General features: G+C 43.0%; 3 protein-coding genes, 1 long non-coding RNA gene and 1 pseudogene across 6 annotated transcripts in view; 3 read left to right on the top strand and 2 right to left on the bottom strand.

The window, feature by feature from the left end:
- Positions 1-268: 268 nt before the first annotated feature.
- NKX2-3 (NK2 homeobox 3) lies at positions 269-3,526 on the top strand. Its single transcript, XM_045438531.1, has 2 exons — positions 269-824; positions 2,338-3,526. The coding sequence occupies exons 1-2, from the start codon at positions 464-466 to the stop codon at positions 3,081-3,083; spliced, it is 1,107 nt and encodes a 368-aa protein (XP_045294487.1). The 5' UTR covers positions 269-463; the 3' UTR covers positions 3,084-3,526.
- Positions 3,527-8,263: 4,737 nt separating this feature from the next.
- LOC123576935 lies at positions 8,264-65,019 on the top strand. The gene is made up of 3 exons (XR_006701645.1): positions 8,264-8,573; positions 55,828-55,911; positions 64,336-65,019. It is a non-coding gene; the product is annotated as an uncharacterized LOC123576935 (long non-coding RNA).
- Positions 65,020-68,365: 3,346 nt separating this feature from the next.
- On the bottom strand, positions 68,366-80,985 carry SLC25A28 (solute carrier family 25 member 28). 3 transcript variants are annotated; one of them, XM_045438537.1, is made up of 5 exons: positions 77,708-77,821; positions 72,981-73,058; positions 71,531-71,759; positions 70,401-70,457; positions 68,366-69,225 (listed from the first exon to the last, which is right to left on the bottom strand). In XM_045438537.1, the coding sequence occupies exons 3-5, from the start codon at positions 71,751-71,753 to the stop codon at positions 68,708-68,710; spliced, it is 798 nt and encodes a 265-aa protein (XP_045294493.1). In that variant the 5' UTR covers positions 71,754-71,759; positions 72,981-73,058; positions 77,708-77,821; the 3' UTR covers positions 68,366-68,707. The 3 variants fall into 3 exon arrangements, with proteins under 3 accessions (XP_045294493.1, XP_045294491.1, XP_045294492.1); XM_045438535.1 differs by lacking the exon at positions 72,981-73,058 and having other exon boundaries at positions 77,708-80,985; XM_045438536.1 differs by lacking the exon at positions 72,981-73,058 and having other exon boundaries at positions 77,400-77,932.
- Positions 80,986-96,531: 15,546 nt separating this feature from the next.
- Positions 96,532-144,179, top strand: part of ENTPD7 (ectonucleoside triphosphate diphosphohydrolase 7) — a 51,362-nt gene continuing 3,714 nt past the window's right edge. The window contains exons 1-13 of the mRNA XM_045438532.1: positions 96,532-96,648; positions 96,906-97,008; positions 98,154-98,336; positions 116,443-116,648; positions 117,128-117,278; positions 121,981-122,084; positions 124,952-125,008; positions 128,903-129,036; positions 132,279-132,445; positions 134,723-135,047; positions 137,121-137,206; positions 138,027-138,188; positions 139,831-144,179. The exon at positions 139,831-144,179 is cut by the window's right edge and continues 3,714 nt beyond it. Coding sequence (XP_045294488.1) covers positions 97,001-97,008; positions 98,154-98,336; positions 116,443-116,648; positions 117,128-117,278; positions 121,981-122,084; positions 124,952-125,008; positions 128,903-129,036; positions 132,279-132,445; positions 134,723-135,047; positions 137,121-137,206; positions 138,027-138,188; positions 139,831-140,062 — 1,815 coding nt within the window. The 5' untranslated portion in view covers positions 96,532-96,648; positions 96,906-97,000 and the 3' untranslated portion in view covers positions 140,063-144,179. The remainder of the gene's footprint in view (positions 96,649-96,905; positions 97,009-98,153; positions 98,337-116,442; positions 116,649-117,127; positions 117,279-121,980; positions 122,085-124,951; positions 125,009-128,902; positions 129,037-132,278; positions 132,446-134,722; positions 135,048-137,120; positions 137,207-138,026; positions 138,189-139,830) is intronic.
- LOC123576940 lies at positions 133,451-134,436 on the bottom strand (annotated as a pseudogene).

A 144,179-nucleotide genomic window follows, 5' to 3' on the forward strand; every position in this document is an offset into this window, starting at 1 on the left:
CCCGGCCGGGAAGGTACAGCCAGGCGGGGCGGGAATCGGTAGTTCGGGCACCCGGGGCATTGCAGCCTTACCCACAACGACTTGGACTTCACGACTCTATACTAGTCCTTTATTTCTGGTAGCGCCACAGCACCTCACACAGTGGATGCGGGGGGCGTGGTCCACATGAGCCGGAGCCAATGCGGAGGGAGGCCGAGGCGAGAGCCCCGCCCCCGACGTGACGCACGACCCCCGGACACAGGCTTCGCAGCCCCGGCTCCAGTCCCTGCAGTGGCTGTAACAAAACCCAGACCCCCAGGTCCGGGCCAATGGAGGCGATTTAGACTGGAGCGGGACCGCGTCTGTCAAAAACCCGACTCGGCAGCAGCGGCAGAGTCCAGAAGGAGAGCTGGAGCCGCTGCACTACTTCCCCGCCCCCGCCGGGATTTATTGAGTATTTGGACTGGACAATTAAGTGGCCCTGATGATGTTACCAAGCCCGGTCACCTCCACCCCTTTCTCAGTCAAAGACATTTTGAATCTGGAGCAGCAGCAGCAACAGCACTTCCACGGCGCGCACTTGCAGGCGGACTTGGAGCACCACTTCCACTCCGCACCGTGCATGCTGGCCGCCACCGAGGGGACTCAATTTTCTGACGGAGGGGAAGAAGACGAGGAAGAAGAGGGCGACAAACTGTCCTATTTGAACTCACTAGCCACAGCCGATGGCCACGGGGGCTCGGGGCTCTGTCCCCAGAGCTACGTCCACACAGTCCTGCGAGACTCGTGTAGCGGGCCTAAGGAACATGAAGAGGAGCCCGAGGTCGTGAGGGACCGGAGCCAAAGTGAGTAGAGGGGGAAAGAAAAGCCCCCGCACATCTGGAGCAATGGCGGAGCGCCCGCAAACAGCCCACAAACCTTGTCAGCAGTGCTTCCCGCCCTTTAACCTTTGGCTGGGGTCATGCCTCGCCCTGGTCAACGACAGCTCCGCAAAGCGCAGGTGCCTGCGAGCGAGCCGAGCGAGCCGGGTCAGAGGGAGAAGGACGAGGTGACCCCGACAACTACGCCTCCCGCCTCCCGGAGAGGAGAGGCGATGCAAGCCCCCAAGGGAAGGAAGGGAAAGTAATTGCTGCCCTGAGGCCGATAAGCAACACGGGTTCAGTAGTCAGGATCCAGCAGCTAGAGAGACAGCTTGAGCCTCTTCCTCTTTTCCCCCTAGCATGAGACGAGCTCTTTGAGGCCGGGACAGAGGTCCCCTCTTCTCCAAAAAAGATGATCCAAGCAGGTTGTGTTGGCAGGGCGCAGGAACTTTGGTAGAGACCAGCCAAGTGATTTCCTCACTTCTCTGCTTGGAGTTCAGTGTCCTGGACCCCAAGGCACCGGGCAGAGAGGGAAGGGACAGTCCGGGCGAGTGCGTGGGAACCCAGTCCATTCCCGTGTGCAGTATGTTCACACGGGAGAGTTTTTTGAAAATTCATAATGTTATGCTTTGTGTCCCAGGCTGTGGGGCTGCAGGCTGAGTGAAAAACGCGCCGAACGTAGTCCTAGATCCCTGCTGCTCACATCGGATGGGAGGTGAATTGGGTAGGGAAGACAGGATAACTGAATATAGCTTCCAAGGAAGTGTTTGCTTCTGAGGGGAGAGAATCAAAGAACGTCTTTCCCAAGAGGAGGTCTGATGTGGCAGCAGCCAAGGCCTATACTCCTGACAGTTCCCCTGGGCCTAAAATCCACATAATACGGTCTAAATCAGTTAATCAAATTTCTTTTTTTCTCTCAAAGGTAACACACTCATCGTCACGCATTTAGCCGGGGGCATGTTGTCTTTTAAAAGCAAAAAAAAAAAAAAAAAAAAAAAAAAAAAAAGTTCCTAGGCAATACAGGAGCGTTACACTCAAGCATTTTCTAACAGAAAGATTGTTCACGCAACTCACACCAGCCCCCAAATACCAACATGCTTCACACCTTTGACTATCCTTAACATAGTGGAAGGCTAACAAGCTTGCAAATACTCTATAGTTATGATATAGTTGCAAGCTTTCATCCTGAAAACAGTCATTAGCACGACGAGCCGCACGTTTAATACAGAGTAATCTCTTTCTCGCTGATGCTCAAGTTCTAAATAAAGGCGAACTACCCCTCCCCATGGAACGTGCCTCCACCCTCTAAGGGCGTTCTGAGGGTGGTTGGGATGTCGCGGGGTCCCATGGCGCCAGCAGCCACAAACTTTCCAGAAAGTCCAGGCATTTACTACCGCATGCTCCGCGCTGCCGCCCAAAGGGCCACAGTGCGCTGGGATAGGAACCGCGGTTAGGCTGGGAACTGCTAAGGGACGCTGTTGTTTTGCTTCTTCCGCAGAAAGCTGCCAGCTGAAGAAGCCTCTGGAGGCGGCCGGGGATTGTAAGGCGGCGGAGGAGAGCGAGAGACCCAAGCCACGCAGCCGCCGGAAGCCCCGGGTCCTCTTCTCGCAAGCCCAGGTCTTCGAGCTGGAACGCAGGTTCAAGCAGCAGAGGTACTTGTCGGCGCCCGAGCGCGAGCACCTCGCCAGCAGCTTGAAGCTCACGTCCACGCAGGTGAAGATCTGGTTCCAGAACCGCAGGTACAAGTGCAAGAGACAGCGGCAGGACAAGTCTCTGGAGCTGGGCGCGCACGCACCCCCGCCGCCACCGCGCCGCGTGGCAGTGCCTGTGCTGGTGCGGGACGGCAAGCCGTGCGTCACGCCGGGCGCGCAAGCCTACGGCGCGCCCTACAGCGTGGGTGCGGGCGCCTACTCCTACAACAGCTTCCCCGCCTATGGCTATGGGAACTCGGCCGCTGCCGCCGCCGCCGCCGCTGCCGCCGCCGCCGCCGCGGCGGCCTACAGCGGCAGCTACGGCTGTGCGTACCCGGCAGGCGGCAGCGGCGGCGGCGGCGGCGGCGGCGGGGCCTCCGCGGCGGCCGCGGCCATGCAGCCCGCCTGCAGCGCTGCCGGAGGCGGCCCCTTTGTGAACGTGAGCAACCTAGGCGGCTTTGGCGGTGGCGGCGGCGCGCAGCCGTTGCACCAGGGTGCGGCGACCGGGGCTGCTTGCGCGCAGGGCACCTTGCAGGGCATCCGGGCCTGGTAGGCACGCGGCTGGTCACGCGGCAGTCGCCCCACTGCAGCCTGGCACCGCGGGACTGAAGCGCGAGAAAGGTTGGACCTTAGGGCCAGGTCCCCTCGTTAAAAAAAAAAAAAAAAGCCACACAAAACAACAACAAAAGACACGTCTCGATCCGTGAGCACAGCTCAAGCGGAGCCTGGGGAAGGGGGATGAGGGGCGAGGAGGATGCCCGAGACCGGTCGCGGAGACTGTCTGTGAGGCAGAAACTCCGGCTGGGTGCCGGGAGGACAATGGCCCCGATTCTGGCCCCGAAGTGAGTGCGAGAGGCTGGGACTCTGGCTGCCGTTTGGTTCTCCCAAACCAAGAAGGCCTTCTTTCCCCTTGGCCTTCCCGCGGCTTCCGCGAAATGACGGCAGAAAACCCAAGGACAAAAAAAAAAAAAAAAAAAAAAAAAAGGCATGAAGGAGCGAAAAATGGGTGTCGTGGCTTGAGAAATCCCCAAGCCTTACCCACCCCTCTGCCCCTTTTGCGGCTCGGAGCGCCACACCACAGTCAGTTTTCCTTTTCCCAACCGCCTGCCCTCCGCAGCAGATACCTCGGCCTGGATCTCCGGATTGTCAGGGGGTAGAACTCTGCGAGATAAACAAGCGAGGCATGATCAAACATTAGGGGGTCTGAACAAATCCGGGAGCTGGTGGCCCACCGGAGGTGTTACCAGGTTTCCTTTCTGTTTCATATTCTGTATTCAGCACATATAATATATCTATAACTATATCCACACGCCGTGTACACACCCGCTGCCATACACTACAGGAGTCAATAAACAAGGTGCAATATTTCCAAACCGTTGGTTGCAGACTTTGTTTCGCTCCCCAAAGTGGAGAGGGATCCTTTAAACGGGGGGAGAAGGATAGGCAATGAAAAGGTGCATAAGGGAAAGCAATCTTTCCTGGGCGATCTCAGGCCTGGCCTCTCCTGGGCCAGCCCCTGGGCTGCAAGTCTGTGTCCTCTTGGTTTTGTTCATTAATTTCTCTTTTCTCTTGTGGGAGGACAGGTCGGAGACTCAGGGCCTTTTGAGGTCCCGGCTTTGTAATCCCCACAAGTTTTACCCAGATGCTTGGGCTAGTGTTTGGGCCTGCGTTAGACCAAGACTTAGACTCTGCCCCACCTCGAAGGTCGCCAGGGAAAAGGAAACCTCGCCCCCTGGCCCAGCTGTAGGCGGCGGGAAGGCGGTTCCTTCAGCGGCCGCCGCCGGGGCCTCTAGCGCGCCCAGGGGCGCTGCGCCCCGCCGCGGCCGAGTTCTCCCCCTCGGCCGCCCTCCCTTCTCCCCCGGCGGCCGCGGCTTTATGCGGCTCCTTGTCACTTGCGGAGAATGCCTGTGCGAGGTCTGTGCTGCCACACGGCCGATTGTGAGCGTGCCAAGGCGGGTGAATGGGGAGGCCTCAGAGCGCCGCGCCATTGTGGGGCCGGGCCTCGCTGAAAGACGGCTCCGGGCCGGGAAGGTGCGGAAAGAATGGCTTTTTATTGGAGTCCCGAACAAAAGGTGTGGTAGGAAGGCGAAGTCCCCTGCGCGAACAAAAACCCCAGCGCGTCGGGATTGACGTCCCCCCCGAGCTCCCCATTGCTTCTCAGAGCGGGGGCTTTGTGTAGCAGTCTGCTCAACAGAGGGACGGAGAAATGCGCGGGGGTTTTGTTCCCCACTTTTTGTGCGCTGGGGGAGGGAGCGGCAAGGGGGGACGGGGGCTGGGCGGGCAGCAGGGAGGGGCTCACTGATTAGGCCGGCCGGCCGCGGCGCGGAGACGTTCAGCGGGAGTCGGCGGCCTGAATGCAGGGTCATTATTGCTACAAGTTTAGCAATTTCGCCCTTACAGGAGGGGGCGGGGGCTGCTTGGCTGCTGCGGGGCCGCCGGGTTGGGGAATCTGCAGAGACCTGGTGGATGAAGAAAAAGGAGGGGAGGAAAGGAGGGAAAGGAGGGAGGCAGGCAAGGGAATCCTCCAAAACCCGCTGACCGCCCAGGATGAGGCTTGGACAAGTCCAAAGAGGCCTAGCGGGAGGCTGGAAAGGCGGCGCCTAGGGGCGAAGACCCTCCCTCCCTTCACCTCTTCCGAGGCAGAAAAACCCTGGAGTTGAGCGTGAGTTATAGTGCACCAGTTTGGCGGTCCCTCACCTCCTTGCCGCCAGTTCCCTTCTCTCCTACGCCTCCCTGGAGCTAGGGCAACTCCTCCCACCACCCCTGTAGCCGCCGGGACGCCCCCAACCCCCTTCCTAGGGAGCCCTCTTTTTGAAGCTGTTACATTCCCATGAGTTGCTTAGGGTAAAGGCTGGGGAGGGAATTCTCACTTCCTAACACGTTTCTCGCTACCTGTAGCCTGGAACCACTGACCCATCCATCCATCCATCCAACAGTATTTACTGAGCACCTGTTAATATATGTTCACTTGCACTGTTCTGAATGCTGGGGATGGTGAAAAAAAATACAATGTCTACAGGCCTGTGGAGTTTTTAATTTAATTTAATTTAATTTTATATTTGTGGAGTTTATTTTAAAGAGTGTGCATGGGGGGGGACGGAGTTAGACAACAAACAAGTAAATGGAAAAATAGTAGATAAATTCTTAAAAAGGGAATAAAACCAAATGCTGAAGGGAGTGGGTTTTTTTTGGAGTAGATGATCAGAGCAAGCCAAGTTGAGATTACATTTAAGTTAATACCTGAATGACAAAAGGGAAGCCAGTCTTAATAGTGCTTTGCCATTGTAACCTCCACCTCTCTGCACTCGCCCTCCTGGTGGTAAGGAATGGAATGACCTTCCACCCTGTCTTTCTGGTGAACTCTTGCTCCTCCTTCAAGGCCAAGCTTCTTTCCTGAACCACCCAAGTGGGGGCAATCACTCCCTCATATATGCCACCAGAGTCTTAGGTACTTTCCAATATCACAACATAGTGTCCTGCAAAGAGTTATTTGTTTCTCTCCTTCCTCATGAGGTCCTAGTGAGGTCATGGGGGACCAGGTTGACATCTTTTTCCTCCGGGACAGATAACACAGTAAGTAGGGGATCAGGGGGCCAGTGTCCTTAAGCACCACTTTCCCTAGCACATGCAGTGGCCCCAGTGATGTGGAGCTGCGGCCTTGAGTCCTGGCTGCAAGGGAAATGCTGAGCTGGACTCTTGACCCACCTGGGCAGGGCCAATACACCTGAAATTGCCTGCAGAGGACACACAACCCATGCAGATCCCAGAGATATGTCCTGCCTTTGTACCCTGCAATGCTGCCTGGGGACCCAGCTTCCTGCAAGAGATTCTCATCCCTCACCCTACAGTTTAAACCCTAGGAAAGGAAGCTGAGAACTTGGTGATGACCTGACACACCAGGGCACAAAGTTTAGGGCATGGGAGGGACAGGGAGATAGGGAAGAGAGCGAGGACTCAGGCAGAGAGGGGTGGAAAGCCGAGATGTGTGTGATGAATCTGGGACCTACATCTGGGACCCAATCCGCTTCTCTAATATTTGCTAGGCGAAGGGTATGGTAGGTGATCAAGATGCTGCCCTGCACTCTAGGAGTGTTCACTTCTGAGGCTGGATCTCATCGCCTGCACTCTAGGAACCCAAGGCTCCAGGAGCAGTTGCCCTCACTCCGCGGGGGGTTTCCTAGGTAAGCAGCTCCTTTTTCTCCCACCTAGTCTGTATCCTGCAGGCCATGGCCTCTAGATGCTCCCAGTGCCAGATCCACACCTTCCTTGCCCGGTTTCCTCCTGGCCCGAGTTAATCTTCCTCCACTCTGCATCCTCCCTGTTTGGAAAAGAGGCGTGTGACTGTGGTAGAGGAAACAGAGTTGGTTCTATGGATTGGCTTCCACAAAGATTGCGTGTCTCGAGATACTTAAGTCAGACTGAACCACCTCCCTCTCTACTCCCTACTCTTCTCCAGAGCCTGAAGTCCCCGCGTATAAATAGCTCCCATCTCTTCGCCGAAGGATTTCCTTACTGCTAGTTGCTAGGGTTCTAGGGCCCTGGCCATCAAAGGGTGACAACCCTTGACCAACACAGCTACCTCCCTCTGAGCTCCCTCTCCCTCTGCAGGGAAAAGACATATCCTCTCCCAGCCCAAATTGCTGCTTCTTTCAATTGTTTTGTGAGACTCTGAGCAGGTGAAGTGAGTCATCCCTTGGGGTTCTGGTTTCTGAGCTCTAAAGCAGAGAAGGATAGATCATATGATTTTAGAAGTCACTTCTGGCTCAAACTCTCCTTACTTCCCTGAATGTATGGATAATCCCTCCCTGCCCATGACTGGTACCACACTGGGCTCAAGAAGCGGGTAGGTACTACTGGTGAGAGAGGTGGAATAGGTTAAGGCCAGCAACTTTTTTCTGCAAAGCCTCATCTTGAAGGGGTGTAAGAGCTAGGCTCCGGAGCCAGGTTTTCTCCATTCTAATCTCAGTACCACCACAACCAGTCGTAGAGACTTGAATAAGTTAAGAGCACTCTGAACCTTAGATTCCCCCCCCCCCACCATAAAGTGGGTATACTTGTAACACTTCTCTCCTAGGTTTTTCTTTTACCGAAGCACAACACACAAATAAGTGTGCAATCAAATGAATGTTTATATATGTAAACACTTATGTGCCAATCACCTTGGCTTTGGAAATTAAATGAAGTGATCCTTGTAAAAGCAACTTAGCACAGTGTCTGGTATGCATCAACGGCGTAGGCCAGGCCAGAGCTAGCTGTTGTGCATGCTTAGAAGCCCAGGACTCTGTTCTGCCTTTGCGGCATTCGCAGGTCCTCAGGGGGAGCGCGGCAGGCGGGAGGATTTGCCACCCCAACACCGCAGGCGCGCGTCACCACGGGCAGGCGGGGCCCGGCGGGGCCTGCAGGGCTCGGAGAGCTTCGAAGAGGCTTGGACCTTGGCTGGGTTTGGGGAATTCGACTGAAGGGGAAGGTGAAAGGAGGTTGCGGCCGAGCGGCGACCCCCCTCTAGCTCCTCAGTGCGTGGCAGGAAGAGTCGGGAGGGGAAACCCGGCTCCTCTCGGCAGGGCAGGGCTTCCCCGGTGTCCCGCGCCCCGCTGTTCCCGGGCGCCGCCAGCAGGACGCGGGGCCGCGCCACCCCGCAAGGGTGGGGCAGTGTGGGCGGGCGCTTCCCGGGAGAAAGGCGCGTGCGGGGCCCGGGTTGGTTCGGGGCCTCTCTCGCAGCCTCCGCCTCCGGCGTTTAGGGCTCAGGGCCCCGCAGCGGACTTCCCGGGCGCCTTCTCCCGACTCGAGGGCCCGAGCGCTGGGAGGCCGGCGGATTCTCCCAACACCGGAGTTCAGCGCTCGTCCGCGGCAGGTCCGGGCGCGAAGGGGGAGGATCCTCCGACCGGCGGCGGGCAGCGCAGGTGCCGCGGGGCCGGGCGCCGCCTCCCGGACCGGCCAAGTGCGGGAGCGCACCCGCGAGCCCCGGGAGAGCCTGGCCGCCCCTCGCGGTGACCGCCCAAACCTGCGCAGCCGGCCGTCCCGACCATGCTCCCTGGTAGCCCAGGTAGGATACCCCGGGGAGGGTGCGGCGGATCCAGAAGGCCTCGGGAGGGAGTCCGGAGAGTTCTGTGCGGGAGGGGGCACTGAGCCCAAAGCCACATTTGCTTTGCGAACAGGACGCGCTTTTTTTTTTTTTTTTTTTAACCCAGCCTGTCGGTAACATTAATAACAGCAAAGTTTTCTGACAAGGCGTTTAGAAAAATGTATGGAAGTATGAAACGCATGCAGAAAAGACGTGTTACCGCTCCCTGACTCTTCACGCGGCGAACATTCCCAAGAGACCATTCCCGGGATGAAGCAACAGAACGTTACGGGTCCCCACCCCCTCCTCCTTCCGCCTGGGTCCCCACAGACTCCCTTCTTGGCACTATCCCCACCGCCAAGGGCAGCCACTGTTGTGGCTTCTAACAGTAAAGATTAGTTGTGCCTGATATGGAACATTCTATAAACGAAATCCTGTAGTATGTAGTCTTACGTGCCTGGCTTCTTTCGTTCGTGAGATGTATCTATCTTGCTGAGTGCACTTGTAGATCTTGGAGTATCCCATTGTATGAATACACCAGAAATAATTTATACTTTCTGCTGCTGATAAGCCTTTGGGTGGTTTCTGGTGTTTGTTGTGAATAGCGCTATTACAGACATTCTCGAACAGGATCCAATAGAACTTTCTGCAGAACTGTCTGCACAGACATTCTCCAACAGCATCTAATAGAACTTTGTGAACATGGAAATGTTCTCAATCTGTGTTGTCCAGTAGGATAGCCACAAGTCACATTTGGCTCTTGAGCACTTGAAATGTGGTTGGCTGAGGAATTAGATTTTTAGTTTCATTAAAATTGTAATTAATTTAAATATAAAGAGCCATATGTATTGGACAGCGCGGTTCTAGTATGTCTTTTGATGACTGTGGTAAATGTTTCTATTCAGTATATACCTAGGAGTGCAAACGTTTTGTCATAGGGAAAGAATACCAGCTTTCAGATTGTACCAAGCAGTTTTCTAAGGTTGGCAGCATCTATTTTCTCTCCCACGGGCAGTAGCGCCACATGCTCCTCAATTCTTAATTTTTTCATTTTAGCCATTGTGCTGAGCATGTAGTTAAAAGGGGGCTTTTGTTCACTTTCAAGTAAGATTATGAAAATTGCCACTTCCCCATGGTAAAGGTGATGATGATGATTGGAGGGGTTCTTGTGGACTGAGAGTTGTTATAAGGGTCTTAAATTTACCCTTTATACCACCCCACCCTTGCCAGCAGACTTCCCACACAATCAGCCTTCTCCCCTAGAAACTGGACCAGGGTTAGCAGGGCGTTACGAAGGGGCCATGTGTTTGGAGGTGATCCATTTCCCATAATTCTTTGTTACGTTATGCCTTCTTAAAATCAGTGCCCCTCTTCCTTTACTATTATTTATTGGAATATCCCACCAGAAGAGATGATGAGATTGTTAGGCAGGCTACAGCCATGGCAGACAAGCCAGGTTTTATGCTGGCTCAGTTTTAGTTTGCAACTTGGCTCTGCCTTGTATAAAATGGCACTAACAACCTTTGGGTGTGCTACCTCACCGGTTTGCTGAGAAGCAAAGTAAGTCCTGAGGAGCCAGCAGAGAAACTGCCTACTATGTGTCAGTGTGTGTGTGTGTGTATGACTTTCTAATCCTCAGAATAACCATGTGAGTTAGGTATTCCTTGTTTACACATGCAGAAACTGAGGCTGAGAGACATTGAACCACTCTTCTCTAGGCCACTCGGCTAGTAAGCAGCAGTAACCCCAATAGGACTTTCTGCCTGTGCCACTGAGACCATTTCTGATGTTTTTTATCTCCCTTCCCTGGGTAAACAGAGCCCTGGCTGGTGCAGATCTTGAAATTCTGAATCAAATTAGATGTCCTCTGTGAAGACTCCCTTTGGACAGAACCAAATTGATCATTAACCACTTGTCTGTTGCTAGTTAAGCAGAGGAAGTGTTTGTTATGTTGTAATAACAGTGGAATCCACTTTGTGTAACACACAAATTCTTGGAAAGTTGTGTACAAAGAGCCTTTTGCTTGTGGGGAGGGAGAAAAATTGAATACATTTTTAAGTTTATTCCTGGAATTTGTTGCCTAAAAGTATCCCAAAATGAATTATTTTGTAAAGTGAAGGATCCTTTTGAAATATGAATAATAACACAGGGTTTTCACATAATAAACAAGAGCGACTCAAAATTATGTATAAGATTCATCAACATTTTGCATGTACTTCTTATTAAGAAGGCCTCTCATGAAAGTTTCACCTGGACCATCTAGACATCTCGAGTTCTCTGAGAGGTCCACAGATTAGTTCTCTATCCAGATGAGAGAAGTAACTAGAAACCCAGTACCCCCAGTGGCTACTGGTGGATTCAGGCTTAGTTTGGGTGGGTTTTACAGTCCCTGATCATTCAGTGAGCCTCTAAAAAAGGGGCTCAAGAGTCAAATTGGTTATTGGATTAGATGACTTTTAAGCTTTGAGATTCTTTCAGCCATGAGATTCTTTAAATTTGTTACATACCTATAGATCCAGCACAGATTTCTGCTGTCCTGGTAGGAAGGGCCTTAGAAATTGCCAAAGTCCATCTCTTTTCTGATGCTGAATCCTGATGTGATCCTGGGCACGTAACTGTCCGTGTCTCCTGGACAGCACCCATGGGGGAACCACTCGCCTCTCTACTCCCTATGTGTGAGGGAGTTCTGCCTTCTGTTCACATGAAATCCTCCTCCTGCAGCTTCCCTCAGCTGTTCCTCCAATTCCCACAGATGTCCACTCCTTCTGCGTGTCAGTTCTTCAAATATTTGAAGCCAGCCATTGACTTTGCTTCTTCTCCGGGTGAAATAGCCTCAGTTTCTTTGACTATTCTCTGCCTCCTGGCCATTCTTCAGTGGCTGTTCTCTAGCTCTCCCATTTCTTCTGTGCTGGTCTATTCTGGTGTATTCCTCAACGTGGTCCCCTCCTCCTAAGCCTTTGAATATTTAAATCTTCATCTTCCCCTACTCTTCTGAGAAGGCTGAGGCCCACTGGGAGGCTGTCCCGCATGGGTGCGGCTCTCCTCAATTTATGTTTTTATTCATCTTCAGAGGAATAAGCATCCGTTCTTTCTTTTTTTTAATTTTATTTTTTAACTTTACATCCAAATTAGCGTATAGTGCAACAATGATTTCAGGAGTCGATTCCTTAATGCCCCTTACCCATTTAGCCCATCCCCCCTCCCACAACCCCTCCAGTAACCCTCAGTTTGTTCTCCATATTTATGAGTCTCTTATGCTTTGTGCCCCTCCCTGTTTTTGTATTATTTTTGTTTCCCTTCCCTTATGTTCATCTGTTTGTCTCTTAAAGTCCTCATATGAGTGAAGTCATATGATATTTGTCTTTCTCTGACTGACTAATTTCTCTTAGCAAAATACTATCCAGTTCCATCCATGTAGTTGCAAATGGCAAGATTTCATTCTTTTTGATTGCTGACTAATACTCCATTGTATATGTATACCACATCTTCTTTATCCATTCACCCATTGATGGACATTTGGGCTCTTTCCATACTTTGGCTATTGTTGATAGTGCTGCTTAAACATGGGGGTGCATGTGCCCCTTTGAAACAGCACACCTGTATCCCTTGGATAAATGCCTAGTAGTGTAATTGCTGGGTCATAGGGTAGTTCTATTTTTAATTTTTTAAGGAACCTCCATACTGTTTTCCAGAGTGGCTGCACCAGTTTGCCTTCCCACCAGCAGGGCAAAAGAGATCCTCTTTTTCTGCATCCTTGCCAACACCCGTTGTTGCCTGAGTTGTTAATGTTAGCCATTCTGACAGGTGTAAGGGGGTATCTCATGGTGGTTTTGATTTGTATTTCCCTGATGAGCATCCATTCTTTCTAAAGTAACACTACCCCTTAAAGCTTTGATATATTTTCTTTCCTACTTCTAGAAACAATGCTTCTTCTTCTGAGTTCTCAGGGCTCCCCTCCCCCACCTTATAATTCGGTATTCTCCGTCTTCTTTCCTTTCACCCTGAAACATGTTGCAATCTTGCCATATTGTCTTCTCTTGACACTGGTACCCCTTCCTCAAATATCTTTCCTCCCCATTTTGGGTCAGATTTGTGAATACATGTCTTCACCATCTCCTTCCCTTTCCTTCAGCCTGCATGATGCTTACCTCCCATGTGGGGGGTACTGATGCTCAGTTGGAAGTTACGTTTGTGGTCAACTGGTTCAACTCTTTCCCTGATACCTGATTACCTTTTCTAGCACTCTCGAGGAGTTAAGTCCTGTAATTTCCTCCTTAACTATCTAAGACTCATTCTTTGAGATCAAATGACTTCTCCTCAGGTTTGTGCTTTATTACCTATCTTTAGTGTTTTGCATAGTGACTTTTTTTCTGGAAAGTCTTATTGTGGTTTTGACACCCTGTACTGTCCTGATCACTTTTTTTTCTCTTTGAGTAGTCATTCTTCTTCCTTCTCTAGCTCCACTTAATGGAACCTTCCAAGCTCTTCTACACTCTTGCTGTCCTAAAGCTTGTCAGCACATCCAGCGTCAATGATCACTTTTATACTTAGGAGCCCCGAATTTACAGCTTTAGCTTGGTCTCCCTCTGATGTTCTATTTTCACATGCTTTGGGAATAATTCTACTTGTACCTGTGCCATTGTCATCTCCAGTTTATTACCATGTCCCCAGACTACTCACATCTCAACTTCTGCCAATGGCATCACCTTTACTTTTTCTTGTCTCTTTGGTTGGAATCAGTCAACGAGTGATTTCCCTAAATATCTTCACGTAGAGCAGAAGGAGCGGGAGAACCTAATACATTTCAGGCACTGGGCTTTGCATATCCTGACCCATTTAATGTGGTAACCAGCATGCAAAGTAAGTACCATGGTCTCCATTTTATGGGTTAAGAAATCAAAAGTTGAGAGTATAAATGCCTTGCTCAAGGACTTTCCCAGTTCTTAAAAAAAAAACAAAAAACAAAAACACAGTTTATTTATTTTTGAGAGGGGTGGGAGGAGCAGAGAGAGAGGGACAGAAGATCCAAAGTGGGCCGTGTGCTGACAGCAGACAGCCTAATATGGGGCTTCAACTCACGAATCATAATATCATGACCTGAGCCAGTCAGACACTTAACAACTGAGCTACCCAGGTGCCCCAAGGACTTGCCCAGTTCTTAAGTGACAGACTCCAGGGTTCAAATCAAAGTCTGATTCTAAAGCCTAAATACTACAACAGCTTCCTAATTTGTCAACATGGCGTGGGCGGATTGCTGATAAAACTCATCCTCACACTAGCATCAGATTCTTTTTCTTCACATGCCTCTTAATTAAAGGTCCCTTTGTTTTCTCAATCATGCTGTGTCTCCTCATTGCGTGTAGGATCAAATGTACTCTCAAGACCACTGGTGAACCCTCATTACCATGCCTAATCAACCAAATGTCTCATTATTTTTAGATGATGTATACAGTCTTCTTACTGTCCCTCTTCCCAACCCATTTATCTGCCATGCTCATTCTTGGGGAACCTCTGAGCTCTCACGCTTCTTAATCCCAAGTCCACTGTCTCCTGACTATGAAGTCTTTTCCAGTTCCCACGTCTCATAGCAATTACGTATCACATTCTCTTAACATAGATTAAATGGTCTCTGCTGCAAAACTTAGTTTGGATGATCCAAGTGGTTTTATTTATTGTCTCATTATCTCCATCCTCAGTGATAAAGTAAGCTCTCTGAGGACACTTGGGTAGCTCAGTTGGTTAAGTGTCAGATGCTTGGTTTCAGCTCAGGTCATGATCTCACGTTTGTGGGATGGAGCCCTCCATGGGGCTCTGTGCTGACAGCAGGGAGCCTGCTTGGGATTCTCTCTCTCCCTTTTTCTCTACCCTTCCACCCCACTCTCAAAATAAATAAACTTAAAAAAAAATAAACTAAGGTCCCTGAGGATAAGGATCATATCTTACGCTTTTTTTTTGTATTGCCTACAGAAGTACATATAAATGAAATAAATAAATATAAATGAAATTTAGGAGAAAATGCTTAGAAAGTTTTAAAGGGTAATATAAGTTAAGTATATACTTCTTTAAAATACTAGCATCACAGACATTGGCAAAATTTATTACCTGATTGATATTGGGTGCATGTTCAGCAAACCGCATAAACTTGAGGGACTCAATAAATAAAAGCCAGACCCAGAGTACCTTCTCTTCCTCCTCCTACTTAATCTTTAACAACTCTTTCCTGCCCTCTCATCATGAACGTATAAGAGGAGAGGCACCTATACAATGGCGTATTACTCAGCCATCAAAAAGAATGAAATTTGCCATTTGCAACAACACGGATGGACTAGAGTGTGTCATGCTAAGTGAAACAAGTCAGTCAGAGAAAGACAAATATCCTATGATTTCATTCATTCGTGGAATTTAAGAAACAAAACAGATGAACATAGGGGAAGGGAAGCGAAAATAAGATAAAAACAGAGAGGGAGGCAAAGCGTAAGAGACACTTAAATACAGAGAGCAAACTGAGGGTTGCTGGAGGGGAGGTTGGTGGGGGGAGGAGCCAAAAGGGTGATGGGCATTAAGGAGGGCACTTGTTGGGATGAGCACTGGGTATTACATATAAGTGATGAATCACTAAATTCTGCTCCTGAAACCAAAACTACACTGTATGTTAACTAACTGGGTTTAAATTAAAAAAAAAAAAAAAAAAGAGGGAGAGACCCCTATGTTCACTAGATCATTGGCTTCAAGGACAAGGAGCACTTGTCTTGTCTGTTCAGTTTTTTTTTTTTCAGCACCTTAGTACAGCGCCCAGAACATGCTGGATGTTTGGTACACATTTGACAAAACAATGAACTGGAGATATGACTAGGAGCAGATGCTGGCATTGTCCCACGTTTCCACTTCCCTTGGGATTCTCTTCCTGCTTCCCATGTGAAATGAGAAAATGTCAGAGCTCGAAGGATATCAGCCCAACCTCCCCATTTTAAGGATGAGAAAATGATCCCAGAGGGGAGAACGTCTTACAGTGTCCCAGGTCACCCCTCCTCTTTGTGGCCTTCTGACAGTGTCCAATCCAGCGTTCCCCCCACTGTATTTCACGGACTCCCTTTTTTCAATGTTCTGTCCCCACAGCCATTCCCAGCCCTTTTTCCTCTCTGGCTGGTTTCCTTCCCCACATCCCCTCTCCCAGCTCTGCACTCTGCATACCCCCAATTTGTGTTTAATGCTGTACAACAGTGTCTCTTGGGAATGTAAACAAAAAATACCTCCGAGGTTGTGAGCACACACACTTTAATAACGTGTGACTGCTTGGGAGGAACACAACCTCCTGCAGGAAGTTACAGTTCAGAATCTCTTCAGGGGCTCTCTCTAGGGCTCAAAAATCTTTTCAGAATTCCTGGGAGTCTAGAAACATAGTGGGATTTTTATTATAATGATCCATAGTCCAGCTGCCCAAGTGCCAGTGTTTAGACTAGACAGTCTAGAAGGCTCATGGCAACTCTGCAACCCCAAGTCATAGTAGGTCCATTTTACAGATGAGTAAACTGAGGTTCAGTTTAACTTGCTTAAGGTTACTCAGCTAGTATCAGAGCAGAGGATTGAATGGATTTATTTGCCTTCTGCAGAAACACCGGCTTTGAGACACACCGGGTAAGTGTTGGCTGCTTCATTTGGATACCCACTTGCTCCTCCACAACTGCTCTTGGTGAAGTCTCTCCTCTAAGAACTGCCTCCCTACCCTGGCTCTCGCTCTGATTCCCGTCTGTTTAGCAGCTTGATCCCATGATGCAGTGCACTGCCTGCGCCCTCTAGTGGTCACAGGGAAATGCACAGCCCTTTCAGGCACTCCAAGGACCTGTCTGCAGGATCTGGTGTTGGCTAGCGACCCAAGGCCATGTGGAATCAGGCTTCAGAGGTGCATAAGTCTCCCAGGCTTCCCTGGACTGAGAAAAGAGCTGGATTTTCTGGGTCCTCCACCCCTTCTAGTCCTTTAAGAAAGACCCACCCATGCTTGACAGTGACCAAAATTAGAGTAGGAGAGGGACTTGGCATCAGCCCCAAATTCCTCTTCAGACAGTCAGCAAGAGCATCTGACTCAGAGTCTATAAAACTGATGTCTATTCTTAGCATCCACAGTTCTTTGTTCATTGATGCTCCTATGCCTGGTATTGCGCTAAGTTCCCAGATGTACTTATCTTGTGTGCTGTTGAGTAGGTCTCAGTCTCTCTTAGCAACAGTGGCCATGTGACAGTGGGAAACATCTGCCTCGTCTCCCCCACAGGAATGTGATGAGGATCAAGCCATAGAGCAAACATAAAATGGGGGTGAAGGTTGAGGCAGCCCACCCTCCTCTCCCACTGCCATCTTGGTGGTATTGGAGCCCAAGTGCATATCCAGCCTCCAGAGCGGCTCACAGTCTCTCAGAATTTTTTCAGATAAATAACAGATTTGCTCTGAATGGATTCAGGGTCACACGGGGCCATTGAAGCCTTTGGGCAAATTGGAAAAAGCCATTGCTTCCTCCAAGTGTACATGGCTTTGCCAGGTGCTTGGCCTGATTGGTAGATATGGGTGTCTCTTGGACTGAGCACCCTTGTTCAGTGAACAACCCACACAACCAAACCTGTAGGTACCACAGACATCTACAAATTCCTGTACTCCCCGAATAACACGGCACTGAATGGACATGCTGGCCACCTTTACAGGACATCCAGACAATCACTGTTTCAGGAAAAATTAAGCAATAACTAAGTGACTTAGCCTCTGTCAAGCTCTCTCCAGCTCTCTTACTGGGTTTGTTGACACCCTCAGGCACGGGTACAGAGGTTGTTCTTGTCACTGCCCCAATAGCCTGGAGAATTCGTCCCTTAACTGACTGAAATTCCCACAGAGGATTTAATTCTTAAGTCACTAGAAGCTAGGCTTAACTAGCTAGCTTAACTAACTAGACTTAACTAGCTAGCTTCATCACTAGATGAAAACTTGGCTTGTGGACAGTGATGAGTTAGAGACTTACCCTTGTGGGCAAGCAAGAACAAGTAACCCCATGGTGACATGGCAGCCCTGGTGAGCAGCAGGCCTATCATGGGAATTTTAGAATGTATTCTTCTCTCTCTCCTTCCACCTTCCTCTTCCCTCCTCTCCCCATCTCTCCTCTTCCTCTGCCCATCTGCCTCTCTCCCTCTCTGCCCCTTCCTCTCTAAACCTCTGCAGGTTGTTCAGCCTTCCCCTCTCTCCCTTTCCCTTCCTCTTTCTTCCCTCACTTCCCCTTTTATCCACTAACTGACTTATAATATGGAACTAAAGAGTACTCCATAGCCTTATGTATTCTATTATTTGTATTTAAAAATGAGACAACTTGAACCAGTCATAATTCTCTCATAGAAATAGCAACTGTGTTAAATTGTATATAAACCATAGTACTTTTTCTGTGCATCAGTGATCTCTGATAAAGAAAAGCTCCTTCCTGGGGCGCCTGGGTGGCTCAGTTGGTTGAGCGTCTGACTTCAGCTCAGGTCATGATCTCACAGTCCGTGAGTTCAAGCCCCGCGTCAGGCTCTGTGCTGACAGCTCAGAGCCTGGAGCCTGCTTCGGATCCTGTGTCTCCCTCTCTCTCTGCCCCTCCCCTGCTCATGCTCTGTCTCTCTCTGTCTCAAAAATAAATAAAAACATTAAAAAAAATAAAAAAAAGAAAAGCTTCCCCCTAACACACACACACACACACACACACACACACACACAGTTCTTACAGTACCAGGGAGGGAGAGTGGGAAGGAAGCCAGCAAGGAGGCACTCATCTGATTAGCATCAAGGGGAAATCCTCAGACCAGCAGCAGGGAAGGTTTTGGATTGTAGAGTGTTGAAGGTGGATCCTCTACTCCACACTCCTTGCTTTGTTTCCAGGCTCTCCCTCCCCCACCTCGAGTTTTCTGGAGAAGGCGAATAGATCATATCAATGCCCCCCAGACAGAAAATGGAGGGCCAAAGAAGTTACACGATTTCTCCAAAGTCACACTAGCCAGTTCATGGGAAAACCTTGAGTAGAACATATTTGTTGAACACAAGTATATAACACAGGGTATATAATGTGAGGATGCTATAGGAGCTCCAAGGATTCTAAGAGCTTAATAAGACACAGTTACCACTTAAATGGAATTATGAGCTCCAGGGAGAAGAGAGATCATTAAACCAACACTCACTTACCAGGTGGACAAAATCAGATTCAACCCCAAAGTCTATAGATTACATGTCAAATTCACATTCACACACAATATGTCACTCTAATGGAGGGATCAGAGATATGGGCTGTGGACACAGAAGATGATCCGTTTTCCTTTCAGCACTCAGCACACACCCAGCGCTTCCCTTGCTGACATGTTAGACAACAGCTCCTGTTACTGTCCGCCCTTCTGCCTCCTCTAAGTACCTTCTGCAATAAGCCATTTGCCTCCTCTTCCCCCGGTAGGCTATGACATGCAATTAGCAGGCCATACTGCTGACTGGCTTTGAGTTTATTAAGTCCTGAATTTCCAGAGCACTTAGTTCTCTTTCTTTTTCCAACGGCACCACTTTCTGTACAGTCAAAACACATTTTATGGAGTATTTACTGTAGCCAAGCGCTGTGCTGGGCGCTAGGAATACAGGTATAATAAGGCAGGTGCCTTCTCTCCAGTTGGTTATGGTGTCATGGCGGGTGGGGGGAGTGCATTCATACAGGACATTTCCCTCCCTCTAGGTGGGAAGTGATAACCTGTGTGCTGCACAGGATGCTGTTAGCCCAAGCAGGAGGGGTCAGGACTAGGAGGAGATGAGCCAAGTTTTGAGGCATGAATAGGAGTTAGTCAGTGTAAGTGAAGTAAAACTATTTCTGTGGAAGGAGAAGTGGGAAGTTGGTAGGAGAGGGGGTTAAGAGAGAGCTGGAGACAAGTGATGCTCACTTGTATCACTATGAAGTTTTCCCTCTCTCTGTGTTCCGGAGACATAAGTAGACATGCATAGGTTTTGTTTTGACTCTAGGAACAGTTTCCTTTAGCTTTAAAACTTACGTTGGAATAGTAAGGGAAACTGTGCAGAGGAGACGGGTACAGGGAAACTCTGTATAGTCTGTTCAGTTTTTCTGCAAATCTAAAGATGTTCTAAAAACTAAAGTCTATTAAATTTTTTTGAGGGGGGGCACAGGGGAGGGACAGAGAGAGTGAGAGAGAAATCCTAAGCAGTCTCCACGCCCCACCTGGAGCCCGACATAGGGTTCGATCCCACAACTGTGAGGTCATGACCTGAGCTGAAATCACTCGTTGGACGCTTAACCAACTGAGCCACCCAGGTGCCCCTAAAGTCTATTAATGTTTTACAAACCCCATGTTAGGTTACTTACTTTGTTTGGGAGGGCCAGGACAGCTGGACAGTGTTACCTTCATCGTCACCAAAAGCATGGAACTCCATGTTCCATGGAGGTCTGACAAGGAGCCTTGCTTCTTTCCTACCCCTGTTTCTCCCTAGTCCTTTCCCACCTCTGCCAAGGGCACCGCCCTCCCCTGCTCAGGCCACCTGATCTGATCATCCTTTGTCCCTCCGTCTCCCTCACCCCACATCTAGGCCATCACTAAGGTCTGTAGATTGTGCTGTAAGCTCTCTCTGCAATCATCCCGCTTCCTCACGTCCTTCTTCTCTGGAACGAGCCACCATCCTCTTTCTCCCAGTCTGGCTTCTTCAGTGGCCTCTTAAGGACACATCCCACCTGTATCAGTCTGCTCAAGCTGCCCTAACGAAAGTACCACAGATCTGTGGCTTAAACAATAGAAATGTATTTTCTCACAATTCCAGAGGCTGGAAGTCTAAGATCATAGCATTGGCAGGAGTGGCTTCTTCTGAGGCCTCCCTCCCTGTGTAGAAGACCGTCTTCTCCCCGTGTCTTCACATGGTCTTCCCTCCCATGCATGTGTATCTGTGACCTAATTGCCTCTTCTGATAAGGATACCAGTCATAGTGGCATAGAGCCCACCCTGAGGAACTGACTTTAACTTAATAAAGCTCTTTCAGAACTCTCTCTCCAAATAAAGTCACATTCTGAGGTATTGGGGATTAGCACTTCAACATATGAATTTGAGGGGGGGATGCAAATCAGCATATAACACTACTTCTATCCCTGTGTCCCTCTGGCCATTCTTCAAGCAGCCACCAGAGTCATCTTCCGAAAATGTAAGTCAGACCGAGTTACGTACTGCTTAAAAGCCTTCAGTGGCTTTCCAGTGTACTTGGAGTGAAATCCAAACCCTTCCCCATGGCCTACAAGGCACGATCTGCCCCTGCAACCTCCCCAAATTCTCTGTGCGTCTGCCCCTAGCTCATCACTGTACAGCCACACGACCTTCCTTCAGTTTCTAAAACCCAGTATGCTCTTTTACACTCTGCCCACTCTTGACTGCCTCCTACTCAGCCTTCAGTTTTCAGAGATGCCTTCCCTGCATGCCTGGTCTCCAGTAGGCGCCCACTGTGATTCTGTCTTCTAGCCCTCAGTTCCTTCACTGGGTAGCTCTTTATCACAATTTGATGTTATTGTGTTCTTGTGTGTTTCTTTTGTTTGTCCCTGCTACTCGTTTGCAAGCTTCCTGAGGACGAAGACCATTTCTGTTTTATTCATGCCTATATACTCGTTCCTAGCATAGTGCCACAGAGAGTGCCCATCAAGCGTCCACTGAAAGAGTGACAGAATGCATGGGGAGCTTAGACTTTATTCCGCAGGCATGGGAAGCTGCCAAAGGATTTCTAGCAGGGAAACAACATGGTCAGATGCACATTTTATAGAGATCACTCTGGCTACAGTGAGGAGGGGGTGGGTTGTGGGGCTGACCCTGGAGTCAGAGAAACTAGTGGAGGCGGGGAGGGGACTACTGCAGTGGTCCAAGTGAGGAATGATGAGCTAGGATCATGGAAATGGGACAGAAAAGGAGATTGCACGTGTACAATGTGACAGTTTATCGGATGTAAGAGGTGAAGGAAGGCGGGGAGTCTCCAGGGTGACTCCCGGTTCTTGGACTAGGGGAGAAGGTGAATGGGAGTATGTTTCATGAAGACTGGAGAGGCTGATTGAGACTGTGGGGGGGGGGGGGGCGGTAAATTAGGAGGACACTTAATCTCCCTATTGTAGGGCTCCCTTAAAGACCGAAAGTGTGTCGACGTTCCTATTTAAAAATGCCTTGCACATAGTAGGCTCTCAGTAATCCCAGTTGGGCACAATACATACAGGCCCTTAGTCACATGCACAGTGTCAGTTGTGGAGACACTCACACCTGCCCACAAGCCCTTACACCCTGGGGATGTTGGATCTCTGAATTCCCATGTCACTCAGATCCTCCAGCCCTGCTCTGCCTGTTCCATTCCTGATGGCCACTCACCCTTTGCTTGTTTTCAGCCCTGATAGAAACAAAGCAAGCCCAAAATACACCAGCCAACTGGCAAGTGATGAGTGATTAGCTGCCTGGCTCTAAAAGGCTGGAATGAGGCAGCCTTTCAGTGCTAAGTGCAGTAACCCTAGCCGTTGGCTTGCTGTAATTCTAGATGGAGGTGGTCTGGGATTGGGTGTGGACAGGGCAGCAAGAGCAGACCATCGAGGTCCCAAGTCAGGCAGCAGGAAGAGAGTGCATCTTCTGCAGTCAATTGAAAGTATGAAATTAACACTCAAATGGAGATAAAGGAAATGTGCTAGATTATGTGACAGGTTGGGTGGTTCTTTTTACTATGGGAAGGCTCTCTGCCAGGCTTGGTGGACATACTTAATCTCTTTCTTGCTCCTCATCTAAGGTAAGGACCATGTTTATAGCAGAAAGATTCCTATTTCTTATTTCTTCACTTTATTTCTGCCAAATATACTATAGCCCCCTGACTTGAACCTCAGTTTCCTCTTTGATGAAATGGGAGTCCTGGCCAACATCTCAAAGGGTTGTTTTGAGAATCTAAATGAGCTAAAGGATTTAAAGGGATGACTAGCGTATAGGAGGCATTCCATAACCTAGGTGGTTAGTTCCTACTAAAACAAGTCTCTATTTTAGAGGTACTGGGGCACTGGAGAAATGCAGTCAGCTCCCGGATGTCTGTGGTCTATAATGTGATTAGTATATATGTGCTCATTTAAACTGTGCTCCAGGGAAGGTCGGTGCCTTAATCAAGAATATACAGGACAGGAGTGCTTAGCTAGTTTTTGATCAAATGTTCACTGCTACTGTAAGGACATCAGCCATTAATATCTCCCATTAGTTAGTACCAGAGCATTGTAATTAGGTCAATAAGTGTATTAGATAGGTATCCACAGGGAGGAAAATGTGACTTGTTAATAAACCCAGTTAGAAATGAGTTTTCATCATTAAAATCAGTGGTATGGAACATATGCACATTGACAAAGATAGTTTACAGTCACTCCCCACCTTGCACGGTAGGAAAAAAGAATTTTCTGAGCCCTGTACATTTCACCTTTCTGGATGGTACCTGAGGCTACATTCTAACATGGTCCTGTGTCCAGCTATGATGTCAAAGAATTTAATTTGCCTGAAGCCTTAGCGTTAACTTAATTCTGCTTCTAGATCAGGGGGTTTCCTAGAACAAACCATGAGAGGTCTGGTTAGAGCTCCTGGAAGGAAAGAGTTATGATTATCTCTCAGGACAGATTTTGTGTCTACTTGCTGATAAAAGTGTGTCTAATAAATGTCCAAGATGTGGTGGAATTTGATCTAAAACTTGTGTGAAGTTGTGGGGTGAGCAGCTAGCTGTCAAGATCCCATAATGTCTACCAAAAACAACCTAATAATTTGTTCATAATTAAATGTGTTTAGGTCAGTTTGCAGCAGTTACTGTTAATATATATCTGGGCTTAGGATTTTATTTACCTTATTTAAGCCTCAGAGCAAAGTTGTGAGGTAAAAAGTAAAAAAAGCCAGTCCAGGGATCTTAATGTATTGCCCAAGGTCACGTAACTAATGAGTAATGGATTAGGATTTGAATCTAGGACCTGCTGAACCCTGACACCTGGCACTTAATCACTACACGGGACTTGAACCACTTGCGGGTTTGAGCTTGAACCACTTTTCTCCTCAAACAGGGTCAGTTTGTAGTCTAGCTCTGCTAACCGCTATGCTTTCCTCATCTCAGTGCCCACCTGCTAAGAAACAGCCACCTTCAACTAAGAGGGAGCTGCCTCACAGTGATGTCTCTGTCATAAATTCTGGCAACAGCCCCCTCCTGACCCTCTCTTTCACAGCTTCTTTTTTTCCGGTTTTCCTCCCTCATCCTTCATATACACTCCTACAACGTCAGCATTGGATCGTCGAGTCCCCTGCTGGGAGAATGCATGAGTACACCAGGTCCCCGCGCTCATTCAGCCTTGCTTGAATGCAGCCGACATTGGGCAGTCGAGCCACGTTCAGAAGGCCCCAGTCCCTCGAGAGTCTTTCTTCTTGTTGACCAGACTGTGCCTTCTTGTCACTCCATCCACTGGTCCTGACTGCCCACTGGAGTCACTGAGAAGCCCAGTCCCTGTGTCACATGAGAACCCTTAAGCTACATTAGGATACGTTCATGTGTCACTAAGTGTGTTCTCTTGGAAGGACCTAGGGATGTCAGATACCTTGAGATATAATGTGGGATCTTTCCAGATACTGCAGGTCACCCCACTAGAAGCTTTGGAACCTGAGAGACTTTGGCTTTATTGGAATTTGTTCTGTCCTCTGGGCAAAGAGGTACTCCCTGACCAACTTTCCAGAGTCAAAAGGGGAAGCTGCTAAAACCCTCTCCCCTTTACTATTATTTTTTTTAAGTTTATTTATTTATTTTAAGAGTTGGGGAGGGGCATAGACAGAGGGAGAGAGAGAGTCCCAAGCAGGCTCTGTGCAGGGCTCAAACTCACAAACCGTGAGAGCATGACCTGAGCCAAAGTTGGATGCTTAACCAACTGAGCCACCCAGACACCCCACTGTTATTTTCAATTAAGCTATAACCTATACAGATATTTACAGAACTCTTTTTTGCTTTTTAAAAAATTTTTGTTGAGGTTTTATTTACCATAAAATTCACTATTTTAAATGTACAATTCAGTATGTACAATTTTTAGTATATTCCCAGAGGTATGCAACCGTTGCTACTGTCTAATTCCAGAACATTTTCATCACACCCCCCCAAAAGAAACCCCATACCCATTTGCAGTGACTACCATTCCCTGTCCCCCCAGCTCCTGCAAACACTAATCTACTTTCTGTTTCTATGGATTTGCCTATTACAGAATCATGCAATATGCCGTCTTATGTGACTGACTTCCTTTACTTTGTATATTGTTTTCAAAGTTCATTAATATTGTAGCATGAATCAGAATTTACTTCCTTTTTTATGGCCAAATGATATTCCATTCTATGGAAATGCCACATTTTGTTTATCCATTCATCAGTTGGTAGACATTTGGGCTGTTTCCACTTTGGGGCCGTTATGAATAATGTTGCTGTGAACATTTGTGAACAAACTTTTGTGTGAACATGTTTTCAGGTCTCTCATGTCTGTATCTGGGAGTGGGATGGCCCTTGCACAGCTAGCTCTTTTTTAAAATTAATTTATTTAAATTCAAGTTGGTTTGGGGCGCCTGAGTGGCTCAGTCCGTTAAGTGTCCAACTTTGGCTCAGGTGGTGATCTCACAGTTCAGGAGTTCGAGCCCCGCATCAGGCTCTGTGCTGACAGCTCGGAGCCTGGAGCCTGCTTTGGATTCTGTGTCTTCCCTCTCTCTCTGCTTGTCCCTCGCTCATACTCTCTCTCTCTCTCAAAAGTAAATAAACACTAAAAAAATAAAAAAAAAATAAATTCAAGGTGGTTAGCATACAGTGTAGTGTTGGTTTCAGGAGTAGAACCTAGTGATTCATCACTTATATATAATATCCAGTGGTCATCCCAACAAGTGCCCTCCTTAATTCCCATCACCCATTTGGCCCATCCCCCCCACCCCTCTCCAGCAACCCTCAGTTTGTTGTCTGTATTTAAGAATTTCTTATTGGTTGCCTCATCTCTGTTTTTATTTTATTTTTGCTTCCCTATGTGCATCTGTTTTGTATCTTAAATTCCACATATGAGTGAAATCATATTTGTCTTTCTCTGACTGATTTATTTTGCTTAGCATAATAGACTCTAGTTCCATCCATGTTGTTGCGAATGGGAAGATTTCATTCTTTTTCATCGCCAGGTGGTATTCCATTGTACATATACCACATTTTCTTTATCCGCTCATGAATCAATGGACATTTAGGCTCTTTCTGTAATTTGGCCATTGTTGATAGCACTGCTGTGAACATTGGGCTGCATGTACCCCTTCGAATCAGCATTTTTGCATCCTTTGGATAAATACCTAGTAGTACAATTGCTGAGTCATAGGGTAGTTCTTTTCTTTTTTTTTTTTTTTTTTGATTTTTTTAATGTTTTTATTTTATTTTTGAGAGAAAGATAGAGTATGAGAATGGGGAGGGGCAGAGAGAGGGAGACACAGAATCTGAAGCAGTCTCCAGGCTCTGAGCTGTCAGCACAGAGCCTGACATGGGGCTCGAACTCACGAGCTGTGAGATCATGACCCCTGAGCCGAAGTCGGACTCTTAACCGACTGAGCCACCCAGGTGCCCCCTGTAGGGTAGTTCTATTTTTAACTTTTTGAGAAACCTCCATACTGTTTTTCCAGAATGGCTGCACCAATTTGCATTCCCACCAACAGTGTAAGAGGGTTCCCCTTTCTCCACATTCTCACCAACATCTATCTGTTATTGCCTGAGTTGTTAATTTTAGCCATTCTGACAGGTGTGAGGTGGTACCTCATTGTGGTTGCACAGCTAGCTCTTCAAGCCCTTTTTACATACAAAGGTTTCAGCCTGGCTTGGGACTTAGGCGAGCAGTCAGGAATCTATCTCACCAAAGACGGGTGGTGGGATCCAAGTTCTGGAAAGCCCAGCCAGAATCCCACCAGCAGGGGAAGTGGTGGCAGGGAAGTTTCTTTTGACATTGATGGTAAGATAACCCCTGATTTAAAAATGTTAAACTGTTTTAAGGAGAGATTATTAGACTTGGGGAGATGAATTATAGCCTTAAATTTAAAGGTTACCCGCAGAGTCCAACCTTGCATTTTTATAGAGGAGGAAAAGAAGGGGTCACTCCACAGTTTTAACAACAGCCAGAGGCAAACCCTTACTGCTGAGGTTGCAGAGGGAAGTGTTGTGGACACAGAAGTGGCCTTCAGGGCTGGGCCGAGGTCCATCTGTTGAGCTTCTCTGACATGGCCTCTAGGGACACCCAGTGGAGGAAGAAGTTACTCTGTGCTACTACATCGGACACTAACGGTTAGGGGTCTGCTCCTCAATTCTCCATACCACGGTGTCACCGGAGCTGCAGGTGGCAGGGCCCAGACAGAGAACTCTGGCCTCTGAGTCCAACTCTGTTCCCTCCACAATGCCACAAATCACTTCGCCTTCCTGGGTCTTGGTTTCCTGATCTGTGCAGTCAGGAGAGGGATCCCTTCCCTGCCTGACTCACTTGGTTGTTATCAGGACCAAACCAAATAAGGAACTGAGGATGAACACACTGTTTAAAATGAAGAATACATGGTGGGTGATGATTTATTATGGGCCTGGATACATTTAAACTCATTCATCTATTCGTGCCACAGACATGAACGAGTACCTAGTTAAAATTTAACCTCATCTACCTCTTAAGGTAACTACCACTACATTTTTATTACCCATTGTATACTTTTGTTTGTCATAATCGCTTTAACTTGAAAAGATGTTCCTTCAGGCTTCCTCCTAATACTCATGCCTTCCTGGAACTTTGGTTTTTCCAGTAGTCACCTTCTCAGGACTGTTTCAACTCATTTGTGCTTCACTGAGGTCTCAAGGTCAGAACCTCATGCAACACGCACCGTAGTCTGCTATAGATCAACAGAACACTCTCCAGTTTACTTCTAATGGTTTTTCCAACAATGCCCAGCAGGCGCCTTCTAAGATAGGAAGGATTCTTTCAACCTGCAGTAAAGATTTAAGAGGTAACTTCCTCAAAGCACTCACTTAATGTTGTCTTTCCACCACCATATAGCAGGTTTACAAATGAGGTACACATCACTCCTTGATGTTCTAATGGCTTTGTAATTATATAAGTGGCAAGAAAAGAAACTTGAAAAGTTAAAGGCACAACCCAAATGTCCATCAGTGGGTGAGTAGATACACAAAAGGGTAGTATATACATACGATGGAATATTATTCCACCTTAAAAAGGAATGAAATGCTGATATACGCTATAACATAAGCGAACCTTGAAAGCATTATGCTAAGTGAAATAAGTTAGTCACGGAAAGAGCAGTGCTGTATAACCTAACTTATACATGGTACTAAGAATAGTCACGTTCATAGAGAAAGAAAATAGAAATAATGGTTACCAAAAGCTGAGAGGAGGAGAAGATAGACATTTATTGTTTAATGGGTACAGAGTTAAAGTTTAGGATGATGAAAAGTTGTATAGATGGTGATGGTTGCACAACAGTGTGAATGTACTTCATGCCATTGAATTGTATACTCAAAATGGCTGGATTAGTAAACACTAGATTTTATCTTATATCATAAATTATTTGTTCAACTGGTTGGTGGACATTTGGGTATTTGGCTTCTTTCCAGTGTTTGACTATTATGAATAAACCCACTACAAAAAAGTTTAAGGCAGCCTTCAGAAAGAATGTTGTGATATGTTAAGGGCATAGTAGGGTATAAAAAACTGTCATGTTCTTTCTACTGTCTTTCCGTGCTACCATAATGATGTGCATGAACGTCCTGGCCAATGCTCTGCTCTCAAAGGCATCAGTGCTGCTAAGAGAGGCAAACACCAGGCTCTTACTAGACTGTACTCCAAAGGCATTTCTAACTGATGCTGAAGTGTGCTTACATTGGTCGGTGTGAAACCATTAATGATCACAGAGCTGGGGGGATTGTCGTGACTCTATAGTCAGGTTAAACCAGTGTGGAGTGATCAACCCCAGATTTGGTATGCAATTCAGTGAGGTAGAAAAAGGACAGAACAGTCTGCTCTCATCCCATCAGTTTGGTTTCATTGTGCTAAGGACGTCAGATGGCATCATAGACCAAGAGGAAGCAACACTAAAACCCACAGGACAGAAAATCCTGGGATTCCTTTATAAGGATGTAATACATCCATACCAATACAATGCCTTAATGAACAACAACAACAAAAGACTATTATTTCTTTACTGCCATATATATGCATGGTAAAAAGTCTTAGGTAGTCATCACCAAAATGCAAATAGTGAATAGCTCTGCGTGGTGGGATTATGAATAATTTTCTTTTTCTTTTCTTATTTGTATCTTTGAATTTTTCTACAAATTATTTTAGTATTTGTGTGGTACAAAAACTACATAAGATTGTTTTCTAGTCTGTATCTCTGCTTCCCCTTTGCCATGGTAGAGAACTCAAATAAGGAGATATGGATTTTCCTTCTACTGATCTTACTGTTTCTTTTCCATTATGTTCTTGTGTGCTTCTATGTTGAGAGGAGCTGTGGCTCAAGAGTGGAGCCCATGCCCTTGGAAGAGTCACTTAATCTCCCCGAGCCTCTGTTCCCTTATCCTTTACATGGGAAGAGTAATAATAATAACAACAATCATAAGACCTACCTTTTGCTGCTGTACAGAGGAGCGCGGTAGGATATGGAAGCACTCAAAATGCAGCTGATGTCAGTCACTCTCCACCATAGAAAGCACTGCCAGCATCCAGATTACCACTGGAAGTAGGGTTGAGGGGAATATTTTCAAAATCGTCCCCATTCCAGCCAACCATAATGAATTAAGTTAAAACTGTTACTTGCACCACCTTTCATTCCTCACCTTCGCCTGCAAACCCTGAATGACTCGAGTGTCCTAGAGAACAACCACTAGGGGGCACAATTTAATCACTGGACAGCCTCGGTCCAACTTGTTAACCTGTGCATTTTTCCATCCCAAAATTAGGCTGAGTATGAACCTAAGTATTAAGGAAGCTTTCAGGTGGAGCAAAAGCCAAGGTCACAGGCTCATCGTTCCACCATTTTATGGATTTCTTCTCCCCTGCCTCCTTTCGTCCTATCATAAATGGCCTCAGTTTCCCTCATCTGTGGTGTCTTCCTATACTCACTCAGCCACGTGTTGCCAGAAAGGAACTTTTTTCCCCTTCGTGGACTGGATGGCTGAATGTGATACGTTATTTCCGAGCACTGCTCGAGGCTGCTGTGGAACACGCTTTGGTTTGAAGGACTTCTTTTCTTTGCTTTGAAAACAGCCAGCTCAGCATGGCTACCCCAGAAACCACCTCCCTGTTTTTCTTCAACCCTCCAACTTCTTAGCCAGTGGTTTCACACCATTCCTTTAAAAGGTGTTATTTTTTTTTTTCATTTGGGAATTGGTCAAGCTTTCCTGATCAATCTACTGTTGATGATGACATTTGTAGCCAAATCCCTTCTTTGCTTCTCAGATTTAGAAGGCTCACTGCCCCTTCCCTTTCTGCTGCTAAGATTTCTAAAGACTGTTTAGCAATTCTCAGATTTTGGTAGGAATAGGGATCATGTGGACGATCATGTTTTAAAAAGTACAGATTCCACCACTTCACACCCCTGAGGATGGCTAGTATCACATTAAAAAACAACAACAACAACAAAACAAACCAGAAAATAGCAAGTGTTGGGGCACCTGGGGGGCTCAGTCAGTTAAGTGTCTGAATTCAGCTCAGGTCACGATCTCACAGTTCATGAATTTGAGCCCCACATCGGGCTCTGTGCTGGCAGCTCAGAGCCTAGAGCCTGATTTGGATTCTGTGTCTCCCCCTCTCTCTCTGCCCCTGCCCTGCTCATGCTCTGTTTGTTTCACCCTGTCTCTCAAAAAATAAATGAACATTAAATTTTTTTTTAAATTAAAAAACGGAGGGTGTGGAGAAATTAGAACCCTTGTGCCTTGTTGTTGGGAATGTAAAATGGCGCAGCTGCTGATGAAAAGAGTTATGATTCCTTAAAAAATTAAACATAGAATTACCATTTAGTCCAGCAAGTCCACTTCTGGGTTTACATCCCAAAGAATTGAAAGCAGGATCTTGAAGAGATATTTGCACACCCACGTTCATAACAGCATCATTCACAATAGCCAAAAGGTGGAGGCAGCCCAAGTGTCCATCACTAGATGAACGGATATGCAAACTGTGGTATATCCATACAGGGGAATATTATTCCACCCTAAAAAGGAATAAAATTATGACACATGCTACAACATAGATGAAGAGGACATTATGCCATATGATGATAAGGCAGATGCAAAAGGACAAATATTGTTTGATTCCAATCACATGAGATATCTAGAATAGGTAAATTCATAGAGACAGAAAGTAGAATGGTGGTTATAAGGGGCTGGAGGGGGAGGGCAATGGGGAGCTGCTTAATGGGTACAGAGTTTCAGTTTGGGATGACGAAAAGGTTCTGGAGATGGATGGTGGTGATAGTTAAGTACATTCACAATAGTGTGAATTCGCATTATTGTGAATGTACTTAATGCCACTGACCTGTACACTTGGAAATGACTAAAATGGTAAGTTTTTATGTTATGTTTATGTTAGCACAATGAAAAACTGTCTTTAAAAAAGTTTTAGGAGCTCCTAGGTAGGTCAGTCAGTTTAGTGTCCAACTTTGGCTCAGGTCATGATCTTGCAGTCTGTGAGTTCAAGCCCTGTGTCGGGCTCTGTGCTGACAGCTCAGAGTTCGGAGCCTGCTTCAGATTCTGTCTCTCTCTCTCTCTGCCCTACCCCCTCCTCACTCACTCTCTCTCTCAAAAATAAACATTTAAAAAAATTTTTTTAAAGTTTTAAAGTGCAGCATTTCACACTACTGATTCCATAGGTATGGACTGAAGCCCAGGAATCTGCCTTTTTAAAGTCCCTGGGGGTTTTGATGCAGGTGACCTTGGAGAAACATTGGCTTCTGTACCTCGGGCTGTGTTCATGCTTCCCCAAAGCCCAGCATGAGGATCATCCACCACTGGGCTTTAAAGTACAGACTGCCACTTACTCGTGTGTGAGAAGCCACTGGATCTCTCTGTGCTTCAGATTTTTCATCTTAAAAATGGGACCGATAATCCTACCTACCTTAGAGGGTCTTTGTAAAAAAAAAAATGGAAGAGTTGATATATATGCAAAGTGATTTTTTAAATGGTTCTAACACTTAATGGCAGGATCTACTTTTTACATGACTGTGAATATTCTCAAGGGCCAGGAAGCAGTTGCAACTTCATTAGTGAGTTTAATTAATGAAGCAGAGTTAGGAGTTAGAGTCATCTATGCTTCTGTGGAGGGTTTAGTGGTAAGGATCTTATCCCCTGAGAAGCAACAAACATTCTGTAGGTGAGGGAAGGGGTTGTGATACATCTTACAAAGTGCTAGTGGGTTTATTTTAAATTATTCAAATGTTTTAAAAACTCTCCTGGGGACACCGGGGTGGTTCAGTCGGTTGAGAATCCAACTTCAGCTCGGGTCATGATCTCATAGTTTGTGGGTTCAAGCCCCACATCAGGCTATTGTGGTGATGGTGCAGAGCCTGCTTGGGATTCTCCCTCTCTCCCTCCCCCTCCCTCCCTCCCTCCCTCCCTCTCTCTCTCTCTCTCTCTCTCTGCCCTTGTCTGCCTTGTGCTCTCTCTCTCTCTCTCTCAAAATAAATAATAAAATAAACTTAAAAAAATCTCCTGGAAGTATTCATACTGTGTTAACAGAGGAGTAAGATTCTGTGGCAGAAGAGTGAAGGGGAACTTTCACTCGTCACCCTATTTCCTTCCAGGTTGTTGTGTTTATTTTATACTGTGGAGCCCTGTATTACTTTTGTACTTAGGGAGAAAAAGGTTTGTTTTTTTTGTTTTTTTTTTTTTTAATATTTATTTCTGAGACAGAGAGAGACAGAGCATGAACGGGGGAGGGTCAGAGAGAGAGAGGGGGACACAGAATCTGAAACAGGCTCCAGGCTCTGAGCCGTCAGCCCAGAGCCCGACGCGGGGCTCGAACTCACAGACTGAGAGATCATGACCTGAGCCGAAGCCGGACACCCAACCGACTGAGCCACCCAGGCGCCCCGGTTTTTTTTTTTTTTTTTTAATGTTTATTTATTTTGAGAGAGAGAGAGAGCAAGCAGAGGAGGGTCAGAAAGAGAGGGAGAGAGAGAAACTCGACATGGGGCTCGATCTCATGAACCATGAGATCATGACCTGAGCCAAAATCAAGAGTGGGTTGCTCAACTGACTGAGCCACCCAGGTGCCCCGAGAAAAAGGGTATTTTTAGTTAGTGTTGTGGGTGTGAAGTGTGGCTGCCCTTGCCCATTCCAAACAGGACTGGCAGTAAAAACACAAATACCCACTCAAAATAATACGCTTAAATAATAATATGGATGATGATACCTTCTAATTAGCGATTTGCAAAGCATGTTCACATCCATTCTTTCATTGGACCCATGGCATGGTTTGGTGAAGCAGGTAATATCGCACCCATTTTACAGCTGAGACACGAAATGCGTGGTAGATGCACTTCTCAGTTGCCCAAGCTCCAGTTTCCTCCCTCCTTATCCTTTGAGTTTTGTCCTTGCTTCACTTTGCTTTAGTGCTTCTGGTACTTATTCTAGTCCTACACGAAAATATATTTGAAATCCATTCACTTGTGGATAACATCCTTCACTGCAACCGCCCAGATTGAAAAGACTGTTTCAACTTGAGATGGGCAGACATGGCAACACTGGCCAGGTAGGAGCTAAGGCTGTGGTGTGTGTTTGCCTCAGAGGTTGTCATAACAGAATTCCTAGAAGCAAAATACCTCGCACCTCTGTGTTTTAACAGAACCACCATCTTGTTTGGTCTGCTCGGCCGGCAGAAACCACATGAGGTTTTTATGGTGCAGACCTTTCTTTCCCAAAATGCTGAATTGTCAGGTAGCCTTTGAAGAGTTACAGATGGCATTTCCGTTTCAGTTCGGGCAGAGCGAACCTCAGCTTTTGAGAGTAGGTATTCCTGCTAACAAACGTGTGGCTCTCAGTGGTCAGGAAAATACTGACGATTCTGGTTGTTGGCATTGAAGTCGCAAAGATTTATTTGGACACTGATTGCTTAACGATGGGCATTAGTGGCCGCACAAAGATGAAAATGTCTTTGAGTTGCCTCAGATAGCACTTGTAACCCAAGGATCTCTCCAGGACTGGCTAAATAATTTGCACAGCCCAGTTAAGATGAAAGTGAAGAGCTCCTTGCTCAAAAATTATTAAAAATTTCAAGATGGCAACATCAGAGCATTAAACCAAGTGCAGGGCCCTTTGCAAGTGCACAGGTTGTACCTCTGTGAAGACAGTCCTGGAGCTGTCTTACATTTAAAAAGTGTTTACTTATTTATAGCTAAGACATTAAAATATAAGATTTAGGGGCACCTGGGTAGCTCAGTCGGTTAAGCCTCCAACTCTCCATCTTGGCTCAAGTCATGATCTTATGGTTCATGGGATCGAGCCCCTCATTGGGCTCTGCGCTAACAGCTGGGAGCCTGCTTGGGATTCTCTGTCTCCCTCTCTCTCTGCCCCCCCCCACTTGCGTGCACTCTCTCTCTCTCTCTCAGAATAAGTAAATAAATACTAAAAAAAATAAATATTATAAAATTTAAAAGATAAAAAAAGTAAGTCTTTAGGGAAGGCCAATCTCTCTTAGTCATTTCTTGTGTGTCTTTCCAGTGATTTCATTCATTTGCCAACATACATATACACAATGTATTATCTGCCCTCCTTCAAGACACATTCATACAAACAGTAGCATTCTTTACACAATTTTCTGCATTTTTTGTTTTCTTAATAACACATCTTACAGATGATTCCTTATCACCACATAGTTCTTTTCCATGGCTGCCTAATGTTCCACCCTGTATATGTAACACAATTATTTAACCAGTTCCTTTCAGTGGATGTAGAAGTTGCTCTCAGTAACCAAAAATGCTGTAACAAAAATCTTTGCAGGTCATTTCTTTACAAATGTGAGTGTTTCTGTGGAATTGTCAAATCAAAGGTATGGTATGGTTTATTTTCAACTGTGATGATCTTGCTAATTGCCCCTTAAAGAGATTGTACCAAGATATACCCTCAGCAATACAGAATTACCAGATTTTTGGATCTTCGCCAGTCCCATGGGTGGGACACAGTATATTGTAGCCTTGACTTTCATTTCTCTTATTATTAGTGAAACTGAATATATTTTCAAATGGTTGGGAGTCCATCTATTCTGTGAACTGTTTGTCCTTGTCATTTCTCTATTGTTCATTAATTTTTTTCTTTTTTTTTAAAGTTTATTTATTTATTTTGAGAAAGAGAGAGCAAGCGGGGGAGGGACAGAGAGAGTTGGAGAGAGAATCCCAAGCAGGCTCTGCAATGTCAGCACAGAGCCCAACGTGGAGCTTGGACCATGAACTGTGAGATCATGGCTGAGCTGAAATCAAGAGTCGGACACTTAACTGACTGACCCCGCAAAGTACCCCCATTAATTTTTTTTTCTTATGATTTGTTCAAATGGCTTTATCCGTTGAAGAAAATCGTTCTTGGTTTGTGATGCATTGAAAATATTTCCCTTGGTTGGTTTTATCTTTTTGACTTTGTTTTGCCATGCAGAATATTTTTTAAATGTAGTTGAATTTGTCAATTTTTCTGTTATGGCTCCTGAATTTTGTATCATACTCAGAAGACCTTTACTCCCATACTTCCTACAAGTATTCCTTTGATTTCTTCGTTCCTTCACTTAAACATTTACTCCATTTGAAATTTACTTCAGTATGAAGTGTGAAATAAGGATCCAGCTTTATTTTGTTTCCAGATGGCTACCTAATTGTCCCATTTCTGAACATTTTATTTCATTTACAAGAATTGGGTTTTGTTTGTTTTTGTTTTTTGTCTTTTGTTTTCTTTTAGAGAGAGAGAGAGGGAGGGAGAGAGAGAGAGAAAAGTGGGGCTCACCTGGAGCTCGTGTTTTTACCTGAAGCAGGGCTCGTGCTCATCCAAAGGGGGCTGGAGCTCACCTGAAGTGGGACTCGTGCTCACTTGATGTGGGACCAACTGTGAGATCATGACCTTAGCTGAAGTCAGATGCTTAATGACTGAGCCACCCAGGCACCCTTTTTACAAGAACTGTTAAGTATAATGTGTTAAAAAAATTTTTTTTATAAACCTTTTCCTAGTTTGAGGAATGGTCATAGAGAGATGTGGCTTGTCCAGAGCCTCCTAATTCAACATAATAATCCCTAAAAGGCTAATATATGTTTACTTTCATAAGTATTTGAAGGAACACAATCATTATAATGGTTAAGAGCATGGGTTTGGGCATCAGATAGACCAGGGTTTCAATCCCAGTTCCATACTTACTTAGCTGTGTGACCTTAGCTGAGTTACTTGCCTTAGCTGATCCTCAATTTCCTCATTTGTAAAACAGAAATAAATATAGTAGCTGTCTCATTGAGTTGGTTGAGACATAAATGAATGTAAAATGCTTAGAACAGTGCCTGACACAGTAAATTGTTGTGACTGTTTACCCATAGGGTGACCAACTCACATCTGTTTGCTTGGGGTTTCCCTGGTTCTATCACTGAAAGTCCCAAGTCTTGGAAGATCCCTTAGTCCTGAGAAAACTGCCGTGTTTGGTCACCCTTAACCTATTGCCATGTGCAGTGTGTGGTTTTTTTTTCCTCCATCAAAACCACACTACTCAGTACCTACATTGATAAGCTCAACTTTTATAGATATATCACAATATGCAATTTTTTTTCATATACATAAAATCCGTGCTCTTATCTCATTCCAGTTGATTTCCCCCCTGCCAGGGCTTGTAGACATTCTTTGTCCATCAGAGCCTAATCTAGGATTTCCTCTGGTTTCCACCTGATCCAAGATCAAAGAGCCCCCCCTCCCACTGCCAAGAAGGGGAAGGTGTAAGGAGAGGAGAAGTGGGGGTGGTGGTCAAAATAGAGCTAGACAGAAACACAAGGTAGGATGACTCCAGGACATTGGAGACTGGGAACGCTTTGCTTCTAGAATAAAGAAGCACAGAACAGGCTCCCCAGGTGTGACTTGCTTCTAAGCACCACACTGGAAAAAATGGGATCCTGGCATACACAGTTCATTCAGTAAGTGCTGATTGAAAAAAAACACTGTATTCTGGGTTTCTTCGACTCTCCCTAGAGAGTAAAGTGGTAGAAACTAACAGATAGATATCTGTTATTTCAGCTTTGCCTGCATCCATTCACCCTTCTTCTGGTGACTGTTCTTAATTTTGCATTGGGGAATCACCCCTCCTAATTGGACAAAGTTTAGCCAGTGAAGGCATGCCCTCTCCCCTGGCCAAAGAATGAGCAAGTGACCCAAGTTCTGCTCTCAGATGATGCTCTCTCCCTTGAATTTGAATCTTGAGCTAAGTGATGTAAAGATTAAAAATAGAGAAGATCCACATCAAAGGTATATCCTAAAGAAGGAGTTGGCAAACTATATCCATGGACCAAACTGGCTCTCTAGAAAGTTTCATAAATAAAGTTTTATTGGGACACAGACAAAATCATTTATTTGTTGTCTATGACTTTCATGCTACAGTGACAAGATTGAGTAGCTATGATACAGACTGTCCCACAAGGCCTAAAATATTCACTACTTAGACCTTTGCAGAAAACGTTTGCTAATCTCTGCCCTAAAGTTATTTCCCATTAATTCCTGCTACCTAAATCCCATGGGCTATTCTGGTTCCTGTGCATTCCAAACCCTGATTCTTCAGGTTTTCTTGGATTCTATGAGCTACTTCATAGTTTTCAAAGAAATTTTTTTGTCTTCTTCTTCTTTTTACTTAAGTGGGAGAGAGTTGGTTTCTGATGCTTACAACCAATGAAGACAAGCATTCTGGCATTTAAATTAATTATAAAAATCATTTAGAGAAATGAATATTTGATCAAATTTTTCTATCTGGCTAAATGTGACCATTTAGTATAGCACTGGTGGGGTGGGACCACATCTCTGTGGAGCAGCGCAGGTGTGGCAATGAAAGCAAGTAGTATAAGAATATAATGAGTAGAAATGAGTGGTATTTAAAAAAAATAAAAGAGTATTTATTTTAAAAATCCCTATTGCTTTGATTTGTTTTAGCCACAATATTTTAAGTATTTTAAATCTTCAAATAATATTAAAGAAAAGCATACGATTTTCATGTTTAGCTAAGGAGAACACAAGTTTATTGCTACATAACAGAAATAATAATCACTGAATCGTGGCATCATGGAATGAATATTGGGTTAGGAATCCGGAATTCTAGGTCCACATCCTGCCTCTGGGATAACAGTACTCTGTACATGAACATCACTCTGAGACCCATAAGTTGCCACACAATTACAATATGTTATAATTATTAGTGGAAGGAAAAGAAAGTACAATTGCAGATCATTTCTGAAACCCGGTGCCGGTGATTTCAAAAATGAATCCAGTGCTGATGCTTGTGTGAAGGAAGGAGACTGATCCTCTGGATTTGCAGAGTCCTGGAACATACCTTCGGTGATGAAAAACATCTCTTTGGATTAGGCAGCCTCCAATAAGTAGGCAGATTATCCAGCTTCCTTCGTTCAGAAGTGACTGGACTTGTTTGACGACTTCTTAACTGTCAGGAAGGAAGAGGGAGGGATGTACGTGTTAAATCTAGTGCAAATATGAAGCGTGTTGAGTTGGAAGACGAGCTTCTTTCTGTGTATGTGCAGAGGATGACCAGGGAGGGGAAGTGGCTGGGGGCTGGGCTGATGGTTAGAGATGAGAGAAACCCCTAAACTAATTCTGAATGATTGCATAGTCAGGGGAGCAGGAGCAGCTGGTGGTATGGGTAGAAGGGATAGAAAAAAAAAAATGAAAAGGGAAAGATTTGGAAATAATTTCTTCCCTTCACCTTTCCTAGGCTACTAAACATAGAAATTCTGTGGAGCAGATGTCCACTGAGGTAGAACCTACTATTCCTTGTAGAATTCAGGACATCTTTATTTTTTGCCAACATAAAATGAAATGCAGCATTTCCTTCAATTACAGAATGTACACAACAGACCAGCTATATTGCTGAAGCCGAGACTTGTCACTGATAGAAATCACAGATGTTTTCAAATCACATTATTGTGTTGTAGATCTCATGAAATGTTTGTGCCCATCGTTACTTTGAAATTACGATAGAAATTAGACTCACCGATTAGACTTCCTTAATACACAAAGAAGTATGTTATTGATATATTACATATTTTTATTTTGCTAATTGTATTTCAGTATAATTGGTTTCTTTGGCAATCCTATATATTTTATTTTGTACATTGGAAAGTATTATTCTGAGAAGGGGTCCTGAGGCTTCACCTGATTGTTAAGGGCTCGGTCGCTGGAGCTGTGTTCTAGATAGTCCACTGTAGAATAGCCCAACACCTTCCACCACCCCCATGCCCTCCACCCCTTGATACAAGTGTTTAAGGAAGCTCCGTAGAAACATGGACAAATGTTTCAGACAACATGCTAACGGAATATTTCAGCATGGCTATATCTAGGAAAAAATACTTGCTCTGGTTCTTGTAAGCAGACAAGAACTAGAAAATAATTACCAAAAATGAAAGTCACTGTGTTCACTTTTAAAGTATGGTTACATTATCTTTTCAATACTATTTGTAAAGAGTGTGTGATTTCTTTTTTACATAAGTAATATATCTTCATGGTTGAAAAATTATAAAGTGTAGATGAGTAAAAAGAAAAAATGTTCAATTTTCCTTAACCAGTTTTTAAAAAGCATGTTGCATTCTATGTAGCATTAAGAAAAAGGATATGGGGCACCTGCGTGGCTCAGTCAGTTAAGCATCTGACTCTTGATTTCAGCTTAGGTCATGATCTCACAGTTCGGTTCATGGATTTGAGCCCTGCATCAGGGTCTGTGCTGACAGTATGGAGCCTGCTTGGGATTCTCTCTTGCTTCTCTCTCTGTCATTCTCGCTCGCTTTCTCTCTCAAAAATAAGTAAATAGATAAACTTTAAAAAATTAAAAGATTATATAGAACTATGTATTCTGACATGGCAAGATTTCTATCATATATTAAGTGGGAAAAAGTAGTTCGTAAAACAGAATCCCACTTTTTTTTTTAGATATCTATATGAAAATGCCTAGGAGGGCACACATCCAACAAGCATGGTGTTAACAGTTTGCGATTATATGTTAATATTAGTCAACACAAATTTTCTTAAAGGAAAGGAAATCCTTCAAGGACAAGCACATTAGCAGCTTCAGGGCATCCCCGGTATGTCCTGTGGCAGCCTATAGAGGTGGCTCTCACAGCAGATGGCTGGTGCCTTGGTGAAGCCCGCAGTACCCCCCACCGCGCCACCTGGGCCTGGACCTCAGCTTAGAGGCTGGAAGCCCCAGAAAATATAAACAGTTTAAGCTTGCCTCAGTTATACCCACAATCAAGTTGGGTATTCCGGAAGTTGCCCTCCCCACCTCGCCTCCAGGTTACTTTGAGTGGATTTTGGTGTTCACAAATTTTCCTGGGACGTTTTTGTTTTTTAAGAATTTATGTTTTTTTAAAAAAAAAATTTTTTTTTCAACGTTTTATTTTATTTTTGGGACAGAGAGAGACAGAGCATGAATGGGGGAGGGGCAGAGAGAGAGGGAGACACAGAATCGGAAACAGGCTCCAGGCTCCGAGCCATCAGCCCAGAGCCCGACGCGGGGCTCGAACTCACGGACCGCAAGATCGTGACCTGGCTGAAGTCGGACGCTTAACCCACTGCGCCACCCAGGCGCCCCAAGAATTTATGTTTTTAGAGCTGTTTTACTTTCACAGCAAAATTAAGAGGAAAGTGCAAAGATTTCCCACATACCTCGTGCCCTTACACATGCATAGCCTGCCCTTTTAGTGACATCCCCTACCAGAGTGGCACTTGTTACTGTTGATGCATACGTATTGACACATCATACTCACCCAGGGTCCATAGTTTAGGGACAAGCTATAATGACACACATCTACCATTATAATATCAGGCAGATTATTCTTACTGTCCTAAAAATACCTGTGCTCCACCCATTCACACCTCCCCCCATCTTGGGACATTTTAAGATGGAAACTCTCATTCCTAAAAACTGGATCCAGTTCCTTTTCATTGTCAGAGTGTGACTGTCAGTTCATTAAACTGAACACACATCCTTTCCCCATCCTAGGGTCCAGGATCCTCCATACCCCAGGGAACTGAGTCCCACTGTCAAAGGTGTGAATTGAGTTGTACCTGAGTTTGGCCCTGTAGATATGGGTGTGGCCTTTTAGGCAGTAACCACTCTGAGCTTAGTCCACCCAGGCTCCAGGCAGGGACTGGTGACACTGAGGAGATCTTGTCCCCGGACAGCTGGGATCAGGCTCTCTGGCCTGCACTAGGACCTGACTTCAGACACTGGGCCTGAATGAGCACAGAGTCTGCAGCAGCACTGAGGTGTTGGGCTGAGTGTGGTCTCTGGCAGGCTCGTTGGGGCTTGAAAGGGCTGCAGAAGCTGCTAGTTCCCTCTCTCAGCTGGACCTCACTATAGGCCCATGAGGGCTTGAGGCTGTGCTGTATTCATTCCTGGCCATGATTCCAAGACAATGACCTTCTCGTCAGCAACAGTATTTCTTTAGTGTGGAAAGACATGCTGTTGACAAGAATGTTTCAGGAAAGCCTTCCCTTCCACCTCTGACCTTCCACACAAAGGATACTGTCTACCTGGTCCCACTGTACCCTTGGGGTATACCCAGGCCGTTGTCACCATGTTGTCCTGCTTGTCCTATTATTTCCTTAATATTTTGCTTTCAATGTGCTCCCCTTGCTCTTAAATAAATTAATTTTGTTAGGAACTATGTCAGAACTATCTGTGAAATTACAGGTTTAGTGAGCTGCATTTTTCCCAATATACATTAAAATAAATACACAAGTTTGAAACATTTTCAAAGTTTTCCCATGGATCATCTAAAACCACTCTCCCGTGTGCCCCGCCCCCCCCCCCCCCCAAGTGGTATCCGATCCCTGTCACAAGAAACCCCAGCAAGTCTTTAAACTCTTCAGGAGATACTCCTGGGTCATCCGTGTTGTCACTGTAGGCTTCTTTCTCTAAAACCACTCAGTCTGCACCTGTGGGCAGGCGTGGCAGGAAGAGACAGGTCTGTTCCACTTGAGGCCTCACCCTGGGAGTGGTGAGTTCCACGGCAAGGTGCCCTCTTCCACTCAAAGTGGCATTTCCTTCCTCTCTGGTAGAGAGGACCCATTCTTTTATACATCATTGATGAAAACAGGGTGAGGATTCTTAATCAGTTTGCCACCCTGAGGAATGATGACCAGACAAAGTCTGAAAAAAGGGGGCATTAAAGGCAGATCGAAGTTGGTGGCAGCTATGGAAAGAGAATGGGCTTGCCTGTCTAATTGAAGGACAGACATGTGCCTCTTTTCACAAAGGTAATTGATGGGGTCACCTGGGTGGCTCACTCGGTTAAATGGCCGACTTCAGCTCAGGTTATGATCTCTCAGTTCATGAGTTCGAGCCCCGCATTGGGCTCTGTGCTGACAGAGCCTGGAGCCTGTTTCAGATTCTGTGTCTCCCTCTCTCTCTGCACCCCCCCCCCCCCCGCTCATGCTGTCTTTCTCTGTCACAGAAATAAATAAACATTAAAAACATTTGTTAAAAAAATAAAATAAAATAATCAAAGGTAATTGATGGATAAACATTTGCCTCTTTTCCACAGAGAATTGGAGGCATAGAGTAGATGTGGAAACCTGAGGGCTGTGTGGGTTCTAGCTCCATCAGTTACTAGCTGTGTAGCCTTGGGCAAATGCCCTCATCTTCCTGAACCTCAGTAACTCCAGTAGACCAGGATTGATGATGTTTAGTCACATTTGTTTTATCTGCTATCCAGGCTGTGGCAAGGATTAAATGAGCAAAGGAAAGCATGACTGATCCGAAAGCTCTAAGGCAGGGTTCTCAACTCGGGATTCATTTTGGAATAACCTGGCGGAGGGTGGGGAGGGTGGTTAAAACAACAACAACAAAACCAATGCTGTAAGACCCAAACCCAGGGGCGCCTGGGTGGCTCAGTCAGTTAAGTGTCTGACTTCGGCCCAGGTCATGATCTCACAGTTCATGAGTTTGAGCCCCGCGTCAGACTTTGTGCTCATAGCTTGGAGTCTGGAGCCTGCTTCGGATTCTGTGTCTCCCTCTCTCTCTCTCTCTGCCCCTCCCCAGCTCATGCTCGCACTCTGTCTCTGTCAAAAATAAACTTAAAAAAAAAAAGACCCAAACCCAGAGATTCTGACTTAACTGGTTTGGAGTGGGCCCTGGGCCTCTGTATCCATTGATTGAGAACCACTTCCCTAGAGCCCTGTCATCTGATAGAGTAGTCACTGGCCACATGTGGTTATTTAAACTTAAATTAGTTAGAATTAAGTAAAATTTAAAATTCAATTCCTTAGTCACACTAGCCACACTTCAAGTACTCAGTACTGCTGGCTACCATGTTGGATGGTGCAGAGATAGAATATTTCTGTCATCACTGAGAATTCTGTTGTCTCTGAAAGTGTAGCCTGTGGACTAGCATCATCGGCGTCTCTGGGAGCTTGTTAGAAATGCAGAATCTCAGGCCAGTGCCCAACCTACTGAATCAGAATCTGGATTTTAACAGAATTGAGCACAATCTGCAGGGTTGGTTTTTTTTACGTTTATTTATTTTTAAGAGAGAGACAGAGACAGAGTGTGAGTGGGGGAGGGGCAGAGAGAGAGGTAGACACAGAATCCGAAGCAGGCTCTAGGCTCTGAGCTGTCAGCATAGAGCCTGACATGGGGCTCGAACTCATGAACCGTGAGATCATGACCTGAGCTGAAGTAGGACACTTAATGGACTGAGCCCCCCAGGTGCCCCCAAATCTCTAGGATTTTCTTCAAGTTTGTGAAGCACTGCTCTAAAGCATACATTCCACTAATTTATTCTCTCCACCAATGTTTATTAAATGCATGCCATGTGCCAGGTACTTTTGGGTGATGGAGAACAATCAGGGAAAAACACAGCAATGTCTGCCTTTCCAGCTGGAGGAAATGGTCATTGCACAAGAAAACCGATAGACACACTCATTCCAGAGTGACAAAAGTAATACAGGAGAATGTGCCAGAGAGGCACTGTGGGGGCGGGGCTGCTACTTTCAATTGAGAGGGAGGGTCAGAGAGCGCCTCTGAAGGAGGAGACATTTGAGTGGAGACTGAGTGGCAAAGAGCTGGCCAAGAGAAGATGTGGGGGTGGGGTGTTCTGGACAGAGATAACAGCAAGTACAAATGCCTTGAAAGTGGGTTGCCAGATTTAGCAAATGAAAATACAAAATGCTCACTTAAACTAAAAATTGAATAATTTTTAGTATAATTATGTCTGAAATACTGCATGGTGCATACTTCTACTAAAGAAAGTATAGGTGGTTTACCTAAAATTCAAATATAACTGAACATCCTGTGTTTTAGGGAGACCTTACCTGACAGAGGACCAAAGAGGGAGCAGAGGTGGAGGGACACAAGGAAGAACAACTGACTGGGGCAGTCAGGGGGCAGGGTGCCATGAGCGGGGGTGGGAGAAATAGCAGGGCCCAAATCTTGGGCTCCACAAAGGCGAGTTTTAAAAACCAATGGTCACCCAAGGACTGTACTGACCACTACTGTTTCTTCCCCTCGATGAAGTCATTGGCTTTACCTTCCTGCAACCCTATGGTTTCTGGGAAGGCTTCTTGGAAGGTGAACAATTGTCCAGGCTGTTACGCCTGGGTGGTGCTTGGGGAGACTTCGGACCACTGGTTGACCTGCCTGAGCATAGCGTGCAGTATATATTGTTTGGTCTGAGCTTTTAAGTGTTCTTTCCCTGTTTGTTTGTTTAATTCCTGTGCTTTTGTATGTGACCCCCTATAAATCTCCCTCTCCTTAAGGACCATGTTTGACAACTTCATTTCCCCCTAACTGGAGACATTTCCCCTGCTAAGGGTCAAAAAGACTAATTACCCTAAACGGTGTATTGGAGACACCCTCGAGCCACACATGACCCAGAGGTGCCTGATCCCAGTCAAATGAATAGAAGAATTCAGTGAGAGCAGACTTGAGCACAGAAGCAGTGACGTCCTCAAAGCCCAACTGTCTCTTGTTGGAAAATAAACTCCTGACCCCTTCAACAACAAATGTGTGGAAGCTCATAGGAGAAGAGACCATAAAGGATATTCTATTCAAATGCTTTAGTTTACATGTGAGGAAACTGAGGCTCTGGAAGGATCATGATTTGCTGAAGGACTCCAAATTGATGATGGGGCTGGGATCCAAGCTCATAGCATCCTAAGTCTCTGTCCAGTGCTCCTTCCACCTGAGTTGGGCTTGATGTGGGGGTGGTGTAGGGGGAGATGGGAAGGGGAGTCATCTCATATAGTGCTTCAACTCTTGTAAAGCACTTCTCTACATGATCTCATTAGAGGCGGGTACAATTTCTATTTTGCCAGTGAGGAAGCTGGAGCTCAGAGAGGTTAAGTGACTTGTCCAGGATCATACAGCTGTTAAGTGAGAGAACCTAGAATAAAATCCAGATTTAGGCCCCTTGGTCTGTTTCCACTATAACCTGGGGGGAAAAAAAAACAGGCAATAAGAGAGTAAGTAGCACCTTGGCCATCAGTATTATCAGAGATCAGGGGCAGGCAGGTGTGAGGGAAAGGTGGCTTGAGAAATCAGAAAGAAGATTGCTCTCAGGGGGCTGTGTTGGGCTTTGCATGCATAATCCCCTTCAATGGTCACATCAGATTTACACTTGAGGAACTGAGGCTTGGAGAGGTTGGGTGTCCACTCTGCTGGGTAGTAGCAGAGCTGGGACTTCAAATCTGTCTGATTTTGAGAGCCTCAGCTGGTCCCCACTGGGGTTTTTTGGGGTCAGTGAAAGCAGGATGAAACTGGGCATGAGGGAGGCACAGAAAACATGCAAGAAAAAAAGGCCAAGAAGGCTTAGAGGGACAATGAATGATACTGGGGAGTGGGGGTGGTTAGTGGAGCCTCTTCCACCCTCTCCACTGGCTCTCGCCTCTACTCTGCATGCGAATATTGTCCCAGAAGCATTAGCCAAATCCCCTTTTCCTTTTAAAGTTTGTAGATTTGCTTGGGGGCTGAACTGGGGCTCTACCTGCAATGCTAGTCAGTTCCACCTTTGGAACTGCCGTGTTCTGGCCCCCTGGCTTCTGGGGCCACACCCAAAGGGCCCCCTTCCCCCTGAGCTCCCCTCCTCCCCTTCCAAAGACCACCAGCATTAGGCAGGAAACAGAGCTGGATCATCTTGTTTTCAAGCAAGAACTTGCCCCATCTTCTCCTGCCTCCCTCCCCCAACCTCCCAGCCTCTAATTTTGTTTCCAAAATAGTTGTGAGATTTTTCTCCAACTGAGGGTCCCTGGTTGACTACTAGCAGGGAAATTCCTACCAAGGCTCCCTTGTCTTTTCTAGTCAACTGTCTTGCTTGCCTGTTGATAGAGGGCAGCATCATGGACGGTCTTCTCATTCACCCCAGTACTTAAAATTCAGTCCTGATGAGTAGAAGGTTCATATTAAGTCTTTCTGCCCTGAATTGACAGTGCAAGGGAGTAAGAGGCGGAATTATTCTGAGGGGCTGTCATCACTAATGTTTCCCTTGTTTAGACATCTTTTGTAGCTGAGGAATCTTTCAAGCCTGCAGTCTGGGACATTCCTCAGAAGCCTCCCCATTAGGCAAGTCACTGGATGACCCTCTTGTCCTTTGGGGGAATGCTGGGAGTCGGCACATCTGTTCCAGGGGCTCAGGGTTGACACATGGTCGGTGGAGCCTGCTGCCCACCAGCCAGCTGCCACTCTGCTCCTTCTCATCACCCTTGGAAAGTGTCTGCCATCCTCAAAAAGGGAATGAAAATTTAAGCCCAAGGGAATATAAAAAGGCAGTCAGAAAATGTAATTAATATTTACTCCTGGCAGTAAAAGGCCAACATTTGGGGCATGTGGATGGGGAGTACATGGGGATTCTTCATATTGTTTTTGCAGCATATCTGTTGATATCTGAAAATATTTCAACATAAAATGTTTTTTAGATAAACAAAATGTGTTTTGCAAACTGATTGGGTAAGTAAGCAAGAACATGGGGAACAGCGTGGAGCAGATAGAGGCAGGAAGTGAAGTGGTTAAGATGAGGGCTTTGGGGTCAGGGACAGTGGGGGTTGCTTGTTGCTTTCCCATGTTAAGAGCTGTCATACCTTGAACAGGTTACTTAACCCTCTTCAAGTTCCAGTCTTTTTTCATCTGGAAAATGAGGATGTGAATGTTGACTTCTGTGGAATACAGGGAGATTAAATGAGATAATACATGTATAGTATTTAGGATGATGCCTGAGGCTTGTAAGGGGTTACTATATGGTAGGAAGAGGGCAAAAAGAGACACAAAGTACAAAGTCTTTGCCTTATCCTATCTCAATGATTTCTCAGTCTCTGCCTTTTGAGGCCCTAGACCCTACACCGGAGACCCACCACATTGTTGTACCGAGCCCCTGGCTTTGACTGGCAGTTGCCTGCCCATGTAATGAAGTAGGGCCTCCTACAAAATGTTTCCTGACATTCCCAACTGGTCATCTTAAAGCGCCAGAGGGAGGGTGCTTATGGATCCTTCTTAGCTTGTGACTTTGGGGCCACCATCATTCATTTATCCATTCATTCATTCTTTCACTCATTCACCAAAACTTCCCTGGGTAAGGGCAGAGGGAAGCATGGACCAGGCACTGAGGTTGGTACAGGGATATAGCACAGAGCAAAACTGACCTTGTCCTTGATCTCCAGCTGCCTAAATTCTAGGAACTAGCCTTTCCCTGTGGTTTTCTCTGGCTCTCCTCCTCGGCAACACCCAGGCTTAGTCATTCGTCCAGAATGCAAAAGCCCCTTTATTGCAGCATGCAGACAACTCAGGCTCACAAAGCCACAGAAGGCAGTGCACAAAGACAAGATGTTGACACTTACTGGGCCTGATCATTCTTCAGCTGTGCTCGTTGAGTGTAATTCGGCCTTGGGAGAAACTAAGGATAGCCCCTGGTACAAAGCTGAAACTGCCTTACCTGCAAATACTGAAACCCTGAACTGGCCCCTCCACCCACCCTGCTTCCATGTCCACTGTATTTTTTTAAACTAGTCTCGGCCCTAGGCTCTCTCTTCCTTCTCTGTGAGCATTCCCTATCAGTATGAAACTCTTTTGCCAAATAGCTTTCCTTTTGTAATCAAATATGCCCCCCGCCCCCACCATCCAGCCCTGCCCTCACCTTGCCTTCCCAACCAGAGCCAGGATACTCGTCCAACTCCAAGGGTTCATGCTTCCTAGTGTCATGGATACCAATTAATCACAAAATCAGCGTTAGCAAACCTGCCCAGCCTCTGTATCTGGCAGTCTTTCCATTCATTTGTTTTACAGGAACACTGGAGTAACAATCCAAAACAATACAAACTGAAGGAGAAGGAATTTCATCTCTCTTACCCTCCTTCACATTCACAACTGGTAGTTAACCTCTCATTCGTGGGAACTATTTACCTTGAATGTCCTCAAAAATATGTTGCTATTGTTTCCCTTTTGTACATCATTTCAATAGTGTTTATTGAGAACTGCTGTGTTTTACAACCTATGGAGAAAATCTTATATACAGTTCACAAATAATACCTACAATATGCTAAAAAATATAACTAAACACATAACTAAAGGAAGGACTCCAGAGAGTTCTATATGGGGAGGTTATAAGACTCAGTCTTGTAAAGGTGAACTCTGTGTGTGTGTGTTTGGCCAAGCCAAAAAAAAAAAAAGATATTTACCAATTATTTTGTTATACTTTATATCATGAAAAATAAGTCTCCATGAAACCCAAAAAGGAAAAAAAAAAAAAAAAAAAAAAAAAAAGCTCATCCAGGTTGTGGACTCAGACACAGTCCAGGTTTATTCTCCTTTCCACCATGTACTTGCTCATAGAATCAGTGTAAAAATTAAAAGAGATAATAGTATAAATTTTTTACCACAGTGCTTCTATAAATAGTAGCACAGACTGCTACCTGTGTGCCCCCATACCTATTCTCTTTCTTTTAGTAACATAACCTTGATTTTCATCTGGACATGCAGACTTCTTTGCAGGTAGGTGCAGCCATGTGACTAGACCAATGAGTTCTGAGCAGAAGCATTCCCAGGAAGTCTCCCTATATAGAGGAGATGCCCTTTGTCATCCTTCTGCCTATTACTGGTCTAGACTCTGGACATGATGGCTTGTGCCGCAACTGCTATTTTGGAGCATGAGGAGGAGGGTCGCACTCCGAGGGTGGGATTGCAGAGAGCTAAAGAGCTTGGGTCCTTGATGAGTAAGGAGCTGCCATTCCAGCTCTGGACTTCCTGAGGATTTCTTTTCATAAAGTAGAAATTAATTTTTCTCATATTTAAACCATTATTTTTAGGTCTTAGTTTCTCTAAGTGAAGCTAATCCTAACTAATATACTATAATTATTATTGTCATCACCATTTTATTAGCACCAGCCCACAACCCTGCTCCCTCACAGATTCCTTTTTTAGGCCATTAGAAACAGCCTAAATGTTATCCATAGCACGACAAATTTTGCCTGGGTTCTGATCTCTGTTGCCAGATCCATTCATGCCTTTAACGTGGGGGCCACTGTGTCATCCTGGCCCCGTTGACACACATGCATGGCATCCCCACTGCTCTCCCTCCTCTGCTTCCCCTTCTTTGTGCATTCCTGACTCTAGGTCTTTCCCCACTTTCCATGGCTCTTCTTGAAGAATTCTCAACTGACTCGGTGGGACTAAAGTACCCTGAAAGCAGAGGAGGATTTGGACTCCGGGAGGGGAGAAGCACTCCAGGTGGGAGGGAAGAGCTGATGGAGCATAACTGGGGACTAGATGGGAAGTGGCTGCAGGCTCCTGCTGAAGGTGGTAAGAGATCAGATTGAGCTGGGAAGGGGGTGGGGTGGGTCCCTATTATGGAGGGTCTTCAAGGCCCAGTAGAGTAGTTTGGACTTGATCCCAGAGGAAACAGAGAGTCCTGAAGAGCTACTGAGAGGGGGCAGCGGCACAAGGCAAGTGATGTTTCCAAAAGAATGAATCTGGCTGAAGTATGCAAAACAGATTGAAGGCAGGAAGAGCCTGGAGACAGGGAGACCAGTATAAATCTTCCACCCAGTAATCAGATGGTCAAACACTGTCAACAGACTTTGAAAGGGGCCGTATGATACAGCAAAATTAAAGTGTAGTGATTTCAGTTAAGCAGAATAAGAAGCCTTAAACAAAGTCTTTCCCCGGAACTTCTCACACAGAGAAACTAGCAAGCTTCCAAATAGTGAAAATTGGTTCAATCCTTTTGGAAAACAATTTGGCGCTATGGATCAAGAGCCTTAAGAATGTTCACACCCTTTGACCCAGTAATTCTACTTTCTGGGAATGCTAGGGAAATAATCCAAACTAGAGAAAGAAAAAAAAAATGCATGGAGATTTTAATCACAGAACACTTGATGATAGCAAATAATTAGAAACAATCTAAATGCTCACCCACAGGAGGATGGTTAAGCAAACTGTGGCTCTCAGTTCCATGTTACTCAGTCATTAACTCTGAGGAATAAGAAGACCAGACAGATGACATAGAAATGCCCAAGACATAACAGGAGGAAAGCAGGATGCAAAATACATTGAGTGTATTTCACACAACAAAACACCCCATATGTAGAAAAAAGTAATATTCTGGATTACTCCCAGTTACTCCATTAAAGTGGTAGGACTCTAGATTTTGTTTCTTTTCTCTTAAAGTTTTTTTCCCCCAATATGCTTTGGTTACATTTATTCTTTAATTATAGGGAATGTCAAGGAGATGTCTTACTTTTCATCCTACTCTGAATTGTTTGGCTTTATAAGAATGTATTAACTATGTACGACTTGTATGGTTTTTTAAAAAAGTAAGTAATTTTTCAAAGACAAAGATATAGGGGCACCTGGGTGGCTCAGTCGGTTGAGCGTCCGACTTCAGCTCAGGTCACGATCTCAAGGTCCGTGAGTTCGAGCCCCACGTCGGGCTCTGGGCTGATGGCTCAGAGCCTGGAGCCTGCTTCAGATTCTGTGTCTCCCTCTCTCTCTGCCCCTCCCCCATTCATGCTCTGTCTCTCTCTGTCCCAAAAATAAATAAATGTTAAAAAAAAAAAAAGACAAAGATATATGTGGGGAAACCATGAGAAATACTCATGCCATCACAGGCATAGATACTTACATTCATCTTCCCTATGACGTGGCTTTAAAAAAAAGGTATAGACTTTTGAGTGTTGGGGGGCTTGGTGTCTGAGTTTGAATCTCATCCTCGCTGCATAACGATGGCTGAAGGATCATCTGTAAAGTAGGGAGTCATGCCTTCCTCACTCAATTATTGAGGAAACCAAGGGAGAGAAAATACAGAGGAAGAAAGTGAGAAATCTCTTGGCACAGTGCTCTGCATTTAGGAGACACATAGTAATGGTGGCTGTAAAGATTGAAAGCTCTCGTGTTCTGCATTGTTTTCTGTGTCTTACAGGTGGATAGTTGTCAGTTTCTGGGCTGACTGAGGAGGGAGACAAGCCCTGAGCAATTTCCTCAGTCCCAGTCCCCTCGTGCCTGTGGGCTGGTGCCTCCGACTTTTCCCCACTCTGACCCCACTGGGGTCAATTTTGGCTCCCTTATCTCCCTTTGCAGTGCTTTCCCCTCTGCCCGGACCACACTTCCATGACAGGGTATAATGTGGAAAACAAAGTTTATTTTCAGAAGGAAGTTCTGTTCTCCATACACTCAGCATCATATATTTAAGAATGGTTTTTTTTTTTTTTTTTTTTTTTTTTTTAATTTTTTTTTTTTCAACGTTTATTTATTTTTGGGACAGAGAGAGACAGAGCATGAACGGGGGAGGGGCAGAGAGAGAGGGAGACACAGAATCGGAAACGGGCTCCAGGCTCTGAGCCGTCAGCACAGAGCCCGATGCGGGGCTCGAACTCCCGGACCGCGAGATCGTGACCTGGCTGAAGTCGGACGCTTAACCGACTGCGCCACCCAGGCGCCCCAAGAATGGTTTTATGTTTTCAACATTAAGGTTGGAACATAAAGTGGCCTCTGTTCGCTGAGATCATTCAGTTATACCTCCCTTGACCCCAGCTTTATATAAGTCCCAGTTCAAAGCCCTGCTCAAAGCTGCATATGCCTCTTGACAGACGTCATACAATTTTGAAGGGTCACCGAGATCAGGAGAGAGACGGAGGAGGAAGAAGACAACAATGACCAGGAGACCACGTGGGGCACAGCAAATTAATGGCAAAAATGATTTTGGGGGGTACTAAACCCCTAGTTTGCCCAACATCCTGCTTAATAAAACTTTTAGACTCAGTCATCTTTTCTAAGTTTCTCAAGGACTACTTAAGTGTGTGAACCCATTCAAACCCTTATTAAAATCCAGGGAGATGGTGTTTATTGGCTCTGCGTGGTCTGCTAAGCCTGCTGATCTGTCCAGGGGATGCCACGTATCAACTCCCTGGCGTTCCCAGCATACCAGGCACTGATGCTCTGGGAGAGAGGAAGTCCCCTTCCTTCCCCACCCTGGATTCTGTTCTTGAGCCAAGGATGTGACCCGTCTGGGAATAAAAACACCGTATGTGACTGTTGCACCATAGATTCTGCTCCTCCAAGAAGACGGAAGCCAAGAGGGGTGGTCACATTACAGAACAAAGCTGGGCTTAGGACGTGTTCTCTTTCCCTCGAAGCTGCTTTGGCCCCTTTTGCCCCAGGGCTTACTCACTGAGTCCTCTGTTTCATTTTTTAGACGGTGGTGCTGTGACGTGAGCTGACTTGGAATGAAAGCTGTTGAATTCCCAGCACCAGTTACCTACTAGACGTTTAGTGATGTTGATGAATAAATGAATGCATGCATGCATGAATAAATGAATGACTCTTTCTATTCATTCCCACATCACTGCTTTCCTCTTCCCATATCTTAGCTCCCACTGGCAGATGAAAAGTATGGTCATTCATTGCTATGTGTCAAACCATCTTTCCTTGTTATTGATTTTTAAATATATATTTTTTGGGACATCTCAGTTGAGTGTCCGACTTTGATTCAGGTCATGATCTCACGGTTTATGGGTTTGAGCCCTGCATCAGGCTCTGTGCTGACAGCTCAGAGCCTGGAGCCTGCTTCAGATCCTGTGTCCCCCTCTCTCTCTGCCCTCCCCCGCTCACACTCTTTGTCTCTCTCTCTCTATCAAAAATAAATGTTAAAAAAAATTTTTAATAAAATAAATATATATTTTTTTTAGAGAGAGAGCATGCTCAAGTGAGGGAGGGGCAGAGAAGGAGAGAGAGGAAGAGAGAGAGAATATTAAGCAAGCTCCACACTCAGCATAGAGCCCAGTGTGGGGCTCAATCTCATGACCCTGGGATCATGATCTGAACTGAAATCAAGAGTTGGACGCCCAGCCAACTGAGCCACCCGGGTGCCCCTCCTTGTTACTGATTTTTAAAAGAGTTATGACTTTAAAAGAAAAAAAAACTAGAACGTTATTTGTAAACAAGAAATCTGAATTCTATAACCATATGGAACAGAACTGCCCAGTGAATGGGAACCCCAGTGCCAAACTGTATGTGGTGAGAAAAGTCTATTTTCTCAAAATAAAAAGAGAAAAGAAGAAAGGGGGATGGGAAGGAGGGAGGGAAGACAGAAAGAAGGAGAAAGAAGTAGAGAAAGATTGAGAAAGAAATTTGAGTTCTGGTCCTGTGGCCCCAACTTGGCAACTCATGGCTTTGTAACCTTGATCCTCAGTCTTCCCAACTGCGAGGTTGAGCAGTCAGTTCTGACTTTATGATTGCATCTGAATCGCGGTGGTGGGGGTGTCCAGGTCTTTGGTGGGCAGGGGCACTGTTAACCATGCAGGTTCCTGAGCCCAGTCCCTAAGACTTCAGATAGGATGCTCTGGCTCCTGAAGGATGACACTCTGGGACTGGGAAGCACACCAGTGTTCCTCACCTCTTGGGGTAACAGCCAACCACTTTGGGGCACATAGCTCTGATCTAGATGGGAATGGCTTGTTGATAGGTGCTGGAGGCCAAGGGAATGGTACATTAGCATCTTAGAGACTAGCAGACTCTCTCAAGTTTGCCTTTGCCTTTGGCTGTCAGGACTTGTCAAAGGGGATTGGGATTAATGCAGGAATACTGGCTGTACTTCCATGTGTGGAAATGGGTATAAACAGGACCTCCCATATGGGGGTGCTTCATGCATTTTCTAAGCACTTTCCCCTCTGTGATCTCATCTGATCTTTAGGACATAGATTTTTACCTTCATTTCACTGGTGGGGAAACTGAGACACAGAGGCTTCTTGCCAGAGTAGACACTGTTCTTTACTGGCACACCCAGGCAAGAGTTCAGATCTCCTGATTCCTGGTGTAATGGTCTTCCCAGTGTACCATGTTGCAGAGAACTGTGTGTTTATTTATTTATTTTTTTTCAACGTTTATTTATTTTTGGGACAGAGAGAGACAGATCATGAACGGGGGAGGGGCAGAGAGAGAGGGAGACACAGAATCGGAAACAGGCTCCAGGCTCTGAGCCATCAGCCCAGAGCCCGACGCGGGGCTCGAACCCACGGACCGCGAGATCATGACCTGGCTGAAGTCGGACGCTTAACCGACTGCGCCACCCAGGCGCCCCAAGAACTGTGTGTTTATTAAGCTAAAGGTGAGGAATTACTAACAATAAGTTTCTAAAACTTCTTACCTAGCTGGAACAATGATAAAGTTCCAGTGTAGACTGAGGTTACTACTCTAATGAAATTAATGATGAAAATTCTAAGAAGCCCTGGGGTGTAGTCTGTGCAGTGTTATCTTGTGGTGAGGGGGCATGGGCATATATAATATATATCTGCATACATGGGCTTTGGATAAGAGATCGAAAGGGATATATGAAATTTTAACAGCGATCATGAGTAGTGAAATTATAGATGATTTTATTTTCTTCTTGATACTTTTTATATATTGATTGTATTGGTTATATTTTTTATAATGAGTCATTTTCCCTTTTTAATAAGAAAATATACATGTAGCACATCTCTGGGTTTATAGATACTTTGAGTTTCTAAGATGCATTCACTTATTAGTGGATTTATTCTTACTCTGTAAAAGTACTCTGAGCTGGTATTCTTTTATTATCCCCATTAGAAAAAGGAAGTAACTTCCCTAATGTCACATCACACAGCTTATGAGAGGTGACACAAACCCAGACCTCCCAGCTGCTTTTTACATTTCTTCCCTCTCTGAGACCTTGCGTTTGTTTGTTTGTTTGTTTAAGTTCTAGAGCAGCACCCCTGCCTCACACACAAACCTGTGGTCCTGCCCTCACTTCCCCTCCCTCGGGTGGCCTCTGCCTTAATACAAGGAACCCAAAGGTGGGTCTCTCCCTGTGTCTCCACCTTTGCAGTGCTGGGAGCAGCCTGCTGCCCACGATAGGGGTGCATGTCCACACATCAGTGAGATGGATTCTTTCACTCAACGTGGGGTGTGTGGAGACAGGAGTGTGGGTGCCTTCCTGCAGGCCTCCCAGGGAAAGGCCAAGAGGGAGAGAGTGTCCCTTGCAGCATAAGGGAGGTTGAGCCACTTGCTGTCTGGAGGCCGACCGGAGCGTGAGCCACCACACTGCCCTGGATGGACACTAGGTGGCAGAGAGAAGGGAGGTGGTGACAGTGAGGCTGTGCTGTGCTTCTCAGAGGTTGCCACTCTCCCTGCCCAGGGATTGTAAATGGCTCTCCTGGGTGGTGTTGGGTTTCTTTCCTTCTGTGATCAGGTAACAGTCCCTGGACCACAGAACAATGGACTGAGTCAAGGGAGGAGAAGAGAGCCAATGTTGGGCCAGGAGGGTGGTGTGGGAATGAGTGGGGCCTGGGCATACATCCAGACTCACAGGCATGTCCTGTGTGACTTGACCTGCCGTGTAACTTATACTCCTGTTCCCTTATTGTTAAAATGGTGATGAGGTTCATGACGTTGGCAATGCTTTTCTTGCAGGATTGTGTAAGGTTTAAGTTGATTCACTTGCTCAACAAATTATTTATTATCTATTGTGTTCCAGATCCTGTCCTAGGTGCTGGGGGTAGAACAGTGACCAAAACAGAAATAAGTCCAGCCTTCATGTGGGGAGACAGACAATAAGCAGGTAAGTGTATAATAAAACTTCAGACTGATGAGTTCAATAAGAGAAATACAGCTGAGTAAAAGGCATAAAGGGGTAGAGGAGGCTATTTTATTTGTTTGTTTGTTTATTGTAGTCACTACCCCCAACGTGGGACTCAAACTCACAACCCCAAGATCAAGAATCACATGCTCTGAGCCAGCCAGGTGTCCCCAGGAAGCTATTTTAGATAAGGAGTTAGAGGAAGACCTCTCCAGGGAGGTGACCCTGGAGCAGAGGCCAGGAAGAAGGGAGAGAGTGAGCCGGGTGGCATCTGGGAAGCACATTCAATGCAGAGGGAATGGCCAAGTGCAGCAGCGTGGGTTTAAGCATGGCAGTGGATGTAACAGTCCTGGCCTATCAAATGGGAACAAAAGGACCCTCCTCACTGATCTCTTGACCCCGTGAGTAACAAAGAAGTGAGCACAGAAAGACAAGAATTAAACTTGACATTTCTAATGGTCCCTGGGGTCCTACCCATGAGCACCACCTCAGGAATAGGCAGAAAGAAAAAGAAAACTTTTCATGCCAGAGCCAGGAGCACCTTAAATTTCATGATTTGTCTACATTTCAGTCTCCCCGCTGGGACGTGGTTTCTGGAGGCAGGACTGCCTCTCACCTGTCAGGAGTCCTGTGGTGGGCAGGGGGTGGGGGGTGGTTAGGGGTGAGCTACACAGCCTTTGGAATCCTGGGTTGCAATGCTGGTTCTGTCACATACTTGCTGTGTGAGTTCAGGTATGTTCCTTATCTTTCCTGAGCCTTGGTTTCTTATCTGTGAAGTGGGGGCATTTTTATAGCCAACTCACAGGACTGCTGTGAGAATGAACAGGGCCTAGCATGTAATAAGTACAAAATTATAAGTTGTTCATTGACAATGCCCACATTCCAGATGCCTGGCATATAGGAAGTGCTCAATAAATTTTGTGGAATGAAATCTTTAGCAAAGAAAATGCTGCATGAAGGATTTCGTATTTAGAGCTGCTGCTATTACCCATGGGATATGCAGTGTCCCCAGGAGGGACACAGCCATCATCTTGGAACACCTGTGAGACAGGCAAGCAGAGTTAACCCTTGAGTCTAATCCCTTGCTCTGGGGCCTGTTTTACTGTCTTGTGATCAGATGGAAAACATGTCAAACCATTAACTTGATAAGAACAGATATAGTGCCTGATATTCACCTGGAGCTAAAAAACAGCCTACTTGCTTCCCACCTAGGCACTGGCTGTCTTCCGGCTTCTGCACGTGGGGTCTCCCCTCAGCCCTCTCTGGAGCCTCATGTGGGCCTTGGACTCATCCCACCCCCACCCTCAGTGTTGTGTTGTGACCATCTCTGTGACTTGTGCAACGCAGCCTTAAAGTCAGGAGAGACAGACAGAAGATAAAGCAGAAATCTCAGGATTTAGCCAGATGTAAAATATACCTTAAGTTCACATGTTCCAAAGGTGAACCCAGCAAAAACCATCTCGGTTCATAATTGCCCCATGTATTTGTGTGGATTAGAAACATTGAAACAAGTAGCTGGAAAAGGGGATTTGAAGGGAAAAGGGAAGAACGCTTCAAGTGGAAGAACTCGGTGCTTGCATGGCCATAATTGGATGATGGCAGGAGGCAACTGGGGAGTGGCAGTAGGTTCTGAGTGGCTGGCAGGGGCACGTGCAGTACAAGCCTAGGAAAGTGTCTCCCCAGGTACTTCCACCTTGCTTGTTCTAATTCCAAGCAACTGGCAGCATTTTGTTTGCGTTCCTAAGACCCAGCCCTAGCATGAAAAAATAATGGCGACCTTGAGAACTTGCCCTCACTCTGTCCTGTGCAACCTGATGTAATGCAGATTGAATGTGTCTCCCCCCACTTCTCTGAGTCAGGGGTAGGGGAACTGGAGAGTGTTTATGTCTTCTGAAAGATGGGGAGGTGACCCGGAGGCCTGGGCCTCTTGCCCTCACCTCTACTTCTGTTCCTTGGGTTCTTTGTCCAGGCAGGCTGGACTCAGCTGAGTGACCCTTGAATGAGCTGCATTACTGACCTTTGGTATATCAGTGCTAGGAATTTGGTGTGTTTAAATGAAGTGGGCTGCAGATCACGGCCAAAGTGGTGTTTTACGCTGGAGGGTTCTGTTAACAATGGGTATGTGAGGGGCGCCAGGGTGGCTCAGTCGGTTGAGCGTCCGACTTCAGCTCAGGTCATGATCTCATGGTCCGTGAGTTCGAGCCCTGCGTCGGGCTGTGTGCTGACAGCTCAGAGCCTGGAGCCTGTTTCAGATTCTGTGTCTCCCTCTCTCTCTGCCCCTCCCCTGCTCATGCTCTGTCTCTCTCTGTCTCAAAAAATAAATAAAACAAACAAACAAGAGGAGAAAACAAACAAGGGAGAAAATAAGGTATAAGGATCCCCAAAATAAGAGTCCAAAGAACTGGCTGACATCCCTTGGCTATGTGGCCATAAGCAAGGGCCTTAACTTTTTTTAGCATTTGTTTTTTCTTCTATAAAATGGGGATAATTCCTGCCACACCCGATACACGGGGTACTTATGAGATTCACATTTAAGCAAATTTACAACACATGGTATCAAGTGGTAGGAAATACATGGCTTCCCTCACACAGCGGTTGTGAGACTCCCCCATGCAGTTAACTCAATGACTAGCACATAATAGATGTTCAATGAAGCATCATAAATAATTCTCATTGTTGCTCATAAGGATTCTGTATGTGCAAATGTGATCCTACACCACAGAGCCATATAAAATGTGATTTTTTATTTTCATTTTAAAAAAATGTTTATTTATTTTGAGAGAGAGAGAGAGAGCGCACGCCAGGGAAGGGCAGAGAGAGGGAGAGAGAGAATCCCAAGTAGGTGACGTGCTGTCAGTCAGAGCCTGACAAGGGGTTTGATCTCACAAATCATGAGATCATGACTTGAGCTGAAATCAAGAGTTGGATGCTCAACTGACCTAGCCTGGATAGGCGCCCCTTATTTTCATTTTTTTTTTTTTTTTTTTTTTTACCATTTATTTAGTTTTGAGACACAGAGAGAGAAAGCACATGAACAGGGAAGGGTCAGAGAGAGAGGGAGACACAGAATCTGAAACAGGCTCCAGGCTCTGAGCTGTCAGCACAGAGCGCGATGCAGGGCTCGAACCCATGAACTGCGAGATCATGACCTGAGCCAAAGTCGGACGCTTAACTGACTGAGCCACCCAGGCGCCCCCCCCCCCTTATTTTCATTTTTATTATCCTGGTGACATGCCATCTGTTCCATCCCAGGCAGATAACTCCCCTCCAGGTGACTTTAGTAATCCCCCTGCCATCCTCCTTATATCTGGCCACTCCCCAATTCAGCTCCAGTCTCTTCCTCAAACATCATAATCGTCTCATTGTTTCTCTTGAAAAACAGTGTCCTTTATGGGCATATGACCTCAGCATCCTCCATATTGGTCTCTGAAGCAACCCCCCTTTTCTGCTGTCAGGATCAGCCATCTCTCCCCCATACCTCTGCGTATCCCTTGAGCTCTCACCGCTGTGTAGAATACCCTTTTCTTTTCTCTCACCTTTCCTCAGTCTCAACCCTTCACAGTCCACATCAGCTCCTTCCTTTGGGAAGCTTCCTGTGGTTTACCCAACCCACAGACCACTCAGTTTATATGGGCTCAGTTTTCATTCTACAATTTTGCTTTTTCCTGCCCATAGCTTTCTAAACGTTCTTTGAGCCACGTGGCAGGGACTAGGTCTTTGGTTTCTTTTGGATTCCTGGCTGGCACTTAGTGGGATGTGCTGTACACATCCGAGGAGGCTGTCCTTGACCATGAGGCTTTCAATTCATCATCTACATTCTAGGCCCCTTTTTAGCAGCAGAAATTCCTTAAGGAGTGACACCACCCTTCCACGAAACATCTTAGGTCTGATGCCGAGGTGAGTCCGTGCCTCCCACCACACCCAGGGAAAGCTTTCACCTGATGCCTGCAAGGGGTAAACCCTGCATGACTCACAGCTATCTTACTCAGGTATAATTGCTCTTATTTTCTATTTTGGCAGGGACCTTGAAGCCAAAAGAAAGCCATGCAAGGAGTATGTCAGAGCCCTGGGTCAGTGTCTCTTCAGCAGGCTTACATTTTCCTCCTAGTTTATTTTTCTGTGTATACCTATAGACAGATGCCCAGGCTGTGTCTCCCCCTCTCCCACCCACCTCCCCGTACTCTGGTTTGGTTCTAGGCTTACCCGGGAAAGAGCACTCCTGAGCTCCATGTGCAGATTAGCTCCCAAGTTTCTCTTCTCTCCTTTGGTTTCTGTTCACTTGGCGTTTGTGTGTGTGCTTGGCACTTGGCACTGATATAAGATAAATAGGAACTTGTCTTCTCTGGAGAGTCTTACAATCCGGTGGAACTCCCCCTCCCCTCCTGCGCGCCCCCCCCCCCCCCCATGGTGTCAGGCTTCTAAAGAGGGCCTCTGGATTTCTGGTCTTCTTTCTCACTTCCCTAAACTTTTTGGGTTAAAGACCACTTTGACAATATTTCAAAAGTATGGATTCTGTCCCCAGAAAGGTGCACGCATATCCAATAGTTTGCATAAAACCCAGAGGGTTTACAGACCCCATGAAGCCCATCCACAAACCCACAGGCCCTAGGTAAAGAATACTTTTCCTCTTAAAAAAAAATTAACAAAGATGAGGAAAGGGGAAAAAAAAACACCTCAAAACAACCTAAAAATAGAATACAAATGGAAACTAATGAGCCTAATTCTATTTCAAATAAATAACATTACCACACTGCAGGGAGAGTAAACAAACAAAAACTAATTAAATTCTAGTTGAAGGAGTTTTTCCTATGGTAGCATGGGTTAGCAAACCTAAAATGCTTTTTGTGTGCTGGAGAATTGAGCAAATGAATAAATATACTGTGGGTAATGGGAGCCAGTTCTTGCTGTTAGAGAAGAGAGTTACAGATGTAAAGAGAAGGAAGACTAAAATGAATCTTGTGGTGTTGAATTAGAACTGGAGGTATCTGTATGAGTTCATGGTTGCGTGTGTGTGTACAGATATAGAAATAAATTAAGATATAAATATTGATTTATATTTCTTAGTTCCATCTGCTAAAAGGCTTAGACGTGGACACCCAGTAGCACTGAGCACACCTGGCATCCAGATCTTGCTTTCTAAATACCATTATGCACTAAAAGGAAACAGGGCTCCTTGGAGAAATGGCTGGTTTCAGGACTCAGAGAGGCAAAGTACAAGATGAACTTAGAATATCATGTTGTTCCAGAAATCAAGGGAGTGCTAAAAAGATAGTGGCAATATGTCAAAAGGACAGAGGAATCAGAAGGGGCTTCACTGGTCAAATCTGGGCAATCTGAACATTAAAATAAATAACAATGGTAATATTACCACAGCATTTTCATAGAATAAAATAAGAACCTATGAACTTACAGTGTCCAGAATATATAAAGAACTTATACAACTCAACACCCAAAACACAATCTAATGTTTAAAATGGGCAGAATAGGGGCGCCTGGGTGGCGCAGTCGGTTAAGCGTCCGACTTCAGCCAGGTCACGACCTCGCGGTCCGTGAGTTCGAGCCCCGCGTCGGGCTCTGGGCTGATGGCTCAGAGCCTGGAGCCTGTTTCGGATTCTGTGTCTCCCTCTCTCTCTGCCCCTCCCCCGTTCATGCTCTGTCTCTCTCTGTCCCCAAAATAAATAAACGTTGAAAAAAAAAATTTAAAAATAAAATGGGCAGAATATATGAACAGACATTCTCCAAAGAAGACCCATAGGCCAACAGACACATGAAAAGACACCCAATGTCATTCATCATCAGGGAAATGCAAATCAAAACCACAATGAAATATCACCTCACACCTGTCAGAATGGCTAAAATAGAAAACACAAGAAATAACACGTGTTGGTGAGGATTTGAAGAAAAAGGAAACCTTGTGCGCTGTTGGTGGGAATGCAAACTGGTGCAGCCGTTCTGGAAAACAGTATGGAGGTTCTTCAGAAGGTTAAAGCTAGAACTACTCTATAATCCAGTAATCACACTACTAGGTATTTACCCAAAAAATGTAAAAACACTAATTCAGGGGGATACATGCACCCATATGTTTATAGCAGCATTATTTACAATGGCCAAATTATGGAAGTAGCCCAAGTATCCACTGATAGATGAATGGATAAAGAAGATGTAGCGTATGTATACAATGGAATATTATTCAGCCATAAAAAGAATGAAATCTTGCCATTTGCAACAATGTGGATGGAGCTAGACAGTATAATGCTAAGCAAAACCAATCAGTCAGAGAAAGACAAATACCATATGATTTCACTCATATGTCAAATTTAAGAAACAAAACAAATGAACAAAGGAAAAGAGAGAGAGAGAGAGAGAGAGAGAAACCAAAAAACAGACTCTAAACTAGAGAGTAAAAACTGATGGTTACCGGAGGGGAGATGGTGGGGTGATGGGTGAAATAGGTAAAGGGAATTAAGAGTACACTTACCATGATGAGCACTGAGTAATGTACAGAATTGGCGAATCACTATTTTGTACTCTTGAAACTGATATAACGCTGTATGTTCATATACTGGAATTAAAAAAAAAAACTTTAAAAAATCTATGAGCTCTTACTAATGTAAATAAATAAATAAGAAGGGAGAACTCTCCCTTATAGAAGAATATCAACTGATAAATGTAGGAAGAATGATGAAGTTAGAATATAATCATTATGCAACCATTATAGTAATAATTGACAGAGACAAGAATCATCAGTGGATGCTAAAACTTGGAAGTTCGATGAAGAACAGGATATTTACATAAATGGAAAGCACCTCTCTCCAAATTACTTATCAGTTACAAAGTGAAATTAGTAATTTTACAGTGGGTTCACCTGGTGAACACAACCATACCAATAAGGAGACAAACTGACCTCATGTGCTCCCTGATGTGGTGTCCTGAGAAGGACTCAGTATCATTTTGGTGGTGCATCTGCCAAAAATGCAGAGCCTGCATCTAATTGTGGGGAACCATCACGCAAATCAAATTGAAGCCCATTCTACAGAATGACTGACTTGTAATCTAAAGAAAAAAAAATCTAGTTCATGAGATTCCTAAAAGGCTGAGGACCTGATCTAGATTAAAGAAGACTAAAGAGATGTGAATAAACAGTAAGAGCAACGTGTGATCTTGGGTTGGACACTGGATCAGGGAAGAAAAAATAGCTATGAAATAGGACATTATTGGAACAGTTGGCGAAATTTGCATATGAACTGTGAATCAGATAATAATTTTGAATCCATGTTACATACACACATATACACATCTACATACATATGTACGTACATATTCATACACGTACACTCTTGGGAACAGGCTGAAGCTCCAGGTCACAGCTGGAATTTCTTCTTCAGGAAAACTTCAGTTCTTTTCCTAAGGCCTTTTAACTAATTGAGTGAGGCCCACCCAGACTATTTTGGATAATCTTCCTTACTTAAGATAAACTGATGATAGACTTTAATCATATCTACAAAATACCTACACAGCAATGTCTAGATTAGTATTTGACTGAAAAGCTGGAGACTATAACCTTGCCACATTGTCACAAAAAACCTGACCATCCCATAATCCCAGCATCTACCCCAGGGCCCCTACCTGCTTAGTACATGTTTGTGCAGTGAAATGGCTCATTCCTAACCCCAGCACCATTTTCCCAGGCAAACCTCAGTGTCTGATCACAACCATTCTACTGTCAGCAGGTGGTTATCAAGCACAGTGCAGGAAATGATACCAAAAAGGCACAGCTCTATAGACCCCCTAGTGTAGGAAGACGAGACACAGCCAGATGAGTGCAAGACAACTTACAGGTGCATTCCCACTCGAATGTCTAAACCACCAAGTCCCTTTCATCTTCTTGTAACTACCTTTCTCAGGTTCCTCTTTTCTAGCTGTGACAGCCCCTTGGCTGGAGTGCCTTTGTCTAGCTTGCTCCCCCTCCAGGTTGTCCTGTGTCTGGGCTGTTGGTGGAGTTGTCCTCAGACATGACTTTAGTCATCTCCCTCCCTGCTTATGAACCACAAGAGCTCCTCATTAGCCAAGTCAAGTCTAGACACCTCTGCCTGGCTTTCAGGCTCCCCATAATCTGACCCTCCCTGAGTGACACGACAGCTGTCTTCATATTGGTGAAGGGCTGTCAGAGAGAAGAAGGATTAGGCTGATTCTTTGCTGCTCCAGCAGGCAAACGGAGATCATAGGTGGAAACTGCAGGGAAACCTTGGTGCCTCAATACAAAGAATTCTTCTCCTCTGTTTTTAGTGTGTGAATGTGGGTTGCAGGGGTGGTGGGGTAAAGGTTGTGTTTCTGGACGTCTGACGATGTAGGGAATATTATTGTGTGCAGCACACACAGTACTTGTTCTCTACGTACCGGTCACAGGTGGCAGGAAGTCACAAAATACTGCACATCCAGTCCCAACATCAATCGTGTGAAATTTCTGATAGTTTCAACAGACTATTGTTTACCAAGCCTCCTAAATCAACGAATGGAGACAACAGGAGGAATATTTTAGATTCTCAAGAAAATACGTATTTGTTTTGAATGCCTCATGTTTGTGTGGAATATTTGTGTTAAAGAGAGAGGTGGGAGCCAAATTCTGTAAAGCCCTGTCGGCCATGGTGAGGAATTTGGCAACTGAAGCAGGGCAGTGACATGATCCTAGAATGGAAGCAGGAGACCATGAAGAATGAACTTTCGAACAGCAATGAACTTGGCAGCAATGTCACGAATGGCCTCCAGCAGAGATGAGCTCCCAGACACAGGAGTAGGGATGGGGAGCCCCCTGTCAGGGATGCTGCAGAGTGAAGTTGGACTCGAGGAGGTATGCTGAGCAAGACGACTTCTAAGAATCCAACTTCTGACATTCTCCCCAGGCCAGCCTCCCCTGCCCCAGCCTCAGATCTCTAGCCTGGATCTCTGCAGTGTCCGCAGAGAGGTGGTGCCAAACCGTCTCCCCACTCAGAACCTTCTCGGCACACCTACCCTGCTCTCCTTTTTGTCCTTCGGATTCTTCATACCCACAGCAATGCTCTTGATAATAAATTATTACAAATGTGCAACAAGCGACTGACAGAATAAGCTCTTGTACATTCATATAATGGAATGTTGTATAGCTATTTCCATTCAGGTGATGCAAGATTTAGCATGGAAAGATGGGCACCATATACTATTATGGGAAAGAAGCTGGTTACAGTGTGACTTGAATTTTAAATATTAACCAAAAATGCATAGAGAAAATACTGGATGATGTATACATCAAAATGTCATATTCTCTGGGTAATGGGATTAGAACTATTTTTCTAAATTTTATAAAATTAGTGTGATTTGACTGGTACTGGCTTTTATGAAAGTATTTTTTTAAATTTTTTTTAATGTTTATTTATTTTTGAGACAGAGAGAGACAGAGCATGAATGGGGGAGGGGCAGAGAGAGAGGGAGACACAGAATCGGAAGCAGGCTCCAGGCTCTGAGCCATCAGCCCAGAGCCTGACGCGGGGCTCGAACTCACGAACCGTGAGATCGTGACCTGAGCTGAAGTCGGACGCTCAACTGACTGAGCCACCCAGGAGCCCCATGAAAGTATTTTTTAATTCTACCTTTTATCAAAACCACCTCTTTCCCTGTAACTCTGACCTACACTTACCTTTTCTGACTCTAAATCTTGTTGGGTTTTTTTTTAATGTTTATTTTTGAGACAGAGAGAGAGAGAGAGACAGAGTGTGAGTGGGGGAGGAGCAGAGGGAGTGGGAGACAGAATCTGAAGCAGGCTCCATGTTCTGAGCTGTCAGCCCAGAGCCTGACATGGGGCTCGAACTCACGGACCATGAGATCATGACCTGAGCTGAAGTCAGACGCTTAACCGATTGAGCCACTCAGGTGCCCCTATATCTTGTTGGTTTTGTATAATCCGGTACATGGTTGTAATCTGTTTTGTGTTATTCTAAGATTGTTTCATTCATGTTAGTTTTGTCTCTACAGTTAAGTTTTCTCTGGCTAAACTGGTTTGGTCCTTGATCCTTAAGGTACCACATGACTTACCTGGCTTTCCAGAGAGGACCTAGACTTGGGAATGCTCCCAGCGCCCATAGCTCTCATGGGGATTGGTTCCTGACCCAGGGATTCAGGAACCAAGAATGTTCAGCCCTATCACACTATTCCGCCTCTGTCTCCTCTGGTGATTGGATCGAGAGACCTGAAGAACCTGAGGGGCTGTCCGAATTCTAACCCAACTGTTCTCCAGCAGCTAGGGCACAAGTGGAGATTGGAAGGTGACTTTTGCATTCTTTTCTCGTTGCTTGTGAACAACATTAGAGCTGAGAGAATCTTTAGTGACTATCATTCTTTTAGATTACCTGTATCCTGTTCTTGAGAAGTGGCCTTATTGCCACAGTGCCCACTGTGCTCTGGATACCCTGCCAGAACAGGAGCTTTGTAAAGCCGACTGCAGGGACAGGTCTGGAGAGGCATCCCTTTGTTCTCATGCCTCATCTGTGCTGGGAGGCAGCTGCTCTCTTACATTTTTACTAGCAGACCCTCTCAAATGACCTTTGCAATGATTTCAGCATGCTCATTTTACTCCATAGGCGATTCAAACTCCAGTGACCACAATTTAGGACTGTTAACATCTCTCTTTTCCATCACTAAACCAGAGGGGCAGCATGGCTTCCTTAAATAAGGCTTAGAACAGGAGACCCTGCTGTTTTCTTGATGTTTGTTTTTTTTTTTTCCAAGTGCATTCAGACATGATTCTCCATAGAGACCTGAAGGGCTGTCAGGTGGAAGGAAGGACAAGATTTATTCTGTAATGGATTTCTATTGCTTCTACAGCCCTAACACTGCTCTAGTCTGGCACTTTCTCTGTCTCCCTTGCCACAGTCCTGGTCAAGACCACCGTGCAGCCATGCCTGCATGACTGTGACAGTCTCCCATCAGGTCTACCTGCCCGTCCGGTCTTGCTCCTCTAATCCTTTCCCAGAGAGCCTAAGTGATCTGTTTAAATTGTGAATCTGATCACACCACACCTCTGCTTAAAATCTGTAATGCCTCTGTGCTGCCTTCAGGATAAACTCTAAACTCCTTAGCATTGCTTTTAAGACTCAGCTCCTGCTTAGCTCTCCAGGTGCATGCCATGCCCAGACTGCCAGTCCTACCAAATCCCTTGTGTGCTGACCCTGGACACTTCTTATTCTCCCTTACCTCCAGGTCTTTCTCTAGAACATTTCCCCTCCTCTCTTCACCTTTTAGTTTATTTGCCTTCCAGGCGTCGCCTCAGATGTCACTTCCTCCAGAAGCTACCCCCAGTCACCCAAGGCCAGGCTGGGTATTCTTATGCATGTTTCTTGCCATTTTATCTTACAGGTACCTGTTTACATCTGTCTTCCTCTCCAGACAGTAAGCTCCTTGAGGGCTGGGATGGTTTTATTTATCACCATAACCCCAACACCAGTGTCTGACAGACACTCAATAGTTACTGAATGAATGAATGAATGAATGAGTGAGTGAATGAATGAATGACAGATGACATAACAAGGATGACAGATGGACCTTCTTGGAGGTAGATTTCCACTCTGTGCACTGAAGAACTTGCTAATAACCGGTAATATCCAAAAAAGGGAACAGACCAACCCACAAAGCAGTTAAAGTCCTATCCCTGCAAGTCTGCAGACACAGCCTACGTAGTCCTCGGGAGGGAGCTTCTTCAGGGCATGGCACGTTGGGGTACGTGCGCTCCACTCATTTCCCATCTGCCAGAAGACCCAATTAGATTCACTTCTGAGAGCCAAAGATCTGGGTTGGGGTATCAGCTCTGCATTTACTGTGAGAACTGGGGCAAGAGGCAGCCTCTCTGAGCTGTCTTTACCTGTGAAATAGAGGTGATGCTTGCACTGCCTACTTCACAGACCTTGTGAGAGCAAAGCATAGTCACACACGTTAAATAAAGTACTTTGTAAAAGCCTTAAGGCCCAATGAAAGGTCCGATTATTTACCACATAATCCTTAGGTCTTGCAGCTTCACTAAATAACTCTTGTTCTGCAACTACATTAGAAAACAAAGTGCCGTGTGCCAAGTGTTACTCTGGCAGGCCGAGCTGAGAGAGCAGAGAGGTATGCCTCTTCTGTGCTGTGCCATTGTCCCCTGGAAAAGGCAAGAGTGGGGATCAAGAACACCTGTTTAGCTAGGATCTGTCAAAGGCCATTGTTCCTGCCATCAGGGAGATTCCTTGGAGCTTAATACTAAAACGAGGGGGAGTAGGGCTCCAAAGCCTTGAGTCACTATGAAAACCAGCAAGAACCCAGACTGCAGACATATACAACACACCTTCCTCTTGGACCCCTTGACTGATGCTTCAAGTCAGAATACTTAAAAGCATTTCACTTCCCCTTTGGCATAACAAATCCAATGAAACCATTTAATTTAAAGGCTTTTTATTAGGAACCAGGGGAATGAGCTGCTTGTCCCTCTGTAACAGTCTAGAGTAGGTCATCAGGCCCAGGATGGAGAAAGGTTATTAGCAAAGGTACTGTGGTGTGCTTTGCTGCACTTGCTTAGGGCCTGGAAGGAAAGGTGGCGGCAACGGAGGCTGGCAGGAACTGGTGTTAGCCAAAACACCAATAGCCTGGGGAGAACCCTCTACCTTCCTTCCACCTCCACTCAAGGCCGGATGGAGCATGCCAGGAGACCGAGAACGTGGCTGGAGCAGGCAGGACGCAGCAGTGCTGGAACCCTGGCTGCATCGTGTGCTACTTCACTTCACTTGCCTGCCCTCCACTCTTCTTGCCGTTTGGTGATTAGGTATTTGAAGAACTCATACACAGACCATGCGATGGCTGTGGAGGGGATCTGGTAAATTACTCTGGCCTGTACCCCTCGGAAGTAGGCGGTCACACCACCTACTTGATACACCGTCCTGAAGGCACTAGCCATGCCTGTGATATGTCCTGTGATGTTTGAGTTCAAAGCCAAGGATTCCTGGGTGTTGAGCAGTGTTTTGCAAACGTCCAGTGGGGTTGTGGCAGCGGCAGCTACGGCTCCTGCACAGGCTCCAGAGAGAACGTGGGAGCTGGGGTTGTACCGTCTCTGGGGGTTAAAGTGCTCCTGCAGGAATTCATAGGTCATGAAGTGAATGGCTTGGAAGGGAACATTCATGGTTAGCTGGGTGGTGTAGCTACGATAAAAGGCGCCGGCCCCTTCATTTTGCCACACTGCCCGTACACAGTCTGTCACCCGGTGGTATGGGGAGTTGTACATCTGCATCCTCTGCTTGACCACTGGTAGTGCCATCAACAAGAAGAAGGAAGGAAATGATGCCAGCAATCAACCGGTGAGCAAGAGTGTCCAGATTCAGAGTCCCGAGTCAGCAGGTCAGCCATTGGAATGGAGAGGGGAAAAAAAAAAAGTATGAGTGAGCTATCAGTCTAATAAATTAAAGTTTCCCTTTTTTGAGAGAAGAAGATAGGAGAAGGTTGATAAAGGGCCAAAAAATAACAGACTGACTTATAGTAGGATTTCTTTAAAACCAACCAGTGAACACACAAGATGCATCTATGGTTTAGAAACTCCAGTAGATTTTCTTGAAAAAATTACCAACCTATTATGATCTTACCCTTTCATAAAACCCCAGGGAAGAAATGACTCAGTGGCAGTGAACATGATAATGAACGGATAGCCCTAACAATCCCAATCCTCAGGTATGCAGAGCACCCAACTCTTATGACATGAGGATGGTTATCCTCCTCAGGAGAAGGGCTACCAGAAAGAAAACACAGTTCTTAACCAAGAAGACTGTGGCTTTAGTTCCCAAACATCTACTCTCTCGAGTAGATAACATGGTATGAGCCCTGGATCTTCAGCTTAGCTTTGGCCCTTTCCACACCATGGCCTTGCCCAGACTGGTAAAGAGCTGGAGCTTAAAGAGCATGGCAACTGTGCTATCCCTTCACGTTTGTTTGAGTACCTCATTCTCCAACTCAGAAGCCAAGATCCAAGCAGCCGGGCAGGAACTGAGCTCTACAATTTACCCTTTCATTCCTATTTCGACTATCTTCATTCTAATAAGAATGGCAGGATTTTTAAATGTCAAAATCCATCTTTACCTCTTTGAAGAAAAGTGAAATACTCTGTTAAATTTTCAGATGAGATCAAATCCACTACAAAGAGGACTTCCGACAAAGCCCAGGAATAGGCCAAGTAGAGCCATATCTTTTTTCAGGGAAGCCCCAAAGATGAATTAAAGCTCAATGAATTTGCTTCCTAAGGGGCTCCTCCTACCCACTGACAATATGGGAGGGGCGCCCTCTACTGGTAAGAAACGGTAACACAAAAGGATTTCCCCACCAAAATGGCTGGGGTGCTCCCGGTCTTTCCTCCGCAAACCAGAAATAAAGGAGAAGCCTAGAGATGCAGGTGTAGTGGCCCACAGGGGGAAAGGTGGAGAAATCATTACCTTCTGCTGGATTCATGGCTGCATCATGCAGTAATGTTGCTACACAACCGGCCGCACCTGCAAAGGAGAAAACAATCGCCATACATGAGGCCAGAAGAGGGCAACTGATTGAGGCACCAGAGTGAAGGGAGTGGCTAGGCTAAACAGCAGGGAGAGGGAACCCACTGCTCTCGAGCCCCTGTTCTGAAAAATGAAGATATTTGTTCCCACCAACTTAGTAAGGTTACCAGTCTACATTCCATATGTATAATAGGAAGGTCAGAAGAGTCAAAGAAAACAACCCAGATTTTATAAAGACATTTCTGAGAATGAATGCACTTTATGCCCCAGACAGGAAGCAGGTACACTGCAGCCAAGGGAGGCCAGCACCAACTGCCTCCAGTGGAGGGAGAACATGAGGGGTGGTGGTCAGATCTGCCCCACACCATCTCACCTGTCATCCTGCTGCCCCTGTGCTGCCCATTCCAACTCCAAACTCTAACATCTATCCATTTAGACCTTTCCTTGAGGTCCTTAACCACCGTATCCCTCAACTTTCCTCTCAGTTTGGTTTTCAATCCTCAAGCATCAGGCTGCTGTCCCTTCCCTTACTTTCACATAACCTTCAACCCTCTGGTTTTTCTGTGCAGAAGTCTCTTGGCTCAACCCCAATTCACTTGAGGCCTTGTCGTGTCCTCAACAACACAAACTGCCTCTGGTCAGTTAGGATCCTGAAAAGGTGATGCAAAGAGCTGGGGCTCCATTAATGTCTTCCTTGGGCAGCTGGGTCACCTCAGATCCTGCCCCAAGGAGCAGGACACCACCCGATTATCAAGATATATACAGTGGGAGTATTTCAGTGTGTCTCCACATTACCAGGGCATTAGAAGTTGATGCAGGGAGATGAAAGAAGTCAAGCTGGTAGGTAAGGGAAGATACCGTAACACTTTGTTGAGGTGCCCCAAAAGAGGGGTGGGGTTTGAAGCAGCCCATTGTCTGAGAACGTCAGGTTTGGAAGTCCCTCCCCTATACTCTGGCCTACCCCAGCCCAAAGCTTCAGCTCCAAACCATGCTGAGACTGGAAAGCATTGACAGCAGCAAAGCCCAAAGAGTTGAGAAAGTGGGGGAACCAGCACAGGAAGGCTCAATACCATTGGCAATATGGCTATTGCCCCCAGGGTGGATTACATCACTCAATGTCTTTTTTAACTTTTCGTAGCAGGCAAAATAGAGGGCATGGGCAGGCCCTGCGCCTGTTGCTGTGACGTTTAGCCCCCGCATGGGTCTCCACAGCCCCTCTGTTCTTATAATCCTCCAGAGTGCCTCCAACACATTTCGATAGCGGGCGGCTGGGTCAGGCTGTAGGCTCTGCATCCGGGTCTGAAATTACAGAAAGAAGTGTAATGTCAGTGATGCCAACTTCTCATTCAACGTTGTAACTTCAGCACTCAGGCTTGGGACACTCCTCTGTGGAATCATGCCAATGTGCGGGAGTGCTACCTGGCACCCAGTTTTACTCCCAAATCTATGTCTGACCTTTCCAAGGCTTGGACCTTTTGCTAGTCATCTATGAAGGGAACACCATTCTTTTCTCAAGAATATAACTGCTTAGGAAGTATGCTTGAACTCTGAAATGATTCATGGCCCCAGCAACAAATATCAAGCCTATTTCAGGAGATGTTGCTTTTGTGCCTTAATAAACCCAGGCCAAGAGTTCGTTACAAATGGATTCTAAAGTCAACTATTTACTGTCTACAACATTATGCCTTATTTCTGAAGGTTGATCCTGGGCCTGCTTCCTAACCACACACTATACTGACTAATGAGACGATGGCTCATCCTTTATTACATCTTTGATGATTATCTGACTTTCATGGATTATTTGGCATTGGCAGCTGAGCCTGTAGGTTAAACTCTTGGCAGAAGTAACATTTGTAATCAATGCTGCTCTATTTCTGGGAAAGAGTATTTGCCTTGAGACTATGAAAGGTGGAAACTAACTTTGTCTCTAAAACTGAAGGGGCTCCCACATTTCTAATCAAAACTGAATGAATCCCCAAACTGGCATCAAATTAAATCAGTCTCTGTGAAACAGAATCCATGGAATTTCCAGAGGATTCAATGATTGGGACAAAAGTACATGGTAGACACTTTGTATAATGTTCCTGGACAAAGTCTGGTTGGGATTTGGGAAATGAATCTTTTCGAAACATTCACCAAATCACAGACCCTCAGAGGGAGGTTTGTCTCCCAATGAAAAACTCTTGTCTATTGATCCATTTCAAGATTAAGATGGCATGGAGACTAACAATATAAAATCAATGTCCAGTGCCTGGAACAAAGTAAGCACTCAAGATTTGTTTGTTGAAGGAATGAATGAACGAACGAATGAATCTTAGCTGTGTCTGCACCAATTCACAAAGTAAGAAGCAGACTATTAGTGAGCCAGAAGGGCAATTTATGCCCAAGTATAGTTTAAATTCCTACTTCATTCCAATTACTGGTTCAATCTGGATTTAAAAGCTTGAACCTTCCTTTTGGCCAACTGCAATCCAAGAGTATTGTCTCTTGTCAAAAGCATGAGGGAAAAAAAAAACTAACCAGATCAACAGGTCCTAGTTAGCTGTAAGCAATCCACATTCCTCTAGTTATTTTCTCTTGTCTGCTACCAACAAAGAACTGGAAAGTTAAAAGGTTAATTACTGTAAATGCAATCAGAAATACAGTTACCACTTATTACAACTTGACACATTCATTCTACTTCTCAAAAAAAGAAACCCATAAAGTTCCAATAAAGCATGTGTTTACAGATCTTTCCCATCACTCATGGGGTATAAAATCCATCAGAGGAGTTATTCAGCGACTACAGGTCTTTGCTGGCTATGGCTGCTGATAAAGATAAACTGATCCTGGTGGCTTAACAATTATGTGTTTCCATTGGTTTGTTCGAAACTGTTCTTGCATAGGGAGAATGTTCAGAAGCTGTACTGCTCTGCTGAAGTCACTGGCATTATCTGGACAACCAGCCTTGAAAGGTCTGGCCTCAGAGATGTGGAACGTTTCACCCCCAAGAGAAACCTGGACTGTAAGTTACTTTGAACATATCATACATACCCCTAACTCTAATTCACGATTCTACTTACACCCTTATGGAGAGGAACCAAGCATAAGCTATGCCAAATACAGAAATGAATACAGCTCCCCAAATTTGTGGGCCAATAAATCTTTCTTTTGGAGAAAGATCAAATCTCTAAGAATTTATGAATAGCCTTTAATATAAAAACCACTAGCTTTGAAGAAAAGCCAAATAAACTAATAGGTAAGTGGTTTGGCAAAAAACAAGCCACATTTCAGTCAGAAAGCCTGAGTTTGAGCCCCAGCTTTGCTAGATGTGTGGCCTTGGATATGTCACTTAACTTGAGTTTCAGTGTTGTCATCTACAACATGAGACTAAGAATGGCTAATGGAGCTATTATGGGGATTTGAAGAGTCAGGGCATGTAAAAGCCATTGGTAATTTATGAAGTACTACAAATATAAGGCTTTTTATTGTCTTCAAACATGATTCTAGGAAATATGTGTTTATATCTTAGAATGTATAGATCATGGGAGTGTTGTCTCTTGTGTATGTCATTTCACAAATATGCATGGGCAACTAACTGGTCCTTAGCCACTAATAAACCAGGTTTCATTTTTGTATTTCTTGTTTTCACTTTATTGTTTTTAATGTTTATTTTTGAGAGAGACAGAGAGTGAGTGGGGAGGGGCAGAGAGAGAGGGAGACAGAGAATCCCCAGGGGGCTCCACACTGTCAGTGCACAGCCCAATGTGGGGCTCGAACTCATGAACTGTAAGACTATGACCTGAGCCGAAATCAAGGGTCGGATGCTTAACCAACTGAGCCACCCAGGTGCTCCTATTTCACTTTCAAGTTTCTCTTTGGCTATAATGATTTTTTATGTCCGGCTATCAATCTGAAGTTCACATTTAGGACTGAGCACTATTGTGAAACTCTGTGCTTTGCTTGGCTCTGGAAATCTACCTTGGGGAGGCTGTATGGAAGGCCTGAGAGCCTGACTGGGGTCAAATCATGACTGTGCCACCTAACTTGCTTCCTTTTCTTGTTGTGTAAAATAATGAAAATGGTGTGTACTTCATGAAAATGCTTCACAGATTAAACGAATAAATGTATGTAAGGCACATCAGTTAGTGTTTGGCAAACAAGAAGAGTTGACATTTACTGAATAATTATTATTAGATACAAGAAAGTCAAATAAGCCAACGTTTCCATTTCCTAACCTTTCATTGGTGAATGTGTATAGATAACCATTTACATCTGGAGTTTGGCAAAGATTTATTTCCCTTTGTCACGATTACAGAGCCAAATAGCAGCACGTTGGTGACAAGAGGGTACTTAGATGATTTTGAGAAGAGTTCTGACTGCTTTGGTTGCAGAGCCTATCCCTATAGATAAAGTCTGATGTTTGCCTCTGAGGTCCAGAAATGGAAAACTGGGATATGTTTGGGCTCCCAAACCTCCCTATTATGACCATGTAAATAGTTGGCTGAATAACTATGGCCTGGCAAGGTTATGCTAGGTTCCTCCCAAGGATATTTTAAATCAACTTGACCCTGAGAAGTGGCTGGGTAGCACAGGCTTGCATGCCAAGAGGCAATGTCAACTTTCATTTGCAAACACTGTGGTTGCTGTTTTGGCTCCAACACAGATACCTGCTTCTAGTCTTAGGGATGGTTGGGCTGCTCTTCTTCTCCACCACCATTTATGGTAAAAGAGGAACTGGGAAACCCTGGGACAAGTGAACTGGGAAGGCCTTTCTGAAGGAAGAGATTTGAATTTTACTTTCATATCTGTACAACAATGTTTAACATCCTAGTGACACTAAATCCTACTGGTCTCACCTAGTTGTTCCCTCTGGTCATTTAAATCCCAGCATTTAATGACAAATGAAAATGATTCTTCTAAAATAAGCTTTTGTATTTTTGAAGACTCTTGAGCATTTTTTTCTTCCAGGTCAAATAATTAATTCTTTAATATAGGGCTTTGAGGCATAACTATAATGTTATAGGACTTTTTTAAAACACAAATTTCAAAGCTTATGTCAATGAGTAAGAACTGTTCTTCAAAACAGCTTGGAAGGCTAGAAGTAACTTATTCCACCAGTGCTGTGATTATGCAAAATATTTCTGGAACTCCTCTTTCAGAGGTGTTTCCTCAGTGGGTTTGTCAGCCTCAAGAATAAACCAGGCTCCTTGCTTTCTGCTCCTACCTTCTCTCTGACTCCAATCAGTATTACCCATTTTGATCTCCCGCCTTATCTACCATTTTTGATTCTGAATGGTCTGTTACTAAAAAATCGACCACATCTTGTGACAGGACAAAGGTCTGCCCTCTTTAAGGATATACACCCAAATATTCTAGAGGGATTTCTAACAAAGAAATTATAAAATGTTTACAGCAACAATAGCATTATGTAAATACATGGAATAAGGAGATAGCCTACCAAGGTAATAGGACAACACTTCAGTTGACAAGTTATAGTAATATTCCTAAGTCAATCACATTATTACATTGTATTTTTCAAGTCATTATTTTCATTGCTTTCCTTGATCTAGTTTTCATTTGATACCCATCCTGAAACATAGCACCCTAGACCCTGCTAGCTCCTGCTCTCTGCTCACAGTCTTAGTATAGGGAGGTTACTTTACTTTGCAGTTAGATCACATTAACTTTTGGATATATAGCATTAACAACTCACATTCAACCTAGACTTTATTACATAAATGTCTGAATCTTTTTTATTTGTACTTGCCCATTTTACATTTCAATACTGTTAGAGCATTAACCATCCTTTTACTTCTCCTGCAAAGATTTTACTTTTTATTTCTATTACTCCCAATTGACAAGGGTATTTAAAGTTCTAATATCCATTTTAACCAAGTTCATTTACCAGTTTCAATAGGGATGGCCACTGGTAGGAGTTGCTTTGCAGTGCACTAGAAAACTCCTATCAACTCAATGTCATTCACAAAGCTTAATGAGTACTTTCCCCATTTCCTCATCCACACTACTTATGAAAACATGCGATAGTACCAGAATCAGGAAGAAGCAGAAGAGATAGATTTTGTATTTCCCAACTCAGTACTCTCTCCTTTTGAATATGTAACATTTGTCTAATCTGAGGAGAAAACACACGTCAAAGAGCTGTGAGAATACTGTTTGGACTATTACCCCTGATATGTAAAGGAGGTACCACTCTCTTTCTCAATACGTTTATTTCAACAACCCCCTTGAATTTACTTCTCATTCAATTTAGTCCTCACTTTTAGAGGTTGGTACCTTTCCTAATGCACAAGATTAACTGTAAAGAACAATCTGTTCCCTCTTCACCTAGCTTTCTTCAGAAGCACCCGACATCTGTACCCACTAATCAGTCTGCTTGGTTGTGGTTGCCATTAGTTTTTACTTTCACAGGAATCATGCCTTCATGTTAATCCTATTTCATTTTCTTCACACTTACATCTGCTTTTCAAAATCATGCTTCCCTTCTAGGCAACTTTCCCCTTTTTGTCAAATTCAGGTGGCTAAAGAAACACACTGTCAGGTTCATCTCTCGTTTGGGGGCCTATGTGCCCCCATACAAAATCCTAATCCCAGTTTAGTCTTCATGTTCAGGAAATAGGTGGGGTGTCATGCCTGCTGCACAGAGAAACCGAAACCTTTTCCTGAACATGGGTTTTCCCAAATCATTTCCAGTCTGGAGCTATGAATTCTGACTGCACAATGATTTCCAATCATTCATGGCTTAAGAGTTAATAAGTAAATCATTTATCTAGCCGAGACATTTCAGATTTCCGTTCTTGCCCCAACACTGTTAAGGGAAGACACAGCAAGTTTCTTGTAAAAGCACTCGCCCAGAGAGCATCTTCAAGGCATTAAGATCCTATTCGGAGTCTGACTCACCCCAGTTGTCTTCACCGTAATCAAATTAGTAGCACTTACCTGTTCCATCCCATCCCACCCTATTCCTGTTTAGTCCCGTCTAGGATCCAGACTTTGGCTGACAGATTTTCTTTCCACAGTCCCGATTCAGATCTCACTGACGGTTAGAAATGGGTCCTGGTTCCTGACTGGGTTCGATTCCCAGTCGGGACCTTGCTTGCATGGCGCATCGGTCGAATCGTGTGGTGGTGGCAGGAGCCAGGAAGAAACCCATGTCGGCTCCGGCTCTCGGCCAGGATCCTGGCTCGGGACAGGACCCAGGGGTCGGGTCAGCCCCAGGTCGGATTCAGAGCCGGTCCAGGTCTCACCTTGACGCAGTCGATGGGATACATCACGCAGTGCTCCAGGATCCCTGCCACGGCGCCCGCCACCATGTGCGTGGTGACAGTGGCTCCAGCCGGCAGCGCCTCGTAGTCCGGGCCGGAGTCCGGATCCTGCCGTACTGGGGGCCTGCAGGCCCCGGCCTCCCCGCCGCCGGCCCCCCGGCCCACGCCCCGCTGCAGCCACCCGTCCAGCAGCGCCGACTCCCCGGGGCTCCGCCCCGGCCCAGCCGCCGACCTCCCCGCCACACCGCCAGCACCCCGCCCCTCCAACTCCATCCACCCGGGCCAGCTGCGGCGCCCACCCTCGCCGCCGCTGCCGCCACTGCCGCCACCGCCCCCCGGCCCCGTCGCGTCCGCCTCAGGCGCGGCCCAGAGAGCCCGGGGCCTCCGGCTCCCGCTTGGCCCGCGGACACGCCCTTCAGACAGCCATTGGTGCAGCTGCCAAGTTATCCCCGCCCCTTTGCTTTCGTAGGAAAAAAATGTGTGTGGTATTAGAGAAGTGGCCTGTCATTCCTCCACCCCGTGGCGTTGCTACTGCTTAGGTTCCACCCCTTCCCCTTTGATCTTGGAAGCTTCTTGTTTATTGGCTATTGATTGGCCAACATGTAAGATCAACCCGCCCTCCGACTTTTCTGGAGGGCGGGAGAAACTTAAGGCTGAACTTTGATAGGCTCAACCACTCTTGATACTTTGACCGCGGCCATTGGCCCTCATCACGTCGGGATCCGATTGGCTACCGGAAGAGAGCGAAGAGCCCAGGGGGGAGAGAGGCCGGATTTGGGCCCCAGACTGGCGCCTGTGGAGCTCCAGGCTGTACCCTCTGGGGTGGATGGGGCGTGGTGCCAGGCCTTCAAGGTCAAACCGCTGACGGATGCCGTTAGGATCTGCGTTCGAGCGCCCGCCCCAAATCCCGGGATGCGCGGGTCGCGTGCAGGCGGCCTTGGCCCGAGAGCTCTGTTCCCGCGGGATCTCAGGCCGGCGTGAGGTGGAGCCAGCTTGAGCCGGGTATCCCCTGGCGCGGCCCGCGGGCCGTTCCGGGAAGCTGTTGCGACAAGCGGGCGGCGGCTCGTTAGACTGGTCGCATCTGGAGCGATGCCCCCCACCCCGTCTCGTGCAGCTCGCGAGCCGACTCCCGAAGGCCCTGTGCTCCTCAGGCCCTAGCGCGCCTCACCAGGCTTGCACCTGAAGTCGCCCTGTAAACCCCGCAGTTGTTGAATGAATGAGTTCCCCGGGGCCCGCTGTCGCTGGGTCCTGCGCCGAGCCGAGAGCTGGAGGGAGGGAAGAGAGATGTCGAAATGGGGCGGGATGATTCAGAGATGACGACAGGCGGAGAGGCGGGTCTGGAGACAGCTTGCCGCAACAAGCACGGAAAGTACGGCGGCTGTGGAGAAGCTCGGACGTACCACTTTCCCCGAAGCTGACGCGCCGATGACCACCGCTGCCTGGTGGTGACTGCCTTTTGTGATAAGACTGCTCTCCCTCCCGGGCGGGTCCGCCGGGGTTTAAGAGGGGCGCTCTCCGGTGAAGGACAATGCCAGCGAGCCCCAGCCTTGAGCACCACTTCCTGGGCGACGCTGCCGCGCGGGAGCTACACGAAGGCTGCTGGCTAGTCTGAGTGAACGCAGGAGCTTTCCCCGCTCCTCCGTCTGCCCTGCTTCAGTATCCCTTCTCTGGGGCGTGTTTGTACAAGCCTCCCACTGGTTCCAGCTCAGTCTTTCTACCTGTTTTGCTGAGATGGTGATGCAATTGTGAACTTTCCCATCTGGTTATAGCTTTTCTTTAAGGAAGAGATTGTCCTTTTTTTCTCTGAAGCTAGCCCTTCTCTGGGCCTCTGGGAGTTTTTGTTTTTAACTTTGTTTTACTCACCTATTCTGTCTCTCCTCAGCAATGGTTATTAACCTTAGGGTCTCGACCTTTTGGAAAATAATGAAGCTACAAATCCTCTTCGCCCCTCCACTTCCCATCCCCCGTGCACACACCTAGAGGTCCATGAACTTCAGGTTAAGAACCCCTCTTCTACATCTTTCCCCTTCTCTAGCTCACTTCCCTTGAAAAATGAATAGGACTCACAAAAAGAAAACCACTCAATCCTGCTAGAGTACTAATTCTCTTTACTGCCAAACTACTCCAGTAACTCTAGGTATGATTCTGATACTGAAATAGGTGTGATAAAGTGTGACTAGGAGGCTACGTTTGTTGGACTGGGAAAGGCCTTTCTGAGGAGATGACACCATGATAAGTTCTAAATGACAAACCCAGAAAAGAGCATTCCAGAAGAAACAGTAGGTACAATAACCCTGCGGTGAGAACAAGGTTGGTGCATGAAGGAACAAAAGTGAGTGTGGCTGGAACATGGTGAGAGAAAGGGGAGGTGACACAGGATGAGACTGGGGAGATAGGCAGAGGGTGAACATCCACCTTAATATCTGACTTGGCATGTTCATTCCAAACTTAGCCCCTTCCACTTCCCACTCCAACCAATTCCTCCAAAATGTTCCTTTTCTAAAGCTGGAGGTCTTCTGTAGCTATCCTTTAGAAATATTCTGAAGCATTTGTGCTTTCTTTTTCCTTCCTTTTGATTCATTTCCCCAGTATCTGATACCTTCACATCTATACTGTAAGAACCTTTGAATGTCCTACCTCTGGGATTCCCTGGCTTCAGGGGCTTCACCTCTGGGATTCCCATCCTTCCAGGTACATGGTAAGGATTGTTCTTCCCACCTCCTTAAAGATAGGCATGGCTTATGCATAACAGTGGATTTGCTTTGACCAAGGAAATATGAGAGAAGTGTGAGAGCCACATATGAACTTCCCTGCCACATGACTGGTGATGTTTAGAAGGCTCCATCAGCCTGGTGCCCCAGTAAGGATGATGAAGCAAAGTCACTTACTTGCCACCCCCTTCCCCTCAGATGGGCTTTCAGCATGAGTAAGAAATAATCTTTGTCTTTAAAACAGATTTTGGGATTATTCCACACCATAGCATAATCTAGCCCAGTGCCACCGCTCAGACTTTAATGTGATATTAGTCAGCCGAAGAATTTGTTAAAATGCAGATTATAATTCTCTAGTGGGGACGGGGATTCTGCTTTTCTTATAAGTTCCCAGGTGATGCTGATGCCATCAGACCCTGGAGCACACTTTGAATAGCAAGCACCTAACCCACCCTGACTATCTGACGTCCCACCTTCAACACATCTGCACATGCTGCCCTACACCTCACCGACCCTTAAACTTCCCTAAAAAAAAAAAAAAAAAAAAAAAAAAAAGGAGCTAACAGAGAAATAACCTTCTTGGAGATATTCCTTAGAAGCCCTCAATAGCTCCCATACCTGCAGCTCCTCAGTCAGACATTGTAGGATTTTTTCTTACATTCCTAGGACCATTGCTTTTCATATTCTCTCTTCTCTACTGTCTTTATTTTCTGCCTCTACCAATGAGACTATTCATTGTCTCACTATCAGGTTTCATCTATTTTCTTTAATAATAGAAACCTCAAGTTTTAGTTTGGAGCTATAAGTCCAGCTGAAGTCCATATTTCCCCCAGCTTCCCCTTCAGCTCGTGTTAGCTGTGTGACTAAGTTCTAGTTCATGGGATGTGAGTGTAAGTGGCATGAGACATTTGGGTTCTGCCTTTAAAAGGAAGATTATGTCCTCTGAGTATTTTCTTCATGTTCTCCCTTCTTGTCCTTTAGAATACAGACCCAGAAGTTGTCAACCATTTTTGGCCACATAGACAAGGCCTATACCTTAGGTGGGCAGAGCAACCGTTTGAAGAAAACTGCCTTTTGGGCAGTAACAGTAATACCTTTGGACTAATCACGTTCTGGTACATGAGAGAACTCGTTTAAGCAGTTGCTGTTAGTTTGAATCTTTGTTTACAGTATCAGGTTTATATCCTGATACATGTTCATCCCGAGAATGCATTTCACCCTTTGTTCTTACCAAAATTCTCCTTCTTGAAGGTCCAAAACAAGTCCCCCTACTTCCAGCTTATAATACCCTCTTTCCCTGAACTGCCATCCCACATGACCATATGAGGTATAATACAGAATGAGATGGATTCCAGCAGCCACCCGTGCAAATAACACTGACTTCTTTACAGTTACTTAAAGAGAAATAGATTCCTAAATTATGAAGAGTAGACCATGAAAGCTGTAGGAATTCAGAGATGGGGCAGTCAGTGAGGAGAGAAGGGATAAGAAGATATGTGTTTGAGCAGTTTAAAACTGGAGAATGTACACAAGAAGACATTTCCAGGGGGTGTGTGGGGAACAGTTTCAAGGGAATCAATTTGTTATTCCATGTCTTCTGCATCTTTCCTAACATCTTTCTGAGAAAGCAGTTGAGGCAGCTCTCCTTTCCTTCCTCCTGTTTCTTAGTCTGTCCTCCCACCTTACAAAAGGAAAGTGTGCCTTCACCTGTCCTTCATCTTGGTATAGTTCATTGTCCTGGTATGTACAAACCTCCAGGTAGCTAAGCCACCAGGTAGTCCTGGTGCCAGCAAGGCCCCCTTCAATCAAGGTACAACTGTAGATTTCATGTGTTTGTCTGACTTAAGTATATTTCCATTAGGGCAAAACATGTCTTTAGGAATGGATATTTTGGTCCTTTTGGGATATTTGGGGTACATATATATTGTACAGTGGCATAATGGGTTTTTAATTTAACCACAACGCATTATCAAAGAATACATTGTTTCTGAGGGAGATTCTCTTTAGAATAAAGCAAAAAAAGCATAATTAAATGTTAGAGGCGGTAGTGCCTTATTTCACTCAGTTGACACATCATGGCAAGTTCTGTGTCTTATCTATCTTGGGACAAGAATATTCAAGATTTATAAAAATGTGTGCTGGGAAGAAATAATATGCTATAAATATAGTACAGTGTTCTCTCTCTGGTCAGAAGCAAGAAAGCTGAGTGATACTCTTCGTTTACTCATGTCTCAACTTTGGTCTTAATTTTACATTTTGCATAACTTCTAGAAGTATAGGGAAAGTACCTGTTTAATTTTCACAGATTGACATCATGCCTTCAAGTAAAAGGAAATATGTCAAAGTAAATTCATCTTTTGTTTTTTCTTGAATATTCATGCTTGTACTAAAAACATTTTCTTTTGTCAACATAGAGTATTGGCTATACCATTTCACACACGCTGGGATGGCTATAATCAAAAACACAGAAAATACGTGTTGAGTCTACAGCCATACCACCCTGAATGCACCTGATTTCATATGATCTCGGAAGCTAAGCAGGGTCGGGCCTGGTTACTACTTGGATGGGAGAAAATACGTGTTGACAAGGATGTGGAGAAATTGGAGTCTTTTACACATTGCTCTAAAATGGTTCAGTCACTGTGGAAGACAGTTTAGCAGTTCCTCAAAAAGTTAAACAGAGTTACCATACGACCCACCACTTCACTCCTAGATATATCTGAAACAATTGAAAAGAGGTACTTAAAGAAGTACGTGTACATGCTTATTCCATAGCAGCACTTTTCACAATAGGCAAAACGTGGAAACAGTCTAAATGTCCATCAATAGAATGAATAAACAAATTGTGTATATACACACAATATAATTCAGATGTAAAAAGGAATGAAAGTAGTGATCTATATATACTACTACAATGTGAATCAACCTCAAAAATATGTTAAGTGAAAGAAGCCAAATGTGATTCCACTTATATGAAATATCCAGAATATGTATGTAGCTGCACAGAGATAGAACACGGATTGGTAGTGGTGATGAGACAGGAGAAGCTGCTTGATGGGTACAGGGTTTCCTTTTGGGGTGATGAAATGGTTTGGAAGTAGGTAAAGGTGTTGGTTGCATAACGTGGTGAATGCACTAAATGCCACAGAATTGTTCACTTTAAGATGGTTACTTTCTTGCGCTCCTAGGTGGCTCAGTCAGTTAAGTGACTGACTTTGGCTCAGGTCATGATCTCACAGTTTGTGAGTTCAAGCCCTTCATCGGGCTCTGTGCTGACAACTCAGAGCCTGGAGCCTGCTTCAGATTCAGTGTCTCCTTCTCTCTCTCCCCTACCCCCTCCCCTGCTCATGCTATCTGTCAAAAATATACATTAAAAAAAAAAAGATGGTTACTTTGTTACATGACTTTCACCTCAACTTAAAAAAACACAAGATCGGCTAGCACCCAACAGATGAGCTGAATAAACTAGTATCTTGTTATCCTCTCAAATATTTATGCCTGACTCCAAACAGCAGCTCTAAACCACTTATACAACTCCTGGATTGCCTGCCTCACATCAAGTTGAAGAAAATCTACCTTGGACAAAAGTGAAAGATCTGGGAAATGATTGTTAATGGATACAGACTTTCTTTTTGGTCAATGAAAATGTTTTAAATTTATATCGTGATAGTTGCACAATCCTGTGAATATACTAAAACCCACTGTATTGGGTGAATTTTATGGCATGTAAGTTACATCTCAATAAAGCTGTTCTTAAACTAAAAGGTCTAACTGGCATACGTTGAAGAGTATTTTCTTTTGGAACTTGGGTTTCATCAGCCTTTAAGCAATAAACTGTAACCCTTTGCACATCTACTTTGGAGGGGGGGCTAGTTACTGCAATCACACTATTCTTTTTTCTTAAAGCTTCTCCTAAGGGATCTTATTTGTGAAAGAAAAAAAAGCCAAAACAAGGAAAATTACTAATTTTGATCTAAGAAAAACATAATTTCATCTGTGGCTCACAGGCAAAAATCCAGAAAAATTACTTTGCTTCACTGGTTCTTGTCTAGGAGGAAGTTTCTGTTTAATTCATACTCAAATTGAGTTGAAACAACACAGGAAAAAAAGTATTATTTGATACAGTGAATCCATATTTACTCTTCTTTGGACACCAATCTCTTTAACTGCCACTCATTTTCCTCCTCATTTATGCATTTCTATCATGCCCTTACTACTGTGACAGAAACATGTAAATTCTGTAAGTAATGCCCTCAAGTAATTATTTTTACACCTTTTTGTAAGCCCTGCTGCCCCCAGGGCCAGTAGATGATGCAGTAGATAAAACTGCACTCATAAAAGCATCTACTTATGTACCTGGTAAGACAAAATGTACCCCAAATATAATTTCAGATATAATGCCCCGAGCTTTAGGAAACAGTTTCATTTAATAGAATTACCATCTCCTAAGGCACCTGGGTGGCTCAGTTGATTAAGCATCTGACTTCAGCTCAGGTCATTATCTCACAGTCTGGTCTGTGAGTTCAAACCCTACATCGGGCTATGTGCTGACAGCTCAGAGCCTGGAACCTACTTCACACTGTGTGTGTGTGTCTGCCCCTCCCCCACTCACACTCTGTGTCTGTCTCTCTCTCTCTCTCTCAAAAAATAAACATTAAAAAAACAAAAAAGAGGGGTGCCTGGGTGGTTCAGGTCATGATCTCACAGTTCTTGGGTTCAAGTCACCCCATGTCGGGCTCTGTGCTGGCAGTTCAGAGCCTGGAGCCTGCTTCAGATTCTGTGTCTCTTTCTCTCTGCCCCTCCCCTGCTCACTCTCTGTCTCTCTCAAAAATAAACATTAAAAATTTTTTAAAAAGTCTTCTCAGATGGTGACATGTCCTTTTAATTCTGTCAAATAATTTTAAACTTACTGTTTAAATCTTGAAATTAGAAATATACATATAATATTTTTCTAATTTCTACCCATTTATAATGTCTTCTTAAGGGACTTTAACATGACCTAAATAATTGATATAGGTCTTTGTTTGCAATCAACAAGAAAAATTATGAAACACAACCAATGTTTTGGGGTTTTTAGCTCCAAAACCAGAATGGCTTTAAGTGACAGAGAAACAAGAACAATTAATAGTCACTTGATAAGTCACTTGACTTTGGTGTTACTTCCAGAGACTGAGAAAGAGATTACTCAATTGAGTAACATGTCCTTTTGCAAATGAGATAGTTCCTAACCCTTTAACAAAATTTAAGGAGATGGAAAAATTGTGACAAAGATTCGGCAAAATTCCATTCATTCACTTACCTGGTTTTTGTTTTGTTTTGTTTTGCTTGCATTCGCTTATTTATGTAAAAAGGTTTCTTGATACTTACCTATAATGACAAAAAATAGGAAAAGAATTGGTGATGGACTCCATCTCACTCTACCAAAAAATAATAGTCATCTAATGATCCATGATGTAATCTAAAATGTTCTAAAAGCCCCATCCATCTACTAAGAGGTATATTCCAGTAAAATTTTACTTTTTGTGTAGGTAATTATTCATCAAAATCTGATATCGTTTTCATAGTCCAATTCAATCATTATTTTCCTGATGCCCCGGACTGATCAGTTCCCCCATCACATGCCTCAGGTCCTCTACTTTGTAGAACTTAGATAGTTGTAATTTTGCATATGTTTATAAAGTTATTTCATTAATGTATATATCACAATAGATGGTAAACCCCATCAGGGCAGGAGCATCTTTTAACTTTCTTTCCCCCCCCCGCCTCTTTATATCTTCAGAATAGCATTGCACTTCAAACTCTGTGAGTACTTGGTAACACTTATTTGAATAAAAAATGAATGAGACATTTGTGGATCTTAGGCCTGAGCTGCTATGTCTCCCCTTAGGTGGTGGCAATGACTCATCCAGCAAGTTCCAGTACCCTCACTAGCTCCCTCCAGCCCAAGGCCTAACTCTCCCAGGTGTCCTGGCAGTTGTAGCCAGGGGCACCACCCAACAGGGTGCTCGAAAAACTCATCCCTTTCCTGATCTTGGCATTAATTCTGGGAAGCACTCTTGGAAGCAACGGCCCTACAGTGAGTTCAGGAGCCAGGGCTGGAAAGAGAGCCCCTGTTACTACTTGTAAAGGTTTATTAAAAGGTCACATTTGAAATAGGATCTTAAAGATGAGAAGAGTTAATTAAGCGAAGTCAGACGGGTGGGGGGCAAAAGGGGTAAGGGAGGCAAAGCCTTCTGGACAAGGAGAACGTCATGCTGCCTAAGTCCTGTAATTAGAGGATTAGGCCAAATGACTTGGGGTAGGGGGAAGCATAGTTTTGAGATGAGCCTGGGGTTAATTAGGGGCCAGACCATGAGAGGCTCTGAAAGTCATGTTAAGGGGATCAGTTTATATCTTAAGAAAAATGGGATCTCATTGCAGAATTTTAAGTTGAAGTGAGATAACATGGTCCACTTTGGATTTTGAAAAGGTCACTGTGGCTGCTGTGAAGAAAGATTGAGGGCAGCAACCCTGGAAGTTGAGTTATTATTCTTATTTTATGGATAAGAAAATGAAATTAAGTGAATATGACTTCTTCAAGGCCACACAGCTAGTAAGTGATGAAACCAGGTCTCAAACACTAGTCTGAAAACTTAACCACAGTCTGTTGCCTTTCTAGATCAAGGTAATAAACCACCAAAATAGAGTTAGTTAAAATGATTTTTTTTTTTTTAAGTTAGAAACAAGAGCCTTATCTCTGACTCATCCTGACTTTACCTTGGTCACAATTGTCAGAAAATGAGAAGCAGGAGGGTAGCACAGCGTAGCTGAAGTTCCATGACATGATTTAAACTTCAGTTACCTCTTCTGTAAAATGGTAATCACATGTATTTTATTGGATTGTTTGAGGTTTCAATCAGAGAAAGAATAAAGTTGTTACTCTAATATCAGCATATAGTTGGAACTCAGCAAAGGTTGATTACTATTACTATCATTATAATTACCTGATTTTACTTTTTGACTGTCATCTAGCCATCACAGAAATCACTGGCAACATGTCACCTAGCTGTCAAGCAAGAAACCAAGATGACCACACCCTTTGCTTGTTTGCATAACCTGTTGCTAGACTAGAGCACCAAATGTGGGATACCGCACAAATACGCCTTCTTTTTTCTCCTAACAATAATATCCATACTTTGGGTCCATGTCATGTGTGTCCTCAATTATTGTATGCACTTCGTACCATAAAGAGTAGATTTAAAGATCTTTAATTCCTTAAATAAAATGGCTAGAATTGCAAAACTTTCCTTGAATATTATCAGAGAATGTAATGGTCTATTATCCATGACATACAAAGAAGATAAGCTGGCAGCAAGGGATGAAGCTTGGGGTATTTATCTAAGTAGATATGATGTATTTTTACTGCTCTGTGGCTTTGAATCTTTCATAAATATGGGATATATTCTCAAAGTAACTAGCCACAGTTATGGAGGCAACATTACCAACAATAAAAACACCATCATTATCAACAAACAAGTTGTGGCTGCTGATGTGGGCCTCAAACCCATGAACACTGAAGTCCTGATTTATCAGTGTGATTTTCCTGGCTGTCCTCCAGGTGTGATTCCCATTTTTACTCTTTTTTACTACAGGCATCTCCCTGCCCACCTACCCCCATTTTTTTAAAGTCTATTTATTTATTTTGAGAGAGAGAGAGAGAGCACGAGCAGAGGCAGGGCAGAGAGAGAGAGGATCCTAAGCAGGCTCTGCACTGTCAGCACAGAGCCCAACGCGGGGCTCGAACTCACAAACTGCAAACTCATGACCTGAGCCAAAGATCAAGTCAGATGTTTAACCAACTGAGCCACCCAGGCATCCTACATTGCTGACCCTCTTAACTGGTCTTCTGCCTTACCCAATCCTTGTTTTTTCATGGTCTCTTTTTAATTAACCAAATCTTTCCCCTTCATCCTGTAGTCTTCCTTGCTTTTACAGCTTACTCATTACAAACTAACATATAAAAGCCCAGGAATTTACATTAACTGCACTAAAAGAGATAATCAAATATTTTAGGTAGTGGAAAGTTATCCTTATAGTAACAAAGGTAAAACTGTTTCACCTTTGGATTTCAATCCTTCCCTTTGAGTTACTTAGTGGGCTTCTGCTGCTTTAAGCCCAGCACCGTGCTGAGGGATTAAAAAGGATGAGAGGCAGAGAGTGCAAAAAAAAAGGAATGAAGTGAAGTCCTCCTCTGCAAGAAACCTGCATTTGCTGGTGAGAACAAACCTATGCATGCCTTACACAACAACGATAACAGCGAACTTTTAGGAAGGGCTTACCGTGTGCCAGCTAATGTATATATTATTTCTTTTAATCCTATGTGGTTGTATATTAGTTATCTACTGCTCTGGGACAAAGTACTACAAAGCATTGTGGCTTAAAACAGCAATACACATTTATTATCAGTTTCTGTAGGTGAGGAATTTGATAGTAGTTTAGATGAGTGATTAGGACCTGGAGTATCTCAGGAAGTTGTAGTCAGGATGTCGGCAGGGTCTGCAGTTACATGAAGGCTTGACTGCGGCTGGAGAATCCATGTCCACGATGACTCACTCACACAACTGTCAAGTTAATACTGCCTGTTGGCAGGAGGCCTCAGTTCCCCTCCACGTGGGCCTCTCCAAAAAGCTGCTAAGGGTCCTCATGACATGGTAGCACATGGTACCACATTCTTGGCAATTATTGTCTTTTTGATTATAGCCGTTCTAGTGGGTATGTAGTGGTATCTCATTGTAGTTTTAATTTCCATGCCCCTCATGACTAATGATGTTGAACATCTCGTGTGCTTATTTGCCATCTGTATATCTTTTTTTTTTGTTAAGTGTCTAAATCTTCTGTTTATAATTGGGTTGTTTGTTTCCTTATTATTCAGTTTTTTTTTTTTTTTTTAAATTTTTTTTTCAATGTTTATTTATTTTTGGGACAGAGAGAGACAGAGCATGAACGGGGGAGGGGCAGAGAGAGAGGGAGACACAGAATCGGAAACAGGCTCCAGGCTCCGAGCCATCAGCCCAGAGCCCGATGCGGGGCTCGAACTCCCGGACCGCGAGATCGTGACCTGGCTGAAGTCGGACGCTTAACCGACTGCGCCACCCAGGCGCCCCTCCTTATTATTCAGTTTTGAGGATTCTTTTTATGTTCTAGATACAAGTCCTTTATCAGATATATGATTTGCAAATATTTTCTCTCCCAGTGTGTGGCTCATCTTTTTATTCTCTTAGCAGGGTCTCTTGAAGAGCAGATCTTGGTTTGAATGAAGACCAATTTTTTAAGTTACTTTTTTGGATCTTGCTTTCACTGTTGAAATCTATGAAATCTTTGTTAAACTCAAGGTCAGTAAGATTTCCTATTTTTTTTCCTTTACAGGCTTTGCAGTTTTAGCCCTTAAAGACTATGATCTATTTCAAGTTAGTTTTTATATGTTTTATGAGGTATTTCACTAGCTGTCAGTTTTTTATTTAACGATATTTCTTTGAGATATTCTCCTATCAGTACATAAAGAGTTTCCTTATTCATTTTTAGAGCCAAACTCCTGTTCTGATGGAGATTATATTCAAGTTGTAAGGAGACAGACAGTAAATCAATAAGTAAAACATACTGTATGTAAAATGGTGATGTAGGAAGTGTGGGTGGGAAGGACAGTTACCATTTTAAATAGAATAGTTAGGGTGAGTCTCACCGAGAAATAAATATTTCAATAAGGACTGAAGACAGCAAGGCACTAGGTAGGGAGAGCAGATTATAATAACTCTGGAGAAGGGAACAGAAATTACAAAAAAACGTAAAGGAACAAAGGACCTATCATGTTCTCGAAACAGTAAGGAGGCCCATGTGGCTAAAGTAAAGTAAGCGAAGGGAATAACAGTGAGAAATGAGGTTTGAGAGTTAAGAGGTGTGCGCATTGTAGGTTATGAGGACTAGGGCTTTTACTCTGAGATGAGAAGCTACTGGAGAGTTTGGAGGAGTGACATGACCTGGCTTATGCTTGAGAGGATCACACCAGTTGCAGCATTCAGCATAGCCTGTGGGGGCAAGGATAGATACAGAAAGATTAGTTAGGAGGCTAATGCAATATTTCAGGAAGAAATAATAGTAGTTTGGACCAGGGTGTGGCAATGAGGTTAGTGAGCGATGGCTAGATTCTGGACACATTTTTAAAGTAGTGCCAACAGGAGCAAGGCACAGATTAAGGATAACTCCAAGATTTTGGGCCTAAGGATCTGGAAGAATGGAAGGGTTTTGACCCCTTTGCTAACAGTGTATTATCAGACATTTTAATTTTTGCCAGCCTGGTAGTTGAAAAATGTTATCTAATATAGTTTTCTCTCTATGTTTTAGTTGTGAAAATTATCCAACATACAAAAAAAATGGAAAAAATAATACTCATTTCATACTGACTTAAACAATAAAAGATATTTGTTAGCTCATATAACTGGATGTCCAGAGACAGAATGGAATTCAGGTTTGGTTTGACTCAGTTAATCATGTCATCAACAATCTAGGGAGTGGAGGGGGTGGGGCAGAGAGAGAATTGCTCCCTCAAACACTCTCTTAGGAAAGCCAATAATTTTTTTTATTTGTCCCAGCAAACATTTCTTTGTCTGGAATTTAACTATCTGGCCACTCCTGACAAAAATGGCTGTGGCCAAGGGATGGGATTTTGCATAATTTTGCATGTCCCACCCCTAGAGCCAGTGGTGGAGTCGGAATCCTCAAATACACAGGGGCTAGGCCTGGATAAGGTGCCCACATCCAAACTGAAATGGATACCAAGAGTTGGGGATCAATACCCATGCCTCCATCGCAAGTACTGTGGGCATTTTTGAGTTTGCCATACTGCCCCCCACCTCTCTTGCTGGCATCTCTGAAGAGTAGCCTTTCACTTCTCTCAATGATCTGTGCCATTGATTTCCTGCCTCTGTCAACTTTTCAATCATCCTCCTTGTTAATTCACATCCTGCAGTTGCTATTATCTTTTTGCACTGCTATGCCTTCATCCCTCAAAGTACTCCAACACATGGCTATAGTGTCTTCAGACTTTTGCTGAAAGTATGGGGTCATGGAGAGGATTATAACATAGCATGGAACTCAGAGCTGAACCCTAGAAGTCAACAATATTATCTGAAATTTCCCTGACCACCTCGCTTTGGGAGCTGCGCTGATTTAAAAATATATCTGAAAATTGATAGTTTTGCCTTCAAAAGGTGGAGCCTAATGGCCCTCCCCTCGAATGTGGGCTGGCTCTTAACAAACAATATTAGCAGAAGTGAAGACGCTTGACTTCTGAGGCTAGGTAATAAAAGGGGTGGAGTTTTTACCTGGCACTTATTTTCAGCTGGCTCTGGGAGAAGGGAGCTGCCAGCTGCTGTTTCATGAGGACACTCAAGCACCCCTGGGAGAGTCCATGTGGAGAGGAACTGCGGCCTCCCACCAACAGCCAGTCCCCTCTTGCCAGGCATGTACACATACCATATTAGAAATATATCCCTTGGCCCTAGATAAGACTTCACATGACCCCAACTGACATCTTTATTGCTACCTCATGAGAGACCCTGAGCGGAACTGCTCCCGAATTCCTGATCCATGGAGACTGTGAGAGATAATCATGCTTATTGTTGTTTTAAGCTGCCAGGTTTTGGGGTAATTTGTGATGCTGCTATAGAAAAATAATGCAGAAACTCCCTCATGGGCCATTCTCTTCATTCTTGTCTATGGGCACCTTGCACAGGTCCCCCTTTTTTTTCATGTATTTTTCTTTTTTCTTACTAGGGCTCACCAAACCTAGTCTCTAGAGGGAATGCTCAAAATCCTGTATTATAATATGCAGAGTAACTAGAGTCTTCTTGGTCTAAACCTCTCCCATCCAGGCTAAACCCAGGGGATCCTACTTTCCATAACCAAACATACCCATTAAGCTCCAAAACCTAGCTACTCTGTCTTCCTACCAGGCCAACTGGTACCAGGTCCACTCACACAGCTGCCAGCTTTTAAAACAATTATTCTTGCTCTGATAGAAACATCCATGAGCAAAGTGGTACAAGAGCAGAGAAAAAGAAACCCCTAGGCTCACTGGGGGAGCTCACAGGTGACATGTGGGCTGGGTTTTGAAGAATAAGTAGGACTTCATTTGGTAAAGAAGTGAAAGAAAGTCATTTATTCAGAAGCAATAGCAAGTACAGAGGCTCAAAGGTAAGAGAAGGCATAATTCTGAGAACTGTAAATATGTCAGGGCTGTGGGTGAGAATACCTGCTGGGGAGTTCAGAGGATGTTGGGGGCTAGATCATATCACGCAGTGGAAGCCACATATATCAGTTAGTAGAGTACAGGTGACAGAACTCCCTGATTCAACTGACTTAAAAAGTAAGAGCAGGAATGAATTTAGTATCTCAAATAATAAGTCCATAGGTAGGGCTGCTCCTGGGTTGGTTAAGTTAGCAATGACGTTAATGATGTTACCAAGCACCCAGGATTTTTCTGTGTTTCTATTCTGTTATTCCCAGGCTTCCCACAACTCCCGCCCTGCCCGCCCCCCCCCCCCCCCCAACCTTATGGTTGTAAGATGGCTACGAAGCTCCAGCCACCATATCCTTAAGATTTCTTCTGGGGATAAGACCATGGGGGAGGGGAAGGAAGAAAAAAAACAAGAGAGAGAGGGAGGGAGCCAAACCATAAGAGACTCTTAAAAACTGATGGGGCGCCTGGGTGGCTCAGTCGGTTGAGCGTCCAACTTCAGCTCAGGTCACAATCTCGTGGTCCGTGAGTTTGAGCCCCGTGTGGGGCTCTGGGCTGATGGCTCAGAGCCTGGAGCCTGCTTCCGATTCTGTGTCTCCCTCTCTCTCTGCCCCTCCCCCGTTCATGCTCTGTCTCTCTCTGTCTCAAAAATAAATAAATGTTAAAAAAACTGAGAACAATCTGAGGGTTGATGGGGGGTGGGAGGGAGGGGAGGGTCAGTGATGGGTATTGAGGAGGGCACCTGTTGGAATGAGCACTGGGTGTTGTATGGAAACCAATTTGACAATAAATTTCATATAAAAAAAAAGATTTCTTCTGGGGGTAGAAAAGGGGCTTTCTCTTCTCATTCTCATTATGTCAACTCTTTATAATCTTTTTAAGTTGGGGAAAACCTCTCCCAGAAATGTTTTCCCTCCTCCCATTCCTCCCAACAGCTGGCTTCCCTTCAGTATCCTTGGTTAGAATTGCATCATATGCCCAGGCTCAATGTTTGGTTAGGGAGTGGAACACCATGATTGACTTAGACCCTTCACGGTTTACTCCTTCTGGCTGGGGCTGGAGCCTAGTACTCTTCAAGCATATGGCCAAGCATAGCAGTGTGGTTACAAGAATAAAATTGGGATTCTGTTAATAATGTGGAAGAGAGATTGTTGGCTTTTTGGGTAGGCAGTTAGCAGAATCTGCTACACCCCGCCAAGGAAATTGAACTGTATCCCATTGGGATGGGGAAACACAAGGATTTTAAAATAGGAATTAGCATGATTATATTTCACTATATCAGAATGAAGGGGCACTAAGGAGAGGCATGAGCCTGGATGCAGGGCCACCAGCTAGAACGCTTCATCAGAAGATTTTGCAGAGGATTTTGGGCATTTGAATTAAGAACAACTAGTCACTAACTGGATGAAATAGGTGTTGTGGAGGAAAAATTCTTCTATGCCCTTCAAGATTCTTTTGGCTGATATAAGAATTAAATTGACATGAGACAGATTAACAGTAGAAAATCAAATTTAATTACATACATATAGGGATCCTATGAGACTGTGAGGCCCACAGGTAGTCAAGCAATTGAGGCTTCTATGCCATTCTGAGTTGAGACGTCAAAGGGAAGGAGGACAATTCACAGGAAGATGAAAAAGAGTAAATGTTTGGTAAACAAATGTTTGCTGGGCCACACAGAAAAAATGGGACACAGAGAGGAATTCTAATAAACAGACTTTGCTAAGTTCCTCTCTACCACACCTGGTTCATATTATACTGTAGTTATTTATGCTGATAGCTCCCGTCCTGGAGCAGGTCCTCTCTCCAAATTCTTTTAGGCAGTTGGGGGGGCGGGGATTTTGAAAAGTTCTTCCTGAGTCTTCTGTTTGTTAAAAATAATCAGCATAAAATAATCCACATGTGAAAGAGACACGTTTTGGGGTGGCAAATTTTGCTCTCCTACAGCAGAAAGGAAGTAGAAGGAAGAAATCCTAAAATGACTTGCAAATTTCTGCTTGGGTGAATCACACAGTAGTTCATCAAAGTTAGAATATGACTGGAGGAGGTTTGGGTGGATAAAGTAAGAGTGGAGAGACTATGAGTTTGGTCGTGGACAATGAGGTGTCTACATGGCACACGAAGAAAGATGAGTAAACTTGGAAGGGAGATTGAAGAGCACAATACTTCAACTCCTTTAGAGATTAGGGCAGGATGGAGTATGGAATGAAGGAGAACTAAGGAGAAATAAAGTGATATAGACAACTGATACTGAGCGTGGGACTGGTTTGGCTGATTTTACTCTCAGCTGGGTCAAGAAGTCAAGGACTTCTTGAGAAAATTGTAAATGTAATTGTAGACAAGTCTTTAAAAAGCAGTTAAAGACCTGTTTTGAAATACGGATTTCTGTAATTGGTTTCAACATGTTGAGAGTTACAGCAAATGAGATGGGGAAGTGATCTCAACCTACTTTTTTTGGCCTCCTGACTGGAAAACTCAGAACTCAGCCCTGTGAGCTGTTAATCAGATAAGCATTGTGGGCTTTTGTAAAGAATCATGCTCTACAAATTACTGAATGCATATGGACTTACTGAAGGAAGTATTATCCAAACGAAATGGGCACCTTCTATAGCAGGTGTAGAATAAATAGCCTCTTTTTTTCGTTTTAATCTCATTTGGGTGGCCTTCATTTATTTCCAGTCATTCACTTACTTGTCATACATTAGCTGTGTTGTGTGCCAGGCAGTGCCCAGCATTGCTGTGGAAGCAGATAGTCTCTGCCTTCAAGCATATTCTGTTGGAACAGACAGACACATAAATTGTAATTCAATATGGCAAGAGAAACAATAGGTATATATGACGGGGTTGTAGGTCAAGTAAAACTTTTAGGGGAGGTGACCCTTAAATTGAGAGTAGTAAGGGATGAGTATGCGTTGGCTTGGCTAAGTTGGGGGAAGGTAATTCGAGGCAGATGGAAGGGTGGAGGCGGTCGAATGAGCAAAGCCTAAGAGAGCAGAAGCCACAGACAGATGTGTGTTTCTTAGGTATAATAAGGGAGGTGAAAAGCAGAAGCTGCATGGGAAGGTCGTGGACTGCCACGTATAAGCCACATTTGTAAGGACTTGGACTTTATCCTGTACAAACGGCTCCCCCCTGGAAATGAGAGAAACGGCTGGTGTAAGCAAGGAGGAAAAACATTAAGGAAACATTACCTTTGTATGTATTACTGTAAGGTCCGGGAGAGCAGGGGCACAGCGGCTCATGTATGGCACACAAACATTCAATGAATGCTGAATGAATAGATATAAGCGCTTCGGTATAGACGATGTGGTCTCCAGTTTATGCTTCTCTAACAGGACAAGACAAAGAGGCCAGGGCACGACTCTAGGAGGCTATAGCGAAGGTTTGATTCCGGAGATCAGGGCTGGTGGACACAATACCTCCAACTGGTTGTGGGAAAGGGATGCACTTCTCTCGCGGCCACTCCAAGATCCACCCACCGGGAGCTGCACAATTCTGAAAGCTGCAACGTAGAAAGCAACCAGCTAAGAAACAGCACCACCACCGAGAACGCAGCTGGCGCAGAGGATCCACCCACCGCTCGACACAGCTCACCTGTGCGCCCAACGCCGGTCTATTGAGGCGGAGCTACGGCACGACGCCCTTCCGGATTGGACGCGCTCGAAATCCCGGGGCGGGGATTAGAGGCCGAACGCTCTTGGGGATTGGCCACTCTGGCGAAAGGACGTGGGGCTGGCGGAGCAAGTTCGCAGGCTGCTCCTGCTGGGTGGAGGGTGGGCTCTTCTCCGCGGTTCTCCTGTCAGTCATTGGCTCCCTGCGGTTTCCTTGGGGACGTGGCGCCGCCGCCCGCCCAAGGTTTTTTCCGGCTGGACTAAAGGCCTTGGGGAACCGCTTTGGACCGAGCGGAACGGTGCCAGGGGAGACTGCGGGACTCTCGACCCGTGAGTGCGAGCGCGGGAGGGCCGCGGGGCTGGGAGAGGCGGGGAGGGGGAGTGGGTCTTCCAACCCCCGCCACCTGGGGAGCGCCGGTTCCTCGAGAATGCCCGGCTCCCCGGGAGCCGGCTTAGAGTCAGCTGGGCCCCAGGAACAAGAGCGGACGCATCTGGAGTAGGTGGGTGGGCGCCTTGGCCTTCCCTCGGAAGTCTAGTCCTGTGGGCACTGCTGGAGGTAAGCCTGAAACCCAACGAACTCTTAACAGGCTGCAGACTTAGGAGATGCCTGAGACAAGGAGACCCATTTCTCAGGGCAAAAAGAAAAGGAGGTGACAGGCACTGAGACCACTGAAGGGATCCCATGGCTAGGTAAGGCTGCACATTTTCTCCTCAGCTAGGGGCTCAGTTGGGGGTGGCAGATAGGTTGAGGGGCCCTGGGAGGTTTTAACAAGTGAGGTTTGCCCTAGTGCTGCATCTGGACTTTGCAGCTTCCTCGGATGGATGGGGAGAAGATCAAAGTTACTTTTTTTTTTTTTTTTTTTTTTTTAGGCAAATGCTACCATAGTTTCTAGCCCATAACCCCAGGGTGGTAGACTGAGTGCTTGCTCAGCTCCGGAAAGTGCTAAAATGTAATGTTCTTTCAGATTTCCATTTGAGTGAGCCTGTGTGCTTTTTGAGGAGGTTAAACAAAGATTTTGTTTGTTTGTTTGTTTGTTTGAAAGTAGACCGAGGTCCTTTTGAATCAATATAGGAAGTGAGATTCATAGTTGAATATGTATATCCATATGGTGTGATACTCTGGAACTTCCAGAAAAGATTAGTGTGGATCTACATGTACCAAATGGAACAGTTGTCAAATAGAGTAAGTGGGGAAAGATGCAGAACAGTAGGTACGGTGTAAAACCAGAGGAATGAGATACACACATGCATATTGTCATATCTGATATATATTTATGCTCGTGTAAACATAGAATACCCCTGGAAATATACGTAGAGACAGGGTAGCAGTGCTTGCCTTTCAGTAGGAAATGCTAGGTTAAGGCAAAAGACTCATTTTTCACTATATATCCTTTTAAACTTGTTTCATGTGCATATATTACCTATTAAAATATTTTTTAATTAGTTGAATAAATATACAGATTATCCAGTTTTTTGACATCATTCTTGGTGGGAATGTTGTAGTTGCTCTGATTCTTCAATGTTGTGAGGTTGACCAGGGAGACTAGTGATCTTTTCATAAACATGAGAACTGTAATTCTTTGAATTATACCCAAAAGTGCAGACATTGGGAAAAGAGAAGATAAGGCTTTTCTGATTTATAGTAGAAGCACAATGAATCATATAGGTCCTTTTCTAAAATTTGAGACTAAAAGAACTTCTATAGACTGGTGGTGGCATACATTTTTGCCTTTATCAGGAAGGGCTTTAATACAGTTTAAAAGCCTTTTTTTTTTTTTTTTTTTTTTGGCACTCAGATGTAGAGACTTTTCTTACTAATGTTTGTCTCATTTCAGGATCAGTTTTTCCTACCTCTGCCCAGCCTCCTGGTACTTCACTGTGCCCACAGTGAACCCATTTCCCCGCCAGAGGGTGGCATTCCTAGGACTCTTCTTCATATCCTGCCTCCTTTTACTTATGTTAATCATGGACTTTCGACATTGGGGTGCTTCATTGCCACGAGATAGGCAATATGAAAGGTGAGTCAACCTTAGATCACTTTGATCAGACTTGGCATTGAAGTCATAAATATTTTGACATTTCACACAGGACTACCTTTGACCCTTTTGGGGGAATACTGCACTTTGATTAGTAAAATTGCATGCCACTTATTACATAAAGAAGATCTTAAGCTCCATTTTGGCAGGGTTCACTTTTGATTCAGGAATGCTGATGTTGCATTTTAACCATGAAAGGCGTCTTTCTATATTCTTGTTTTGGTGGACTGACTTAATGGATGCATAAATGTTTAGGACTGTTATGTATTCTTGATGAACTGACCCTTTATCATTATTAAATGACTCTTTTTATCCTTGATTATATTTTTTGGCCTGAAATCTACTAGTCTGGTACTAATATAATTACTTCAGCTTTCTTTTGAGTAGTGTTAGCATTATAGATGTTTTTCCATCCTTATAGTTTTAGCCTTTATTTCTTTATATTTTATATCTATCCAGTCTTTTTATAAATAACTGCTTTTTATCCAGTCTGAATGTCTGCCTTTTATTTGAAGTGTTTAGGCCATTTGCATTTCATGTGATTATTGATTATGCTTAGGTTTAAATCTGCCTTGCTGTTTGTTTTCTGCTTGTCACATCTTGCTCTTTGCTCTCCCTGTTTCTCTCCCTTCTTTTAAATTGAGTACATTTTATTTTATTTATTTATTTATTTATTTTTTAATATATGAAATTTATTGTCAAATTGGTTTCCATACAACACCCAGTGCTCATCCCAAAAGATGCCCTCCTCAATACCCATCACCCACCCTTCCCTCCCTCCCACCCCCCCATCAACCCTCAGTTTGTTCTCAGTTTTTAAGAGTTTCTTATGCTTTGGCTCTCTCCCATTTTAACCTCATTTTTTTTTCCTTCCCCTCCCCCATGGGTTTCTGTTAAGTTTCTCAAGATCCACATAAGAGTGAAAACATATGGTATCTGTCTTTCTCTGTATGGCTTATTTCACTTAGCATCACACTCTCCAGTTCCATCCACGTTGCTACAAAGGGCCACATTTCATTCTTTCTCATTGCCATGTAGTACTCCATTGTGTATATAAACCACAATTTCTTTATCCATTCATCAGTTGATGGACATTTAGGCTTTTTCCACAATTTGGCTATTGTTGAGAGTGCTGCTATAAACATTGGGGTACAAGTGCCCCTATGTATCAGCACTCCTGTATCCCTTGGGTAAATTCCTAGCAGTGCTACTGCTGGGTCATAGGGTAGGTCTATTTTCAATTTTTTGAGGAACCTCCACACTGTTTTCCAGAGTGGCCGCACCAGTTTGCATTCCCACCAACAGTGCAAGAGGGTTCCCGTTTCTCCACATCCTCTCCAGCATCTATAGTCTCCTGATTTGTTCATTTTGGCCACTCTGACTGGCGTGAGGTGATATCTGAGTGTGGTTTTGATTTGTATTTCCCTGATGAGGAGTGACGTTGAGCATCTTTTCATGTGCCTGTTGGCCATCTGGATGTCTTCTTTAGAGAAGTGTCTATTCATGTTTTCTGCCCATTTCTTCACTGGGTTATTTGTTTTTCGGGTGTGGATTTTGGTGAGCTCTTTATAGATTTTGGATACTAGCCCTTTGTCTGATATGTCATTTGCAAATATCTTTTCCTATTCCGTTGGTTGCCTTTTAGTTTTGTTGATTGTTTCCTTTGCTGTGCAGAAGATTTTTATCTTCATGAGGTCCCAATAGTTCATTTTTGCTTTTAATTCCCTTGCCTTTGGGGATGTGTCAAGTAAGAAATTGCTGCGGCTGAGGTCAGAGAGGTCTTTTCCTGCTTTCTCCTCTAGGGTTTTGATGGTTTCCTGTCTCACATTCAGGTCCTTTATCCATTTTGAGTTAATTTTTGTGAATGGTGTAAGAAAGTGGTCTAGTTTCATTCTTCTGCATGTTGCTGTCCAGTTCTCCCAGCACCATTTGTTAAAGAGACTGTCTTTTTTCCATTGGATATTCTTTCCTGCTTTGTCAAAGATGAGTTGGCCATACTTTTGTGGGTCTAGTTCTGGGGTTTCTATTCTATTCCATTGGTCTATGTGTCTGTTTTTGTGCCAATACCATGCTGTCTTGATGATTACAGCTTTGTAGTAGAGGTTAAAGTCTGGGATTGTGATGCCTCCTGCTTTGGTCTTCTTCTTCAATACTACTTCGGCTATTCGGGGCCTTTTGTGGTTCCATATGAATTTTAGGATCACTTGTTCTAGCTTCGAGAAGAATGCTGGTGCAATTTTGATTGGGATTGCATTGAAGGTGTAGATAGCTTTGGGTAGTATTGACATTTTAACAATATTTATTCTTCCAACCCATGAGCCCGGAATGTTTTTCCATTTCTTTATATCTTCTTCAATTTCCTTCATAAGCTTTCTATAGTTTTCAGCATACAGATCTTTTACATCTTTGGTTAGATTTATTCCTAGGTATTTTATGCTTCTAGGTGCAATTGTGAATGGGATCAGTTTCTTTATTTGTCTTTCTGTTGCTTCATTATTAGTGTATAAGAATGCAACTGATTTCTGTACATTGATTTTGTATCCTGAAACTTTGCTGAATTCATGTATCAGTTCTAGCAGACTTTTGGTGGAGTCTATCGGGTTCTCCATGTATATTATCATGCCATCTGCAAAAAATGAAAGCTTGGCTTCATCTTTGCCAATTTTGATGCCTTTGATTTCCTTTTGTTGTCTGATTGCTGATGCTAGCGCTTCCAACACTATGTTAAACAACAGTGGTGAGAGTGGACATCCCTGTCGTGTTCCTGATCTCAGGGGGAAAGCTCTCAGTTTTTCCCCATTGAGGATGATATTAGCTGTGGGCTTTTCATAAATGGCTTTTATGAGGTTTAAGTATGTTCCTTCTATCCCAACTTTCACGAGGGCTTTTATTAAGAAAGGATAAATTGAGTACATTTTATCTCTTGTTGGCTTAGTAGGTGTAACTCTGGGGATTTTGTTTTTATTTTTGTTTTTATTTTAGTGGTGGCTTTAGGGTTTATGGTTTATAATATACGTCATTAACTTACCATAGTCTATCTTCAAGTAATATATTTCCTCTTCCCGTGTACCTCTTTACCTTTTCCCCTAGGCCTTTGTGCTATTATTGTCATGCATCTTCCTTCTACATATGTTATGAACTCCACCATATATTGTTATTTTTTGCTTTAAACATTCAGTTGTCTTTTAAAGAGATTTCAAAAATAAGAAAAAAAAGGCTAGTATATTTACCATTTCTGGGCCTTTTCATTCTTCTGTGTAGTTCATATTTCTACCTGGTGGGATATTCATTTTGTCTAATAGATTTCCTTTAACAAGTCTGGTAGTATGAGTTTGTGGTTGGTGAATTCTTTCACCTTCTGTGACTAAAAAAGTCATTTTGCTTTCTCTTTAAAAATATTTGTTGGGGGGTGTCTGGGCGGCTCAGTTGGTTAAGTGTCTGACTTCAGCTCAGGTCATGATCTCACAGTTTGTGGGTTCAAGCCCTGCATCAGAATCTCTGCTGTCAGCATGGAGCCTGCTTTGGATCTGCTGTCTCCCTTGCTCTCTGCCCCTCTCCCATTTGTGCACTCATTCTCGGTCTCTCTCAAAATAAATAAATAAACTTAAAAGAAATTCATTGGGTATGGAACTCTAGGTTGATCTTTTTTTTTTCCTTTCATTACTTTAAAAACAATGTTACACTGTCTTCTGACTTACATTCTTTCTGAGGAGAAGTCTGCTATAATTTTTAAATCTTGTTCTGTGTACATCAAGTGACTTTCCTCAGGCTGCTTTTTAGATTTTATCACTGGTTTCAAACAATTTGACTGTAATGTACCTTAATGTAGTTTTCTTTATGGTTCTTTTGCTTATGATATGCTCATAATTGGATCTATGGATTTATGTTTTTTAATCAAAATCAGAAGAATTTTGACCATTATTTCTTCATTTTTTCCTTTCCTCTTCCACTTTTCCTTTGGTGTCTCCAATCGCATATATATTGAACCATGTGAAGCTTTTTCACAGCTCATTTATTTATTTTTTTTAGTCTTTTTTTCTCTCTGAGTTTCTTTCTGGATATTTTATATTGCTGTGCCTTCCAGTCCATTAGTATTTTCTTCTATCAAGTCTAACTTACTGTTAATTCCATCCAGTGAGATATGAATACCTTTATTTTTTTACAGAAAATACATCTGAATTATTTGATATACATATATATATATATATATATTTTTTTTTTTTCAAATTTTTTTTTTCAACGTTTTTATTTATTTTTGGGACAGAGAGAGACAGAGCATGAACGGGGGAGGGGCAGAGAGAGAGGGAGACACAGAATCGGAAACAGGCTCCAGGCTCTGAGCCATCAGCCCAGAGCCCGACGCGGGGCTCGAACTCACGGACCGCGAGATCGTGACCTGGCTGAAGTCGGAGGCTCAACCGACTGCGCCACCCAGGCGCCCCTATATATTTTTTTAATACTTATTTTTGGGAGAGCGCAGTGAGGGAGAGGCAGAGAAAGGGGAACAGAGGATCCAAAGTGGGCTCTGTGCTCACAGACTGACAGCAGTGAGTCCAATGTGGGGCTTGAACTCACAAACCGTGAGATAATGACTTGAGCTCAAGTTGGACGCCCAACTGACTGAGCCACCCAGGCCCCCCATTATTTGATATAGTTTTAATGCCTTACCAGTTGCATTGAAGATCTATATTCCTTTATAACAGTGATTCATTTTGCTATTTTTTTTGAGGTTAATTTCTGATTAGGCTACAAAATGAAATGATGACATGTTGTGTTCATCATCAACTTGATTTTCTCTGTATTCCTTCTCAGACAGTATCAGGAGACTTTGGATTATAAGTGACAGTCAAACTGACTTAAATGATAAGATAGTTTATTGGCTCACATGACTAGAAGTCCAGGTGTAAAGGACCATAATAAGTTCAACATTGGCTGTCAGGATGAGAATCTCTGTCTCTGTTTTCTACAGCATCCGTTTACTGAATTGTTGTGAAATAACAACCAGTAGCAACTAGGGCTACATGCATCCTCACTCATGTCCCACAGGAGAGAAACAGGCCTTCTGTGCTCTTGTATATGAATGAAGAGGACCCTTCCTGGAAACCTCCAGCAGCCCTTTCCTTCTATCTTTTCTGGTCAGAATTGAGACCTGTGATCACTCCCTTAATATTTCTATGTTGTTCTGTCCCCAGAATTTCTCATTTCCAATTCACTTTGGTCATTCATTCGTTCAGCAAGCATTTATTGAGCAGCTGCTATGTGCTGGGTGATAATAGGTACCAGGACATGGAGACGTTGGTACCTTTTCTCAAGATGTTTATGTTTTCAACCTTTCCTTCTCTAGTAGCACTATTCATTTATATTTATTTATATTTTTTGTTCTTTCTTTCTGAAGAGAAACATTTGTTTAGATGACTGTAGTTGTCAGCAATTGGCTTTAAGAAGCCTGTTAGCTTCAGAGAACTAAATCCATAATTTGAGGGTTTTAAATGCTTATTGAGATTTTCTTGACACACTTGAGCACAGTTTTCCACCGGAAGACAGTGAGGTATCATTATGGAATTCTGTGTAGGTTAACATGGCTACAATAAAAACTGTTAGAGAGTGAGTGGTGAGCTATATGGCTGGAGAGGTAGATCACGCTGGGCTTATTAAGTCATTTGAGGGGGTTTAGACATTTTCTTAAGGGCAGAGGGAAGGCTTTGAAAGGCTTTGAAGAGTGGTATGATTGGAATTGCTTTTTAAAGAAAACTTACTTTGGGGCACCTGGGTGGCTTAGTCTGTTAAGCATCCAGCTATTGATTTTGGCTCAGATCATGATCTCACAGTTAGTGAGTTCAAGCCCCATGTGGGTTTCATGCTGACAGTGTCAGAGCCTGCTTAGGATGTTCTCTGTCTCTCTCTCTCTCCCCCCTTCTCCCTCCCTCTCTCTCTGACCCTCCTCTGCTATACTGTCTCCAAATAAATAAATAAATAAATAAATAAAAATTTTTAAAAAATAAGGAAAGCTTACTTTGGTGGCATTGTGGGATAAACATGAAAGGAGGGAGATGGATAGGAATACTCAGTACAGAGATGATGGTCGCCTGAACTTGGATGGAAGCAACGACAACGGAGAGAAGTAAATGCATTTGAGGGATATGTGGGAGATAGAGTGATCTGATAGTTCCTGTCTATTATTATGCCCCAAGTAGCCAGATCTGATAAATACTTAGGTTGAATTAATAGCAACAGATTAACTGCAGAACTAAGGGACACACAGACTACGCCTGTCGTTACTTTACCAAAGTCCTAGTAACCCATAATGTTCTGGTTGAGCAACCAGCAGCTATATAGCCTAGAGCTCCTATTCTTTAATGAAAGGTTATATGCATATTGCCACAAATTACTATATATCATCACCTTTCACTCATGGCAGCCCCTTTTGGAATTTGGAAGCAAACATTCGTTGGGAGCTTGCTGTGTGCATGACACTGTTGTAGATGCTAAGGTACAAAGATGAATAAAACGTGGCTCCTGAACTCATCGGGTTCATAATCTAGTTAGGGAGGCATATGTGAAGGAATAATTATTTCCCAATGAGAGAATAGTTTATGTATAACTATGTAGAGTCAGGAACAAAGTTAAGAATCAGAAGTTAATCAGAAGAGGCCCTGAGTAACTAAAGTTGTTATCACTAAGTTCATGAAGTACAAGCTCATGTTCTTTACTGATAAGATAGGCTTTCCCATAGACTGTGTTTGCTTTTATTTTACACACTGTTTTAATTAGCTTGGTTTTCTCCTGTCTCAGAACACAGCAGATAAACAGCAAATTAGATGGTGGTAGTAGGAAGGGTTTGCTAGTCATTAGATGTGGGCACACTGATGACAATAGTCAATAATACCCTAACAAGTGAGGCAGGAGAAAGGAAATTTATTAAAAGTTGACTGAATAATTCAAAATTTCTGCAGACCATTTCTATAGTGTTAAGCAGTTCTACACATTTTATTAAAACTTCTCTATTACAAATATAATAATTGTGTTAAATCAGTGATTTTCAAACTTTGTGTATCCAAATCATTGGGGACCTTTAAAAAATGCGAATAATTGAACCCCTTCTAAAGGTGATTCTAATGTGCACCCTAAGTTAGGAACCATGCTGTAAGTTTCAGTTATGCTTACTTGGAGAGGAAGTGTTGAGGTGTAGGGGAAAGAGGATTAATTTTAGAGCTAAACAACCCATCGTTTAATAGTTGGGTGACCTTGTGCACATCTTGTATTCTGGAATCTCATTTTCTTTATGTGTAAAGTAGAGGTACAAATGCCTGCCTTATAGTTTTGTCATTTGGATTAAAAGAGAAAAGCATCTAGGACTACCTATTGCATCATGGGGGTTAGTCTTATTGTTTGAAATAAACTTGATTTTTCTGTTCACTAATTCCATCTTCTGCCTTCCAGATATACACTGAAGGTTATGGGCAGCATTATCTCCAATTAAAATTTTCCTCCCAGAATTTTTTTTTCTGGCTGCTGCTATTGATTAGGTACTGGTGAGCACAAGCTGATGATAAAATGATCAAGGAAATAATTAGGAATTGATGGAAACACTTTAGTTCAACAGCTTACAAAAATTTTAGGACACATGTTTATGGTTGTGATTTGTATATTACATGTAATACAAAGTCATATCTTTTCAACTTGTTCCAATTCACGTGATAAAATTAGGTCAGTAGTTTGTAATGGAAAAAAAAATATTTTAATTTGAATTTTTTTCAGCCATTGGTGGAGCTAGCATATCACCTCCAGGCAATATGACCCAGGATTTTAGAAGGCTGTATGAGGGTTTTCCCTCAGTAGTTTCAATTTTAAAGAGTTGTGGTATTTTTTGTTTGTTTATTATGAACATTTACTCAACATTGCTTCTGGAAGGAGAAAACAGGAAGTTTGCATCAGAACTAGAATTTAAGAAAAGATAAATTTAGAGAGTGATGGGGTGGGTGTCAGTAAGGGTAGAATCCAGAGCTGTTTTTGTTTTTAATAGACTCTATTTTTTAGAGCAGTTTTCAGTTCACAGCTAAACTAAGCGAAAGTACAGAGGTTTCCTAGATACACTCTACCCCTACATGCATAGCAAAGCTATTTTTAAGAATAATTTTTGTTAGATACATGTTTTAATCAACTGTTTGTCTGGCATGTGCCATATATTATAAGATGTGCTCTAACAACTTCATCAGACTTAATGCATATTTTACATTTATTTATTCATTGTTCATTTATTCAACAAAAATTATTGTTTACACTGTGGTATCCAATAGGGTAGCCACTTGCCACAATGGCTGTTTAAATTTAAATTAATTAAAAGACAATAAATTCAGTTCTTCACTTGCACTAGTCACATTTCAGGTGTGCACTGGCCACAGCTATCCTATGGTGGCTAGCGGGTATCCCATTGGAGAGATAGGGAATATTTCCATATCACAGAGTTCCACTGGAAAATTTTAGCCCTGGATGCTAGGTAAATTGTTAAAATTTATTAATAATTTTTAGTACAAGGGGCACTTTTAGCATGTATACATATATATAGTGCAAGACAAATGGTAAACTATCCTTATGTAAATGTTCTGTATCTACAATACATTTTTTCTTAACCTTAATGTTTAGTATGATTCACTTTTTTGTAGCCCCACTACTGTCTTCATTAGATGGGAAATATTTGTCTGGTTTACTGTTGTTCCAGAGAATGTCTTCGGTAGCAATTGAAAGATGGTGCCTTTATATTCCTTTGTCATCAGGGTATAACTATGAGTGAAAAGTTCTGCATCAGCAGTGGGTTCAGTACTGACTTTCCTTAGGAGTTTCAATTCTGTTTAAAGTAAGTTGAAAAGAGACATTGCTTTTGGTTAGGATAAAAATGATAAGCTTCAGGAATGCCTGGGTGGCTCAGTCAGTTAAGGTTCTGACTTCAGCTCAGGTCATGATCTTGCTGTCTGTGGGTTCGAGCCCCACGTTGGGCTCTGTGCTGATAGCTCGGAGCCTGGAACCTGCTTCAGATTCTGTGTCTCCCTCTTTCTCTGCCCCTCCCCGATTCATGCTCTATCTCTCTCCATCTCTCAAAAATGAATAAATGTTAAAAAAAATGATAAGCTTCAGGATATGCAGATGAAGTTCAGGCTTCTTATGTACAATAGAACCATTCAGAGACTTTTGCTGGTGAAATCGAAGGCATTTACTTGGCATTTATTGACATTTATTCTTTTATTCACTTGTCCTTTAACAGTGTTAATAGTGTTTATAAGCAGAGCTTTAAACTATAAATGCTCCTTAATGCTCTGGTGAATCTTGTTAGGAGATAAGCAATAACCTTACAAGATGCTTTCCTGGGTATGTATTACTATCATCAGTCGCGCACAGCTGCTTTCTCTATAATGTTATATTTGGTTCTGAGTCTTGAATGGGGTTGAAAGACTATGATGATATTCAGCAAAAAGCTGGTGGCTCCATGCTGATGGGAGCCATTTAATGGACTTTTGGTGCATTGCTGAGTTCTGTTTGAACTCTGGAAGTGGCATAATTAGTGTTGATTTTGTAAGCTAAGTAATGGTTTGGTCAGTTACTGCCCTAATGCTGTTAATGTTTTCAGGATAGTGGCAGTGAAAGCCACTGTCTTCAGTTTTATTTTGGGTGATGTATATGTGAGTAACTTTCCTTTCATTGACTCAGCAGTGATTAGAGGGAAATCAAGTTTCTCAAATAGAAAGGGTATATGCATGTATGTATGTAGGGGGGTAAATATGTGTGATAGTGAATCAGATCTCTCCTGGGAAACTAGATGTGAGGGATTCCAAAGATTTTGGAACTTTTCTTTTGGGCTTTAGGTCCTCTTTAGGAATTAACCTAGTGTAATATCAGCAAAGCAGGAGAGTCCAGCAATGCAAGTAATTGATAATGATGGCTAAGGCCGGGACTGCAAGTCACAAATGCAAGAAAGGACCATCGATCTATCTGTGTCAGGAGCCTAGACAGAGGAAGACCTTCGGTGTTTGCAAAGTGTAAGAAGCCTGATTAGATCAGAAGAGGTCAGAGTTCCAGAAAGATGTGATACTATTACTTCCAAGAGGGGAAAATTGTTTTTCAGTTACTCATTTGTATGCATGATGAGAAAAATGGAGACTTCCTGCTGGCTGCAACCATTGAGCAAAAATTCAAATGGGAAGTGTAGCAAAATTGCTGCCTGGTCCTTTCTTACTCCCTTATGTTCAAATGTCAGGTGACATTTTTCTGCCAATGTACACATGGAGACTTCTAAGAGAAGGGAAAGCAAAGTTGAGTTGCATGCAGATTAGAGTTGTAAAGTTGCTTATCTTGACAGGAACCCAGGAGGATGACAGGATGCTTTGGAAAGCCATTGAAAGTTTCTGAAAAGGAGACCAATTGATTTGGAGTATGTATAGCTAGACAGCTAATAAAGACATAGAGGAGTTGACAGACCTGCAGCTCCATACAGTGAGCTCTAGGACCAAACCAGTCAGTGTTGGTTGATACATGTCAGGGAAATGTGAGGAGCATTGTGACAGTTGGAGATACTGCAAATAAGGTGTCTGCTCTTGGGAAACTTAATAGGCTAAGTGCAGAGGTGGAACAAACAAATAGGAAAGAAGTCTTAGGAGTGCATACTGGAATATAAACAAACTGCTTAAAGGGAATAATGACATTCCACATTGTAAAACAGAAGGAGGAGGCCTTTTCAAATCATTGTGAATATCACAAGAGTCAGCACTGTTGAGTGGAGGCTTCTTTTTTTTTTTTTTTCCTGAGTGCCAGAGCTTGGATAACTTTTGTTTTTTGTGTTTTTTTAAATATGAAATTTATTGTCAAATTGGTTTCCATACAACACCCAGTGCTCATCCCAACAGGTACCCTCCTCAATGCCCATCACCCACCCTCTCTTCCCTCCCACCCCCCATCAACCCTCAGTTTATTCTCAGTTTTTAAGAGTCTCTTATGATTTGGCTCTCTCCCTCTCTAATTTTTTTTTCCTTCCCCTCCCCCCCATGGTCTTCTGTTAAGTTTCTCAGGATCCACATAAGAGTGAAAACATATGGTATCTGTCTTTCTCTGTATGACTTATTTCACTTAGCATAACACTCTCCAGTTCTATCCACATTGCTACAAAAGGCCACATTTCATTCTTTCTCATTGCCACGTAGTATTCCATTGTGTATATAAACCACAATTTCTTTATCCATTCATCAGTTGATGGACATTTAGGCTCTTTCCATAATTTGGCTATGTTGAAAGTGCTGCTATAAACATTGGGGTACAAGTGCCCCTATGCATCAGCACTCCTGTATCCCTTGGGTAAATTCCTAGCAGTGCTATTGCTGGGTCATAGGGTAGATCTATTTTTAATTTTTTGAGGAACCTCCACACTGTTTTCCAGAGTGGCTGCACCAGTTTGCATTCCCACCAACAGTGCAAGAGGGTTTCCATTTCTCCACATCCTCTCCAGCATCTGTAGTCTCCTGATTTATTCATTATAGCCACTCTGACTGCGTGAGGTGATATCTGAGTGTGGTTTTGATTTGTATTTCCCTGATGAGGAGTGACGTTGAGCATCTTTCATGTGCCTGTTGGCCATCTGGATGTCTTCTTTAGAGAAGTGTCTATTCATGTCATCTGCCCATTTCTTCACTGGATTATTTGTTTTTCAGGTGTGGAGTTTGGTGAGTTCTTTATAGATTTTGGATACTAGCCCTTTGTTTGATATGTCATTTGCAAATATCTTTCCCCATTCCGTTGGTTGCCTTTTAGTTTTGTTGATTGTTTCCTTTGCAGTGCAGAAGCTTTTTATCTTGATGAGATCCCAATAGTTCATTTTTGCTTTTAATTCCCTTGCCTTTGGAGATATGTCAAGTAAGAAATTGCTGCAGGTGAGGTCAGAGGTTTTTTTCCTGCTTTCTCCTCTAGGGTTTTGATGGTTTCCGGTCTCACATGCAGGTCCTGGGAAGTCATGTCAAAGAAGGGAAGGGGGAGGAATAGGTAGAGAAGCAGATGGGAAAAAGAAGGTCACATTACAGCAGTGGTTGTCAAAGTGTTTACTTGGGAGTTCCTGAAACCTTTTCAGGGAGTTTGTGAGGCCAAAATTAGGCCAAAGCTATTTTCATAATAATACTAAGATGTTATTTGCCCTTTTAAAAAAATTTTATTTATTGTTTAATTTACATCCAAGTTAGTTAGCATATAGTGCAACAATGATTTCAGGAGTAGATTCCTTAATGCCCCTTACCCATTTAGCCCATCCCCCCTCCCACAACCCCTCCAACAACCCTCTGTTTGTTCTCTATATTTAAGAGTCTCTTCTGTTTTGTCCCCCTCCCTGTTTTTATATTATTTTTGCTTCCCTTCCCTTATGTTCATCTGTTTTGTATCTTAAATTCCACGTATGAGTGAAGTCATATGATATTTGTCTTTCTCTGACTAGTTTCGCCTAGCATAATACCCTCCAGCTCCATCCATGTAGTTGCAAATGGCAAGATTTCATTCTTTTTGATTGCTGAGTAATATTCCATTTGTGTGTGTGTGTGTGTGTGTGTGTGTGTATACATATGTGTGTGTATGTGTGTGTATATATATATGTATATATATACACATATGTATATACACACACACATATGTATATATGTATATACATAAAAATAAAAGCAGAAGCTTTTTATTTTGATGAGGTCCCAATAGTTCATTTTTGCTTTTGTGTCGCTTGCTTCTGGAGACGTGTTGAGTAAGAAGTTGCTGGGGCCGAGGTCAAAGAGGTTTTTGCCTGCTTTCTCCTCTAGGATTTTGATGGCTTCCTGTCTTACGTTTAGGTCTTTCATCCACTTTGAGTTTATTTTTTGTGTATGGTGTAAGAAAGTGGTCCAGGATCATTCTTCTGCATGTTACTGTCCAGTTTTCCCAGCACCATTTGCTCAAGAGACTGTATTCTATTGGATATTCTTTGCTGCTTTGTCAAAGATTAATTGGCCGTATGTTTGTGGATCCATTTCTGGGTTCTCTATTCTGTCCCACTCATCTGAGGGTCTGTTTTTGTGCCAGTACCATACTGTCTTGATGATTACAGCTTTATAATACGTCTTGAAGTCCGGGAGTGTGACACCTCCAGCTTTGGTTTTCTTTTTCAGGATTGCTTTGGCTATTCGGGGTCTTTTCTGGTTCCATACAAATTTTAGGATGGTTTGTTCTAGCTCTGTGAAGAATGCTGGTGTTATTTTGATAGGGATTGCTTGCCCTTCTTTTAATTGGAAAAAAACACATAACATAAAATTTACCATTTTAACAACTTTTAAGTATACAGTTCAGTACTGTTAAGTGTATTCACATTGTTATTTGACCAATCTCCAGAACTTTTTCATCTTGCAAGTCTGAACTCTATACCCATTAAACAACAACTCCACTTTTTTCCCTCCCTGCGCCAACCCCTGGTAACCACTATTCTATTTTCTGTTTTGATGAATATGGCTGCTTCCCATCTCTCATGTAAGTGGAACTCACAATATTTGTCTTTTTGTGACTGGCTTGTTTTACTTAGCATGATATCCTCAAGGCTCACCCATATGTAGCATATGACAAAGCTTCCTTCTCTTTTAAGGCTGAAGAATATCCATTTTATGTATATAATGCATTTTGTTCATTTATTCATCTGTCCTTGGATACTTTATTTGCTTCTCCCTCTTGGCTAGTATGTTGCTATTTGCCCTTTTCACTGAGTTGACATATATACTAGTGATGCAAAGCAACAGGTAGGTGGAACTGCAGGTGCCTTGACACAAATCAAGATGGAGGCACCAAATTCTACTGTTAGTTATTGTAGTCGTCACTGTCACACAGTTGTAATGGGAAAAAATTCAGGTTCCATTTAAGAATATCTTTTTCATGGGACACCTGGGTGGCTCAGTCAGTTAGGCGTCTGACTTCAGCTCAGGTCATGATATTGAGGTTCTCGAGTCCGAGCCCTGCATCGGGCTTTGTGCTGACAGCTCGGAGACTGGAGCCTGCTTCAGATCCTGTGTCTCCCTCGCTCTCTGCCCCTCCCCCACTCATGCTCTGTCTCTGTCTCTCAAAAATAAATAATAAAAATGTTTAAAAAAAAAAGAATATCTTTTTCATATTCTGTGTGACAAAATTGGAAGTATGCACTTCTCTTGCACACTGAGTTGTCTTGAGGAAAAGCCCTTAGGCAATTGTTTGGGGTGTGAGTTAAACCTAGCTGCTTTTATCACGGAATATTATTCTTACTTGAAAGAATGCCAGAAAAACTTTGGTTTTCAGACATGGATATTTTGTAACGCTCTTCTTGAAAAATGAATGAAGTAAAATCCTGTCACTTTAAGGAAGCCAACTGTTAGTTTTTATTGCCAGTGATAACATCTGAGCTTTCAAGTGAAAATTAGCAGTTTGGAACATTTGTATCTGCCACCATGAGTCTGCTAGCTTCTTAATACTTAAAAGACTTTTTTTTTTTTTTTTAAATTTACATCCAAGTTAGTTAGCATATAGTGCAATAATGTATTCAGGAGTAGATTCCAGTGATTCATCCCCTGTGTATAACACCCAATGCTCATCCCAGCAAGTGCCTTCCTTAATGCCCCTAACCCTTTTAGCCCATCCCCCCACCGAAAAAGACTTTTCTTGATAATATTGGTAGTGATATTAATGTGTGTGTGTGTGTGTGTGTGTGTGTGTGTGTGTGTGTGTGTGTTTAATGTTGTAAAATGAAATGTGTCAATGTTAGGGAGATTTGCATAGCTCAGTGAACCAATATTTCCCAGTATAAGACGTTACAAAATTGTGCCGGGGTAAATGCACATTCAAAGCGCAAGATTCAAAGTGCAAGATAGACTAATGGTTAATGTTACGGAGTATAAAACATTCTTAGATAGGGTTTTAGATTTCACATTGCAGCTAACCTTTAAGAAACCCCACTTGTTGAACTTTAGTGTAGTATCAAAGAAGAATCTAAACGGGTTATTAAAATATTCCTTTTTCCAACAACATGTCTCTGTGAAGCTGGATTTTTTTTCATATACTTCAACCAAAACAACATACTGTAACAGATTGAATACAGAGGCAAGTATGAGAATCTAGCTGTGTTCTATTAATCTACACAGTAGAGAGATTTGCAAAACCATAAAACAATGTCACTCTTCTATTTTTTTGTTTTAAAAAAGTAGTTATTTTGGTGGCACCTGGGTGGCTCAGGCGGTTGGGCATCAGACTTTGGCTCAGGTCATGATCTCACAGTTTGTGGGTTCGAGCCCCGCGTTGGGCTCTGTGCTGACAGCTCAGAGCCTGGAGCCTGCTTCAGGTTCTGTGTCACCTCTCTCTCTGCCCCACCCCTGCTCATGCTTGCTCTCTCTGTCTCTCAAAAATAAACATTAAAAAATTTTTTTAAAAATTAAAAAGTTATTTTTATAAAGTATATTAATATGTAAAGAGTATTGTTTTATCTAAGTAAATATTAAAAATTTTCTGTTCTATTTTCTAACATGGTAAATATAAATAGATGTAACCCACATATACAAAACCTCTTTTGCATCCAATAAATTTTAAGAATACAAAAGGGGTCCTGAGCCTAGATGTTTGAGAACCAGTGTACTGGAGAAAAGTTATTCATTAAGCAGGAGGGAATGGGGTCTAAAATCTAGTCAGAAAAGTAGAGGGAAAGGTTTTGAGAGAGGGAAAGCAGAGAAAGATCTGTGAAGCATGTGAAGTAGAAAGATTGCTAGGGTAGGAAATGAAAAGTCACTTTGGGCTAGAGATGGCTTACCTTGTGTGAGGTCAGTATTTGCAAGAGTTCTGTAACTTGAACCCAGATATCTTCCCAGCTTTTTTGTGATAGAAGTGAGCTGTTATGAGTTGGTTTGTGGTGAAACAGTCTTTGGGAACATAAACTTGCTAGAGTGTAACAGATTTTTACCACCTGCTTCATTTCCCATAACTCCCTCTCATATTGGATCCAGAAAAAAGTTCTACCTGACCCTATCCTATGTAATCATTTACAGCAGACACTGGAGCTCAAATATATGATCCTCCCTTATTTTGTATTGCAGAGTAGGAAAGGTACTTAACTCTACTTTTTTATTTCAGAACTGATTCTATATGCTCATCCATTCATCAAGGTTTGCTTTTCCCTCCCCAAAGCGGGGAACTGTGTGGTCTGCATAGCAGTGTCAAATCACCAGTAAACATGGCCTAGATTATTGTGAGGGGTGGGACATGTGGCTAATTGTCTGATCAGAGGTAGATTTACCGAAGAGCTAGTGATACCTACACTTCAAGGCCCCTTACATGTGTAGGCCCCTTTTCGTATTTGTAATGTTGAATCTTTCTTAAAAACAACAACAACAACAACAACAACAAAAACAACAACTATCCAATGGTATTAGTTTCAGGCTTCACAAAACCTAGTTCTTTTTTTTTTTTTTTTAATTTTTTTTTAATGTTTATTTCTGAGACAGAGACAGCATGAGTGGGGGAGGGGCAGAGAGAGAGGGAGACACAGAATCAGAAGCAGGCTCCAGGCTCTGAGCTGTCAGCACAGAACCTGACACGGGGCTCGAACTCAAAAACCATGAGATCATGACCTGAGCTGAAGTCGGTTGCTCAACCGACTGAGCCACCCAGGTGCCCCCACAAAACCTAGTTCTGAGGGGTTCTGTGTAAGGGTCTAGGGGATCTAGGAATTAGCTCTAAATACAGTGTTGGATGAGTAGGGCAGATATAAGGAAGGGAGTTTAGTGGTGATACTTGAAAAAATACACAGCATCGCTTTCAAAGCATTTATTCAACTACTAGCTCAACCTATAGTAATACTTAATCAAATTTAAAAGAATTTACAGGACAACGTTTTAATCTGTTTACTGTGCAGTATGTATTCTCAGCACCAAGAAAGAGCTTTTTCCATATAATAAGTTAAAAGCCATTCTCACTGGGCTTCTCTTCAAAGAGAAGTTCAGCAGTGTTTGTACTTTTCAGACTCTCAGGTTCTAAGTGAACCTTAATGTTTATTAAAGCCTAAGACTCAGGAGCATTTTACTTACTCTTAGCCTTCTTTTCTTCTGGACTTTTCAGCTCTTTTCTCCAGAGAGTCTTCTCCTATTTGCTTTCCCAATTATTATCACATAACAGTAAAAGCAGTGGCAGTGGTACAGCGCTGTGCTAACCACTCAGCATACATTGTCTGTATGAGGGCAGAGACTTGGTATCCTTATTTTATAGATGAGAAAACAGTCTGAGAGAAGGTAGGTAACTTGTTGAAGGTCACACAGCATAAAGTGCCAGAGCTGAGAGACTCAAACCTTGGTGTTTTGATGGTAGCATCTTTACTTGTTTCATCTTCCTGCTGTCCACCACATAAATATCTTATAATGAGAATCTGAAAAAATTCCAACACAAAATTCTGATGTCCTAGGGCCTAGAAGCTATTTTTTTTTTAACAGTGTAATGTTTTATTTTTTTAGACTGGGTGTTGGGTACATTGTTTTATTGTTATTATTTATACATATTTTATAAGCATTCTTTTTATGACTGTAAAATACTTTAAAAGATATAGAAAAGAATAACTACTGTGTTTATGAAATACATTTTTTATTAATGCAGTTCTAGCAGTAAAAAGTACAAAGCAAAAAGCCCCATAAATATGGCCACCCAGAAACACATATTAAGTGATAATCATTCCAAAGTAGTGTTAATGTTTATGTACAGAAAGGATAGAGAGATAGAAGAGAAATTATTAGGATTGTTTTAGTTAACTAGTGTGTATAACAAACTGCCCCATATCTCGGTGGCTTATAACAATAAAAAATAGTTATTTGCTTAGACCTAGAAGCTCTTTAAAGATGGTAAAACATTTGGTATCCCAGCCAGTTTCAGAACTGCCCCCACTGCCATTTCAATGGCTCTCGGGAAGAAAACCAGGCATTATCTATGTACATCACTAATTATGGTCAGTGTCGTTTCATTCCTCAGGATGTGTGGTTCCATGTGGCTGGCACAGGTGGCCACTTCATGAAAACTCTTTAATCCCAGTTTCTCTTTTTGCCTGGCTCAGGTATTTGGCTCGAGTAGGGGAGCTTGAAGCAACCAACACTGAAGACCCAACTCTAAATTACGGACTTGTCGTGGATTGTGGCAGCAGTGGCTCCCGGATTTTTGTTTATTTCTGGCCAAGACATAATGGCAACCCTCATGATTTACTGGACATTAAGCAGATGAGAGACCGCAACAGCCAACCAGTGGTTAAAAAAATCAAGCCAGGTACTATTTGGCATGTATTTTGTTGTCAGTCTCTTTACCTGCTACAGGCATGAAAGAGGAGAGAGTGAAGAGGCAGAAAGAAAGCTATTCCCTTTTTTTTCTTGCGAGTCTGGATAATGGGAGAGATCTCATTCATTGCTGTTCCCGTCCTCTCAAATAAATAAGTGTTTAGGACCTTATGCAGAACTTTATGGAGTATCAGTCTTCTGAATCCATGTGATCTGCTTTTTAAAGTATTTTGGGGGCGCCTGGGTGGCGCAGTCGGTTAAGTGTCCGACTTCAGCCAGGTCACGATCTCGCGGTCCGTGAGTTCGAGCCCCGCGTCGGGCTCTGGGCTGATGGCTCAGAGCCTGGAGCCTGTTTCCGATTCTGTGTCTCCCTCTCTCTCTGCCCCTCCCCCGTTCATGCTCTGTCTCTCTCTGTCCCCAAAATAAATAAACGTTGAAAAAAAAAATTTAAAGTATTTTGTCTTACTTAAGGAATCTCTGCAATGGCCGACACTCCAGAACATGCCAGTGATTACCTTCGTCCTCTGCTGAGCTTTGCTGCTGCTCACGTGCCTGTGAAGAAGCACAAGGAGACCCCTCTTTACATCCTGTGCACAGCAGGCATGAGGCTTCTCCCTGAGAGGTGAGATAGGGGGTCTGAAGAACACAGGAGAATGCGTGGCATGAGAGTTGCCAGGCTGATTCCACATGTTATTCTTTGCAGTCCCCTGGTCTGAAGGTGGGCTGTGGGTGCACCATGCAGAGTTCACAGGTGGCACTGGAAGACTCCTGGCTCAAAATAGAGCAAAGCCACCCCTGCACGCAGTTATTTCAGTCTGTTCAGAGCTTCATGTCATTTGCTTCTTTGGGATCAATATCTATCTGTGATGGCTGTAATGATTCTTAGTTTTTACTGAGGGGCAGTGGTGATGGTGATAAATTTAGATCACTAGAAGGGGAGCACAGTTAACAGAAGGGTTGTAGGAGGTTGACCTGAGCAACTGGGTACCTGGGGGTCGGTAGGAAGGAATGCTGCTCTCTCCTTAACTGCCTGGTCATGGTGCTGCTTTACAAAGCTCAGTCTCCATTGTTTTAGAACAGTTTTTTTCAGCTTCATCCAGCCAAGTCTTTTCCACTTGACCTTGGCAATTTAGCCCAGTATCTTGCCACCCAATCCCTCTTTCTTCTTTGGAAGAAGAGGAGGAAGAGGCAGTGGCTGTACTTAGGTCAGACACATTCTTGTTTGTAATTTCTCCCCTTTGACACTTCCCTGGCCCTTTCACACTTATGGTCATGGGGTGGGAGTGAGCTCCCTTCACTTTAGAATTCATTCTTCTGGAATGTTCAAAGTCTCATAGGCAGCAGGTATTTTTTGTTAGCTTAGATATTTTTTTCTTGGTAAATAACAGTTCCCTTTTCCAGAAAGTTTTATTTTGTATTCTTGGCCAGCAACAAAAACCGTGGCTATGCAGGTAAGGCTTTGTGCTGCTTATGCCAGACGTGCAGGACAATGTAACATATGTCCACAGTTCTTTCAATGGGCTTCTTTCCTTCTCTTTAGATACACAATTAATGGTTTACTATCTTGTCTGCTGTTGAGAAGCAGATTATTTTATATAACCATTTGTTGAAATGAGAGACCTATTTTAACCCCTTGTTTTCCCATAAATCTTGGCCTTTAAAACATTTTTGTCAGTTGAGCGTCTGACTCTTGATTTTGGCTCAGGTCGTGATCTCATGGTTCTTGCAATTCAGCCCGTGTTGGGCTCTGTGCTGACAGCATGGATCCTGCTTGGGATTCTCTCTCTCCCTCTCTTTCTGTTCCTCCGCTGCTTGCACGCTCTCTCTAAATACATAAACTTAAGAACATTTTTTTGGTTTTGTTTTTGGGGTGGCTAGATGGTTCAGTCAGTTGAGTGTCTGACTTTTGATTTCAGCTCACGTCATGATCCTGGGGTCATGGGATTGGGCCCCGCATCAGGCTCTGTGCTCAGCGTGGGGCCTGCTTGAGATTTTCTCCCTCTGTCCTTCTCCCTCTCTCATGCGTGCTTTCTCTTAACAAAACAAAACAACATTTGTGTTTTTTAATTTTTAAAACCAAATTTTAAAATATTATAGCTGCAGTAAAGGAAAAATAAACAACAAACTTATATCCCTATTGCCCTATCGAAAGTGTTTCATTTTGTCATATTCCCTTCTCTCTGTACATCTCTCTGTAATTTCTACAAAGTTGTTAACCATACTACACACGTAAGTTAGAATTTTTGATTCTGACATAAGTAATAATCATATAGTTCAGAATTTAGAAACCCTGGGAAGAGTATAGGTGACACAGTGGGTGCCACATCACAGGCTTGTGAGTGGTCTGAGGTCAACACCAAGAAAGGGGGAGGAAGGCCACAGAAGTTGATGAGGGAGTCAAAAAGGCAGAGCTGACCAGGAGGGTGATGGTTTGGCCCCCTTTTGTGGGTCTGGAGCAAAAGAAAGGATTGCCTCATCTGATGTCACTCAACATTGACATTGTTTGTCAAAGAAGTTTCTATGCAGACAAAACCCACTGTGTAACTCCATTCCATTTGTCTAAGATGTTCACTGTCAGCATGGAGGCTCCAAATATTTGTATTTTTTTTTTATCTTAAGAATTTGTGAAGAGCTTGTCTTTTAATTCGTTTTCTGATCACCTCTTCTAAATAATGCCTATATCTATCCTGGGCTTATGAAATCATTGCTACCTCTTGAGGCAGCTGTAGTTGTTGACATAAATATAGCCATCACTGTAAGAACCTGTTTTGTATAATTAGTGCTCTACTACTAATATATTAGCATTTGTGAGCAATATTCAAAATGGGTTTAAATCACCTGGACTATATTTTGAAATGTGTTATCACTAGGTTTTATTTCTTTGTCCAAGGCCTAGACTAACAATTTGTTAGACTAACCTCTTTTTTGTTTTGTAATGAAAATGCCTTTAAAAAGAAATTACAAAGGTAGTACAAGGTGACATTTAAGGGGGAAAAAAACTTTTGTTCTGGAAAATTTCAAACATAAATAAAAATAGAACAGCATAATGAATCCTTATTTTCTCAGCCCCCAGCTTCAACAGTTATCAGCATTTTGCCACTGAAAGTTTTTTGTTTTTGTGGGTTTTTTTTTTTGTTTTGTTTTAAAGCTTATTTATTTATTTTGAGAGAGAAGTGCGAGTAGGGGAGGGGCAGAGAGAGAGAGAGAGAGAGAGAGAGAGAGAGAGAGAGAATTCCAAGCAGGCTCTGCACTGTGAGCGCACAGCCCGATGCATGGCTCCAACTCACTAAACATGAGATCATGACCTGATCATGAACCAAGAGTCAGATGCTTAACTGACTGAGCCACCCGGATGCCACTGAAAGTTTTTTTTGTTTTTTTTTTAAATAAAGAAACAATATTGAATTTTAGGAACAAAAGTTCTATTCTGTGCAGTACGTGAAAAAGTTTTTTGTTTATTGTTTAATATAAGTTGGGATCATATTGTATGTACTGTTTCATAACCTTTTAGAACTCAAAATATGTTGGACATCTTTTCATGTCAATACATATAGCGTATAAGTCGACCTCATTTCTTTTAATATCTGTCTAGTGTTACATTATATGGATATGACATAGATTATTTAACAGGTTGTCACTTTTTCATTTTTATAAAGCTGCAGTATTCGCTTCCTTTTTGTATTCTTATCTGATGATTTCCTTGCAATAAATTTCTAAAAACGTAATAGCTGGTCAAAAGTTAAGCACGTTAAAAATTTGGATACAAAGTCCTGGATTAGTCTCCAAAAGATCATACCAGTGGGGCACCTAGCTGGCTCAGTTGGTAGAGCATTGACTCTCGATCTCAGTATCAGAAGTTCAAGCCCCACATTAGGCATGGAGCCTACTTAATTAAAGAAAAAAAATTTTTTTAATGTTTATTTATTTTTGAGACAGACAAAGACAGAATTCAAGTGGGTTAGGGGCAGAGAGAGAGGGAGACACAGAATCCGAAGCAGGCTAGGCATGGAGCCTACTTAAAAAAACAAAAAAAGATCATACCAGTAATTTACATTCCAAACACCAGTGTATGTGGGTGCCCATTTTTCCATATTGTCCCCCAAATCAGCAAGCCCTCTTTTTGTTTATTTTAAGCAAATAGCCAATTGGAAACATATCCAGTAGCTCGGGAGAGCAAAATAATCCCTCTTGTTCCCCATGTAAAATTCTTATTGTAAGAATTTACTATGTATAACAACGAGCTATTTTAGAAATTGTATTTGACAGTATATTGTAAAATTATTACTTTGTTTTTCCTTTTTTTTTTTTTTTTTTTACAAAATGTTTATTTATTTATTTTGAGAGAGAGAGAGACAGAGAAAGTGAGCGTGCACGAGCTGGGAGGGGTAGAGAGAGCAGGAGAGAGAATCCCAAGCAGGCTCTATGCTCAGTGCAGAGCCTGATGCAGGGCTCGATCTCACAACCATGATATCATGACCTGAGCTTAAAGAAAATTATTACTTTAAATATATTCTTTACTTTTAAGTGTTATCATTCTTCACTAAGTCATGCTGAGCCAATAGAATATTTTTCTAATGAGTTATTTTAAAGATCCAGGATAGTTGCTTTTGTTTTTAACCACTTTCTCTAGATTCATATTATTACTTCTAGCTTTGTTTCTTTGCTTTTCTTTAATAATACTGATAGCATAAAACTTGAGAGGAGAAAATAACCCTAGATACTAAGATTCAGACTTTGTCCCCAAATTGTTATAACCTTTGGATTTTGATCCTGATTGGGGTTTTTCAAATGATAAGATTTTTATAAAGAAACAAAACCCAGCCCTTGAAATATATAAAAGGAGATTAAAAAGTTCATTGTCAGTTTTGTAAAGGATATTAATTTGTGGATCTAACAGTGCTTGTTGTGTGGTAATATGAGGTGTTGTTTCTGTATTGTGTAAGATCTGAGGATAAGATTGTGTTCCTTAGTCTGACAGCTTCCCTTCATAGTAGTTAGGAATCATGCAATTATGAAACTGTGCTTCCTGCCACTTATATATACTCAGCGTTGTGAGAGGCACAGAACTGTGGTCTCATCTTTTAATACTATTTGAATTATAAAATTACACAAAGAAAAAGTATTACTAGTATCATATTGCCTTTTAAGTGGAAGGATATACTTTGGAGGCAGTTTAAACCTTTAAAATCAAGTGAAGTGCCAAAAAGAAGCATGGCTCAACTAGTGGATGGACTATGTGAGCAATGAGGTAGAAGTGCAAGTTGAAGCTAATTGTGAGAAGAGTGTTTAACGATTAACTTTTATATTTTTGTTCTTTCTTGCAGAAAGCAGCTGGCTATCTTGGCTGATCTGGTGAGAGATTTACCTCTGGAGTTTGACTTCCTCTTTTCACAGTCTCAGGCAGAAGTGATCTCTGGGAAGCAGGAAGGTACTGGGCCTTGAGGGGTGCACTCCTTCAGCTCCTAGCCAATCATGGCATAGTCTCTCTGCTGGGGGTGGGGTTAGGATTACTTTATATATTTGATTTTTATTTTTCTTCGGGTAATTTTCTTGATTCTGTCATATGTTTTCTTTAAAATTATTATTTGCATATTCTGCATTGGTGTCTGTTATAGATTGCTGCTTCTGGAAGTCATATATTTATATTTATTTTTAACTTTATGCTAAGTACTGTGTTTATAAGAACATATTAGTATTTAGTGATGATTCCAAGTGAGTATTTGGTTAGCTAATTGTAGTTTTTTTTTGTTTTTTTGTTTTTTTTTTTTTTAATTTTTTTTTTTCAACGTTTATTTATTTTTGGGACAGAGAGAGACAGAGCATGAACGGGGGAGGGGCAGAGAGAGAGGGAGACACAGAATCGGAAACAGGCTCCAGGCTCTGAGCCATCAGCCCAGAGCCCGACGCGGGGCTCGAACTCACGGACTGCGAGATCGTGACCTGGCTGAAGTCGGACGCTTAACCGACTGCGCCACCCAGGCGCCCCAGATTGTAGTTTTCAAAACATAAGTACTTCTGGGAGTTGTACTGAGTTTGCCAAATTCTAATGTAAAGCAAATTATTAAAGTAAGGGGAAACGTTAATAGGGGATGATCATTATTTACTTTTCTTTTGTTATGGGCTCTCCTTTTATTGCATTTATTTTTTAAATGTTGATTTATTTACTTTGAAGGAGAGGGAGCAAGCAGGGGAGGAGCAGAGAGAGAGGGGGAGAGAGAATCCCAAGCAGGCTCCATGCTCAGTGCAGAGCCCAACTCAGGGATCCATGTCACCACCATCAGACCATGACCTGAACTGAATCCAAGAGTCAAAAGCTTAACAAACTGCATCACGCAGGCACCCCCCGCCCCCCCCGCCCCCTGCTTTATTGTATTTATTATGAAGTACTGATACTTCCCTAAAAGCTTGCACTGCTGGGTTTGTAGTTTTGAGGTAGAATTGAATATATGTTCTCATGTGGCCCAAATGTGGCCTACATGACAAATTATGTTTCCATTTCTTGAAAAAGAGAAAATCTTCTGTGCATTCTGAATTTTTTTAAATGTTTATTTATTTTTGAATAAGAGAGACAGAGTGTGAGTGGGGTAGGAGCAGAGAGAGAGGGAGACACAGAATCCGAAGCAGGCTCCAGGCTCTGAGCTGTCAGCACAGAGCCTGATGCGGGGCTTGAACTCACCAACCTTGAGATCATGACCTGAGCTGAAGTCAGACGCTGATTATCAACTGAGCCACCCAGGCGCCCCTCTTCTGTACATTCTAGTTGCAGTTCGCATAAAGGAAAAGATTTACCTTTTCAATTTCAGTATTGCATTCTCCAGTTCTAAAATTTTCATTTGATTCTTTTTTATGTTCTCTTCCTTTGCTGAGACTTTCTATCTTTTGTTCATTGTAAGACTGCTCTTATTTCTTAGTTATATAGCTGCTTTAGTATCTCTGGTAATTCTGACATCTGTGTCATCTTGGGGTTGGCATCTTTTCCCTTAGGAGTTGAGATTTTCCTAGTTCTTTTCATGCTAAGTAATTTTATATTGTATCCTGGACATTTTGAAAGTTATACTATGAAACTGGGTCTTGTTTCAATCGTAAGGAAAATACTGACTTTTGTTTGTGTTAGCAGGGAGTTGACCTGGTTAGGTTCATGCCTCAAGTTCTGACCTGCCTTCTATGATTGTAGTGATTCATTTTTCAAAGCCTTGTCACTGCTATTTGGGTTTGTACCATTTGTGTGTCACCCACTGGTCAGTCTAAAATCTGGGCATAGTCCATACAAATGGAGTGTCTAGCCAGAACAGTTCTCAGAACCTTTGGTATATTGTTTATGAGATCCATGCATGTGTTGCTTGGCTGTGAGCCCAGGAGTTCATACATCACTTTATTCCTTACTCTCTTTGATCTCCCCAACACTTTCTGGTTCCCTGGGGCTCACTTTCATGGTCCTCCAGTTAGAAAGCCAGGGCTTTAATTTGCCTACTCTGCCATACATTTCCCATGATTGCATCTGCATCCAGGGCTAAATGGTGGAGGACATGGAGAAAAATCAGCAGTAGGGATTTTCTTCAGTTCTTAAGGCTGTAGCTTCTCTAGTCAGAGAAGATTCATATCCTTCACAGTTTTAGGCACCTGCCCAACTTCTACCTCTGCTGTTGCAGGATTGCCTGGGGTAGCAGAGAACAAAATGAAGGGAAAAAAACCCAAGGGATTTTCCTCCATTCTTTCGGAGCCTTTGGGGTCTCTTTTAATGCTCCTTGGACCAGAAAGCAAGGTCTTGAAGTTCTTTCCCTCCACACCTGGATGTCCTTTTGTGTTTCAAGCTGCTTTTGAGTCCAGGCGAGGCAATATCTGAGGGGAAAATATGGGACACTCACTACAGGTTTGGTGGTACTTTAACTTCTGATCTCTGGCTCAGTGTGCCTCTTATTATTTCCTTCCAGAGTTCTCACAAATCCGCTCCATATATTCCATGCAGTTTACACTGTGTTCGGTGGGATGACAGGATGGAGTGTGCTTACCTCCTCTTGCCCAGAGCCAGAATCCAAAATGCACATTTTTTACATTTGTTTTTGCACATTAATTTAGAAAATGCAAATTTACACATTAATTTAGAAAATGCAAATCATTTTAAAAGGGAAAAGCATCACAAGATAAGAGATTTTGAATTCATACACTAAGAGTATGGAATAAAATACTATCATCACTTTTTGCCTAAGAAAAGGAGGAAAAGAACAGCCCTGGGAGAGGTGTATACATGGCATAGCAATAGAGAATTAAGCACGGGCTTTTATGTTTCTTACCTAGGAGTTTATGCATGGATTGGAATCAACTTTGTTTTGGGAAGATTCGACCATGAGGATGGTGAGTAATGTCATCTTAAGACAGTTCTAAGGACTGAACGAAGGTTTATGTTGTAACCTATCAGTGTAATATAAGTGCCACATTTGAGTGATTTTTTTTTCTTTTTTTTTAAAAGTAAAGATGCTTCATTTTCCAGTCCTACTTTCCCTTCTTTTATTTCTTTTTAAATTTTTAATATGGAAAGTTAGAAACATTTACAGAAGTAAATAATAATAAAATGAATTTCCATGAGCCCATTACTCAGACTCAACACTAATTAGTGGTTGGTCAGTTTTTTGGCTCCACCCTCCCTCCATACAACACAGGTTTTTTTCCTTTTGGATTTTAAAAAGCAAACCCCAGACATATCATTTTATCTTCTTGTACTTCAGCGTTTATCTCTCACCAATGAGGAGCTTCAAAACAACTGAAATATCCACAATGCCATTCTTAAATTTAAAAAAGTTAACAATTTCTGGTATTGTGTAACATCTATCTAATACCCAGGTAGAGACTTCCTTTATTGTATCAAGAATATTTATTTGTAATTGTCTTGTTAAAATCAGAATCTGAACAAGGATCATAATTACATTTGATTGATAAGTTTCTTTATAACAGCTTTCCCCCTCCCACCTCTTTTCCTCAAATCATTCATTAAAAACACAGAAACAAAACTGGCTCACTTGATAGAATGAAATTACCACATTCTTAATTTGATTGACTGAATTTTTGTGGGGTCTTAAACATGCTTCTCATCCCTCCTTATGTCGTATAAATTGGAGATTAGATACAGAAGCTTGATTAGACACCGATTCAATTCCTTTGGCAAGAATAAATAATAAATAAAGATTGGCACTAAGTGTTTCCTACTACATCACATCAGAAGTTTTATAAGGTCTGCTTGTCCCACTTCAGTCACGTTAAGACTGATCAGGTTTCAGGGTTCAGGTATTGTCAGCCTGATCTAATCTATTATGAAAATTCTCCAGCCACTTTTCACTTAATGGTTATAGTAGCCAAATGTGATTGTTGTTTAGATTCGTTTTTTCATTAGAGGTTGCAAAATAGTTATTTTTCTAATTCCTTCATTTCTTCTGCATTTAACAGTTGGGGTTTTTATATAACAAAATTTTCTTCATTAACTATTTGATTATCCTGGAATACAGTTCTAAATGGAAAGACAGGATAGATCTTTCATTCTTTCATTTATCAAGTTTTTGATTAATGAGTTGATGTCCTAGCAACTTCCAAAGGTAACTAGTGAAGTTTTTTTTCAGTATCATTATGAGTTTGTAGATTTTAATGTGTTTGATGCATCGTAGTCCATTGCATCATCATTCTTTTCAGTGCTCAATTTACACCATCATTGGCCAGTTGGAGCACCTATAGGTTGGCTTCTGTACCTTTTAACATCCCAATAGTCTTTTATATTTCCCTTGCTTTTTGGCACACTAAGGTATATTCCATGCTTGTCTTGTATTTTTTCTACCTTAGACCTAGCATCGGACATTTTTTAAGGAGCCCTGGTTTCTTTTATTGGAAAATGATATTTAGAGACCATGGATGCCAGGAGTGCTTATTGCTCCTAGATTATCCTTACTTCTAGGCCCTTTCAGTACAGAGCTAGAAAATATGTATTTTTAGAAAGAGAAAAAGAAATCATGATAGTTCCAATTCATATTTAAGATTATAAGGTTATACAAAGAGGTGAAAAATCCATACACTGAAAACTGTAGAAAACTTGAAAGAAATTGAAGAAGGCACACAAAAAAATCGAAAAATATTCCATGCTCCTGGATTGGAAGAACAAATATTGTTAAAATGTCCATACTACCCAAAGCAATCTAAATATTCAATGCTACCCCTATCAAAATAACACCAGCATTCTTCACAGAGCTAGAACAAACCATCCTAAAATTTGTATGGAACCAGAAAAGACCCCGAATAGCCAAAGCAATCCTGAAAAAGAAAACCAAAGCTGGAGGTGTCACACTCCCGGACTTCAAGACGTATTATAAAGCTGTAATCATCAAGACAGTATGGTTCTGGCACAAAAACAGACCCTCAGATGAATGGAACAGAATAGAGAACCCAGAAATGGATCCACAAACATATGGCCAATTAATCTTTGACAAAGCAGCAAAGAATATCCAATGGAATACAGTCTCTTGAGCAAATGGTGCTGGGAAAACTGGACAGTAACATGCAGAAGAATGATCCTGGACCACTTTCTTACACCATACACAAAAAATAAACTCAAAATGGATGAAAGACCTAAACATTAAGACAGGAAGCCATCAAAATCCTAGAGGAGAAAGCAGGCAAAAACCTCTTTGGCCTCGGCCCCAGCAACTTCTTACTCAACATGTGTCCAGTGGCAAGCAACACAAAAGCAAAAATGAACTATTGGGACCTCATCAAACTAAAAAGCTTCTGCACAGCAAAGGAAACAATCAGCAAAACTAAAAGGCAACCGACAGAATGGGAAAAGATATTTGCAAATGACATATCAGATAAAGGGTTAGTATCCAAAATCTATAAAGAACTTAGCAAACTCAACACCCAAAAAACAAATAATCCAGTGAAGAAATGGGCAAAAGACATGAATAGACACTTCTCCAAAGAAAACATCCAGATGGCCAACTGACACATGAAAAAATGCTCAACATCACTCATCATCAGGGAAACACAAATCAAAACCACAATGAGATGCCACCTCACACCAGTCAGAATGGCTAACATTAACAACTCAGGCAAGACTGCGGAGAAAGGGGAACTCTTTCGCACTGCTGGTGGGAATGCAAACTGGTGCAGCCACTCTGGAAAACAATATGGAAGCTTCTCAAAAAGTTAAAAATAGGACTACCCTATGACCCAGCAATCACACTACTAGTTATATATCCAGGGGATACAAGTGTGCTGTTTCGGAGGGGCACATGCACCCCAATGTTTATAGCAGTGCTATCGACAGTAGCCAAAGTATGGAAAGAGCCCAAATGTCCATCAACAGATGAATAAAGATGTGATATATAAATAAATAAATAAATAAATAAATAAATAAATAAATACACACACACACACACACACACACACACACACACACACACACAATGGAGTATTACTCAGCAATCAAAAAAATGAAATCTTGCCATTTGCAACAACATGGATAGAACTAGAGGGCATTATGCTAAGCGAAACTAGTCAGAGAAAGACAAATATATGACTTCACTCATGTGGAATTTAAGATATAAAACAGATGAACATAAGGGAAGGGAAGCAAAAATAATATAAAAACAGGGAGGGGGACAAAACAGACTCTCAAATACAGAGAACAAACTGAGGGTTGCTGGAGGGGCTGGGGGTGAGGGGATGGGCTAAATGGGCAAGGGGCATTAGGGAAGACACTTGTTGGGATGAGCACTGGGTGTTTTACGTAGGGGGTGAATCTATAATCTCCTAAAATCATTATTGCACTATATGCTAACTAACTTGAATATAAATTAAAAATTAATTAATTAATTAAAAAAAGATTATAAGGTTGTTGCTTAATATTGTTGAGTTTATACCTGTATGGTTTTTTCTTTTATGCTGAGTATTTGTTCCTAAACATATTAATATAAACATTTATTTGCTTTATTTCATAACACGTTTAATGGCTAAAAAAATTATTATCAATAAGACTACTACAATGCAGTTTAAGATATTTATTTGCTTCTGTTGTCAGTAAGATACATCCTATAAGGGATATAGTAAAAATGTTACTTGAAAGACTTCTCTGTAATACATAGTTGATACAGTGAGATTAATTCATTTCAGTTTGCTCTTCATTTTTTAAGGGATTTCTATGTGATTTTTTTTTCATTTTTGATTTGTTTTTTAATTACTAGGCCTTTTCTTTTCCCTTATTTATTTCAGAATCAGATGCTGAGGGTCCCCAGGAATTGGCAACAGGGCGCAGAAGGACAGTAGGGATACTAGATATGGGAGGAGCCTCTCTCCAAATTGCTTATGAAGTTCCTACCTCAGCCTCTGTCCTTTCTCCGAAACAGGTATTTTTACCTTTTAGGGATATTGGGTTGCTATAAATGCCAGTATTTGGGAAAGAAGGTCACTGTTTTTTGACTTAGACCAATTTGCATGGGTCCAAATATTTGTTCAGATACTTGCTAGCTTACATTATCTTGGTTAGGTTACCTCTCTGAGCTTTAATCTCCTCCTATATGAAAAGAGAATAATAATAGTATCCACTTCATGAAGTTGGGAAGATGAAATGACACCATGTGTGTAAAGCACTTGACAAACTTTCCAACATGTGCTAAATGTTTAATGTATTTTAGCAGTTATACTCCCTGTCTCCTGGGACTGCTGGAAGATTAAACATGATAATTCATATAAAGCCCAGAGTACAGTATTTGGTACATACTTGTTCATTAAATGTTATTTCCTTTCCCTTACTTGTGATTCCATTCTTGTGCTTCTAAATTCCTTACCTGACTAGAATGTAAAGAGTATATGTATCTTGAGGGAAGAGTTTTATCATAGAGAGGAAAAAGAGCTGCAGACAGTTTTTAAACACCTGTTGTGTGCAAGGAATGAGACATATTGTACTGCCCCCAAAAACTTATTATAATCTATCAGTGAAGACAGCCTGTGATAACAGGCAGACTATGGAAGTACTAAAATTTGATCTAAACCAGGGTTTCTCATCATTGGCACTATTGACAGTTTGAGCTGGATAAATCTTTGTTGTCGAGAGCTGTCCTGTGCATAATATGATGTTTAGCAGCATCCCTGGCCTCTACCAGATATCAGTAATGTCCCCACTCTACTCGTCTACTACATGAATGGGAGTCCTGCCGGCTTCCTGAAAAGTAAGGTATTTACCTGGGCCCTGGATGATAAGTAGGCTTTTGCATTTGAAGGTTGAGGAAGGCCACCTTTATGGAGGAAATAGTATGCACAAGGGCACAAAGAAAGCAGCAAAGAGCTCAGAATGTCCAAGAAACGTTGAATAGCCTGTTGTAGTATAGAATTTCCCAGTATAGTAAGTCTAGGAAGATAAGATGAAGTTAAATTGTAAGGAGTCTTGGGTGCTATGCTAGGGAATTTCACTTTTATTTCTATAGATGGAGGAGAATCAGCAAAGGTTTTTGAGTAGGGCAGTCATATAGGCCTCAGTTTCATCATCTATGAAATAATTAAATTCTGAAGGTCCTTTTCAGCTCCATTATGTGACTGATAATAGATCCAATCTGTTTTTTTAGGAAAATAATTTTGTTGTCTGTATGAGAAAGAAATGTAGGTCAGGGAACCTTGGGTAAGAGGTAATAAGGGCTGAACTAGGCAATGTAAGTGGAAATGGAATGGAGGGCACAGATCTTCGGGGTATTTTGGAAAAAACAAAACAAAACAGTGTAATGTAATGGTGTGGGTAGGGCAGAGAGGGATACCGAGTGATGCTGAGGTTCCCACCTAGGTACCTGGTAGGGTAAGGAATTCAGTCACTGAGAGAGACCCCAGGGTAAAGGGTGGGTTGATGCTAAGCAAATGAGTATGGTCTGGAGGTTTGGGTGAGAACAATTTTCTGGTCTCTAGCCCAAGTCCTTGTAACCAATGAATTCAGTTTTAAGTATGATGAATTTGAGATCTCTGAGGAGCATATATGCCTAAATATCCAGCAAGATTGTTGGAAATGTGGGTTTAACAATCAGAAGGGGTCTGTGCAAGGGTTGGAAATTTGGGGAACGAGGTTGTAAGACATTTTAGTCTTTATTTGTTAGTATGTAGTCAACAGGCAAAATGAAGGCATTGTTCTGGCAAGTGGCACTTATCCTTAAAGTCTTAAATAAAGGACTTTTTTGTTTGTGCAGATTTAGAAAGCAACACTAGTATAGAAAGTATACGTGCAAGCAACAAGTTAGATGTAGCCTGGTAATATAACGGTCTTACAGATGGATTTTAGGGCTTGGTAAATAACGAAAGGAACAATGAGACAAAGTACAATAGTGCTTTAAAAAATATAAGTAATCCTAAGTGCCTAAAGTGGTTTTTTTGGTACAATTCACAAAGTTGTGCACATTCAAAAAGTAATGCAACCACCACTATCGAATTCTAGAACATTTTCATTACCCTGAAAAGAAACCCCACATTCATTAGCAGTCACTTGCCATTCTCCTCCCTCTAGCTCCAGCAACCACTAATCTGCTTTATGTCTCCTGTGGATTTGCCTCTTCTGAGTACTTCACATAAATGGAATCATACAATATGTGATGTTTTGTGTCTGGCTCCTTTCACTTAGCAAAATATTTTCAGGGTTCATCTCTGTTGTAGCATGGATCAGAACTTCATTTCTCTTCATGGTTGAATAACCATATGACCATGCCATATTTTGTTTATGCATTCATCAGATGACGGACTTTTGGATTTTTGTTTCCAGTTTTTGACTATTATGGATAATGCTGCTGTGAACATTCACATATACATTTCTGATTAGTCATACTTTTCAGTCCTCTTATATATATACTTAGTGAAATTGCTGGGCATGATAGCATTTTCATTAATTAAAAATAAATACATTCAAAACAATAATTTAATTTTACAACAGTATGTACAAATATATGTTACATTAAGCACATTAGAATGTGGGGGTAGGAATGGGGGTGAGTATGAGGATAAAAGGAAGTAAATAGACAAAACAGAAATGGGGCTTTGCCATGGTAATGAGCCGTGAACTGAGGAGTATGATTAACTCAACCCATGGACTGAAGTTAAAAAAAAAAAAAAAAAAAAAAGACCATCTTTTCATTAGAGGTACTGTAAAAAGGAACTTTCCCAGTCCCAGTCCCTGTCATAGGATACATTAAAGCTTCTTGAATAGAATTGTAAAAACCCATAGAATAGATCTCAGGATGATCTTCCAAATTCCTGAAATTTATTTTTATCAAAAGATTTTTTCTTTCCTGATGATAAAAGTAGTACATTCTCATTTTGGCAAACTGGAAAATCTGAAAAGTACATGCAAGAAAATGACATTATCTGTAATGATTCTGCCTTGTATAGAACTACCGATCCTGTTGTTGTCTCTAATTTGGTATTTAGTCTCTGTACTTTTTTGTTCAGGCTTGTCATTTTGTGTCTTTGTTGAAAATAATGTTATGAGAATGAAAGAATGCTATAAGATATTTTAAAGGGTAGTTACAGCACACAAAGACTGGTATATTGGTAACGTCATAGCTCTCTGTAAATCAACCAAAATGAAAATTCCCTTTTTTCTCTTTACATTGTATTATAGGAAGAAGAAGCAAAGATCCTGCTGGCTGAATTCAACCTGGGCTGTGATGTGCAACACACTGAACATGTGTACAGGGTTTATGTCACAACCTTCCTGGGTTTTGGAGGCAACTTTGCCCGGCAGCGCTATGAAGATCTTGTGCTGAATGAAACCCTTACCAAAAATAGGTACTTTGGACATGGGGATCTGTGCCTCTGAAATAGAATGTTGTCAGGGTGCAGATATTAGCAAGAAATACTCATATTCTACTAAGATAGTTATGTCCTTGCTTCCTCCTCCTTCCTGACCACTCTCGTCAATGGGGTAGTGTCACTACTAATAGAGACCCTCCATTGGTATTCCCACTTGGTCTAGGTTAGGGTGCATTCTGGTCTTTGCTCTTAGGACTCAGAAAAGTACAGCAGCTTACTATGGTGATCTCTTGCTGTGTCCTTTTTCAGAAATGGTATCACAGGATAAGTGAGGCTAAGTTATTAATTTACAATGTGCAGTATAATGTAGTTCTTAGCAGTTCCCTCTCGGTAGAAGACATATTTGTTCACTTACAGTGGAGTTGCATCTTACGTGGGAGTGAGGTTCCATAGTGCTCATAAAAGATAAAAAGCATGTGAAGTTAGAAATAATCTTCACATTGTTCTCTCATTAAGTCCACAATAGCCAGTTTTTCCTGCAGCGTGGACAGATCACTGATTCTTCGTTTGGCTACCACATGAAGTATTTAGACCATAATGTACAAATAGTTGTGGGGTTTTTTTTTCTTTAGTATTTAAAATTATTGTATCACTACGTACGTTGAAGGAAGTATAAGACAGCAGAGGTTTTTTTCACCATAAAATTACCCCATTTGTTTTGCTAGAAATACTAACTTGAAGAAATACCGCTATTGTATTAATTACAATTATGAATACGGCCATTTGTAATAATTGCTCCACAGCAGTTGTCTTATTTGGGACCATAATAAAGAAAATACTGTCTCCTGATTCTTTTGTGTTTTTGTAAGTCTCAACTACCAAGAGGTCAAGGTGTTTTAGGAGACTCCTGTTATACCGGGTGATGGACGAATGCCTTAAAACCAAGCAGTGTGTTTGCATTCTGAAAATACTCTTCAGTCTGTACAGATGTTGCTTGGGCTGTGGAGCTCAGATCGCTCCTGCTGGCAGTCCAAAGAGCAATTATGAAAGTTTTACACCAGTTTTGTTTTGTTCCATCTTTGCTAGCTGCTGTGTTTCCTTTTCCATTTCCTTCCTTTGTCATTCTGCTGCCCTTTTCTCTTTGTCTGCTGTTTCCTGCCTCAGAACTTGCCAGGCTGTATCATGGCTGCCACCATGCATCAATATGTGCATTGGTATTTCTTGCCAAGTTCCTAATTGAGAAGACTGATCATTCATCTTGTGTAGCTGCTACTCTACTAGAGAAACCCATGCTTCCTGGGAGGTCAAAATGTAATGGTTCTTTCTTCTTAATATGATTTTCTGAGTTTTTTTAATAGTTGGTGTCACATCCTTAAAATAGGTTCCAATTGTTCCAGAACATTTTGTTGTGTTGCCACGTTCCCAATCCCTCCTTCAGTCTTTACATCATGGAAGCTTCTTCATCCCAGGAAGTCCACCCTTCAACGTCTGTCTGTTTAGGAACTGATGAATAATTAACTGCAGTTGGCAAAGTTATTTGGTCTCCACTAATTTCTGTCCTCGGTCAGATTTAATCTCTTCAGGAACGGGAATATTGTTGCTGGGCAAGTGCAGACTTGAAACAGCCAGAACCATGTAATGTCCAGGATGGGGATTAGAACTTGCCCCAACCTGTCCCTCCCCACGTAGGGCCAAGGCAGGTCCTTCCTATGGCCAGCCGTTGTCACTGACCACTGACACATCCTTCTCCTCAGGAAACTCCTCCAACCTTCTCTCTTTACCTTCTCCCAGGTGTTTTGCTAAATGTTAGAACCACACTCAGTGTGGTGAGATCTTGGCACTTCTAAGAAGCAGTGGAATGAAGACTAGATGGAGACCAGCAGATTAATATATCTAGTTTCACTATACATTGGGAAATATACATGTTGATTAAAAGGTTCAACAAAATTTGATCACTGCCGTATTTCTCTCCTTATCTTCCTCCTTCCTTCCTTCCTTCCTTCCTTCCTTCCTTCCTTCCTTCCATCCATCCATCCATCCATCCATCCCTTCCATCCATCCATCCATCCATCCATCCATCCACCCACCCATCCTTCTTTCCTTCTTTCCTTTGTTTCTGCTAAATTGAATTTGCTTATGTTAAACGTTCATGTGTTGTGACTGCATGGTTGATACTCCATGCTTGTTTCTAGGGATGCCATATAAAACAAGATATCTGTGAAGCACATTCTTTGACCAAGTTTCTTATAGGCATTTTTTAAAGAGGTTGAATACATTAGTGATGTGTTTTGTTTGTTATCGTCATTGTGGCAGGTTGCTGGGCCAGAAGACAGGTCTGAGTCCCGACAATCCATTTCTGGATCCCTGCCTGCCCGTGGGACTCACAGATGTGGTGGAGAGGAACAGCCAGGTGCTGCATATCCGAGGAAGAGGAGACTGGTCTTCTTGTGGGGCAATGCTGAGCCCCCTGCTGGCTCGCCCCAACACCAGCCAGGCCTCGCTGAATGGAATTTACCAGTCACCAATTGACTTCAATAACAGCGAGTTCTATGGTTTCTCTGAGTTTTTTTACTGTACAGAGGATGTGTTACGCATCGGTGGCCGTTACCATGGGCCAACGTTTGCCAAGGCTGCTCAGGTAAATTATTTATAGTAAAGATGATTCATACCAGCAGCAGCCATTTCTCTATGCCTAACTTTGTGCCAGATGCTGTGCAAAGGGCTTTGTATGCCTGAGTTCACTGATTTCTTCACAGGAGGAGCTCTGTGAACCTTCATTTTACAGATGAGAAAGTGGACTCAGAAGTTAAGGAGCACACTGTGCTGTACTATCTTCTAGTTCATTAAACTTAGGTTTCCATGTATGTCCTGATCACCCAAATTATCACCCAGCTTCAAAATCTTTGTGGTGGCTAATGGTTTTTCCTCTAGCTTTCCAATAATCTTGTTTAATGTTTGTGGTCAAAAGTGTCATCCCCAGATATCTTTCCCCTCACTTGGTATTCTCAGTTGTAATGTGCTTTTGGAAATGATGTCACACAGGTGGGCAAGTCCACTTTGATTTTCTTGGTTTGTCAGGAGGCCAGAGTGGTATATAGGGTCACTTGGAATATTAAAAAGATATTGGGAAAAGCAATGTCAGGGGAAGTACTATTTAAAACTAAAATTCAGAAGAAATAAAATTTCATTTAGAGCATATATAGGACATTAGCAGCTTATAGGCTTAAATCATTAGTTACCTGAACAGGTAGAAGTTTCTCTAGCTTTCTATAGCTCCTTTAATTTAGATTCATCTCTGAAGGTTTGCCTGTCTTTCTGATCTTGTAGAAGAGAAACTTATGGGAAGAATTTGACCTTATATTTTATTCTTTTCTTTCTGCTTTGTTACAGTTCTCTAGGGTTCTCTGGATAGAAGACTTCCAATTTAATAATGTCTGTACTATGTGTATTATTCTGTTCCCTAAAGGCAGTCCCTAAGAAATACTGAGGAAAACCTGGTTTGTATTTGTTCTTTCCTCCCCAGCCTCCAAGGATACACTTATATTCCTTTTCCTTTCTAGCATCTAGGGCTGCCTAACTGTTCATGGCCTACGTCTTTCTCTCATTTTATTTATTTTTTTCAACGTTTATTTATTTATTTTTTGGGGGACAGAGAGAGACAGAGCATGAACGGGGGAGGGGCAGAGAGAGAGGGAGACACAGAATCGGAAACAGGCTCCAGGCTCTGAGCCATCAGCCCAGAGCCTGACGCAGGGCTCGAACTCCCGGACCGCGAGATCGTGACCTGGCTGAAGTCGGATGCTTAACCGACTGCGCCACCCAGGCGCCCCCTCGTCTTTCTCTTGTTTTAAAACTTCTTCAAATTCTGTTCCCTTGAACACCAAAGGGCTCAAGTTACTGCTTACTGAAATTGCTAGTGGCTTCATATGTTCTTTTTCCCAGGTGAAAGAGATAATTTTGTTCCCTTACTTTTTTTTTTTTTTACTTTGACTCAATTGTTATTTTCCCAGTGATACCTTCCCTAGCAACCATATCCAAAACTGCAGCCCTCCCCAATTTCACCTATTTCCCTTTCCTGCTTTATTTTTCCATGAGCATTTATGTCATGTAACACACTCTATATGTAAATGTGTACGTGTGTACATGTCTTATGTATGCATGTATATGGTTATTGTCTGTTTTTTATCACTAGAATGTGAGCTTCGTGAGGACAGAAAGTTTTGTCTGTTTTGTTCACTGCTAGATCTCCCTGGCACCTAGAAAAGCACCTGGCATAAAGTAGACATTCAGAGGAAAGGAATGGTTCTTTGGGGAGAACTATAGCAGGGGAACAGGCCAGTGGTAGAATTTGACCATTCTGTTCCATCTGCTTTACTTCCTCATCTTACATAGAGTAGAATGAGGCTCCCTTTGGCTTTGATGTTGCTATTTCTGGTCCTAACCTTACCCCTCTCTGAAGCCAAAGAGGCTCAGGAGCCGTGTTGGGCTGGCTTTGTACTTGACTTGAGGTGATGGGAATAAAAAGGAGACCCTCAGGAACCTGTGTTCTGGCACTTGCTTTGCACAGTGTCCAGGGAATGAATGTGGCATTTCTGTTTTCCTTTGTCAGCTAGTCGCCCACAAGTAACTTTAGACATGGAACAGCTGAGACTGTAGGGAAATTAGTTGTGCTTTAATTTCATGTTCCTCTGTTTCTCTTTGGTTGTTCCAGGATTACTGTGGCATGGCTTGGTCAGTCCTAACTCAGAGATTCAAGAATGGTCTCTTTTCATCACATGCAGATGAGCATCGACTCAAGTGAGTAGCTTCCTTTTTTCCCTAAGATTGGCCTGAAAACGCAGATGGCAGATTATAATGAGAGAGAGAGAGAGAGAACAAGCAAGAATACAGATGGAATTTTCTGTTGAAGGAGAATTGAGAATTTGATTTTTAGATTTTGATTTTCTGAGTGATAAGGGCCAAAATAGTGAGCCTATTTTAGCGAAGCCAGGGAAAACCAGGGTTACCAAAAGGCTCATTCCAAATTGTTTGAAATCAAAAGTGGTGTTTTTTTAAAGCTTTTAATTAAAATATTGAACATGCAGAAAAGTGGAAAGAACAGTAACATAAATCCTCACCCAGCTTCAACAAATACCAATATTTTGCCAGTTTGGTTCATCAGTCCTCCCATTTTGTAAACATTTTAGTTAATACATTTTAACCATAAACAAAAATAGAATGGTATAATGAATTTCTGTGTACCTATCACCCTGCTTCTCTGCTAACAGCTACCAACTTCTGGCAAATCTTATTTCATCTCTTTTCCCACCCTCTTACCACAATTGGGTTCTTTTGAAACAAATCCCAGACATCATGTAATTACAACAGGCTCCTTAAAAATAAGGACTCTTATAAAAAGAAAGAGAAAAACACAGCAATATCATTATGGCATAAAGGTGTTCCTGCACTTTTGTGGTAAACATCAAGATAAAGTAGGCTCAGATTTGGCTCCACCTAGAGGCGAGGAAGGTGAACTGGGGAGAGAGATCCTTTTTGACATCCAATGGGAGTATGTGGAAAGTGTTCTTTTTTCTTCTTCTTCTTCTTAAAAAAAAATATTTATTGTTTTGCCACACAGATATCAGTGTTTTAAATCGGCTTGGATGTACCAAGTTCTTCATGAAGGATTCCATTTTCCCTATGACTACCCACACCTGCAGACAGCCCAACTGGTATATGACCGAGAAGTTCAGTGGACACTGGGAGCCATTCTGTATAAAACACGATTCTTACCCCTCAGGTAAAGTGGACTGAACTGGCATCTTGAACTTAGAGGATATTGGTGTCTCAGAATAGGTTTCTTAAGTGACCGCTCTCCCTCAAAAATGCATCCAAATTAACTCCCTTTATTACTATCTCATGAACTATTATTACTAACCAGTTATGTTGAAACAGAAAGAAGGTTGAGAATTTAATCCAGAGTCTGTTCTTTAGCTTCGCAATTTCAGGAATGCAGTTTTGTTTATGCATAATAAATCATTCTTTAGGATTGAGCTCTTACTAACCAGTTCTAAGATTCTTACTGATAAACCAAAATTCATTCTTAGGTTATTGTAGAAAACATCTGACTAGAGAGCTAGGGAATGCTGGCTGTATAGAGCAGTCTTTCCTAATGGGTAGAGTCACTCTAGACATCATGTCATTGACTTGGAAGGCTTTTGGTGGGCCAGAATTTAGAACAAAGCACACAAGATGCTTTTAGGGGGGTATTGTCACTAAGCTATGATAGCCGATGTCTTGCTCTGTGTATATAAGATATTTGGGATAATGTTTAGGTACTCTCTCCCCTGTATTATTTCAGATAAACTAAAATGAATTTTTAATCTTTGCTGCCTGTTTCTTTTTTTTTTTTTTTTTTTCAACGTTTATTCAGTTTTGGGACAGAGAGAGACAGAGCATGAACGGGGGAGGGGCAGCGAGAGAGGGAGACACAGAATCGGAAACAGGCTCCAGGCTCTGAGCCATCAGCCCAGAGCCTGACGCGGGGCTCGAACTCACGGACCGCGAGATCGTGACCTGGCTGAAGTCGGACGCTTAACCGACTGCGCCACCCAGGCGCCCCTGCTGCCTGTTTCTTTAAACCCAATATTGTCAGAAACCAGGTAGCTGATAGATGTGAGAGAAGTGGGGAGCTGGAGAGTACGTGCTCTAGATGAAGGGCTGACTCCTATCATGCGGAAGTGCTGTCCCAGCATCTGTCAGTTGTCATTTGTCAGGACAAGCCAGAAATCCATATTTTATAAGCAGCGTTTCAGTTTGGAGATTCACATTTAGAGAAAACACTGCAGGTCAAACCAAACAAAAACGGATCCAGTATCTGGACCTCCAAACTGCAGCTTCTGTTCTAAGCAGGCAGGCTCCTGCACTTTGGTTTACATGTCTCCTCTTTTTTTTCCAGATTATAAAACAGTTGATCAGGCAACCACTTTCTTTAGATATCTCCTAAAGAAAGCACAGGAAGCACAGCCAATTTTTTTAAGGATTTCAATACACTCTGATTTCTTGATTGGATTTAGGGACCACCCTATTCTTGTTAGAACCATAGTTACAAACTGTATGTATGTATTTACAGAATGGCATGGGACCACTGTTAAGACAATCAGTATTATAGATGATCAGTCTTATCTCACTGTTCACTTTTTTGTCTTCTAATTTTGTCCCCATTCTGGAGGACGTAGGCCTGTGAGGAAAAGAAAGTACAGGAGGAATCACATAGCAGTCCTAGGGCTAGAGACGTTCTTCAGCTTTGCTTGCTCTGTGGAACTGGTATCAGCATATTTGCATGGATAGAATAAATGGCATAACACCACGGGCCTTTTAAATCCGCATGAATGTTTTTCTTTGAAATTAACATTACTTGTCACCTTCAAACTCTTGCCTAGGGATCTACGGCAAGAAGGTGTCCGGCAGGCCCATGGTAGCTGGTTCCGTCTCTCCTTTGTCTACAACCACTATCTCTTCTTCGCCTGTATCCTGGTGGTGCTACTGGCCATCATCCTGTACCTTCTGCGGCTACGCCGGATTCACCACCGACAAACTAGAACCTCAGCTCCATTGGACTTGCTGTGGATTGAGGAAGTGGTGCCCATGATTGGGGTACAGGTAGGGCCATGAGGCCGGACAAGGACATAGAAAGCTCGAGTACCCCAGGGTTGCTGCCCATTGACTTCCACCACTTTCTTGTACCGGCCTCAGATGCTGCTTTGCCTGACCTTGGGATATTTGGCCTTGGAATTTCTACCTTAATATCTACTTTAATTCCTTCTCAGTATCCAGGTCCTCTTCTCTAAGAGAAACCGGAATTTAGTCTGTGAAGAACTAAATAATGAGAGTTTGGTGCTAACAAAGAGGACCGACCTTAGTCCAACTGAAGCATGCTTCTACTCCTTTATCTGAGAGGTCTAGTGTGTTCCTGGCATCTAGACCTTGCTAAAGCATGAAGTTTGACATTCAGCAAACTGGAAGCCTGGTTGAAACCAAATTTGGAGCATCTGATACAAAGCCGAAGACATTCCAGCAAGTGTAGCAGCCCCTTCTTTCTCTGTAACAGAGATATCGTTTATGTGGAGATCCACACCCTTTCATAGGGATCCAAGATATTTGCATTTCGCTGAAACAGATATGAACTTCCAGGCAACCAAAATAACATAGTTTCTTTGCTTACTTGACAAAGAAGCCGTTATGAGTGTGGTCCAAGATCCCTGACGTAGTGTTGCTGATGTTGATTATTATATGATTTTAAAAGGGTTTAGAACCCCTTCTAAATGAATGGTCAATCAAAGATTTTGACAGTATCTTATGTGATACCTGGTATGACCAGGATAGAAAACGTTTCTATGACTATATGCCTCACCGGCTGTTTGGGCATTAATTTTTCTTTTTGAGCCTTAAGTGTGCTTGTAAGATGGAGAAACTGATAGGGTTGGAGATCTGGATTTGTCTGGTTTTAAGTCACTGTCTCTAGGCCTATTTTACAGGAAAACAAACAAAAAAAAGAGTTATTTCACTACGGTCAAATGTAGTTTGGGAAGGGGGGTGTATTTGTTGTTTTTAAAGAAGGAAAGAACAACAGTATCAGGAGAATGGGCAAAGGCAATAAAATCCAAGGTCTTAATTTATTAATGTTTTCTGAGAAATAGAAATTTTCCCAATTTGACTCTTGGAATGTCTGAAAAGAAGCAAATTCTAAACTTTGAAAAACATAGATATATCTGTTAGTAAGCCACGTGGCATCTTTCAGAACATTTGTAAAGAGTTTGCTCAGTCACAGACCACATTTCCATTAATGAGGAGAGAAGAAAGCCATACGATTACATTTTAATCCACTACCCTTCAGGAGCTTTGTTCCTCCTCTACATGTAGCCTTTAAATCGCATGAGGATTTCTTTTTCATCAACTCGCATCTTCCCCTATGGGATCTTCTTCATACTTCATCCTTCCCTGTATGCAGCCTTGAATGTCCTGCCCAAGAATATGCTCCCAGACTTGAAATAGCTTTCTTTTCTGTCACTTTATTTTTACGATTAGATGAGTAGAGGGAATCATCTCTGCCTTTAATGGGGAAAAAGTTGGAAATATTAAAACATAAATTTCCACACTGGGAACCTGAAGGAATTAAATGCCTCATAAAACAGAGAAAAATAAGCCGAGATCCTCCTAGAAATAAATTGAGATGAAAATAAGTATGCTGTTAGTTGGTAGGTGAAGAGATGATGAGTCTTAAATTGTTTTCAAATTAAATAAAAATGGATCTAGCAAAAGAGTCTTATAGTTCCCTGTGGAAATATTTTTTACTTTTCATTAGGGTTCATGTCACAGCAATTTCCTTTAATTTTTAAGACTTCTAAATTTCCTTGATCTTCTTTGACTTCTTATCTTTGTGTCACTGCAAGTGAGCCCTCGCCTTGTGATGGCTGCTTATAAATAATGTCCGAATGTGTTTTTTGCTAGCCAATGCCTCCTGAGGTACTTTCTTTTTCCCTCATCTTGGTTCCCAAATACTGTTTTTTGGTTTTCTTGTAAGATCTGGTCAATGATCTTGTCAAAAGCTACCTAATTGGCTAATAGTGATCACATTCGTGTGCTCAAAATTTAGCTGAAGCAGGGAGGAGGTGGTGATGAGTCCAGTTTGAAAGCTCTTATTAATGAAGTTATTCTTCCTCCTGGTTATAACATTTGTTAAGCATTTCGTGTGTATCATATACTCTTAAGAATTTGTGTATATTATTTAATCATTATGACAGCCTTTCAGATTGATACTACTTTTTGTGTTCTTTTTATAATTGAGAAACTCAGGATACCCTATGCTTATCATTTTTTCAATGTAAATGTATTTCTTACTCTTAATTTATTCTAAATAGTTTTTGAGTTTTCGTTTAGTGTATTATATCCTGTTTATTACTTTGATCTTATGGGATCTGGGCTTGTCCTTGTTACCATGAGTATGACTTCCCAGAAACCCATGGTAGAAATGTAAGAAGCACAGATTTTTACCATATCCCTCAGAAAAACTTATATTTGTTGTTGATATTGGTTCCTGTGCTTCTGTCATTTGTTCCCAATTAATAATTTTGCATGAAATCTCATTAGCGAGAAACATAAGCCATTTGTTCTCCAAGAGCCAATTACTTCTACATATTGCTGTCTCCTAAGAGTCTGTCTCCCTTATAGAACCAGTCTACCTTGCCTCTACACCTCTTTTTGCCCTCGGTTGTTAAAGATTTTTTAAGATCTCTATTGCATTTCTGCACTTTTCAGTAGTCTCCTTGTGAAGATAATTACAGTTTCATTAAATTCACATCCCACTCATTCCTTTGAATCTTACCAGCCAGTCTTCTTGTTACCAGAAAAATGAATCTGAACTGCTTTAGTACTTTTATCATTAGTGAGACAGGTCACAGATGTCAAAATCAGAGTCCGTGCTGATAGGAGTTGTGATGCTTTATTAGCCTTACGATGGCACAACCCATCACTTTTCTCTGACTTCTTATTACTAGAACATAATGAAAACAGGTATAATACTCAGTTATATAGCATTACATTGACTTAAGTTGCAGTTAACTCTAAGCCAAATTTTACCATCTTTGTCTCTGTACCTTAACTCCTTGAATTGACTTTCCTTGGTATAGGGAATTTAGTCACTTTCCAACAACCTTGTGTTTATCCTTTAATGTCATCCAAAGGATTCTGCCTCCCTCTCCTCAGCCTGACAGCTTTCTTTAACTTCCAGGGCCTTAGGCTGTGATTATTAAAATGTGGTTGATTGAGTCTGCCATGCATCTGTTAAGCTCATCTTTTTAGTTATTAACATTTATTATCACATCCACATTTGTGTTGTTGAAGTATAGTTGACATATACTTGTTTCAAGTGTGGAACATAATGACTCTATTTGTATACACTGCAACATGATCACCACAATGAATCTAGTTTCCCCCATCACCATATAAAGTTATATGACATGCAACAGAGTGTTATTGACTGTAGTCACCATGCTGAACGTTACATCCCATGACATGACTTATTTATTTTATGACTGGAGTTTGTACCTCTTGACTCCCTTCTTCCATTTTGCCAGTCCTCCTTCTCCCCTGACTCTGGCAACCTCCAGTCTGTTCTCTGCATTTATGAGTTTTGTTGTTTTTTTGGTTCCACATATAAATGAAACCATGTGGTGTTTGTCTTTCTCTGACGTATTTCATTTAATGTAACACCCGCAAGGTCCATCCATGTCACAAATGGCAAGATTTCATTCTTTCTTATGGCTGAATAGTATCCCTCTGTGTGTGTGTGTGTGTGTGTGTGTGTGTGTGTGTGTGTGTGTGTGTGTGTGTATGTACACATCTTCTTTATCCATTCATCCATCAATGGACACTTTGGTTGTTTCCTTATCTTGGCTATTGTGCATAATGCTGCAGTGAACATAGGAGTGCACATGTCCTTTTGAATTACTGCTTTTGTTTTTGTTTTTTTTTTTTGTCTTGTCACCATTTTTAAAAATTTTTCATATTAAATATAATTTATTGTCAAATTGGTTTCCACACAACACCCAGTGCTCATCCCAACAGGTGCCCTCCTCAATGCCCATCACCCACTTTCCCCTCTCCCCCACCCCCCATCAACCCTTGGTTTGTTCTCAGTATTTGAGAGTCTCTTAGGTTTGCCTCCCTCCCTCTCTCTGCTTTCATTTTCTTCAGATAAATAGCCAGAAATGAGCTTGCCAGAAATAACAAG

Source organism: Leopardus geoffroyi, chromosome D2 (assembly GCF_018350155.1).
Source record: "Leopardus geoffroyi isolate Oge1 chromosome D2, O.geoffroyi_Oge1_pat1.0, whole genome shotgun sequence".
NCBI classification, from domain to species: Eukaryota; Metazoa; Chordata; class Mammalia; order Carnivora; family Felidae; genus Leopardus; species Leopardus geoffroyi.

Bases quoted from the DNA above. Each gene is read 5' to 3' on its own strand.
- NKX2-3 (XM_045438531.1), top strand. From the start codon at position 464: ATGATGTTACCAAGCCCGGTCACCTCCACCCCTTTCTCAGTCAAAGAC. The intron at 825-2,337 runs GTGAGTAGAGGG...CTTCTTCCGCAG, and splicing joins CGTGAGGGACCGGAGCCAAA to AAAGCTGCCAGCTGAAGAAG.
- SLC25A28 (XM_045438535.1), bottom strand. From the start codon at position 77,998: ATGGAGTTGGAGGGGCGGGGTGCTGGCGGTGTGGCGGGGAGGTCGGCG. The intron at 71,760-77,707 runs GTGAGACCTGGA...CTGTAATTTCAG, and splicing joins ATCCCATCGACTGCGTCAAG to ACCCGGATGCAGAGCCTACA. The intron at 70,458-71,530 runs GTATTGAGCCTT...TCTCCTTTGCAG, and splicing joins CAATAGCCATATTGCCAATG to GTGCGGCCGGTTGTGTAGCA.